Source organism: Schistocerca americana, chromosome 3 (assembly GCF_021461395.2).
Source record: "Schistocerca americana isolate TAMUIC-IGC-003095 chromosome 3, iqSchAmer2.1, whole genome shotgun sequence".
In the NCBI taxonomy this organism is placed as follows: Eukaryota; Metazoa; Arthropoda; class Insecta; order Orthoptera; family Acrididae; genus Schistocerca; species Schistocerca americana.
In genome coordinates, this window is record NC_060121.1 from 238999291 (window position 1) to 239121186 (window position 121896).

The window sequence follows — 121896 nt, forward strand, 5'->3', positions numbered from 1 at the left end:
CAGCCAGAAGAGCAAGGCATTAGTGGAAAATGTTTCTCCTAGAAGTAAGAAAAGTAATCCAATCCCATTGCCGATGGTGAAGGAGAGCTGCAATGCATCTTGCCTACCAGCTGCTGCAGTAACACAATGTGAAGAAACATTGATTACAGAAGAACATGTTGGGAGAGAAGCAGGCATATTAACAGCTACAACAGATGGAATAACACAGCAAGGAACAGAGAAAACAGAAACAGCAAGGGTGGCAGCATACTCAGCTACAAAAACTATTGCTCCATCAAGTGGTACAGGTATCCATTCTGCAGCAACATCTGAACTACCCACAATGGGAACCCAGTCATCGAGTTCAAGACATGAACATGAAGAAGGAAAGAGAGTTCAATGAGCAGTAGCAGTGTCCAGTGTTGTGGGTAAGTGAAAAACAGTTCCTCCTCTCTGTCTAAATGATTTTTTAGTCAAAGGCAGCAAGGAGAAGAGGCCCATACGGTAAATAGTGCAGGAGATTTAATAGCCCCTCACCGTAATAGTAAATCTGTGAGGAAAGACAGGTTGGATCTTAAAACATACTATCTTAACATTCACATACATTCACACACATATCCATCCACACATATACAGACACAAGCAGACATATTTAAAGACAAAGAATTTGGGCAGAGATGTCAGTCAAGGCGGAAGTGCAGAGGCAAAGATGATGTTGAATGACAGGTGAGGTGTGAGTGGCGGCAACTTGAAATTAGCGGAGATTGAGGCCTGGTGGGTATTGGGAAGAGAGAATATATTGAAGAGCAAGTTCCCATCTCCGGAGTTCGGATAGGTTGGTGTTGGTGGGAAGTATCCAGATAACCCGGACGGTGTAACACTGTGCCAAGATGTGCTGGCCGTGCACCAAGGCATGTTTAGCCACAGGGTGATCCTCATTACCAACAAACACTGTCTGCCTGTGTCCATTCATGCGAATGAACAGTTTGTTGCTGGTCATTCCCACATTGAATGCATCACAGTGTAGGCAGGTCAGTTGGTAAATCACGTGGGTGCTTTCACGTGTGGCTCTGCCTTTGATCGTGTACACCTTCCGGGTTACAGGACTGGAGTAGGTGGTGGTAGGAAGGTGCATGGGACAGGTTTTACACCGGGTGCGGTTACAAGGATAGGAGCCAGAGGGTAGGGAAGGTGGTTTGGGGATTTCATAGGGATGAACTAACAGGTCACGAAGGTTAGGTGGACGGCGGAAAGACACTCTTGGTGGAGTGGGGAGGATTTCATGAAGGATGGATCTCATTTCAGGGCAGGATTTGAGGAAGTTGTATCCCTGCTGGAGAGCCACATTCAGAGTCTGGTCCAGTGCCGGAAAGTATCCTGTCACAAGTGGGGCACTTTTGTGGTTCTTCTGTGGGGGATTCTGGGTTTGAGGGGATGAGGAAGTGGCTCTGGTTATTTGCTTCTGTACCAGGTCGGAAGGGTAGTTGCGGGATGCGAAAGCTGTTGTCAGGTTGTTGGTGTAATGGTTCAGGGATTCTGGACTGGAGCAGATTCGTTTGCCATGAAGACCTAGGCTGTAGGGAAGGGACTGTTTGATGTGGAATTGGTGGCAGCTGTCATAATGGAGGTACTGTTGCTTGTTGGTGGGTTTGATGTGGACGGACGTGTGAAGCTGGCCATTGGACAGGTGGAGGTCAACGTCAAGGAAAGTGGCATGGGATATGGAGTAGGACCAGGTGAATCTGATGGAACCAAAGGAGTTGAGGTTGGAGAGGAAATTCTGGAGTTCTTCTTCACTTTGAGTCCAGATCATGAAGATGTCATCAATAAATCTGTACCAAACTTTGGGTTGGCAGGCCTGGGTAACCAAGAAGGCTTCCTCTAAGCGACCCATGAATAGGTTGGCGTACGAGGGGGCCATCCTGGTACCCATGGCTGTTCCCTTTAATTGTTGGTATGTCTGGCCTTCAAAAGTGAAGAAGTTGTGAGTCAGGATGAAGCTGGCTAAGGTGATGAGGAAAGAGGTTTTAGGTTGGGTGGCAGGTGATCGGCGTGAAAGGAAATGCTCCATCGCAGCGAGGCCCTGGACATGTGGAATATTTGTGTATAAGGAAGTGGCATCAATGGTTACAAGGATGATTTCAAGATTTTAAACATGGCTGCAGCAGCAACTGTTAAAATTCTTCACAATAAAGGATGACAGCCAAAAACAGTTGCAGGATAGAATTTTTTTTTTTATTTAAATTCTTGACCAAGGTTTCGGTACATATAAATATACCTTCATCAGAAGTAAAACTTCCTGAACAGAAAGACACATTCATTAGAAAAGCCATATCAACGAAAGTGAGAAACAGAAGCTTAAATAATGGTGAAATTGCTAAAGTAATACAGGCACAAAATCTTTAGTACTTACTAAAATTACATCATGCACTGGAGAATAATAAAACAAGGCAGATTTTTTTTTTTTTTTCCGCTGAGAGAGGGCACTTGCATGTGCCAGACTCGCGCATATTACATTCCATAAATACATACATAAGCGCATCAAAATTTTAAAGGTTGTGTTAATTCAAACTTTGTCTTAATAAATAAAACGTATCACGCCAATTAAAGACATTTATGTAAAATAGAAATATAGAACCAAATTTACCTGTGTCCTAGTGTCAAACGGATAAAGCTTGTGCTTGGAACATCTAACGAGAGAGGGGACTAGTGTAATGCGCGAGAGTCTCGCGTAACGTAGGCAGTGAAATACATACTAGCGAAACAACCAAAATGTTATAATAAAACAAACCATCTGTCATTATAAATAAAACATAGTAGTCATTTAACCACACATACACATTGAAATTCATAACTAACAAACATCACAATATGTAGAATCCCAACAAGACAGGAAAAGCGCATTTCACCGGCATCAACAAGCAAGAAAATAACTCCTAGTTGTTGATGCCGGTGAAATGCGCCTTTCCTGTCTTGTTGGGATTCTACATATTGTGATGTTTGTTAGTTATGAATTTCAATGTGTATGTGTGGTTAAATGACTACTATGTTTTATTCATAATGACAGATGGTTTGTTTTATTATAACAATTTGGTTGTTTCGCTAGTATGTATTTCACTGCCTACGATACGCGAGACTCTCGCGCATTACACTAGTCCCCTCTCTCGTTAGATGTTCCAAGCGCAAGCTTTATCCGTTTGACACTAGGACACAGGTAAATTTGGTTCTATATTTCTATTTTACATAAATGTCTTTAATTGGCGTGATACGTTTTATTTATTAAGACAAAGTTTGAATTAACACAACCTTTAAAATTTTGATGCGCTTATGTATGTATTTATGGAATGTAATATGCGCGAGTCTGGCACATGCAAGTGCCCTCTCTCGGCGGAAAAAAAAAAAAAAAATCTGCCTTGTTATATTATTCTCCAGTGCATGATGTAATTTTAGTAAGTACTAAAGATTTTGTGCCTGTATTACTTTAGCAATTTCACCATTATTTAAGCTTCTGTTTCTCACTTTCGTTGATATGGCTTTTCTAATGAATGTGTCTTTCTGTTCAGGAAGTTTTACTTCTGATGAAGGTATATTTATATGTACCGAAACCTTGGTCAAGAATTTTAATAAAAAAAAAAAAAAAAAAAAAAAAAATAAAATAAAAAAAAAAAAAAAAAAAAATAATAATAATAATTCTATCCTGCAACTGTTTTTGGCTGTCATCCTTTATTGTGTTACAAGGATGGTTTCCGGCGGTAACACATTGGGTAAGGATTCCAGGCATTCGAGAAAGTGGTTGGTGTCTTTGATGAAGGATGGGCGACTGCATGTAATGGGTTGAAGGTGTTGATCTACGTAGGCAGAGATACATTCTGTGGGGGCTTGGTAACCAGCTACAATGGGGCGGCCGGGATGATTGGGTTTGTGGATTTTAGGAAGAAGGTAGAAGGTAGGAGTGCGGGGTGTCGGTGGGGTCAGGAGGTTGATGGAGTCAGGTGAAAGGTTTTGCAGGGAGCCTAAGGTTCTGAGGATTCCTTGAAGCTCCGCCTGGACATCAGGAATGGAATTACTTTGGCAAACTTTGTATGTAGTGTTGTCTGAAAGTTGACGCAGTCCCTCAGCCACATACTCTCGACTATCAAGTACCGCGGTTGTGGAACCCTTGTCCGCCGGAAGAATGACGGTGGATCGGTCAGCCTTCAGATCATGGATCGCCTGGGCTTCAGCTGTGGTGATGTTGGGAGTAGGATTAAGGTTTTTCAAGAAGGATTGAGAGGCAAGCCTGGAAGTGAGAAATTCCTGGAAGGTTTGGAGAGGGTGATTTTGAGGAAGAGGAGGTGGGTCCCGCTGTGATGGAGGACGGAACTGTTCCAGGCAGGGTTCAATTTGGATAGTGTCTTGGGGAGTTGGATCATTAGGAGTAGGATTAGGATTATTTTTCTTCACGGCAAAGTGATATTTCCAGCAGAGAGTACAAGTGTAGGACTGTAAATCTTTGTCAAGGGCTGTTTGGTTGAATCTGCGAGTAGGGCTGAAGGCGAGGCCTTTGGATAGGACATAATGGCCAGCTTCACACATCTGTCCACATCAAACCCACCGACAAGCAACAGTACCTCCATTATGACAGCTGCCACCCATTCCATATCAAACGGTCCCTTCCCTACAGTCTAGGTCTTTGTGGCAAACAAATCTCCTCCAGTCCTGAATCCCTGAACCATTACACCAACGACCTGAAAACAGCTTTCACATCCCACAACTACCCTCCCGACCTGGTACAGAAGCAAATAACCAGAGCCACTTCCTCAACCCCTCAAACCCAGAACCTCCCACAGAAGAACCACAAAAGTGCCCCACTTGTGACAGGATACTTTCCGGGACTGGATCAGACTCTGAATGTGGCTCTCCAGCAGGGATACGACTTCCTCAAATCCTGCCCTGAAATGAAATCCATCCTTCATGAAATCCTCCCCACTCCACCAAGAGTGTCTTTCTGCCGTCCACCTAACCTTCGTGACCTCTTGGTTCATCCCCATGAAATCCCCAAACCACCTTCCCTACTCTCTGCCTCCTACCCTTGTAACTGCCCCTGGTGTAAAACCTGCCCCATGCACCCTCCCACCACCACCTACTCCAGTCCTGTAACCCGGAAGGTGTACACGATCAAAGGCAGAGCCACATGTGAAAGCACCCACGTGATTTACCAACTGACCTGCCTACACTGTGAAGCTTTCTATGTAGGAATGACCAACAACAAACTGTCCATTCGCATGAATGGACACAGGCAGATAGTGTTTGTTGGTAATGAGGATCACCCTGTGAATAAACATGCCTTGGTGCACGGCCAGCACACCTTGCCACAGTGTTACACCATCCAGGTTATCTGGATACTTCCCACTGACACCAACTTATCAGAACTCCAGAGATGGGAACTTGCCCTCAATATATCCTCTTTCCCATTACCCACCAGGCCTCAACCTCTGCTAATTTCAAGTTACCGCCGCTCATACCTCACCTGTCATACAACAACATCTTTGCCTCTGTACTTCCGCCTCGGCTGACATCTCTGCCCAAACTCTTTGCCTTTACCTATGTCTGCTTGTGTCTGTATATGTGCAGATGGATATGTGTATGTGTGTGTGCGAGTTTATACCTGTCCCTTTTTCCCCATAAGGTAAGTCTTTCTACTCCCAGGATTGGAATGACTCCTTACCCTCTCCCTCAAAACCCACATCCTTTCGTCTTTCCCTCTCCTTCCCTCTTTCTGATGAAGCAACCATGGGTTGTGAAAGTTCGAATTTTGTGTGTGTATTCGTGTTTTTTAGCATCTCTATCAACATACCAATGCTTTCGTTTGAGCTACCTGAAGCGAAACGCAGAGAAAATATACATTGCTACAACACTAGGACAAAGAGATGTATTTATACACCATTCCACAGACTCTCAAAATCACTGAACATTTATGAACTAATGGGACACAAATTATTTAATAAATTTCCACTAGCTATGCAAGATTTACCAGAGCAACCATTCATTGTTATAAGTATGACTTTGTAGGATTTCATCAATTGTAATATTACACTGTAATAACAAACCTATTGTTCTATTGCAACATGAATTATATTGTATTATGACTCTGTCCATTGCCTTAATGGCCTAACGACAATAACATTATTCTATTCTATTCTATTCTATGACCTATCCACCATTTGGTGTACACATTGTTGAGGTATTCTCTAACCCCTCTACACTAACTGTGTGATAGCACCATCATGCTGAAACCAGTGCCTCACAGCTAATTGAAGTGGGATGTCTTATAAGAGATGCCCAAGATTCAGCTCATTCTGTAGGAATTGCAAATACAGCTGACCAGTTAGTCTGGGAGCCAAACAAACTGGTCTCCTAGAATGTTTCACCATATGTTAACACCCCAGTGCATCTGCATGCAATGTGGTCATAACCAGTGACAATTTGCAGGAGCTCAGTAATGTAGATTGTGACAACTGACAGTGGCATCATTGGCAAAATAGCATTCATCTCCCCACAAAAATCTGCCAGATGAAATATGGATCTACAGCTAGCTACTTTATTTATGAGACATCTGTAGAACGATACCCGATTTTGGATATCATTTCCATACATCTGTTGGTGTAGGTGCAGCTTATAGGAATGTCATTTTTGTTCCTCCAGAATCCTTTGTACAAAAGACCTCAATGTCCCCAGGTCTGCTGCAGCTCTTCTTTGTCTTAATTATGTTGAGAAATAGTTATTATTGTGCGACATCTAATGACTTTCAATATATTAATAATAATGACCATATTATTTTTATTATTATTATTATTATTATTATTATTATAGGTACAAATAACACTGGAACCTAAATGTAATAGTGCCATAACACTTTTTTGCACATTACATTGTACAAACGTATTATTTTCATTTAAGCTATGCTTACCACGTGAGGGATGTGCTCTAAAATACTTAATAATGTTTCTGGGCAACATAGGGAGCATTGTGGATGGGTCTTTCCATGACATGTTGTACCTGAAAAGCTCCCTCAGTTCTTAAACATATCTCTGTAGATCTAAAAACAGGCTCAGAAGGTAGATGTTGTGTTGGAAAATGTTGTGAATACAGCCTTCATGTCTCAGCTGCATTGTGGTGCATATCCCCGTACATTAGTATCATATCAGTGCAGTCTTCGCCAGTGTACATTGCAGTTATTGCCTGTTTGACTGTAAGATCTGACTCAAACTACAATCAGATGGCTACAAGATCTAATCAGAATGTAACAAGGAGGAAAAATGCATGCAGATGGCAGCACAGTTCCATGGAGGTTCACTTGTATGTGCACTTTCCCTTTGGACAGCAGTGATGAGTGACCCTTCTTGCACTAACGTATGTGAGGAACATAAAACTACTGAGGGTGGCTTGTGTGGACCACCTGTGTGTGTGTGTGTGTGTGTGTGTGTGTGTGTGTGTGTGTGTGTGTGTGTGTGTGTGTGTGTGTGTGTGTGAAAGGGTGAGAGAGGGGGGGGGGGGAAAGGGGGGGGGGGGCAGGCTCATAATATTAATATCAGTATTAAAATTGTTCTAGAAAAGGAGAGTATTTGTGCTCAAAATAGAAGCTAAAACTGCTGCTGGTAAAAATAGAGGTTAAAACTGCTGCTCATGTGCAGTTATATCCTACTGTATGACCAACATCAAATACTGGTGCACAAACTGCAGTGTTGAACTTCAAATTTAACATATGTCATATACAGGGCTATTACAAATGATTGAAGCGATTTCATAAATTCACTGTAGCTCCATTCATTGACATATGGTCACGACACACTACAGATACGTAGAAAAACTCATAAAGTTTTGTTCGGCTGAAGCCGCACTTCAGGTTTCTGCCGCCAGAGCGCTCGAGAGCGCAGTGAGACAAAATGGCGAAGGAGCCGAGAAAGCGTATGTCGTGCTTGAAATGCACTCACATCAGTCAGTCATAACAGTGCAACGACACTTCAGGACGAAGTTCAACAAAGATCCACCAACTGCTAACTCCATTCGGCGATTGTATGCGCGGTTTAAAGCTTCTGGATGCCTCTGTAAGGGGAAATCAATGGGTCGGCCTGCAGTGAGCGAAGAAACGGTTGAACGCGTGCAGGCAAGTTTCACGCGTAGCCCGTGGAAGTCAATGAATAAAGCAAGCAGGGAGCTAAACGTACCACAGCCAACGGTTTGGAAAATCTTACGGAAAAGGCTAAAGCAGAAGCCTTACTGTTTACAATTGCTACAAGCCCTGACACCCGATGACAAAGTCAAACGCTTTGAATTTTCGGCGCGGTTGCAACAGCTCATGGAAGAGGATGTGTTCAGTGAGAAACTTGTTTTCAGTGATGAAGCAACATTTTTTCTTAATGGTGTAGTGAACAGACACAATGTGCGAATCTGGGCGGTAGAGAATCCTCACGCATTCGTGCAGCAAATTCGCAATTCACCAAAAGTTAACGTGTTTTGTGCAATCTCACGGTTTAAAGTTTACGGCCCCTTTTTCTTCTGCAAAAAAAACGTTACAGGACATGTGTATGTGGACATGCTGGAAAATTGGCTCATGCCACAACTGGAGACCGACAGCGCCGACTTCATCTTTCAACAGGATGGTGCTCCACCGCACTTCCATCATGATGTTCGGCATTTCTTGAACAGGAGATTGGAAAACCGATGGATCGGTCGTGGTGGAGATCATGATCAGCAATTCATGTCATGGCCTCCACGCTCTCCCGACTTAACCCCATGTGATTTCTTTCTGTGGGGTTATGTGAAAGATTCAGTGTTTAAACCTCCTCTACCAAGAAACGTGCCAGAACTGCGAGCTCGCATCAACGATGCTTTCCAACTCATTGATGGGAACATACTGCGCCGAGTGTGGGGGGAACTTGATTATCGGCTTGATGTCTGCCGAATCACTAAAGGGGCACATATTGAACATTTGTGAATGCCTAAAAAACTTTTTGAGTTTTTGTATGTGTGCGCAAAGCATTGTGAAAATATCTCAAATAATAAAGTTATTGTAGAGCTGTGAAATCGCTTCAATCATTTGTAATAACCCTGTATTTTTGTGAAAAGTTTTATTATAAACTTTAGCATACATTATGTCAGTAAATCTTCTTTTGGAGAGCCACTGAATGCCATTAAAAGTATACCATCTCATTTATTTAAAACATAGTGCTTTTAGTATCTGTAGATAAAAAATATAATTGTTAAACCCCAGTCTTTTATGTGCTATTGCTCATCAGAAACTCTGTATTTATGATTGTAATCATGTTGCAAAATATTTCATGCATATACTGTATAATATATTGCCACAAGCTGTGTTGCAAGAAATGAGTAGCAGCTAGGGTCACTGCCTGGCATGCTGCTGGTTGATAGTTCAAATCCAATCAGCAGCAAATATTTGTGATTTATTGTTAATCATTTCTAGAAGTTTCTCAAAATTTCTTATATTAGCAATGTTTGCATATTTTAGAATATTCAATGTCTGTATCAAAAGCAGTACTCTCAGTCCAGGAGGCACTTCTGTTCTTTCTGTAAATTGGTATCCATAACAAATGTGCTTTCAGTGCCAAGTGTAACACTTCACTGATGGCTTGTTCCAGATTTGAATTTGATTGTGGTTACAATTTGTCATTGTTTGGTGGTGATGCTGGGTACCTCAAAACATCTACATCACCACGGCTCAGATTACATAAAGGAAAAGCCATCGCCTACACAGATGGGAACTGGAAGCACTACATCATTCTTAATGTCTATAAATTCATGATTTTAATGGATTCCGAATCAGCAGTAAGTCAGCTGCACTTCAGCCATCCATCACTGTTTTCCAGAAAGCTGGTCAGGACCCAATGAAATAGCTGAAAGGATTTGACCAAGTCACCAAATACAACAGCTCAGATGAGATAAGGTGTATGGTAAATGTGCACTTTTAGTTGGATAGCACAGGCCAGCAGTGATTTGAGAAAAAGAAAGAGAAAATAGATAGCTGGGACCAGGTTGAAATGAAGAAAACATTTGGTGAGAATCAGCAGCAAGTATGCTTAGTGAAAGAACAACGGAAGAATTGAACCCAGCATCATGGGAGAAATGACACAGTCTTATGTACCGAATTACTTTGGTCCTGTTCCAAATTATGAATGTTAGCTTATCAAGGAAATGCAACAAAAATGAGTCAGGCAAAGGAAATATGACCTACCCCTGAATGGCATTTGTGGAATACTGCCATGGCTTTGCCCCCTTCATATGTTAGGTAGTAAGGGAAGAGATACAATTTATGGCAACCAGAAATCTCAGACCCAGTACACAAGAGAAAGCAGTGATGAATGTTGACCCCATACATCAGGAGATAATAGAAAATGTTGAAGAAGAAGTATACTGATCTTTAGCATCAATTTCTGCCACCAGTCAAACACGCATGAAGAATGGACTTGGCCAACTCGGATTTATGCTGCAGCTATCAAACAACAACCAGCATCTGACCAATGCAGGCACAACCTGTGCCAGTTATAATGCCCCACAGTGAACAGATATTTGGAGGATAGAGGACCACACTCCAGTATGTTCCTGCTGTAGAGGCCCTGGAAACATTGTAGGCTACTGCAGATAAAGACAATGAATTTTTGTGATGACTATCATGTCACAAGACATCAACCAACACAACAGTCCTATTCACACCAGTCATCTGCAGGCAATTATAGTTGACCTATGGGATAATGCACATCACAGTACCCTGAATGAGGTTACTCCTGAAGATGCCATAGCTGTTCTCCATCACTGTACAAAGGTACCAGCAGCTCAGCTACTTGCTGAACTCAGGAAAACTAAAGGAGGTGACCACACTTGAAAGTGAGGTCACCACAGATGAAAATTCTCCATCAGCAACAGTTACCAAGATGTTAGGGAGTCTCATCTATATCATCATTCATGGCCAACCAGGCTGGGTACTAGTTGACAAAGAGGCTTTGTTTTCTGCATTGTTGAATACTTATCATCACCAGCTAAAAAGATGATACTCCCTGTCTTGAAAGTGATTTTGATGAAGGTTGTAAATGGGAAATACACCCAGCCAATTGGAACATGTATTGCAAGACAGAACACAGCCCTTCAAATTTATTGTTTTAACATAATGTAGATAATGTAGTCATAGTGTTATTCTCAGATGGGTCTTCCTGGAGGCATCGTAAGCAGTCATAAACTGTAGACAATCAGTCCTCCAGATTGATGGAGGTATTCCAACAAGTACATGTAACAAAGATTGCTCTGGATGGTTGTTTGTTGTTGAATACATTAGTATCCCCATCGTCATGAGTTCCTGTTGTTAGTCTAGATGCTTGGTTATTCTGCAAAGCTGCAAAAAGCTACTTAGCCTCACAAAAGAAATCCACATACAACTACCAATACCAGAGAAGGAAAGTTGCTACTCACCATACAGTGGAGATGCTGAGTCCCAATAGGCGCAACAAAAAGATTCACACTATTACAGCTTTCAGCTATTAAGGCCTTTGTCAGCAGTAGACACACATACACACACATGCACACACATACACACTCACGCAAACACAACTTGCACACATATCCACAGCCTCAGAGAGCTGAAACTACACAGAGTGTGGTTTCTGCTCTCTGAGACTGCAAACATGTGTGCACCATCTTGAAAATTTCCAGCTCACAAGGGCTGTGGAGGTTGAGCACGTACACTGGTTTCAGTCGAGCAATGGATAATTTGGTGGCAATGCCATAGAGATGTTCAGAAAAGATCTTCACCTCGCACTTGAGCACAAGGTGCAGGCATGACTACTGTGGATGGTGCGATGGCTGTTTGGCATCCACCTGGAGCATGACATGCATGCACATGCAGAGGTCCCAATGCACAAAGGATTTCCACTTGCTATGGCATCCTGGGGGCACTGGGTGCTGGCTTGCCATGTGGTCATGCAGCTGCCATATGAAGACCAGGCTGCATCTGGGGGCCGACGGGGCTGTGACTCAATTAAATCAGTTGGGAAGGTGAGCGGCTGCCCACACACAACTTCAGTGATGGATGCACCAAAGTCAGTTTTGTGGGTCACCCGCAAGCCTAGGAGAACTAGTAGCAGAGTGTAAGACCAAGTTGTCGATTTTCAGGTAAGGGCAGATGAGGGTCCTGTAGAATCTCTCCACCATGCCTTTAGCTGCAGGGTGGTAACTAGTCATAAAATGGATGAGCAAACCACAAGTTCTGGTTAGTATTTTAAACAGGTAAGATGTGAAGTCTGTCATCACATGTCAGAGGATCCAAAATGTGAGACACAGGTGTCCATAAAAGCCTTGGCGTCTGTGTCCACCATGATGTCAGCTAGTGGCATTGTTTCTGGCCACTGAGTGAACCTGTCAATGATGGCAAGGATGAACTAGTGGGTGATGGAAGGGGGTCTACCATGTCGATAGAGATGTGAGGAAAATGATGGTCCACAAGGGAAAAAGGAGCAATAAAGCTTTCACATGACAGCCCACTTTGTAGTGCTGGCATGGGAGGCAGGTGCAGGTCCAGTTAGTGCAGTTCCACTGGATACCATGCCAGTCAAAATGCTACAGTATGAGGGCTGAGGATGCATGGATACTGGAGTGGGACAGGCCACGGAGGATTTTGAATGCCACCTTGCAGAAGTTGGAGGAACGGTATGAGCAAACGTGTTCCATAGATTCACCTGGCTAGTTGGTCTCACATGAAAGTTGCTGCAGACAGGTGGTGGGAAGCATGCAGCATTTGAGGTTGAGGCTGGTGTCTGGGATGCTGCCCAGTCTTAGCAGCTTCGGATAAGCTGCATGGATGGCAGCAGAGTAGTCTAGTTTAGAGGAGCAGTGAGGACACAGGAACAGCTGAGGTGGTTGGTGATTATATTCTTGACACCTGCTGCATGCCATATGTTGGTTGTGAACTGTGTGATGTATTCCTGCTGACAGAACAGCCTATTAAGAATTTGTGTTCCTTTCTTTTAACAAAACCCTGTCGTAAGGGGACAGTGGTCAGTGAAGACCGTGATGGGGTGTTCTTCCACTGAGGGGTGGAAGTACTTCATCACCTTGTGTGTGGCGAGGAGCTGGCAGTCATACAAAGCCCAACTCTGCTGTGGCACAGAGAGCTGCATGGAAAAGAATGCTAGTCACTGCCAGGACCTTTCAATGCATTTCAAAGGATGTCACCTAGTGCAGATTGACTGTTGTTAGTAAAGATTGTGAGTGGGGCATCTGGATGGGTGTGTGCCACGAGGGCAGTGTGCAAGAGGTCATGTTTCATTTATTCAAAACTCTTCTTCACTTTTGCTATCCAGGAAAGGACCTGCTAGCTTTAGTGAGGTTTCCTTGGACTACAGCAGTGAGTGGTGCTTGCATACTTGCAGCATTCTTGTGGTGGGCTGGAAAAATATTTGCGATGCCAAAGAAGCTCTGGAGTTACTTAAAAGTTGTGGGGCATGAAAATTCAGGAACAGCTCAGACCTTCTCGTCTAGCAAGCAGGAGCCCATGGATGATATCCTGTGTCCAAGGAAGGCATCTTTGGAACACTGAAAATGCTCTTCTCCTGGTTGACCTTAACTCCCACCCCTCTTGGAGGTGGGAAAATATCTCCTGCAGGTGCCAGCAGTGCTCCGTGAGATCACACAAGAAGATGAGGATATCACCCAGGTAGACAAAATAAGCCAAGGCACCACACAGGAAATTACCAAGAAAATGTTACCAGGTCTAGATGGCATTACAGAATCCGAAGGGCATAAATACACTTTCTAAAAGACGATAGGGGGTGATTATTGCCATCTTTTCTACATCCTCCCAGGTGACCAGAACCTGCTTAAATGCTTTTACATAGTCTAAGTTGCTGAAGATGGTTATACTGGATCATCACTGTACCTGTGCAAGAGGAGCGGTGGATAGTGGTTGGGCACCATCCTGGTATTAAGTGCCTAAAAGATACCACACGAGTGCCAAGTACCATCTTTTATTAGAGATGAGCTGTAGGGTGGAGGCCCATGGGCTTTTTGAGGGGTGGAATACACCAGCAGTGATTGGTAGCTTGATTTTGGTCTGCACAGCTCTTCACTTACCTGGAAGAAGACAGTGGGGATGGTAGAAAACCAGGAGGCCCAGCTTCATTGTGATGTAGTGCAACGTATCATGGTGTACCTTCTGGAAGGACTGGAAGAGAGGATGAGGAGAGGAAATTCAGTAACGAGGTCAGTAACGGGGTCTGGAATTGACAGTTGCTTGATGGTGAAATGGAAGGCAGTGTGTAATCTAAGGAATGGATTGCCAGGATGTGCCATCAATGATGTGGCGATCTGCCAGGTTGAAGAGGAGGCTGCAGTGGGCATTGAAGTTGGTGTCAAGAATAGGGTCCGCAACATCAGCCACAGTAAAGATCCATGCAAAATATTTTCCATGGCTGAGATCGACATATTGCGTGTGGGAGCAGTAGGTCATGATTATGGAGCGATGTGCCATGGTGAGGAGAAGGTGCGGGGGAGGGAGGGGGGGGGGCTGGGAGGCAGGCAGGTAACAGTTTGCAGGTAGATGGAGAGGTTGGAGCTGTTGTCAGGCATGTAGGTTGTTAGGGAGGAGGGTTTCCAATCATCATGCAGAAACAGGAGCTGAGAAACAGCAGAGTAGCTGGGCAGAACTACTGCTGGCTGCCACCAGTGTTTGGGCCCATGCATACAGTGCCCTGTCGTGCACAGTAGCTGTGCGACCTGAGGCACCTTGCCGTGGTTCATGCAGCTGCCCCCATTGGAGGTTCAAGTCCTCCTTCAGTCATGGGTGTGTGTGTTGTCCTTAGCATAAGTTAGTTTGAGGTAGATTAAGTAGTGTGTAAACCTAGGGACCAATGATCTTAACAGTTTGGTCCCATAGGAACTGACCAACACCATACAGTGCCTGGTGATTTGCGGCATTGCCGCCAAAATGCTCATCATACCAGCAAAGGTCACCAACACTCCGAGTGTCGCAGCTGCCACTTGCTGGTCAGGAGAGAGGGAAACACACCTACATGGGCATGTGTGCTGTTGGCCATAGGTGTCATTGGGCAGGGACAGGCACAGCGCACATTCTCCAGGGTGGAGGTGAGGTTCTTCATCTTGCCTTTCATGTGGGTTAGGATCTGTGCTATATACGTGGAGAGTTTGTGGGATGTGGAGGGTGCCGATGCTGTTTCAGGCTGTACATGAGGTAGACTATGTTATGTGATATTGTGACACTGTGCAGCAGCAGTGATGGTGTGGGAGTCAAGGGATTCAAAGACCCTACCTGTCATGATGGCTGCCACATCAACATTTGTATAGTCATCTGCAGGTAATACTGTGTGGACTGTGGTGGGCAGTCACATGAACCAATTCATGAGTAGCAGTGTTTTGGGACTGATCGTAGGCAGAGCCAGTGGAGATGCTGAAGGAGCTGCAATATCCATATGTTGTGCTCCCTATTTTCAGTCTACATGCAGTTTTGTTTTACTTGAGGTACCCTGTATGTTCATAGTCTGTTTACTAACACAGTCACTGTTCACATTCAGTTTTTAAGTTTGTTACATCATACCAAAACAAGGCGAAGTCGTCACATGGCATGTCATGAGTTCTTGTCAATTGTGCACTTATGGAACAATTTATTAAACCAGGGCACCATTTATGATGTTCCACTTACCTGCTGTTTTGTAGCAATTAATCTTGAAGTCTCATATTTCATTGAACTGAAATAACATACTGAGAACTAATGTTGGGCAGGAGAGATTAAAATGATGTAAACTGGACATAAAATGAGTTTTAAATGTGGTTCATCTCAATATATTTGCACTGTTTTATAGTTGGTAGCCAGTTCAGACTTCACAATTCACAGTATATAAAGGTAAACATAAGTGCATCTCCTTCTTTATAATTCCATAAGGAAGGAATAGCACCCATCTAATGTATTAAGCAACATCATGGATTTGGTTAAAGTTAACAGTGGCAGAACATATGATAACAGCAATATGACTGTATCAACACACAAAAAAAGGTCTTCAAATTGTTACCAGCCTAAGTAATACTTTCCAGCAAACAGTTTTCCAATTATTAATACCTTCAGAATTGATGCCATTTAGTTCACTCGAGGTTCATTGGATACAACCATTAATTAGGTAGATCTCATATTATTTACAGACATGCTAGTAGTGTTTATTATTTAGAGTCACAGCATATTTGATTGCTGGGAGTAGACTCTCACTTTTACCAACATGGAGATGTTACCTTAATGCTAGCTGGGCTCAAATTTTTACCCAATCTGACATGGAGATGTTAGTGGAGTACTGCTTGGATGCAGACTATTATGTGATATGACATACAGTTGTTGTCTGTGTGCTGGTCTTTTGTGAATTGCAGACTTTGGGGTAGATAGGGTGACTATTTAAAAACAGCCTTAAGAACATGATGTGAATTCTGAAATTACGTTGTGTTTTGAAAGTCTCTTAGGTTAGATTCTACTGTCTGGCATCAACTCAGACTTTACTATTGTTTGGTTTATGAAAAATGTTTAAGTTTAGTAATTCACAAAAACATGTGGAACATTATTGTCATGTGATTTCTGAAATCCCCTATTTACAAGTATGGGATCAATCTTGAAATAAATCTTTTATGATTCTAAAGTATTTGAAACCTTCATTACTGACTTAATTAATTTTTGAGAAGTGGTGTCCAATTTAGAAAAAAAAACAGCAATATAATTATATTGTCAAAGTTCAGAATTCTGCATTCATTCAAGTGAAATAGGTGATCAAAATTTGGAAGTTTGAACTTTTAATGCCAATTATTTTGTAAGTTAATTACATTTAGCTACTTCCAAATATGTTCTCAAATAGTTGAGAGTGCTTGCTTTTGAATGAGTGCTGACAATATTTCCTCTGCTGCTTATTTGCTCATAATGTTTTTCCTATTATATGACAATGTCATAACTTTAATTAGGGATTACTTTTCATTACTCAGGTTTCCAGTAAAACCAATTGCATCATTATATTCATGAACATAACTGTGAACAACTAAGCTATAAGTTTAAATGAAATTTTGCATAAATAATAGTTTTACATATTCTTGCACATACAGTTATTATGCGTGCCTACATAAGGTCTAGGACGATAAAGTGAAAAATTTTAGTTTTTCTTGGGAGTAGAAGACATAGCAGATGGGTTTGTCCCAACTTGTTACATCTAAGGGTGGCCAGACAAAGACTGCCTTCATAACATACTGAGAACTAATGGTCTCTATGAGTTCAAAGTTATGCTGTTTGGACTAGCTAATGTTCCAGTCACCTTTGAGTACATGATTGACAACCTGTTTCAACACCTTAAACACTGAATGTGACTTTGATATCTGAATTATGCATCATTTTCTTAATACATTTGAAGAACATCAAAGATGTCTGTCAACCACGCTGGATTTTATTTAGATCCAGGCCTCTGCATGAATCTGAAAAAGTACATCTTTTTCATTCAAGAATTAAAAATCTTGGGGCACTTAGCTAATGGCGCTGAAGTCTGTCCTGATCCAGAGAAAGTATGAGCATTCACAGATTTACTGACTTCTCAGCACATTTGTGGTGTGAGAAGTTGCCACAGAATGTGCTCATACTACCAAGAAATAAAGAACTTTTGTACCACGGCGAATCCCTTGCATGAACTACTGCAGTGGCATGCCAAATTTTTCTGGACTGAGGTGCATTAATCAACATGGCATGATACAAATGTCAAGACAGGACTTCATACCAACACTAGTGATAATATAATTGGTGTAGGTGTAGTACAAATTGAGGAAGGTGCTGAAAAGGTGATAGCCTATGCTTCCTGAGTACTCTCGAAGTCTAAGGTAAACTACTCTATAAATGAGAACAAGTGCCTTGCTATTATTTGGGCCATAAACAAGTTCCAACCATATTTATTTGGCAAACCATTCACTATTGTGACATACCACTAATCTCTATGCTGGCTGACTAACCTGAAGAATCCATTCAGTTAACTGGGAAGATGAGCACTGAGGCTTTGGAGTACATCACAGTGGTATAAAAAAATGGACACAGAAACAAAGATTACAAACCAAAACCTTTGGTGAAACACAGAGTTAAGGATGAAATCTCAGTCATTGCTGCATGAAATGTCACTGCTGCTGAACAGAGGGAAAAATCCAGCACTGCTGAAAAACTATAGAAGCCTTGAAGGAAGAAGAATCAATCAAAGCAGAATTCCAATTAATAAACAGACCATGCCATGGTTTGCCTAAAACATAATGAGATTAGGGATATAACATACTTTATTTTTGCTTTTTCACAATGTTTACCTTATCCTCTTAAAACTGCTCTCCTCCATGATCCTTACACCACTTCCCATGAATTTTCCACTGTTGAAAGCAGTGTTTGAAGTTATCTTCTGACAGTATGTTCATGGTCTCCAACACTTTCTCTTTCATAGCTTCAGTTGTCTCAAATCTTGTTCCTTCCAGTGCATATTTCACTTTCAGGAAAAGAAAAAAAATCACACAGAGTAAGATCTGAAGTTCCAACACAGGTATCCCATGCTTAGCTCAAAACAACTTGATAGGCAACAGGTTCTAGGGTACCATTTCTGAACAATCCGTTCTCATGTGAAAAAGGACAAGGAGTGTTTATGTATTATTCTGTGCTTTTAGTGACTGTGATGATTATTAAAGGCAAATGAAGAAATGAGGTTAGACTTTCAAGTAATTCATGTGTTGGACTTACTAGAAGCAAGACACGTTCATATTTATGAGCGATTCTTAAACCAACTCAGTTATAAATGTAAGTAAATGTGTTTCTAGAGCTCAAAAAGTGAGTGAAATATGAGAAGGCAGAGATATTTACATGTGAAATGAGAGGATGTTATTCTGCATAATCCAATACATCGTTAATTGGTGAAAACATAAATTTCAATGCTATTGTAAATGTATTAAATCAAGTCTAATGTGAGACAAATTGACTGACTTGCAAACTTTTGAATACTTATGTGAGAAATTGTGAATTTTTTCTTTGTGGAAGTTGAAATATACCCAGACCAAACTAAAAGTATTCTGTGAGTGTCCACTTATTTCATGAGCAGAGTGAGAGAGAGAGAGAGAGAGAGAGAGAGAGAGAGAGAGAGAGAGAGAGAGAGAGAGAGAGAGAGGTCAGGTAATTCCCTTAATCAGCTTCATTTTTCGGAGAAGAAGCTTTTGGAGATTGACGTGGCTGTCTATCCAGAGAGGAAGATCGACTGTGAATACAAAGTAAGTCAACTGATGTGAGAGCAGTGTGAAATTTGTATATTTAGTCCACACGTTTTATTGTCAAAAAGTGTTAGAATCTCTTGTTCTTTCAAAACACTAAGCAAGTTTTTGACAGGCTGCAGATACATGGTCTGATAAAAAAGAAGGCCATTACTGAGTGAGGAGCTGGCAGGTGTCCAGGCAGTGTGAATGGAGAGAGAAGATGTCACTTGACATGGCAATGTAGATTTGATCTTGAGGGCCAAGCTGCTTTTGTGTTAAAAAATCACTCATATTATTTTTTAGTTGAACCTCCTATAAGAGGAACTATGATCCAATTGTACAAAAATGGCTGCTCATCATCACAGCTCCTGTACAACCAGCTATCCTGAAGAATTTCCATGATGCTCCGGCATCCGGTCTCCAATGGTTTAGTAAGACATTGGCAGATAGTCTCTCAATAGATGTTGATGTCAAACAGAGAGATTGGGATACAATGCTGCCCGTCAAGACATTTGCATATAACACAACAAAGCAAGATGTTGCAGGCTTCACACCACTCTTTCTGCTCCACTATCTCGATGCTGAAATGACAATGAATACACTATGGCCATTTCAACTGTATGTTGCTCAGGATGACTATGTGGAACACATCATCACCAGGACTGAAGATGAAAGATATCAGATTCACATATGGTTCTGGACACTCAGAACAAGCTCTGTGAACACTATATAACACCAATCACTGATCTGCAGATACAGCCTGAAAGATTTGGCATGGATTTGTTGGCTGTGCAGAAAGTGAGACCATTGGAAAAGTTCCTAAAACATGCTTTGGACTGTACTGTGTACTTCATCACATAACAGACATAACATAAGAGGTCGAAAATATAATGTAATTGAATAGATCAAATAATCTAATTGCTAAGCAATGGCAGGAGGACACATACAAAAGTATTCAAATCTGCATGCTTTTGGAACCCGTGGCTCCTTCTTCTGACAGAAAAGTTGAAGAGGAAGAGGAGTAAAGGAATAGGACTGCTGAGGTTTGAGAATTGGGGAGAGTTTGGAAAAGTCACCCAGAACACTAGGTCAGGGAAGATGTACCATACAGAATAAGAAGAAAAGACAGACTGTTGAGGACTGTATCAGATAAGATTTGAAGACCTGAGAGCTTAAAGCACCCTATTCACCCTCCTACCACCACCTATAATAGCCCCGTAACTGACAAAACATATACTATCAAAGGGAGAGCAACCTGCGAAATGATACATGTCATATACTAGCTATTATGTAAACACTGTTCAGCCTTCTACATCAGCATGACTACCACCAAATTATCAATTAGAATGAATGGGCATAGGCAGAGGGTATTTACTGGCAACTCGCAATATGTTGCAGAGCATGCTCTACAACATGAAATTCATGACCTTGGCACCTGTTTCACCACACGCACCATCTGGATTCTTCCGCCAGACACCAGTTTCTCAGAACTCCACAGGTGGGAACTAGTACTACAACATGTCCTCAGTTTCTGCCACCCATCTAGCCTTAATTTACGTTAACTTCTTCCATCTCAGCTTTTCCTCACTGTAACTACTCTTTCCTTCATTGTGTTTTGGTTTTCTACATTTTCTATTGTCTTTCCTGTCTATTTTTCACCGCCCCTCCCACCTCTGTTACATACAATGCACTTCACTTCTCACTCTTATTAACTCATGCCCATTGTTTTAATAGTAATCTCTGTCTTGCATATTACCCTACCTTCCACCTTTAAGCTCTCAGCTTTTCGAATATCATCTGATGCACTGACAATCAGTCTTTCCTTCTCATCCCGTATGGTAAGTCTCTCCTGACCCACGGTTCTGGGTGACTTTCCCAAAATCTGCCCTTTTTCCTATACCTCTCCAGTTCTTTTCCTCCACCCTTCTTCCTTCATCTTCAACCCTTCTGCCTGAAAATGAGCAACTGGCTCCGAAAGCTTGCCAATCACAACAGTGTTTTATGTGTGTATTCTGCTGCCACTTGGTGAGTATATTTTTTATCTATCCAATTAAATAATTTGAATATAATAGAGGGAAACATTCCACATGGGAAAAATATATCTAGAAACACAGATGATGTGACTTACCAAACGAAAGTGCTGGCAGGTCAATAGACACACAAACAAACACAAACAAGCCCTGCAGCCAAGCGACTAGCGCGAGGTTTGGTGTTCTCGTAAAGATAAGTTATTTTAGATTATAAAACACATAGATTAGTACTGATTACGTGGTAAATAAGTGTATTAGTGTGCCGTTTAAGTGTACCATTAAAGGTTTCATTTCTCATTACGTAATATAGCAGAAAACGCGAAAAGACCGTACAGTCGTATTTTCTGTTTACGTTCTGCTGCAGCAAATCTATAGAATTTCGTTTAGTTGTTCCTTGCTCTCTCCAGCAATTTAACTTAGCGTACCTCTTCATTATTTAACTAGCATTTCCGGAAAGTAGCGTAAAGTTTAACTTGTTGTTTCAGAAACTTTGCACATTTGTTTTTGTTTACACACAGTTGCGTATAGGCCAAATTTGTGTAACCATATTTTCGTGTTTATCTGTAATTTAACTGACTTATTCTTAATAAATTATTACGTTTATCATGAGTGAAAAGTGCTTGACTTGCCGTAGAATTGTTAGGTCGGGGCTTTGGTGTGATGGGTGCTGTAGTTTTTTCCATGTGGGTGACTGTAGTGGCGTGGGAATAGGGGAAGTAAATGAGACTCATCAGTGGTTTTGTAGGATTTGTAGTAGAGATAGGAAGATACTGGAACAGGAGGGGAAAATTGCTGCCCTTCAGGCTGAGTTAGACAAGGCCAGGGGAGATCTTGACAGGTTAAGGAGGGAGAAGGGTAAAGAGAGGTGGGAAGTGGCAACAGGCAACAGGAGGAACAGGCCTAGAACTTTGTCTGACAGCTTTATGGTGAATGTGGAAAATAGATTTGACCTGTTGCTTCAGTTAGAAGCTGGTGAGCCTCAAGCAGTTACAGGTGTAGACAGGGCACAACAAACTTTCAGCAGCAAATTGAAAAGTAAGAATGTAGGGAAATCAGTAAAGAGAAAGAAAGTGTTGTTGTTAGGTAGTTCCCATGGAAGAGGTGTTGGCCAACTCTTGCAGGATGAACTAGGATCAGAATACCAGGTCACCAATTTTTTTAAACCTAGTGCTGGTCTGGAGCAGGTGACAGAGGATTTAGGATCACTTTGCAAAGATTTCACTAAGGAAGACACCGTGGTTATAGTGGGTGGGGCAGGTAACAGTATTGACAGAGATCCTGGGTACAGCATAGAGTGTGACCTGGCGAAGATTGCATCAGCATCGAGGCATACCAGTGTTGAGTTTGTATCTGTTCTTGGGCGCCATGACCGACCTCATTTGAACTCTTCTGTCAAGAGAGTTAATTTGGAGCTGGAACGGCTGCTCATGTCGGGTGCGGGGTCACACATTGGTGTGGTTCATGTTGATTCTGTCAGTAGGTGGGATTATACTAGGCATGGCCTTCACCTCAACAGGAAGGGGAAGGGTAAATTGGCTGGGGAAATAGCAGGAAAGTTAAAGGGGGGAGGCACTGTCATGAGTGGTAAAATACCAGTGGTTATAGGATTCAGAAAAGACCCTTTTTTAGGGTAGGGAGGACAGAAAGAAAACAAATTTTAAGAGAGGTTAGAACTGAGACAAACCTTCAGTTTGAGAAAGAAATCAAAAAACATAATTCCAGCTTATTACATCAACATAAACAGCCATTGGTTAAGAATTTTCAACTGTCAGCAGATATTTTAACTCCATCCAATTTTAAGTCAGTCAATGTGAAATGTCAGCTATCTTTATTGCATCAAAATATTCGAGGACTGAGAAATAAAATTAATGAATTAACTATCTGCATAGATGAATTAGAGTCTTCAAACCCAGCTGACATAATCTGCCTCTCTGAACATCATGTGACCACTGGTATAGAACTTTTAAGTGTTACAGGGTTTAGGTTAGCATCTCACTATTGTAGATCAGAAATGGAGAAAGGAGGAGTTGCCACATTCATCAGGAACTGTCATAAATTTAAGAACATAGACATTCATAAATTTTGCCTAGAACAGCATATGGAAGCATGTGCAACAGAATTAGATTTTCACAAAAAATCTTTCATAATATTAAGTGTATATCGAGCTCCTGCAGGTAACTTTAATCTGTTTGTAAACCACCTTGAAGCTGTACTGGCCCATTTAACAACCAAAAACAAAGAAATAGTGGTTGCTGGTGATTTCAATGTAGATTTCCTTAAAGACTCTCCCAATAAGAACCTATTTGAGTTAGTAACACTATCATTCAACTTAATTCCCACAGTAAAGTTCCCCACTAGGATAACCACTTGCTCACAAACAGCCATTGATAATATCTTTATAGAAAAGTCAAATGAACAAAATTATATTACAAAACCAATAGTCAATGGCCTCTCAGACCATGACATGCAGTTCCTTCTGTTAAATGTTAATACTGAACAGGATATAAAATCTGTTAAATCTGAGCTCAAGAGGGTAATCAGTAAGCCAAAAATTGATTATTTTAGGACACTCCTCAGAGACATCCACTGGACTGATGTTTACAGTGCTCATGGCATGAATGAAAAATATAACATTTTTGCTAATAAAGTGCTTACCTTATTTGAACACTGCTTTCCCCCAAAACTTACCAAGGTTAGAGCAAAGTCTACAAAGAAGCCATGGATTACTCGAGGAATAGGGGTATCTTGTAAAACAAAAAGAAAACTGTATCTGTCAATCCGAAACATTTCCAATGTTGATGCTATAGCACATTATAAGAAATACTGCAAAATATTAAAGACTGTAATACGGATGTCAAAGCAAATATATTACAAGGAAAAGATAGTCATATCAGATAACAAAATTAAGACAATATGGGATATAGTGAAGGAGGAGACCGGTAGAACCAGACATGAAGAGGAACAAATAGCATTAAGAGTAAATGATGCATTGGTGACAGATGTGTATAGTGTTGCAGAACTTTTTAACAAACATTTTATAACTGTTACTGAAAAGATGGGGTTGTCAGGTTCGGTAGATGCTGCTATGGATTACCTTAGACCAGACATTTCAAGTAACTTCCATAATATGAATTTGACCCTCACTACCCCAACAGAAATAATGTCCATCATAAAATCTTTAAAATCAAAAACATCTAGTGGGTATGATGAAATATCAACAAAGTTAATTAAAGAATGTGATTCTGAGCTAAGTAACATATTAAGCTATCTGTGTAACCAGTCGTTTATCAGTGGAATATTTCCCGAATGGCTGAAATATGCTGAAGTTAAGCCACTGTTTAAGAAGGGAGATAAAGAAATAGCATCAAATTTCCGTCCAATTTCACTGTTGCCAGCATTCTCAAAAATTTTCGAAAAAGTAATGTACAGTCGTCTTTATAACCATCTTATCTCAAATAACATACTGTCAAAGTCACAGTTTGGATTTCTAAAAGGTTCTGATATTGAGAAGGCTATCTACACTTACAGTGAAAATGTACTTAATTCATTAGACAAAAAATTGCAGGCAACTGGTATATTTTGTGATCTGTCAAAGGCATTTGACTGTGTAAATCACAATATCCTTTTAAGTAAACTAGAATATTATAGTGTAACAGGAAATGCTGCAAAATGGTTCAAATCTTATATCTCTGGCAGGAAACAAAGGGTGTTATTAGGAAAGAGACATGTATCAAGCTATCAGGCATCATCCAACTGGGAACTAATTACATGTGGGGTCCCACAAGGTTCCATTTTGGGGCCCTTACTTTTTCTTGTGTATATCAATGACCTTTCATCAGTAACATTACCAGATGCCAAGTTTGTTTTGTTTGCTGATGATACAAACATTGCAATAAATAGCAAATCAAGTGTAGTCTTAGAAAGATCAGCCAATAAAATATTTGTAGACATTAATCACTGGTTCCTAGCCAATTCTTTGTCACTAAACTTTGAAAAAACACACTACATGCAGTTCAGAACTTGTAAGGGGTGTCCCAAGAGTATATGTCTAACATATGATGACAAGAAGATAGAAGAAGTGGACGGTGTTAAATTCTTGGGATTACAGCTTGATAATAAATTCAACTGGGAAGAGCACACCACAGAACTGCTGAAGCGTCTTAACAAATCTCTGTTTGCAATGCGAATTTTGTCAGACATAGGGGATATAAAAATGAAAAAGCTGGCATACTATGCTTACTTTCATTCCATAATGTCATATGGGATTATTTTCTGGGGTAATTCATCAAGCCAAGCTAAAGTTTTCCGGGCACAAAAACGTGCAGTAAGAATTATATGTGGTGTGAACTCAAGAACATCCTGCAGAAGCCTGTTTAGGGAACTAGGGATACTAACTACAGCTTCCCAATATATTTATTCCTTAATGAAATTTGTCATTAAAAATATATCACTTTTTCAAACCAACAGCTCAATTCATGGAATCAATACTAGAAATAAGAATAATCTTCACAAGGATTTAAAGTCACTTAGTCTTGTACAAAAAGGTGTGCATTATTCAGGAACACACATTTTCAATAACTTGCCAGCAGCCATAAAAAGCTTAACAACCAATGAAATTCAGTTTAAGAGAAGCCTAAAGGATTTATTGGTGGCCAACTCCTTCTACTCCATTGATGAATTTCTGAGGAAAACCAACTGATTTGTATATAAGTACAACATAACTTCTGCACAATTTCAGTGCAGTAATGTGTTCACTGAAAATTTGTGTGTGTGTGTGTGTGTGTGTGTGTGTGTGTGTGTGTGTGTGTGTGTGTGTGTGTGTGTGTGTGTGTGTAAGTATAATCTAACTTCTGCACCATTTCAGTGCAGTAATGTGTTCATTGTAAATAAGTATTACAGTAGTTGTATTACATGTTTCTTACCTTATAAATAAATATAAAACTTTTTTATTTTAAATTCAGTGCAATAGTATTTGTAAAATGACCCTTAGTGTTCATTAAAAAATGACGATCATTCCACTTGGGACCTGTGGAATGGTACATTAGCTTATTTGTTTTAGTTTAAATATTTGTCATGTATTGTTGTTTTTCTGACATGTTCCACATCCTGGAGGACCTCCTCACTACGGATCAATTGGAATGAAAGTAAATCTAATCTAATCTAATCTAACACATGAAATTCAAGCTTTCACAACAAACTGTTGCCTCATCAGGAAAGAGGGAAGGAGAGGGAAAGACGAAAGGATGTGGGTTTTAAGGAAGAGGGTAAGGAGTCATTCCAATCCCGGGAGTGGAAAGACTTACCTTAGGGGGAAAAAAGGGGTATACACTCGCACACACACACATATCCATCTGCACATACACAGACACAAGCAGACATATCAAATATCATGTGAAATGTCTGCTTGTGTCTGTGTATGTGCAGATGGATATATGTGTGTGTGTGCGAGTGTATACCCCTTTTTCCCCCTAAGGTAAGTCTTTCCGCTCCCGGGATTGGAATGACTCCTTACCCTCTCCCTTAAAACCCACATCCTTTCGTCTTTCCCTCTCCTTCCCTCTTTCCTGATGAGGCAACAGTTTGTTGCGAAAGCTTGAATTTCATGTGCATGTTTGTGTTTGTTTGTGTGTCTATCGACCTGCCAGCACTTTCGTTCGGTAAGTTGCATCATCTGTGTTTTTAGATATACAATTAAATAATTTTATCAATAATTGATTGTTTTGTTATATTAAAAAACTTTCAAAGCTAAATCTATGAAAGCTAGTATTTCATTTCTCAGTTAGATGTAAAGAAATACATGTTAGAAGATGAAAGTTTCTGTGGAAACATCACCACAAGAATGCAAAAGCCATGATTTACAAAAACCTTGGACTCCACACTTTCACAAGAATCACTTTTTGGTCAGAAGTACATGTGGAAAAGATCATTATTCTGTGGCATTAATTAGGGTGGGAAGGTTAGAAGGTGTTCTAATTTGTGAATAACATAAAAATTTGACTAATTAAAAAAAATCTGTGCAGACCATAGTCTACCAAAGCAAAGCTGTATGTGCTACAATAGTACTAGAAGTAAAAATAAGTTCCTTATAGACTCTGCATCCCTGTCTGTATTCCAGAATGGAGTTTATATTCTGATGCTAAAGGTTATAACAGGTTACCTACTACCATGAGGCAGGAAATCGAAAATTCCACGTAGTCGAGAAAAAGGTAAAAGAATATCTCATTAACCACTTGTTTAGCCCACCAGAAAATTTTGACTCATGGATGTAAATTCTGGACGAGTTTAATGTTCATATTACAGAGATGTTTACTTTCCCAGTATATGGGTTGAGGCAGCTAAATCATGACACCTGAACTATCTCTAAAATGAATATTTTCTGACATACTCAAATAATTGTTACTGTTTATAGTGGCTGAATTATTATATCATTTTTTTTTAATGCTACTATACATTGAATTTCATCTGGGCTTATTACAGAACAGGTCCACACTATACGACAGTTGATGTCCTTGGGAGATTGCCAGTGTTTTCTTGTAGACCTCTTTGTTTAATTCTTCCTCACAGATACAATTATTTGTTAAGGGTGATGAATGACCAATCCACTGATGTTGGTATGGTCTGTTAGAAGGTCTGTAATTATTTGTGCAGAATGGGTGGGACATACACCACATTGGGGCACATGGATTGACTTTTGTCCAGTGGGATGTCTTCCCTAAACTGCAATAGTGTATCTGTTAGGTACTATAGATACTAGTGTCTGTGTACAGTTCCATCAATAAAACAGGAACCAATGAAACAGTTCTTGAAATGCCTGCACCACACATTGGAAGATCAAGATTTTCAATTAACCAGTAGTACATGTTGTTAAGATTGATTTGCCCACAGCTTGTAAACAGTATTCCATTTGAACACAAAACCACATCACTTTGCAGTTTTCATAGACACTATTTTCATTTTGAAAGATGCACATATGAAGCTGTTGTTGGAATAAAAATGGAAAGGACAAAATGTATTGTAATGTGTTATTCACATAACTTCTCTCAGTCATTGTGCATTTTCAACTGACCAGTAGTGCATACTGTTCAGCTTGATTTGCCTGTGGTTTGTAAACAACACTCCATTCACAAACAACATCAAACCTACATCAATCTGCTGTTTTCATTGACACCATTGTATGAAATACAATTAATTTTGGAAGACATCGATATGAAGCTGTTGATGAAAGAAAATGTGGGACAGACAACATATAATGGAATGCATTGTGTGCAGAACATTACTTTGGCTGATATCAATCACACCTTCAAACTGCCTCAAAGTGACACGAGGATTGTGTGTTCCCATTGTTGAAAAGTTAGTTGCAGTTCTCTCATCAGCTGCTGTTCCTTTTCATTGGATTATTTTATTTTCACTTTTTTTGGTTTCTACTTTGTTTAAAAAAATAAAAATAAAAAAGATTTTTGACATGATCAGGATACTTTTCAACATACAACCACACTATTGCTGCAACAATTTGGCAACATACGTCATGAGTGAAAATGATATGCATTTTTCAACTGTCATATACATTGTGGAAGTCTGAACAGCTTCACAAGCAAGCTGCCTGGTCATTTTCTACAGCATATGAGCACAAACTGATGGATTTCAAAAGCACATGTAAACAAATAAATTGTAGATGAGTTACATGTTAGCCTTCATTTAGTACAGGCCGAGTGGTACAATGCCTGACTACAGATTCTAAGGTCTTGGGCTCAGTCTCTCATTAGTACTAGGTTTTTTGTGTGTCACTTATCACTTCTATCACCTCTGGCAATGTTTGTTAATGTAAAAAAATGTCAAACTGCTCTGTAGTTCAGAGTCCACGTTAAACTATAGGTACCCCTACAACTGGCTGAGTAAAGCCAGAGGAGTGCAACAGCATACCAAATCTAGTAGGACCATGTCTAGTAAAACACAGTTGCATTAAAACCAACCTTCAAATTGATGATGCCTGTAACTGCTTTTATTTAGGGCAGACATTTGTGGGACAGTGGTTTGTAGTGCTTTTGTCTTGTTACCATTTGATCAACAGCTCCATATCTAATGTCGTTCAAGTCATCAAAGTCCTATTTCAGATACTATGGAAAATGTATATAGTTCCATTTAAATAAAGCAAAGTTTGTGTTATAATTCAGCAGCCAGAAAGGTTAAGAACTGTTGCATGTATCACAAAGTTTGCCACTTTGGCTGCTGTGGCTTAGCAGAAACTACAACTCAATATCTTTACCAATTCCGGATGCATTTGGGATGGCCTTTATCAGCTGCCTCATCCTGTATAGACATCCGACAGTGATCTGTGTTAAGTTACAGAAATGCTTTATTTGAAGTCTTAGATAAATACAGTAAATGAATACTATAAGAGGAGGAGCAGTAGTTCATTTTCTCCTAATAAACATAAATAATCTGTTCACAATAAGTTGGTTCCTCCCATTCTAGAGTATGGGTGACTTGCCCATTTTTTAGCCTTTCCAACCTACCCCCCTTTCCTCAGAGGAAAGAAGCAATAGTTCCTAAAGCTAGGATAGTTTCTTGTACTTATACATGTGTCTGTTGGCAGTACACTTGGAGCTAGATACTGGCCAGCAATTCTGTCTTCTAATTTTATGATTTACACAGTGAAGTTGCCTTACAAAAGTAGGGCAGTGGATGTTTCTGCCCATCAGTGTATATTCTCACTCACTCCTCAAACTTGAAGGCTCTTCTTTATGGTGAGATTTACAGAATATGATGTATGAAATGATGAATGAACTACCTTGGATGTAGAGGTTGACTATTGTGCAAGATAATAAGATATTTCTTTCTACCACACTTACCATAGTTAGCAAAAATTAGTGCTCAAGACACTTCCATTTCATGAACATAGGATGTTTATAGTGATCAAAGGCAGAAACAGGGTAGAGTCTTCTGGAAAATCATGTGCACTGCTTGACAAAAAAATGGAGCACACAGATGGGGAGGAGGAAATGAAATAAAACTTCTTGAGGTGAGAGGGTATGTGATGTTATTTCAGTGATTACATAACTGAATAAAATTTACAAAGAATTGCAGTCTCTCTGGAATGGATGTCTATACTGACCCAGTTGAGAAAGTTGTCATAAATTCATGGTATCCTCTCTCGAGGCAAGCTGACACACAACTGTTGTAACTGGTCTTTCATCTGAGTACTTGCACTGGGGTGGAGTTGACATCAGAGTTGGTCCCAAATACGTTTTGTCAGGGATGGATCTGAGGATACTGCTGGCTATGGGAGTACCTCAACACCAAACAGACAGTTCCGAGAGACATGTGCCATGTGTGGACATACATTGCCCTGTTAATAAATGCACCACAGTACTGTCACATCACAGGTAAAACATGAGGACATGAGATGTGTGTGTTGTATCATTGTGCTGGCAGAGTTCCCTCAGTCACTGTCAGCTGTGACTTGAGCTTGTACCTGATGACTCCTAATACCATGAAACTAGCAGTAACGCTGCTGTGCCTCTCCAAAATGGAGGTATGGGACCCCGTCCCAGGTTGCTGCCACATTCACCAATTATGGTCATCCAGGATAGTGCACAGCCACGATTCACTTCTGAACAAAATTCAACACCGTTCATTAGCTGTCCATGCTTCCTGGTCTTGACACCACTCAAAATGTAGTTGTTTGTGTAGAGGTGTTAATACTGGCCTACACATGGGACAGTAATTCCTTATGTCAGCTGCCACTAGACTCTGTCCAATGAGCAGTTTGACTTAGAATGTTGCAGGAAGTTCATTAACTGTTATCAGTTAGCAGGCACAAACATGAAGAGGTTACAATGTGTTCAGTGCACAGCATGGCAATCCTTTCTTGTGGCAGTCAGATGTAGTTGACAGGAACCTAGAAGATGAGTATGACTGCCTTCATGTTCCCATGCAGTCCAGTAATGGACAACTGTCACATCAAAAGGCCCCACAAATGTGAGTATTGTACAATCTGAGCAGCCAGCCAAATGGGAACCCACAATGAGGCCCCTTTCCAAAGTCTGCCAGGTGCTGATAATGCTGTCTACATGAGTACACTGCATCTCTGTGTGCTTCACAGTGATCTCTCAACAGCTAATGGTCTTCAGGTAACTTATATACTCTACTAGGCCTGGTAACAGCACTAAACGCAATCAACACTAACACATTCTTGTGACAGTTCTACTTGTCACAGAGAATTGCAACACTAACCATTTACATATCTCCTGATGGTGTGCATGTATATGAAATTACACCGACATCCATCCATGCATTCTGAATGCTTCACTTTTTGTCAGGTAGTTTGATTGTCCAACAATGAGCCTGTGGTCACTGAAATAAAGTTTCAGTTATAGCAGGAGGGACAACAACCTTTCAAGAATAACTTTTACTATGGTTTTATAATGGCAGGTGAACTGAACCACAGAAGCAAAGTAACTAGAATTTAGGATATAGTCAGAAACAGTATTCCAGTTGATCTGAAAGCAGCAGGAATCAGAGTGCATTACATCCTTAACTATGTGGTAATAATTAGCCAGCTGGCTTTTCCAGCATTGCCTAGAAATTGTTTGACGCAGTGCCACACTGAAGACTGAAGTCCAGGCATTTAGAATAGGTTCCCAGATACTTGAGTAGCTCATGGACTTCTTAAATAATAGAACCCAGTGCACTGTTCGGGATGCTGGGTGTTCGTCTTAGACAAGAGTGTCATCAGGAATGCCCCAGGGAAATGCAATAGCGCCACTCTTGTTCTTTATATACATGAACAATCTGACAGATAGGGCGAGCATCATCTTTGATGATGCTGTACTGTATAGGAAAGTATCATTGTTGAGTGACTATAGTATAATACATGATGATTCAGAGAGAATTTCTATCTGTTGTGATGAATAGTGCCTTTCTCTAAATGTAGAAAAAGGTAAATTAATGCACATGAATACGAGAAATAATCTTGTAATGTTCAAATACAGCTGCTTGACACAGTCATACCTATGAAATATTTATGTGTAAAAGGAAAATTGTCAAATTTGATTTATTGGGAGATTTCTAGGAAAGTATAGCTGATCTATAAAGGAAACTGGATGTAAAACACTAGTGTAACCCATTCTTGAGTGCCACTTGAGTGTTTGAGACCCCCAACAGGTTAGATTGAAGGAAGATGTTGGAAGAATTCAGAGGCATGCTGCTAGATTTGTTACCGGGAGGTTTGATCAACATACAAATATTACAGCGATGCTTCACGATGTCAAGTGGGACTTCCATGAGGCCAGACAATGTTCTTTTTAATGATTTTTCCTTTGTGGGGGACCACAGTCATGTAGAACCTTTTGAAAGAAATTTGCACCATTTGACTGTAAATTACTATTCATTTACTTCACACAGTCATGATTTCAGATTTATAGCCATTGTCAAGTGCATGTTTAAATGCCACAATTTATGTCTGACCTAAGTAAGTGACACATCATAATCAAAAAAACAAATTTCTGGTCTTATAAACCAATTGTCACGTCCTATCTGATGGACGTGTCATTGTCAAAAAACCAATTTTCATGTCCTGTAATATGACATTTGGTTTATAAGACCAGAAATATGTTTTTTCAACAATGACATATCACTTAGACATTCCAGATATGTTGTAACATTTCAACATGCACTTGATAATGGTTATAATGCCAAAACCACGATTGTGTGAAATAAATTAATAGTAATTTAAAGCCAAATGGCGGAGATTTCTTTAAAAAATAATACACAATAAAATAGAATTTTAAAAAACTCTTTTTTTTTTAACACTAGGGGGAAGATTTAAGGAAACGATATTTACAGCTACTGCAGAACAATTCTACTGCTACCATTGTACATTCAGCATAACGACCATGAAGACAAGATAAGGGAAATAAGGGCTCTTATAGAGGCATATAGAGTGTTAGTTTTTCTTCACTGCATTTTTGAGTGGAATGTGGAAGGCAATGGCCAGTAGTAGTATGAAGGATCCTCTGACATGTAATTGTACAGTAGCTTGCTAAGTATATATGTAGATGTAGATGTTATGTCTAGTGCTGCGAAAAATGTGTGCAAGAGGAATTCACAGCCAGTCAAATATCAAACACAGTCTAGAGCAAAATAGTGCACACCATTCTATAAACAGTATTAAAGTGCAACTGCGCCAGCATTGTTTGAGTGACTTGTTTGCATTCAAGTAATATAAATATATTAAATCATCACAGCTTTTCAGTGTATGATACTACTGGTTGAATAACAAATAAAATTTTTCATTTTTTGTGGCCACTGTATTGGTAGCTGCTAGAAAAACAGTTTAGTAATTCTGATACTTTGCATAAAATTGTTCAAATACATTTTTTATGAGGTATATCTTGTCTTATTCTATTGAAATATTATGATATGCTTCTTCCTTGCTTACAATGGGGATCTGATGTCTGCATGTGTATTTTACAAGAATTTTCACTTTTTCTGCTGATGTTATAAATAAAAAAAAGGCAGCGAACAAGAGTCAAGGGTAAAATTCATGGGAAATGTGCAGATTGGTGAAACAAATCTTTGTAACAAAGACACAAAAGATAAAATTCCTCTGCTGAGAAGTTTTAAGTGAACTGGTTGCAGCAAGTATAGTAACTAAAACACAGCTATTATTCCATTTTCATGGGATATTTTGAAATGTGTTTTCCAAAAAAGCTGTCAAAAATCAGGTCACATGGTAATACAAAGCCAAGTTCTTGGATCACAGCAGGCATCAAAACTTCCTGTGAAACTCTAAAGAGACTAATTTCCAAAATGAAAACATCCACAGACCCACAATTCATAGAATATGTCAGGAATTACTAGAGGGTATATAGAAAAGTAATTGCTAAAGCAAAATTCATGAGTAATGATAGTTTTATAAGACAGTCTGAAAACAAATCAAAAGCCATATGGGGTATTGTGAAGACTGAAATGGGAAAGAGTTGTGAAAACCAGGACATTAGCCTCAAAAATTTAAAAAATGTCAATATTAATAAACAAGATTTGCCAAATTATATTAACAATTATTTCATAAATGCAACAACTTCATTAAGCTTAAAATTTACAAATGAAGAAAAACCTGAATATCCAAAAACAGCTTGTAGGATGAGGGTAGAGCCAACAAATGAGGGTGAAGTGTTGAAAGTGATACAAAGCTTGAAACCCAAAATGTTGGCTGGCATAGATGAGGTGCCTGTGTCAATCATAACAAGGACAGCACCACAAATCGCAAAGCCCTTTGCACACATAGCCAATTTATCATTCAGTGAAGGAGCTTTTCCAGAACGGCTGAAAATTTCAAAAGTGAAGCCATTATTTAAAAACGGCGACAAGTATAAGATAGAAAACTATCGCCCAATATCTCTCCTCCCAGCATTTTCAAAAATATTAGAAAAACTGATGAAGCACCAAATCAACACATATCTAAACGACCATAATTTACTTAACAGAAATCAGCATGGCTTCCAAGCACGTAAAAATACCAAAACAGCAGTAATGTGCTACACTGAACAAATAATCAAAAATCTGGAAAAAGATTATAGTGTAGTAGGAGTAAATTTAGACCTCTCCAAAGCTTTTGACACGGTGCACCAGGACATTCTCTTAGAAAAATTGGAATCGTTGGGTATACATGGGATAGGAAAAAAATGGTTTGAATCATACCTAAAAAACAGAACACAGGTTGTAGGACTGACATCAACTTACTCCAACCACAAAATAAATTCAGTATCAGAGGCAAAAAATGTAGAAATAGGAGTACCACAAGGCAGCATCTTAGGGCCCATATTGTTTCTTGTCTATATAAATGATTTTCACACCTCAGATGATGCAGCCAAAGCAATAATATTTGCAGATGATACCAGTGTGATAATAAGTGCACCAAAGCAGTTGCTACCAACAACTGCTGATAAAGTACTAAATAACATCCACTCTTGGCTCAATGCAAACAGGTTGACATTGAATGTAAATAAAACAAATTATATGCAGTTTGGGAAAAGATGTCAAAATGTAAATCTTGATCTGGTGTGGGGTGACAAAGCCTTAGACAGAGTGACATCCACAAAATTGCTGGGGATTCATGTGGATGAAAACTTAAATTTTAATGACCACGTAATAAAACTTGCACAGAAACTTAATTCAGCCTGTTTTGCTCTCAGAATTATTGCAAATGTTTGTACCTCAGAGGGTGCCAGAATGGCATATTTTGGCTATTTTCAATCTCTTGCCACATACGGAATAATATTTTGGGGTTCCACAACAGGGCGCCTAAAACAAATTTTTTTGTTGCAGAAGAGGGCCATCCGAATAATAACTCACAGTCATCCACAGACACACTGCAAACCCATATTCAAAAAGCTTAGAATACTTACTATACCATCATTATACATATACAAATGTGTATTGTATGTCAGGACTCACATTGCAGATTTTCAGACAAATGCCGACTTTCATAACTACAATACCCGTAATAGCGCAGCACTCCATACTCAGCGAACAAAAAGAACGAATACACAAAGGCATGTGAGCCATATCAGTGCAAAACTGTACAACGCACTGCCAGTCAACATCAGGAAGTTAGAAGATGATGACAAATTTAAAACAGAATTTAAAAAATTTCTAGTAGAACAATGTTTTTATTGTGTAAATGACTATGTAGCTCAATAAATATTTTCTGATTATATTTATAAAGGCAAAATGGAAAATACTCAATATGTAGGCCCTACCTAATCATTCATTACCTAATCATTCATTACATTACATACCTAAAGGACAGCTGTTGTGTGATGTAAATATCTACTTAAGCAGTGTGGTTATTGCCGTTTAGGGAGGACAAAACTAAAGCCTTATGAAAAACAGACTATGCATTTAAAATAAGAAGCAGGGATGTATATAGGCTATATTACTCACATTGTATTATTATTAACCTCATTGTATTATTTTGTTTTGTACTTTTTTTTCGTTTATATTGTTTGTGTCCATTTCTTTGAAATGGCCTGACAACATCCATACAATATTTATTGTCAACGGATGGATAAATAAAATAAATAAATAAATAAATAAATATGAATAAAGTATTCATATTGACCAGTGTGCTCTATGTACTGACCTGTCATGATTCTGCACTGCCTATTGTAGGCTAAATACTAGAAGCAATAAATAGAAAAAATGTCTTAGCAGACTGGAAGTAAATTTTATTTAATATTTTCAAAAAATTCTGTGATCTTAAATAAAGAATTACAAAAGCCACACAAGAATTTAACTACAGAAATTTCTCTCAGACACCATGTGTTTGATTCTGTTACTAATAGAAGTCTTGGATTGTGACACAAAATAAAACTGCAAACTTCATAGTATTATCTGTGAACTTTACAAATCCTTGAATATTTCAGATGAATCTGTCAAATGTAAATAGTTTCTCTGGAGTTTTATTCTTGTGTTGTATATCTGAAAAAAGAGAGTTTTATTAGATATTACTTTTTTATTTAGAATTCTCTAGATGAGAGAAGGAAGTGTTATTTTATTACAAGTACCTTTAGTTTTGAAGAATTATATCAGTTCCAATTTTCATCAATTAGAAGAATAATTTTGGTGCTGTATTTGCACAAAACATCAGGATATTATAATTGATTACACTATCCCACATCTGAATAGTGTATGTGAGTCTTTGCACAAATTTTCCACAATAGAATATAAGAGTTTTACTTTCCTATGATTAAATTTAGTTTTTCATCAATAAGGTTGCCACTATTGACAAATTTATCAAGTTTGGTGTAGCATCTACTTTTACACACTATGTTGATTCCAACATTTGAATCATCTGCCCTCTGCAGTCTTCCCAATCTTTCTTTAGTAATATTTAGTTGCTACAGAAGTTCCAAGCATTTTTCTGTAAGTTTAATAGACACAACAAATGCACATGAGAGAGACTTTAGTCATCAGTAATATGATCTCCTTCATTATTTACAACAGCCTATCAATGCTGGGGTAACTTTTCAATTTGACAACTGTATAAATCAGGTGGTTTTGAGGCAAAGAATTCATTGAGCCATGTTCAGAGTGCATTTGCATCCTTAAAGATTGTTTGATAGAGAGCAAAAAAGGTGAAAAACAGAGGATACACAGTCAAGTGAATAAGGAGGGTGCAGAATGACTTCCCAACCCAATGTCTGTATAGTGTCTTTTGTCAGTCTAGCAGAACGGAGTGGGATCACTTCAAGCAGTCCTCCTGGTCATTGTTCTAGGATTGTGTCCACAAGACATCACAATTGTTGACAATAAATGTCAGCAGTAATGGTTATACCTCACGGAAGCAGTTTTTAATACACCACATCACTCTTTCACCAAATGCTGTACATTATCTTTTATGGACACATGCATGTCTTTGTTGCTGCTGTGTATGGGCTCAGCCATCACTTTCTTTACCTTACATTAATGTAAAGTAACTGTTTCTCATCACCAGGATAGGAATGTCCAGTGTTGTTCATGAGCCAATTGCTGATGAGCAAGCAGAGATGGACATATGGTTACCTGCTGATTTTTGTAATTTTGGCTTAGAGCTTGCAGTATCCACACACCCAATTTTTGAACCTTCTCCACTGTATCCAAAAGTGGCACGATGGTGGAATGATCATTGTTCATCATATTTGCCAGTACTCGAACACACTGATGTGGATCATTATGGATTAATGTGTTTAAATGATCTTCATCAAACCCCAAAGGTCTTCCTAAATTTGGATAGTCGTTTATGTTGAAATGGGAATATCAGTTTCTTGCCTTGCTCTGTTCAGTGGAATTATGCCCATACATGGTGCAAATGTTTCTGGCTGCCTCTGCTGCTGTAAACAACAGCAACAGTGAACTACAAATAAAAAAATGACAATTGATAAATGAACCCATAGCAATCAGAATACCAACATGCATAGAAAAAATGCTTCAAATTTATGCACCAACCTAATACATTAACATACATTTTTTTAAGAACTTGAACATATAACAGCTCGAGAAATTCTCATGCCCACTCTCCATCAACTGGAATTCAGCATGAGCTATAAATCGGGCAAAATTATTTCATTCATTGTGTTTCACAGATAGCATTATGAAAAAAAACTTTCAGTGATGTGAAACATGACATACCACATGTTAACAGAGAGAGGAAGCTGACGGATACTTTCTGTATGCCATATTAATAATGATGTCATCACAGATTGTATTTGTACTCACACTCTCTGCAGATTAACTTAAATTAGCATAGATTCTGCTACTTTCACAGTTACTGTTTATTTACAGTTACTTGTGCAATATGAGGTCATTTCTATATATTTACGTGTTGGCAACTCAAAATAATGTTTTGTGCTGTTTATTTACAGTTGCTCGTGCAATATGAGGTCATTTCTATATATTTACATGTTGGCAACTCAAAACAATGTTTTATGAATGCAGTACCATCTATTGGTTGTTTACAGAGGGCACTGGTTTTGGTCCAGCAGTAGTTTGACTGTGAATGAAAGCAAAAAACTAATAGATTCAGAAAAACATTTATCCCGCTAGTTGTGAAAAGGATCATATAATTCAATTTTTGTGTGTGAAGGGCTCTACAACTACTCAGATTCATCAAGAGTTGTGTCCTATTTGTGGACCTACAGTAATGAGGGAAGGAAGTGTTAAGGCAATGGCTTCAGGACCTTTTTAAGTAATCATACAAACATTTATGATGAAGAGGAGAGTGACATGCCCAGTACCCAGGCTGATGAAACTGCTATGTCAGGGCTCATAGCTCTCCAGCACAATAGCACTGCACCACAGGTGGCAGGTGGCCTATGCCAAAAATCACAAGGTTACATTGCCGAACACCACCACTGCAATTCTGAGCAGGCACCTCACTGATGAGTGGCAGCAGCATCACTTCAAGAGAGCACAGTGAGTACAGACCTTCTCATCTCTGCAGGATCATATGCTCAAAAATAGGTCTCACAGTATCCTGGTGCCTCAACAGTACTTAGGTCGGTGAACAGGTATGGCTAGTCAGTTCCCCATGGATGAGCTCCCAGGGATTTATGCCAACTACTGCTGCAGTCCTCAGTCAGAATCTCTCATGGAATCCTCCTGCAACCTGTCCTCTGATGCCAGTCTCCCAGAGTGGGATCTTTGCCTCCAACACTACATGGTGCCATCAGAAGTTGTCCTCAAGCTATGCTGATAGCTGGACCTTAGGGTTCAAAATGGCTCGGGGCACTATGGGACTCAACTGCTATGGTCATAAGTCCCCTAGAACTTAGGACTACTTAAACCTAACTAACCTAAGGACATCACACACATCCATGCCTGAGGCAGGATTCGAACCTGTGACCGTAGCGGTCGTGCAGTTCCAGACTATAGCGCCTTTAACCCCTCGGCCATTCCGGCCAGCGGACCTTAGGGCTTTCGTATTTTGGCCCGAATGCATGTTTGTGTAATTACATACAATCAGTTCCTCAAGAACCAGTACTCAACTCTATCATCATCATCATCATCATCAGTGTTCTGTTTAAAGGCAGGTTTTCACATGGTAGTTCTCCAGGCTGTCTGGTCTTCTGCCATCCTCTTCAGGTCTGCATAATTTCCTCTTCCCTTTATGTTGTATGTCATCTTGTATCTCCTTCTTCCTCTCAGTCTTCTCCCACAAACCAATCCTTCCAAAGCATCTACTAGCAAGCACTCCCTTCTCAATGACTGTCCCAACCAGTTCTCTTTACTTTCTCTTACAACCGTGAGCAGACATCTCTCACCAACCCTTTCCAATACTCTTTCATTACTCACTCTTTCCATCCAGCTTATTCTCTCCATTCTCCTCCACATCCACATCTCAAATGCTTCTAACCTTTTTTCATCCTCTCATCTTAGTGCCCACATTTCTGCCCCATATAGTGCCACACTCCAGACAAACATTTGCCAAGCCTTTTCCTTAGTCCTTTATCTAATTTGCCACATAAGAGTCTCCTCTTTCTGTTCAAGTTTTCACCTCCTGGTGACATCTCAAGTCTTCAGTTATTGTGCTTCTGAGATATTTAAATTCACTTACTTGGCTAATGGTAGATTGTCCTACTTTAATATTGGACAGTCTGCATCTTGTACTGATGACCATACTCTTTGTTTTTGCTGTGTTTATTTGCATCCCATATTCCACACAAGCTTCGTTCAGATCTCTGAGCATGTTATTCACGGTCTGCTCACTTTCTGCCACTAATACCATGTCATCAGCAAATCTTATAAATTCTATTCTCTTTCCACCAATACATATTCCTCTTTTCCTGTCTAAGCTTTTCACAATAATCTCTTCAAGGTATATGTTAAACAACAGTGGGGAAAGGCAACAACCTCGTCTAACACCTCATCTAATGCTGGTTCCTTCTGACATTTCATTTCCAATCCTTATCCTTACTTTCTGGTGTAAATATAGATTCCATATCAGTTGTCTCTCTTTCCAATCTACTCCTTTCCTCTTCAAGATATCCATCAGCTTGTTCCACTGAACTCTGTCAAAAGCCTTTTCTAAATCTATAAAAACAGCAAAGATTTCTCTACCCTTTTCCATATATCTTTCCCCTATAGCTCTTAGCAGGCCAATAGTCTCTCTTGATCCTTTTCCTCTTCTAAATCCGAACTGCTCCTCTGCAATCCCTCTATCCAGCTTGCCATATAACCTTCTATTCAACACTCTCAGCAAGACTTTAGCTGCATGAGAAATTAGACTGATGGTCTGGTGCTCTTCACATTTTTTAGTGTTTCTCTTTTTCTCTATTGGTATCATAACTGTTGCAGCAAAGTCCTCAGGCCATTCCCCTTTGTCACATATCTCGTTACAGAGGTAGACTATTTCTTTTCTTGCCTTGTTTCCCAGACTCTTCAACAATTCTGCTGGCAAATCATCTATTCCATGTGCCTTCCTATTCTTCATCTCCTTCAGCACCTTTTCTACTTCTGCTTCCAAGATGGTAAATCCCTTTCCATCTTCCGGCACATATTGCTCCTCTTCAGCCTTAATTTCGCTTTGCATTTCATCCCCCTTATACAGACATTCAATATATTATTGCCATCTTTCCAAAACCTCCTGTGGTTCTTCTATTTCCATGTTATTCCTCTTTCTTTTACGTTCAAAAAATATCTCACTAGCCAGTCTATACATCATTTCATACTTTCCCTCTCTCTCCATTCTCTCTGTTTCGTCGCATTTCTGTTTAATCCATTTTTCTCTTGCTTCTTCAGTTTCCTTCTTAATTCATTATTCAGTTTCCTGTACCTCTTTTTGCCTTCTTCAGTTTCTAAACTTTTCCACTTTCTGCACTCTTCCATCTTTTTCAACATGTTTTCTGTTATCCATTCTTTCCTGGTGCTTTGGGATACTCTAATTCCTAGTATTTCTTTGGCAGAGTCCATGAGTCCTTCCCTCATTTTTATCCACTTGTCATTAACACTTTCATCAACACTATCTCTTTGCCATTTTTCCGTATGCCTTTCCTACCTCTTTGAGTCTTTCTATGTTTAATCTTTCCTTTGCTTTACCTCTCCAGACTTTTTTCAACTTCACTTGTATTTCTCCCATCACTAGGTTGTGGTCTGAATTTATATCCACTCCTGGATAAGCTTTAGCATTCTTCAAACAGTTCCTAAACCATTTTTGTATCAGGATGTAGTCCAGCTGATATATTTCCCTGTTCAAATTTGATATCCATGTGTAACGTCTCCTTTTGTGGTGTTCAAATAATGTGTTACCCACTGCTAATGAATATTCTCTACAGAAACTAATTAGTCATTCACCTCTCTCATTTCTTATTCCTAATCCAAATTTTCCTACTGTATCTTCATCTCTTCCTTCACCCACCACTGCATTCCAGCCCCCCATGATGATAATGTAGGCATTTCTATTTTCTTTCTCGATGAGTTCTCGTATTTTCTCATAATATTCTTCCACTTCCTCCTGGCTGGTTGAACTACCCTTCAGTCATATCATCATCAGTCTTCCATCAATATATTGTACCTTCATTACCTTATTTTTCAACTTTTGCCCTATCAATATTCCTACTCCGTTTTCACCACTCTTGATTTCCCCTGAGTAAAAGAGTTTATAATCTCCACTTTCTATCTCCCCATTCTCTCCCCATCTCATTTCACACAAACTGAGGGCATCTAATCTGTTCCTTTTCATCTTCTGTTTTGCATTCTCTAGCTTTCTTGCTTGCAGAAGTGTCCTCACATTCCATGTTCCAATCCGGATCCTTCCTCCCTTCATTGTCCCTTTCTTCCTTTCAAATATGTCTACTATCAATGTGTTCCCCTACCGGAGATCTGAATGAGGGGAAGTTTTAACTCCGGATTCTTTCACATGGAGAGACATATCATGTACTGCTTGGGAATGTAATGTGGTAGTTTCCCACTACTTTCGACATAGGCAGTAGGATGCCCAGCCTAAAGTCAGCTGCTCACCATGAGTCAGATGCTGTCTGTAGCTGCCCCTCTGGGGTTCAGTCACTACTTGTACTCTTTTTGTACCCAAAGAGAAAAGGTGCCTCTTCCGCCAGCTCCGCCATACTGAAGCCCATCTTCTCCGCCTTCTCTGCCATTGAGGGGCCCTCACGAGGTACTATCACCGAGACCAGATGAACCAAAGTTTTTAACGAGGTGTTACTCCTCCCCCTCCTCCTTTCTCAACCAGGCTTGGGACTGATTAAAACTACTTGACAGTTGACATCAGTTTCTTGTTCCTACAGTGTTGGCACATTGGCTGCCAGCTACTGTTCTGTTATGGATGACACACAAATATGGCAGATCACTTTACAAATGCTGTTAACGAGTACCGCGGAGCAGTGTTAGAAGTGTCCACCATGAGGTATGCCAGAAATGACAGATGTTCTGTCAACAGCTGATTTGAAGTGACCAATGTCTGAATTGTGGCAGACAATGCATTTTGTATAGTTGAATTTAAACTCATGTCCTAAAGTAAGCACAATTTCATGATGTGCAATGTATCTGAGAAAGCAGCACTCAAAAATCTGTGATAGAACTAAAATCATGATTGCTTTATTCGCTGCTAACTTCCATGAGCAAACATCAAGGCGGAATAAAGTTCTGTGCTAAAAGCAAACTATAGATTCTCTTTATCATTGGTTAGCTGAAATCATCCACATACTGACTACACAAGCTGCTGTGTTACCAACTGACAAGCAATCCTCATTGGCTCTTGGTTGCAGATTATAGGCAACAGAGGCTGATTCCAAATGAAAAATGAATGATAGAAAGAAAAATAAGAGCAAATAAAAAAGTCAGTACAATGATAAAAATGTTGTTTCATGGTATTAAAGATAAAAATTACATTTAAATGTTACTTGAACGAAAATAATAATCAAACTCTTTTTTATTAGATTTAGCAATAAAAAAATTCACTACATCATGACCTTCAACATGTCAGCTTTGTACGCTAATCACTGCACTGTGGCATAACACTGGTTAAAACTGTTGTAAATGTAACTGTAGCGACCCAGTTACAGTGTTGAATTACAGCCTTAAGAAATCTGGCTTCACGAAATGTTGTGCAAAGCTTACCTAATGTAAGCTGATCCCTGTGATAATGACAACTGTATATGTGACTCTGGATTGCATCTTGTGCAGAAGTATCCAGTAGTGCTTGGTTACTGCTGCTTACAAAACGCGTGTATTTCATTAGCATTGTCAGGTGTGTGTGTGTGTGTGTGTGTGTGTGTGTGTGTGTGTGTGTGTGTGATAAAATATGAAATGAAAGTGTCAGACCAATGATTTGGGATCCAAGTACATCAAGAAAGAAAGCTAAAAATTAACTGACCAACTGCTGTGACAGTTTGGCAACAGCAAATAGTTTGGGTGTGAAACTGAGTGCTTTGGTTGGGCGAAACCAGTTCCAAAGCATGAAGTGTCAACTATCAAGTTATTTCAATCAGACTACAGTAAATGGATATATAAAATATTTGCTCATCAACTGGCACAGGAGAAACACACACAACAAGGTTTAACTTTTACAAGCTTTCAGAGCCAGGATGAGAAGGAAAGACTGATTGTTGGGGACTGCACCGGACGAGATTTGAAAACCTGAGAGCTTTAAGGTGGAAGGCAGGGCAATATGCAAGACAGAGATCACTACTAAAACATTATGCAGAAGTTAATAAGAGCAAAATGCTAAGTGCATATTATGTAACAGAGGTGGGAGGGAGGATGACGAAACATAGACAGTTCAGAAAATTAAATATGTAGAAAACTGAAATGGAGTGAAGGAAGGAGTAGTTATGTGAAAAAATGCTGAGATGGAAGGAATTAATGTAAATTAAAGCCGGGTGGGTCACAAGAACCAAGAAAAAGTTGTAGAGCTAATTCCCATCTGCGGAGCTCATAGAAACTGGGGAAGAACCAAGATGGTGCATGTTGTGAAACAGGTACTGAGGTCGTGACTGTCATGTTGTAATGTTGTAGAGCATGATCTGTTGCAGGTGTACAACCTCTGCCTATGCCCTTTCATCCTGATTGGCAGCTGGGTGGTAGTCATGCTGATGTAAAAGGCAGAACAGTGTTTACAAACAGCTGGTATATGACATGTCTCATTTCAGGAAACGATTCTAGGAGGTCATGGCCTTGTCAAAATAGCTGATTAATACATACAAGAGGAGGATACTGCTGAGTGACAAGTGGTGTGCTCCAAAGTTGTATACCTGCCCTAGTTGATCAACACCTGCAACTCACAGTACAAAGGCTTCCCTCCTATATTAAAGATACCAAGCATTTCCTAAATCATCTCAAATCCATGCCCGTCCCACACCCACCACACACCTTGCTTGTCACCATTGATGCCATCTACCTCTATACCAACATCCCCTATGTGCAAGGTCTGTCTGCTGCTGAACATTTCCTCAGTCAATGTCCATATGATTCCAAAGCTACGACATCCTTCTTGCTCACCTTAATCAAGTTTATATTTATCAACAATTACTTCTCCTTTGATGGACAGACATACAAACAGATTGGGGGTACAGCCATGGGAACCAGGATGGCACCTTCCTATGTCAACATTTTTATGGGTCACTTGGAGGGGGCTTCCCTGGGTTCCATAAGCCTTCAGCCCATTGTTTGGTTTAGGTACATTGATGACATCTTTGCCATATCGACTCATAGTGAGACTCACCTGTTAAAATTCTTGGAACTCTAAATACCTTCACCCAGTTAAATTTCACATGGTCCTATTCTGAATCCAATCCCACTTTCCTTGATGTTGATCTCATTCTCACCAAAGGACAGCTGCAAACTTCCATCCACATCAAACCTACTAACAAACAACAGTACTTACATTTTGACAGTTACCATCCTTTCCATGTCAAAAGTTCCCTCCCATACAACCTTGGTATTTGAGGCAGACCTAACTGTTCAGATGCAGATTCTTTACAGCATTACACCACCACTCTCACCTTAACCTTCACTGGATGTAATTATCCCATCAGTCTAATTCAAAAGATGATTTCCCACCATCACGTCCAATCCTGGTACGCTGATCCCTCCAAAAAACAACTTTGGAGTGCACCACTTGTCACTCAGTATTACCCTGGTCTTGAATGTATTAATCAGCTACTTTGACAAGACTATGACTTCCTAAAATCATGTCCTGAAATGAAATACATCCTGTCTGAGATTTTTCCCATTACTCCTAGAATAGCTTCTCGTCTCCCTCCCTATCTCCTCAATATCTTTGCCAGACTCTATGTTCCTTCTGCATCCATCTCCCTACCCTATGGCTCCTACCCCTGTGACCACACTCCTGTAATACTTGCCCTATGCACCCTCCTACCACCACCTATTCCAGCCTTGTAACTGGAAAACCATATAATATCAAAGGGAGAGCCATCTGTGAAATGACACATCATATACCAACTGTTACATAAACACTGTTCAGCCTTTTACATCAGCATGACAACCACCCAGTTATCAGTCAGGATGAACGGTTATAGGCAGAGGGTGTATACCTGCAACAGAGCATGCTCTACAACATGACAGTCATGGCCTCTGTGCCTGTTTCACCACATGCGCCATCTTGATTCTTCTCCCAGGTGCCAGATTCTCTGAACTCCGCAAGGGGAACTAGTGCTACAACATGACCTTGGTTCTTGCCACCCACCTGGCCTTAATTTATGTTAATTCTTTCCGTCTCAGCATTTCTTCACATAACTACTGCTTCCTTCACTCCATTTTAGTTTTCTACATCTTTCATTTTCTGACCTGCCTATATTTTTCTGTCCCACCTCTTTTACATACAATCCACTTAGCTTTTCACTCTTATTAACTCATGAACAATATTTTAGTAGTAATCTTTGTCTTGCACATTACTCTGTCTTCCACCTTAAGCTCTCAGGTTTTCAAGTTTCACTTGGTGCAGTCCCCAACAGTCAGTCAGCCCTTCTCATCCTTCCCCGTAAGCCTACCCTGTCCTGGGGTTCTGTGTGACTTTTCTAAACTGTACCTCTTTCCCTAAACCTCTCCAGTCCTTTTACTTCACCCCTCATCATTTCCCATCAACTCTTTTGCCAGAAGAAGGAACCAATTGGTCCGAAAGCTTGTAAAAGTTAAGTCTTTGTTTGTGTGTGTGCGTGTGTGTATGTGTGTGTGTGTGTGTGTGTGTGTGTGTGTGTGTTCTCCTGCCACTGTTTGGTGAGTAGATTTTTTTATCTGTCCATTTACATTATATTGTCAATAATTGATTATTTTTTATGTTAGACTATAGTGACTTTGATTCAACTTTCAGTGACTGACAGCCCAACAGGTTTATGTATCTCATCACTTCAGAGACAGAGCGTTAATTGTGAACTATTCATTGTGTTGAGTAATTATGCTCCAAAGAAGAAGAATCACAGTTTTACATTCATTTCAAGAAACTGGCTTTTGATTTCAATCTGTGCTTTAGTTTCTCTACACTGAACCCAGCATTGGCCATTTCACTTGGTGACAAGGGTTTTTCCCTGTGGAATCACTTTGCACACTCATGCTATGCCCCAGACAGACAGTACTTCTTCACATTTTTTTGAAGTTTCTCGTGGACTAACATTTGCTTCTCATTCCAATATGTCTATATCTATGGGCATGACCACTCAACTCTTACTGCTGTTACAAAACATGGAACAGGAGCTATGCCACCAGAAATCTTCACACATTTATTTCACGTCTACTCATTGCTAAAGGATCTCCTGAAAGTGCACCCATCAATACAGGTGTTTGACAGAGGCACAGCAACAGTTAACTATGTCACCTTCCTTGAACAGCACTTCATTCCCCATATGGTCTCAAGGAATGTCCAGCAGAACACATTTTTTGGCCTATGCAGGAGCAGAAATAGGTCACCTCTTGCAGCAGCTCAATCCTGAGATTGAACCTTATGCTTTGCTTTATGAACATTTAAAACCCTGTTTGTTGCATATGACAGCCACCTGCCAAAGCTTTTTAGCTGCCATAATCAAAACAGACAGTCATACAGGGAGTGGATAGCCCATTTTCAAGACCTTTCTAGGGATTTCTGTTTCCAATGTTCTAATACTCAGTGCAAGCAGTCTTTCACAGAACTGCTGATTAGGGATATGATCCTGGCCCACTCTCCAGATGAAAGACTCCAGTACAACCTATTAAAGCTCAATGACCATTTTTAGCTACATGCCTTCCCCTCATCCAGGCTTTTGAACACTCCATCAGGTCCTCAGCAGCTCTGCAGACACCAGGGGTGGATGACATATCCTGCAATTACCTTCATGCAGTAATTGTTTTGTAACATGTCAGCACTAGCAGTTCTACTTTCTTAGGGCAAAATGCACAGCCTGTGGAAAAAATGAACACCAAGTTAACGTGTGGTGACCATCTATGAAGATGAATTTTGACTGTGCCCAATTTGTTTCCAGGAATCCCAGTTCAGTTGCTGTACCAATTGTTTCTCAAACTGATGCTGGATCTTCAGCCACCGTTGTCAACTGGGAGTAGTACTGCCACCTGGGTTCCTCTACACTACCTTTTTCTAAGCATTTGAAAAGCTACAGTAATGAACCACTGAGGTAAAGGGTCAGTTCAACATTTGGGTTCAGTACCAAACTGGGAGTAGTACTGCCACCTGGGTTCCTCTACACTACCTTTTTCTAAGCATTTGAAAAGCTACAGTAATGAACCACTGAGGTAAAGGGTCAGTTCAACATTTGGGTTCAGCACCAACCGGTGTTCCTGCCAGTCCACATCTTGTAGTCAACACAATGGGAACCACAAACATTTTGAATTTGGATCTGTTCAATTCCCTGGTTGTAGAGGTCCACAGTTTAACGAATAGGATCAAACTATTGTTTCCAAGTTCCTATCTGCAGGATCTTTCTTCAGAATATGCCTCAATTTTCTCTTATCAACTAGCATCACTGACTTTGAAGCACATGTCTCTTTACAGTGTTTGATGATGCCCAAGTTTTTTAAGGCATGAGATGTTCCATTTGCTCTGAGTGACAAGCTTCATCTTGAGGTGCAAGGCATACAGGAAGAAGGAATTCTGACCCGTATTAAACAGTCAGTGGGCCATGACTATGATGATCACCAAAACACCAAATACATAATTGAGGATTTGTGTCGATTTGGAATCAGCTATCATTTCCCAGTCCATCAGTGACATGTACCCTATTCCTAAAGTGGAGGATATCATGGTATGCCTTGCTGGATACATAGTTATTGCAAAAACTGACCTATGGGATGCCTACTTGCAGCTCCCCATGGAAGTATCCTGGTCATCTACACATTACTTGATCTTTTTTGGTACAATTGCCTGCCCTTCAGTATCAGCAGTGCACCAGCCATATTTCAATGCTGATTGGAATGACTCATGTGGGATGTTCTGGGAATGGCAAATTATTTTGATAATATTTCTGTCACTGGCAAAAACACACAGGATCTAGAAATGAGTCTGGACTCCTTGTTCAGCATGCTCCAATGGACTAATTTGAAATGCAATAACGAAAAATGCACTTTCTTCAGACCACAAATAGAATATCTGGGACATGTTTTCAGAACATCAGAGATATGTCCCATTCCACATGATATCAAGGTCATACAAAACCTATTGGCTACCGGAGATCCAAAACAACTCAAATCCATATTAGGTCAACTGAGCTATTAAAGAAAATTCATTCCTCATGTAGCAGCTATTACTGATCTACTACATCAGCTTCTTCACAAAAATGTTAAGTGGCAGTGGCTCTGTGACTCTGATAAGGCTTTTCAAGTCCTCAAACAGGCTCTTCTCTGTGCAATGTGCTTTACGGCATATGGCCCTTTCAAGCTCCTGATAGTGGTGGCAGATGCATCTGACTACAGGCTGGGGCCCTTGTTTCTCAGAGAATCAGACGAGTTGAATGCCTGACTGAATTTGTTTCCAAGACATTAAAGAAGCCACAGCGAAATTACAGTCAAATCAAAAAGGAAGCCTTAGCTATCATTTTGCATTGAAGAAATTTCATGATTATGCGTATGGACAGCAACTTAGCTTGTTAATGGATCATAAGTGTCTGTTATCACCGTTCAACATCCATGCTAACATTCCAACCAGGAACACCCACCATCTGCTGAGATGGGCACTGTTTTTCTCAGGGTACCACTATGACATCCATTATCGGTCTACAGCAAAAAATGCCAATGCCGACATCCTATCACATCTCCCAGTGGGACAAGACTCCTAGTTTGATGTGGCTCCTGAAGTCTGCTTTCATACTGACGCAGAAATCAAGGCACCAGTGGCCAAATTACCCACTGATGCTGCAGTCATCACCTGCTGGTTGCTGGAGGATTTGGTTCTCTGAAAAGTTATGTGATTGGTGAATAATGATTGGGCAGCAGATCACAACACTCATGAACATCCAGACAATCATGCCTGTTGGTACCACCAACATAAGTTGTCCACTCTCCGTGGTTTCCCGTTGCTCCAAGGAGATAACAGTCACACCAGAGTGGTCATTCCATAAACACTCAAATGTCACATCTTGACATTACTTTATGAAGGTCATTGACGTATAGTCCCCATAATAAAGCTGATCTGTCAACATGTCTTCTGGTATGTCAACATGTCTTCTGGTAGGGCATTGACAAAGATGTAGAATGCTTGGATACTGTGTGCACGGTATGTCAAAGAATGTCAGTATTTTCCTTGGCCTGATATAACATTCCCATAGTCTCATTTAGATTTCACAGGGTCATTTCTGAGCTACTCTTGGTTGATTGTCGCAGATGCTGGCTGCAGTTTTCCGTAGGTCTCGCGGATGCACTCAATGTCATTAACAAAAATCATTCATGCCTTATCTCGCATCTTCTTAACTGAAGGTGTCTCCCAGAAACCATCATAGCAGATAATGACCTCAGTTCATGTCAGCAGAATTTCACAGCCCTTACATGGATAATGGCTTAAGTTTGCTTCCAGTCAATTGGTAGAGAGGTCTGTCCATGCTCTTTTAAAACTCAACTGGCAAAATTACCCTAATATCATGGTCTCAATAGAGCACTCAGTTTATTTCTTGTCTCCTGCCACTCCTCTCCACAGAATGGGTCTAGTCCAGCTGAAAAATTCAATAGTCAGTCAAATTGATCTAACACTTGTCTATCATCCATTGCACCACTCTGCCGCCCCCACCTCCCCCCACCAAACATTTGTGCCATTGCCACTATACTTTTTAGGATGCTGTCTGAACACTAGTTTTTCCCAGAGGTCACTGACAGTGGATACCAGCTCACATCACACATGTTTCAGGCAGCGCAGTGATCGAAGTCCAGCTGCTTGATGGCTTCAGCTGCAAAAAAGCATATCAACCAGATGCGCCCTTGCAGAGCATTAGCGGCCCAGACCAATTTTCTGTTGCAGAATGTCCTCCCAATGCCCAGAAGCATTTGATCTTGACCATTGGCTTCCTCAGCCACAGGACCCACAGGTCACAGAGCCCAGGGATTACCAGCTGTCCTGCAGTGCAGGTGCCCAGTCTGATGGGTGTTGACAGCAGTATTTCAGATTCTCTGCTTCCCCAGCACTGGCAGTGTGACCATCACCTTCTGGGATGTGGAGAGCAATGCTATGTTGGGGTCACAGCCCTTGAACATAACAGCGCAGCACCACGGCTGGCCTATGCCAAAAGTCGCAGAGGCTACAACGGTGAACACCACAACTGCAGTTCCATGCACGTGCCTCACCAAGAGAGGGCAGCAGCATTGCTCCAAGAGGAGATAGTCAGCACAGACCTACTCACTTCTAAAGGATCACATGCTTGAAAATAGATCTCACCATATCCTGATGCCTGAACAGTATTTAGGCAGGTGGCTACAGCTAATCAGTTCTACAAGGGCAAGCTCCCCGGGTCTTGCATCACCAACTGCAATGGTTTCTCAACCAGGAGCTCTGCTGAAATCCCCCCATGACCTATCATGCAAAGCCATGTTTGCCCCCGATGCTACGTGGAGCATAATATGTTGTCAAATTGTACCCAGAAAGTATTCTTTCAAAATTTCAGCAGTAAACCTCTCCATGATGCGCAATGCCTCTCTTGTAGTGTCTGTCACTGGAGTTTGTTGAGCATCTCATTTACTCTCTCGTATTGAATAAATGATCCTGTGATGAAATGTGCCATTCTTAATTGGATCTTCTATATTTATTCTATCAGTCCTACCTGGTAAGGATAGCAGACTGATGAACAATACTGAAGAATTGCTAAGCAAAACGCCTTGCCTTGTAAGCCACTTTTTTATGGATGAGTTACATTTCCTTAAAATTCTTCCTATGAATCTCACTCTGAAATCTGCTTTTCATACTATTTGTTTTATGGGGTCATTCCACTTAAGGTTGCTCAGGATAGTTACTCCTAGATATTTTACAGTAGACACTGTTTCCAGAAATAGGTCATTAATAGTGTAATTGTACAGTTGTGGATTTCTTTATCTGTGTGTGCATAATATGTTACATTTATTTACATTCAGGATCAACAGCCAGAGATTGCACCATTTATAAGTCTTCTGCAGATCGTTCTGCAAATCAAGACTGTCTTCCAGCATTGCTAATTTCTTATAGACAACTGCAGCATCTCCAAACAGTCATAAACAGCTTCTGACCCTTTCTACTACAACATTTATATATACTGTAAACAGTAACGGTTGTATCACACTTCTTTGGGATGCTCTGGAGATTACATTTATATTCATAGATTTTGTTGTTTTAAGAGTAACATCCTGAGTTCTGTTTGCTAGGAACCCCTGAATCTAGTCACAAGTCTGGTTCGATACTTGGTAAGCTCATATTTTTCTCACTAGACGGTAGTGCAGGACAGTATCAAATGCCTTCCTGAAGTCAAGGAAAATGGCATCAATCTGAGTGCTGTTGTGGACAGTGCTGAGAATCACATGGAGGGACAGAGTGAGCTAAGTTTCACAAGATCTATGTTTTCAGAACCTGTGTTGATTTTTGTAAGAGAGATTTTCATTCTCCAAAGGTCATAATTCTTAAGCATAAAACATGTTCCATAATTCTTCATAGATTGACATCAATGATATAGACCTATAATTATGTGTGTGTGTTCTACAGCTCTTCTTGAAACCAGGAATCACCTACACTATTTTCCAGTCACTGGGTGCCCTTTGTTGCTCCAGAGAAATATGATAATCTGCTGCTGGAAGGAGAGCAAGTTCATTCAAATAATCTTTATAAGCTTACAGGTAACACATCTGGTCCTGATGCCCATCCACTACTAAGTGATTGTAGTTGTTTTTCTATTCTACTAATGATTATCTCAATATCTGCCATTTTTATGTTCACAGAGTGTAGCTGTGTATGGGAGTGAAATGTGGATGATAAATAGTTTAGATAAGAAGAGAATAGAAGCTTTCAAAATATGATGCTACAGAAGAATGCTGTAGATTAGATGGGTAGATCGCATAACTAATGAGGAGGTACTGAACAGAATTGAGGAGAAGAGGAATTTGTGGCACAACTTGACTACAAGAAGGGATCAGTTCTAAGGACATGTTGTGAGGCATCAAGGGATCACCAAATCATAGAGGGGGGCCAAGAGATGAATACACTAAGCAGATTCAGAAGGATGTAGGTTGCAGTAGTTACTTGGCGATGAAGAGGCTTCCACAGGATAGAGTAGCATGGAGAACTCCATCAAACCAGTCTCTGGACTAAAGGCAACAACAACAACAACAATGATGATTGAAAGGAGGGACTGAATTATGTTTTTCCACAGAAGACCAAATTCAGTATTTCCCCCTTCTCTCTGTTATCTTCTGTTTTGGTGCCAGTATGGTCACTGAGTGGCTGAACAGATAATTTTGACCCACTTATTGATTTTACATAAGACCAAAACCTCTTAGGGTTATCAGTCAGATTGGGTGACTTATTTCAAAGTCATTGAACACCTCTCTTATTGATCTCCTTAGACTCATTTTTGCTTCATTCAGCTTTTGTTTGTCTGCTAGGTGTCCACTGCTCTTTAATTTGTGACGAAGCTCTCTTTGTTTATGTGGCAGTCCATTAGATCACAGTGGCTCCTTCCTATCCCTTAAGAACTTGCTCATAACATGCTTGACTAAGGCATATTGAGCGTATTTTCAATATTATTCATGTGTGCTCCACATCTTTGTCCTCAGCACTGAATATTGGTTGATGACTACTGAGATATTCTGCAGTTTGTGTTCTGTCACTCTTGCTAAGCAAACATATTTTCCTACTGTTCTTAACATTCCTTGGTTTTCAATCTGCCTGTGTAATGTAAATAATCTATGTAAGTAATCATATTAGTTCTCAACTTTCAAAACAAATCAATTGAAGTATACTTGAGCACATCTGAAAACCAATGATCTGCTTGCATTTTATTTTTGTTTCCTTTTTTATCTCAATTGGCAGTTCAAAACTGCTATTTGTGTAGGCATTGCCAGACTGGATTTCTTACTCTGATCTCAGTACTTTTTCCTTTTATGTCATCATTAAAACCTAATAACATCATCAAGTAACCACAACACAAAAGTAAAACTTATGAGCAGCACCATACTTGACAATAAAGTTTATCAGTTACCCACTGTTGTGACTTCCCTTGATGTGACAGCAGAGTGGGACATGCCAACAGTGTTGTGTTCAACAACAACACTGGACACAATGTCATCTTTCTGGATAAGCCTTGGTTTTGTCTACAGCATCATGATGGATGTATTAAGGTGTGAAGGCTCCAAGGGGAATGAATGTTGCCATCATTGTCATATGGGACCAGCATCTGATGTGATGGTATGGGGTGAAATTGTGTATAGAATGCTGTCACCTGTGGTTAACATAGCCAGTAGCATGGAGAGTAGCCATCAAATTTCTGAACTGTTCATACTGGTGGCCATGCCCTGCCTTTGACGTCCCCATTTTGTTATCTTTCAACAAGATAATGCAAGACTTCATGTTGCTCAAGCTGTCCTGATCTATGTCAATACAGAATGCATCAAACTGTTGCTTGGGATAACATGTTCTCTGGGTCGTTCACCCACTGAAAACACCTGGTCATTGGCTGCCAAAAAACACATTCTGCCATTAGTCAGTCACCTATGATTGATGAACTCTGGCATGGCCTTGAAGCAACCTTATCTAACGCACAAGTTCATTTTGACTCAGTGTCCATCCAGTTCAGAGCCATTGTTGCTACCAGAGGTGGTAGCCCTGTTTACTACATTTTGCTCCTGGTATACCCTCAAATCATGTACACACTTAATCATAGATTCATTATAGGATACAGTAAACACACAACAATTAAAAATTCATTATTTACTATCCTTCCTGGTGTTACAGCTCTAATAGCAAGCTGTGTACATTCAGACTGAATCAACCAATGTCTTTTTAAAATGTCCCATTAGAACATCTGTCTGCAGTTAGTAGACTGTTGTAATCTTGTGGACAATACTGCAACATGGAATTACTTCTGACCTCAGTTTTGGCTGAAACACTTTCTTGTAATCACATAATTGCACTTAGTGCTCCACATTTAAAAATTACATCTCAAACCAGAAATATGGCAATTTCTGCACCCTTAGCAGTTGGTGTAGCCTTGGTGACAGCATAGTAAGTGAAGGAAACAGTGGATACTGCTACCCATTTATTATAATTTGTCAACTCGAGAAAATTCCTCAAGAGGTCAGTTCCAATTTAGTGCAATGGAGGAGCTTCAGGAGGAATTAGTTCCAGATGTCCTGGGAGTAAGTGAGATACATGCTTTTTTCACTGCAGTTCCCTACAATGGCTAATACATTTTTTATCTGACAGATCAGTAGAGATCTGAACTATGATACCTGCTCCTAAATCTGTCAGTGGTCTTTGCAAATCTGTGATGACTTGCTGTTGGAGCAATGTGAAAATACTTCAGTATCTTTGGCTACACATCAGCTGGAATGAAGAGCAACCAATCAGCATTCTTGTGTTTGCAGCCATTTTTGTGCATTAATGCAATATCGTATTTTGAAACTTCAGTGCCCATCTAGCCAATCTTCCTGATAGATTCTTCTGACACATCAGGCAACACAAAAAATGACAGTATATCATTACACTGAATGGTCTGCCATATAAGTAAGATCAGAATTTACTAATTGCTCATACTAGTGCAACACACACCTTTTTAAGTTCTAGAGTAATACTTGTTGAACTCAGAAGGTACTCTAGAGGAATAAATCATTATTCTTTCAGCACCTTCCTGGATTTGCACTAGAACTGCACTTAGTACATGACCACTAGCATCAGTGTGTACTTCATTCTCAGCATTCTCATCAAAAAATCCCAGGTTACAGAGACATCTTTCTTGCTTTTCACCCCCCAAAAAAATTTGGCATCTCCCTGTCATGGTTCTTATTATAGCTGTTCCTTGTAACTGAACTCCTTTCTGAAGTAGGCACACATTGTAAGGAAGATATCACAAATGTTCTGAGGAGTTGGAAAATTTGTTGTGCCTTTTACTATTCCTGGATCAGGATGGATCCATTTCTGTTAATTACAGGCAAAATTTAATGTCTTGAGCAATGAAGAAACACTTTCTTGGATTCATCATGAACATACTGCAGCACAGTTGTCAAGTGGCTTAAAAATATTCAAATGTCTTTTAAAATGCAACTATGCCAGCCAGGTAGCAAAGACACATCATCCATTTATGACATCAAAGCACATTGTCCATCATGTATTGAAAGCTAGCTGGAATATTGAACTGGATGAACAGCTTAATTTTGAACAAGGAGGCCACTAAGTGTCACGAAAACAGTATTTTCCCTGTCAGCCTCATCAGCTTCAGTCTGTAAGTAGCCAATCTGCTTATCCATAGTAGAAAAGTACTTTGGTCCACACAGACAGTACATGGTGGCACCAGTTAGTAACAGTGAGTATACATCCTTTTTGATGATTTTCTTCAGCTTCTGGTAATCGTTGCAGACACACCACGTGTCATATGTGTCATCTTTCTTCTTCATAAGCACCAAAGGGGAGGCCAAAGAACTATGTAGGATATATGCAATGATGTTGTCTTGTAACATCTTCACCACTTCCTTCTGAATTATCCATCATTCAGATGGGGATACACTGTATGAGGGCCGGCCGCGGTGGTCTAGCGGTTCTAGGCGCTCAGTCCGGAACCGCGCGACTGCTACGGTTGCAGGTTCGAATCCTGCCTCGGGCATGGATGTGTGTGATGTCCTTAGGTTAGTTAGGTTTAAGTAGTTCTAAGTTCTAGGGGACTGATGACCACAGATGTTAAGTCCCATAGTGCTCAGAGCCATTTGAACCATTTGAACACTGTATGAGGGCTGTCTGATTATTATTTGTTCTTTGTTTTCTTCTTGGCCGCAGGGAAGGGGGGGGGGGGGGAGGGTGCACAAGTGTGATCCACAGTGTTAATATGTTGTTTCACATTGAGGCATATGTTCTGCCTTGTCTCCACTCAAGCACTGAATATGTCTGCAAATTGACACAAAATGTCCAAAAATCACTGGCACTTTTCCTATGTCAATTGGGACCTGGACAGTCAATTCCTTCAATGAGTACCATTACCATGGTGCATGATTTTCCATTGAAGTAGGTGAGCTGACTGTTCTTGGACTGGTCTGCCTGTCCCTATCCACATACCCTGAATATATACATTACAAAAAAATTAAATACCATCTGCTATACTATCAAAATTTTTTCTGATTGCACATTGAAAGAGACACTAAAAGATGTATACTTCACCCAGGCAGAATCCTTACTGTTATATGGCATAATATTTTGGGGAAACGATCTGCTAGCAAAAGTTGTTTTATATGCCAAAAGAGAATTGTAAGAGCCATAGAAAATGCTGCATCAAGAAGCTCATGCAAGCCCTTATTCAAGAAACTACATATCCTTCCACTATCATATCTGTACATTTTACAAGTAATCATATTTGTAAGGAAAATCTTAGAAAATAGCAACAATGTTGTGTGAACTAACCAAAGTATCCACCTGCATAACACAAGGAGAAAGCAGGACATTCATGTTCAACATGCACACACAACACTAAAACAGAATGGACAACTGCAAACAGGAAACAGACTATACAATAAGCTACCTACAAACATTAAAACTATAAAAGACACTTCAAAATTTAAAAATGCTCTCCATAAATACACTCCTGGAAAGGGAAAAAAGAACACATTGACACCGGTGTGTCAGACCCACCATACTTGCTCCGGACACTGCGAGAGGGCTGTACAAGCAATGATCACACGCACGGCACAGCGGACACACCAGGAACCGCGGTGTTGGCCGTCGAATGGCGCTAGCTGCGCAGCATTTGTGCACCGCCGCCGTCAGTGTCAGCCACTTTGCCGTGGCATACGGAGCTCCATCGCAGTCTTTAACACTGGTAACATGCCGCGACAGCGTGGACGTGAACCGTATGTGCAGTTGACGGACTTTGAGCGAGGGCGTATAGTGGACATGCGGGAGGCCGAGTGGACGTACCGCCGAATTGCTCAACACGTGGGACGTGAGATCTCCACAGTACATCGATGTTGTCGCCAGTGGTCGGCGGAAGCTGCACGTGCCCGTCGACCTGGGACCGGACCGCAGCGACGCACGGATGCACGCCAAGACCGTAGGATCCTACGCAGTGCCGTAGGGGACCGCACCGCCACTTCCCAGCAAATTAGGGACACTATTGCTCCTGGGGTATCGGCGAGGACCATTCGCAACCGTCTCCATGAAGATGGGCTACGGTCCCGCTCACCGTTAGGCCGTCTTCTGCTCACGCCCCAACATCGTGCAGCCCGCCTCCAGTGGTGTCGCGACAGGCGTGAATGGAGGGACGAATGGAGGCGTGTCGTCTTCAGCGATGAGAGTCGCTTCTGCCTTGGTGCCAATGATGGTCGCATGCGTGTTTGGCGCCGTGCAGGTGAGCGCCACAATCAGGACTGCATACGACCGAGGCACACAGGGCCAACACCCGGCATCATGGTGTGGGGAGCGATCTCGTACACTGGCCGTACACCACTGGTGATCGTCGAGGGGACACTGAATAGTGCACGGTACATCCAAACCGTCATCGAACCCATCGTTCTACCATTCCTAGACCGGCAAGGGAACTTGCTGTTCCAACAGGACAATGCACGTCCGCATATATCCCGTGCCACCCAACGTGCTATAGAAGGTGTAAGTCAACTACCCTGGCCAGCAAGATCTCTGGATCTGTCCCCCATTGAGCATGTTTGGGACTGGATGAAGCGTCGTCTCACGCGGTCTGCACGTCCAGCACGAACGCTGGTCCAACTGAGGCGCCAGGTGGAAATGGCATGGCAAGCCGTTCCACAGGACTACATCTAGCATCTCTACGATCGTCTCCATGGGAGAATAGCAGCCTGCATTGCTGCGAAAGGTGGATATACACTGTACTAGTGCCGACATTGTGCATGCTCTGTTGCCTGTGTCTATGTGCCTGTGGTTCTGTCAGTGTGATCATGTGATGTATCTGACCCCAGGAATGTGTCAACAAAGTTTCCCCTTCCTGGGACAATGAATTCACGGTGTTCTTATTTCAATTTCCAGGAGTGTATTTATTGCAAAAATGTTATCATAGTATAGATGAATATCTTGAAACATAAAAATTTATTGCAAAAAAATAATTAATTACTTGGGTTAAAATATAATGTATGAAAGCTGAACCTTCAGTTGTGATAATATTAAGCCTAAATCAATGTAAATATTCTTGTATGATTTAAAAACATGTATTGTAAATCACAATGACTTGTCCAATATCATACTGTATACCTTGTACAACAAGCGATCAAAAGGACCAATAAAAATATAATGTAATGCATTGCAATTATTCATGGCTGAGTTCTCTGTGTCCTCTTGCGATGATTATGACTGTCACTGGCTTGGAGATTTCTTTTGTGAGACTGAGTACATTTTTGTACTCAGCTAGAGCTTCACAGTTAGACTGAGCATCCATATTGTTGACTGGAAATCATCTCCCTGATGACAGTGGGATAATTGTGTCTTGGGTTGTAGACAATGGCCCAGAACAACCATTGTTGCATGGACTTGTTGAGGCTTCATCAAACTGAAGCTCCAATCCTTCACATTCTATGAATGCTTGTGATGCCTGCAGGCTGTCCTATCCAAGGATAACATTTTGTCTGTATCCTTATAAAGTGACAAATTCAATGGGCTCTCACTGTCATTGATAGTTATTCTCACAACACAGTTTCCTGTCAGTTGGATGTATTTTCCATTTGCACCTTTTAACTCATTGGTGTTTGAAATTCAGGACATAATCTTTTTCAATGATGAGCATCCAAAATCATAGAAAATAATGTCCCAAAATTGATTAGTGCCTGGACAGGTGGATTATTAATGATGACATTGAAATGATTTCATTACATCTTGGCAGCTGTTGACCATGAAGAACTTTTATCTGAGGCAGCCTCACTACTATAAATAGTTCCCTCATTTAGTTTTCCTGATTTTGGCCAATGGGTGAACGACTGGCTCCTCTGTAGTGTGACAAGAAATAACTGTGATGTGTTGGAGAGCAACCTCAAGCAGGATATGGCAATGGGCTTTGTCCAACAGGTCAGTTGTAGTCATCTGCAGTTATCAGGGATGAATATAATAATTAAACATTCTTCTTTGTTCTTTAGAGTAGCATACAACATGCTCTGGGTGGCCACAAAGAAAATGTATCAGTATGTTGTCCTCTGTTCTCCAAATGTTCATTTTTCTGCATGTAAATCAAATTGGAAGGCAGCTTGTTGGATCTGTATCATTGATAATTTTGTACATTGTCTGGTGGTTTGTGGCATCAAGTCTGCAATACCTGACTCCATGAATCAAATTAGCAAGGGAGCTGGTTGTATCTGCATCACTGAGAACCTTGGATAATATCTGATGGTTGTGGCATAAGTCTGGGTCCACTCCTCAATGTTGGTTGGCTTTGAAGATACTGATGCCAATGAACTTCTTTTTGAATCAGTGATGTTGCCTCCTCCTGGATCGCTTTAAAAATCAATGCTGCTGCTTTTGGCAATCTGGGTTTGACATTAATCAATGCCATGAACGCTTGTGTCTCTTGTTTTACTATTTGTCATATTAGTTATGCAAATTTTTGATTACCTTCCACACAGCCCATCAGTACAACATTTGGAAATCCACTTAAAGTATTTCCATATACTCTTTCTGGTGCACTGCGCCAACGTGCAGCCACCACTTGATGAATATCTCTAATATCTCTGTTGTGGTGTCATCCTGCAGAATAAGTATTTGACAATGGTGCAGTGCCATGCTCTTCATTAAATGTGAAATTTTGTTAGTTTCTATTATATTTGGATTCACTGTCCTGTGCGACACAGCACCAGAACACACTGTATATATGACTGTGTAGCCCCCCACCCCCTCTCCTCCATCTTTAAACAATGTTCTTCAGCTGTTGCTTAACTATGTAGACCTGCTGCTGATTATCACCAAATGTTTTACTGATTTATGCTCAAAACTTGTCCCATTTCTTGGAGTTTTCCTTGTTGTTCTGAAATTATGGCTGGGCTATACCACAAAAATAAAAATAGAAACTGATAAAACATATGTCATCTCACCTGTTGTATGTAGTAATATGTTGATACCCCTCTCTTTAACCATTTCTTAGGACCTGGGCAACATCTTCTGAAAGAACTGTTGGATGTCTGATGTCCATCTGACTTGCCAATGTTTTGTATACATCGGCACCTAAACAGTGCTGACTATAGGAAGAATTTACTGTTGTACTTAGATTCCTCCTTAAGAAGGCCATGTCTTTTGCCCTGCCTTATTGTAGCCACTGGGATGTTGATATCCAAGACACCTGGTATCTCCTTCAAACCAGAATGTGGAATCAAATGGCAGTTATAAGAACAGGGTCATCAACAAGAACTAACACTTCACATGTTAGTTGAGCATACACAAAAGTAGAGCTGCAGCTGTGCTCTCCAGAGCAAGCTTCTATTTATCCATACATAGAATGTTCTAGCACGTTACAATGTTCTACATAAATAAGAAATTTCCACAGTGTTCTAGAAATTACAAATTTTAAATGATAAATAATTGCAGGAAACAGTAAACGAAATGTTGTCTCCAGTCAGTGACTATTACAGCTTTACCACATTGGACAATGGACTGCTCACAGAAATACTGAGATCAATAAAGTTCTTTTATTTCATCCTCACACTCATCGGACTAAGCCTCAACATTTATAATTTTGTGAGTGAGGTGCAGACCCTACTGGGAATAATGCCTGCACCACTAAATGATGATGGTACAGGTTCATAAGACTTGACAGTTATCTTTCTTAATGCATAACCATATGACCTATTGAAAATAGCCAAGAGCAATAAGGAACTGTCAACATGCTTAGCAGCTGGAAGAAAGCAGTTTGGACAGTACATTTCTTTGAGGCCCTCATAATATTAATACAGCCTTTTGTAAGAAATAGGGAGATGGTAGAGTCTGTAGATTATGTTAAATGCTTCTATTACTTTAAGCTGCAGGTTTGGTGCAGCTCATATTGTTCTTTGTATTCACTTTGTTTACATTAAATTTAGTAAAACAAATTCTTCATGAATATATTTTGTATCTAGTTTCCAGTTCAGTGATTGCACTGGCACTATGTTTTCCAGATACATATTAACTTGAGCATTCACCTTAGTGTTGGTGTTCATAGGTAATAATTCTCTTTGATGCCCTCCTGACACATTCACTCCCATGTTTAACAGATAAAATTTTCCTCTGAATTCTATAAGTGAAAAGAAAGAAAGCTTATTGTTTAATGTCCCATAGAAATCAAGACCACCAGACACAGAGCACAAGCTTGGATTGTGTCAGGGTTAGGGGATGATATTGGCCATACCCTTCCAAAGGAACCATCCCAGAATGTGCCTTGAGCTAATCACAGAAAACCTAATCCGGATTGCCAGATGTGTGTTTGAACCATCATTCTCCCGAACGCGAGTCCAGTGCACTAACCAATGTGTCACCTCACTTGGCAAATATGACACTAGATATAATGGCAGTTATCCTGATTGCACTTAATGCATGAACATTGATAATTTGCACACATTGAATGCTTCTAAAACTTGATATGATAGCAAATAAATATATCACCACAGTGACCACAGATGAAGGATGGGCAATTTGATTCCTTGAGAAGCAGTTACATAGGGGCTCAACAAGTGGCACTTTTTTCCTGCAATGCAAGCAAGCACTATGCAACATCTGTCATTCAATCAATATATCTTCAAGTGTGTTGTTTACACCCTCATATGAGCAGTCTTGTTCTTGTATATTATCCAAACATGACACACTACAGGAAAGTTAGGAACATAGAAAAGATTTTAATTTTATCTCTTATTTGTTGAGGAAACATTAAAGCATTGTTTAACAAGTTTGGCAGATTACTTTTTTGTTATATATATAAATAAACAAAAAACACCAAAATTATTTTTAACCACATTAAACACTGAAAAACATTTACCCAGCAACACAAACTATTTCACTGGTTTCAGAGTTTTTCATGGTGTAAGTGAAACCTATTATCTAACAGGTTCTGCATGAGAGGTTGTCCTAAGCTACTTCACTGACCTTTTGTTCAATGTATTGCTGCCGTCTCTCTTCTGCCTTCATCTGTTTGTAGAGAATGCAAGACTTCAGTACATCCATTGGATCTCTTGGAGGGACTTTATAGTTTCCACCCCATGGCATACCTACAACAATAAGGAGAACTTTCAAGGATGTGAAATGAATCAAGGTATACATTAACAAAAGAGAGGTTAACAATAAACAAGCACTTTACCACCTAATGGTATTCATTCTCACACCAGATAAGTTTAATCAAGAAAATTAGAAAAAAGTCTGCTGTCTCCTCATTTATACCAAATAGCTGCTGTTATCTCTTAGCGATAGCTTAAATTTTTATTTACATTGATATTTTTCAAGGAAAACAGTTACCCACAGGTGTAAATACAGAGTTCTGTTTATAATATGCTATTCCTTCTTCCACCAGCTAAATTTAATCAAGTAAATTAGAAACAAATCTGCTGCCTCCTCAGTCAGATGGCTGCTGTTATCTCTCAGTGGTAGCTTAAATTTTTATTTACTTTGATATTTTCCAAATAAAACAGTTACCTACAGCTGTAAATACATAGTTCTGTTTACAGTACATTACTGCTTGTCGTGCAGCTTTACAATGAACAATTCTATTTACCACATAGCTAACAGGACTTTTCAATCTATGAACCTAGCTACTCCAATAACTTGTGGAAGTTGTCATTATTGATACATGTTTTCAATTTTCTTTTGACCTGGTAGGGATTCCAATTCCTTGTTCTGTGTTAGATGGGAGCTCTTGAAAGTCTTTCAACCAGTAAGTAATTCACATCCAAACCTAGACAAGGATGTAAAGTGTACACAAAAATTATTTTTTGTCTTTTACTGTGATCGTGCTCAGTTGAAACTGATTTCATTGCCAGTGACAAGAAGCATTAAGAAGTTAATATATGGGAAAGAGAGTGTAAGAATTTCAAGTTCCTTGAACAGAGCTCTGCAAAATGCGTTATTACCTATCTAACACAAAATTCCTACTGCTTGGTTCTGTAGAATAAATACTTTGTTTACTTTAGGTTAGTACCTCAAAAGATAATCCTATAAGACAAATAGCAACAGAAAATTAGCAAAAGTAGCAAACACTCTTATCTTAAGGTCAACACAATGAGAGAAGTTTCTAAGGGGAAAACATTCTGATTTGAGCTTCTTCATTAGTTTACCTATAAGTTGACTCTAATTTGTTGTCTGACTGGACACAATTAATTTTACACAGGGTGTTTCATTTAGGGTGTGGCAATTAATGTCATTTTCTACTGATACAAGGTCAGCTTTGCTTCTTTTAAAATAGCATTACATGAGTCTTTGTGACAATAAGACTTGAAATGTTAGCTGTGAACCATGTTTAGACATGTTCAGATATCATCTGAGGTTGAGTTTGAACTCATGATAGTATGCTTTTGTCATTGTCCAAAAATTACAGTTTTTGAACACCAATTTATAGTCATTCAAAGATAATTTATTTAAGTTAAGAGCAAGAGTGAGCATGTGTGGCACCCCAAAATTTATGTTCCCCTTTCTGAAGTTAGTTTCAAGCATATGACACAGGTGTCAATGAGTCCCTCTTGCTCACTATTATGGAGGTAAGACTCCACCTATGCAAGAAGGTTGCCTTTAATACCATAACATTTTCACTGAAAGTGTATTTACTTAAGATAAGAGCAATAGTGGGCCCAGTACTGAAAGTTGTGGAATCCCACAAGCTATATTCACCCATTCTGAGGTTAGTTTTAATCCTATGACACAGCTGTCAATGAGATACCCTGCATTGTATTATGAAGGTAAGACTTTGCCCTATAAGAGGAATGCTATTAATGCCATAATATTTTAGTCTGACAAGTAGCATTATGATTTGGACAATTAAAAATTTTGGCAAGGTCACAAAATAGACATTTTTTTTGTTTATCTCTTCCAAGAATTCATTGGTGAGGTCTTGTACTGTTTTTTTTCATGGAGCATTCTTAACAACGGCTGAGCTAAGAGGCAGTCAACAAGTTCTGCTGAGATAAATTAATCTTTATCCTGTCATAAGCCATTCTCTCAAAAACTCCTGTAAAGACTGGAAGGAGTGAAATGGATCTGTTATTAGATGTGATTTATTTACCTCCAGTGTTTAAGTCTGTCAGGAAGTGTGTCTGGACTTATGGATTAATTAATAGACAGTATGAGGGCAATTCTAACAAATGAGCAGAGATTTTATTATTCTGCTATAGGGAAGGTCAAGCTAGTTTCCCACATAAGCAAACTGTGCGAGAAAGACATTGTGGAAAAGCTCCAATTGCTCTGAGCTACAACAACGAGACTTTTTTAGAATAAAGGACCATAATAATAGTTTTCAGGGATGTGTTTCGGATATGACTGAGTCCCGTTTGTGCAAAGAAAAGCCAGGCTGTGAAATAAGTGCTCAGTCATTGCAGGTCAGTTCCAATAAACCAGTGTGTGTAAAATGTCGTAAAAAGTGTAACTCAAACAATTTTGATTCATGCAATATGGTAAATAAACAAGAAGGGATAACACCCTTAAAGTTAATGCACTTAAATTGCAATATCTCATAAACAAACTAGACATTCTACAAATATTATTAGAGGAACACTTGCCACATGTATTAGTATTAACAGAACATGGGCTAAAATGCAGTGAAATAATATACTATAGATTAGAAGGTTACATACTAGCAAGTAGTTATTGTAGGCAAAACCACAAAGGTGGTGGTGTGGCAATTTATGTTAGTAAGGATATGTTGTTGTTGTGTTGTTGTCGTTGTGGTCTTCAGTCCTGAGACTGGTTTGATGCAGCTCTCCATGCTACTCTATCCTGTGCAAGCTTTTTCATCTCCCAGTACCTACTGCAAGCTACATCCTTCTGAATCTGCTTAGTGTATTCATCTCTTGGTCTCCCTCTACGATTTTTACCCTCCACGCTCCCCTCCAATACTAAATTGGTGATCCCTTGATGCCTCAGAACATGTCCTACCAACCGATCCCTTCTTCTGGTCAAGTTGTGCCACAAACTTCTCTTCTCCCCAATCCTATTCAATACTTCCTCATTAGTTATGTGATCTACCCATCAAATCTTCAGCATTCAGTAAGGATATAGAAGCTAAAAAATTTCCTTTCTTGAACACCTCACCAAAGAAGGATCAATTGAAATGACAGGTATTGTAGTCCACAGTAATCATCTTATGTTACCAAAGTATAAAGTGATTGGAGTATATAGGCCACCAAATGCTGATGTAATGCTATTTATGGATAAACTTAGTAGTGCTGCTGGTCAGGCTGGTTCTAATGACCTTACTATATTAGGTGACTTTAAAATAGATGCAAACTCAAATAGTACAGTAAACCTGAAACTTAGTGATGTGCTGACCTCATACAATCTTGTAAATATAGTGAACTCTAACACCAGAGTGACGGACACATGTTCCACTAGAATAGATTATGCTATAATCAACAAAGATGTTATAGATAAGGTAAATTACAGTAACTTAGATTTTCTTTATTCTGACCACTTCTGTCAGGTGATAGAATACAAAAATTCAGTTGTGCGTAAAATAACAAAAATTGTGCTACAGAAACGAATGCTGAATACCTCAAATATTAATGCTCTTAAAGACAAACTAGCGAATGAGAAATGGGATTCTGTGTACCAGGTAAAAGGGTTGGATGGGAAATGGAATGAATTCTACTCAACCATATTGCACCATTATGAATATAGTTGTCCAGTCAGAGAAATCTGTCAAAATGGAAGTAATCCTAGACTAAAACTCCCAACAAATCTGATTAGGCTCAGGCAGCAAGTACATGATCTAAACCAGCTTTATAAGGCTACTACTATGCAGGTTTTCAAGGAAAAATACAATAGGGCCAAGTAAACTTTTAAAACTGAAATTGTTAATCTAAGGACGCAGATTAACAGTAAAGCAATAGAACAGTCTAACATAAGCAAAGCATCTTGGAAGCTGATTGACAAGCTTTGATCCCAACAAGATGAACATGGAACCACTCAGCATAAGACATGATGGTAACATTATAAAACATCCAGATACTATTTGTAATATTTTTAATAACTACTACATTTCTGGTGAACAATCAATGCATAAGATTCACAGGTAGAGACCCGATGCTATCTCACCCAAGGTACCGAATTTGAATTTGTGGAAGTGAATGAGGAGGAGGTTCGCAGGGCAACATAAATGCTAAAGAAAAAAAATTTCATCTGGATGGGATGGCATATCCAGTGGAATTACTAAAGTGTGCTTAAAAGAAATCTCTAAACCTCTTACTCATCTGGTTAATTGCAGCATTAGAGAAAACATGTATCCAACGGTTCTAAAAATGAATGTATAAAAAGGGAAGTAAGGAACAAGTCTCCAGCTATAGACCAATATCATTAATTCCCACTTTTAGTAAGATATTCGAAAGCATTATCCTTTCTCAGCTAAGTTCCTTTTTCACAAAACATTAACTGCTTGTGGATTCGCAGCATGGCTTCAGAAAAGAGCTAAGTACAACCACAGCAGTTACACAGTTCATCCATGACGTTTACTGTCTGTTGGACCAGAAGATGCAGACTGTAGGTATATTTTTGGACCTGACAAGAGCATTTGATACCGCAAACCATAGGGGACTTCTTAAAAAGCTTATATCTTATAGTATTGGAGATCAAGCCATGAATCTTCTAACCACATACCTGCTAAATTGTAAGCAAAGCACTAAATTGTCATACAAACTAGATAACAAAATCATGAACTCCCAGTCCACCAGTGAACCTGTATTACAAGGTGTACCACAGGGCTCAATCGTTGGACCCTTTCTCTTCCTTATATATATTAACGACATTGCACAACCCATTAACTCCCATATTGTAAGCTATGCAAGTGACACATTAATCTTATTCTATGGGAGCGAATCTAAAGAGCTAGAATCTCTAGCTACTAGTGGTGTAACAGAGGTTACAAAATACTTCAATGATCAGGGGCTCAAGGTGAATGTCACCAAATCTCAACTACTGACATTTAAAACAAGCAGTTCTCATCACAACAATATGAATAGTGTATGTAATATCTCTGCAACAGAAAATGGTAACTGTAAATTCCTGGGTGTATATGTTGATGAAAATTTGCGGTGGACATACCACATTAATTTCGTATGTGGAAAAGTCAGTAGTACCATATATCTCCTCAGCCAGCTCGCAAAGATAGTTCCTAGCCAAGCACTGAAATTAGTATATTATGGAACACTTTACCCCTTTCTCAATTACAGAATTGAACTATGGGACAGTGCAGCTGATGTACATTTAAAAAGAATACTACTACTACAGAAAAGAGCAATAAGACTTATACATGGGATGGGACATAGAGATTCATGTCATGAAGTGTTTGTGCAGCACGAATATCTGACAATATATTCTCTGTACACATTCAAAATAGTTGTATTTTTTACAAGTCAACCAACAGAAGCTATCAAGGGCAGTGATGTACATGATCACAATACTAGAATGAAGTGTAACTATTTCCGTAACAGAACAACGTTAAAAATGACTGATAGAAGTCCATATATCAGTGGTTTGATTTTGTATAACAAGCTACCAAACTCTCTAAGAACATACACAGGAAATGTTTTTAAAACAAAATTAAAATCTTTTCTAATAGAAAAATTTTTATATTCTTTCAATGAATTTTAAAATAGTGATTGTAACATGAGGCATTAGCATATCAGTTGCAATGTGATAAATGTAAAAAATAGATGTAAGATGCAACAGCTACAGAATATAGTGTATTTCATAAGTATAAATATAACCATAGTATTAAGTGTGACGTTTGCAAAAGCCATCATTACAATGGCTCCACGCAAAGAAATTGTAAATAAATAAATAAATAAATAAATACCATCATAGCCAGAAAAATTACTACATTTTAGTGAGCCTGATGAATTCTGCAATCTCCTTATGTTGTTTTTTTTTTTTTTTTTTTTTTTTTTTTTTTCTAACTTGATATCTGTTAGTGGTGTAGTCATTCAGTGTCTCTACTCAAGTAAATCTAAGGAATCTGTAAAGTTATTTGGTTATTTATTAGGGCATAAAAATTTTCTCCCACTGTGTGGAGTAATTATTGAAACTGGCAGCCGATGATTAGAAAGTTCCTGCAGAAGCTATTTTTGGGGTCTCCATTTAATTTGAATTACAATTCTTGTTTAATAACATACCAAATTGCTTTTGCCTTACTCTTGATGTATGTTTTTTTTTTAAACCTAGAGCATGTTATACTTTTTAATAATACACTGGACAGCTTTACAATAGTGATGGTAACAGAGTTTCTAATCATGATCCCTGTTCATTGTCTGAATTATGTAGAGCTCTCTTTTCCTACCACAATACAGTTTAACCCCAAGCGTTATCCACCTCTTATACTTGTTTCTGTTTGCTTTAGCGTTGTTTGTTTTGTTAGTAAACAAAACTCAAAGTGTTGTGGGAATACATTTAAGAAAGAGTTAAATTTACCATCTATACTGTCTACTCTGTAATTTCTCACAAGTGTTCTTCCCACAATTTCTCTATAGCCACTATTATTGAGTCATTGTATTTCAGACAGTACTACTTTTCCTTTTTGATGTCTGTCTAACTGCACAATATATTTTATTTTTAACATTTGACCATCTTACTCAGATCACATTGACTACTGGTGTTAAAGCTAAATCATTGCAATTTATTGGGTCTAATTTGAAATTCATCAGTAGTTTGCAACAAGATGGGTATAAGGCCAGATGGGAATCATATCTAGATAGCCAAGGTGGTCAAGACATTGGTTTGTGAGAAGCAGGAAATCCAGGTTCAAGCACAGGTCTAGCATAAATTTTCACTTGCCATCATTGAAATTATTTCAATGGTTACTTACAGCTGACTCAGAAAGAATTTCATTTCATTTCAACATGTATTTGTACAGCTGCACCTCATGAATGGTGTCTGTGGTGACATCACAGGGTTTGTTCTTTTGAACATATATAAATTGAAATTGTTAGTTGCTGTTGTGGTGACATCACAGGCTTTGTTCTTTTGGACACATATAAATTGAAATTGTTAGTTGCTGTTGCACTATGCCCTTCAATTTGCATAGAGAATTGTACTGTGGGAAATAATCCAAAGCTTGACATCAACTACTCTAAGTGCCATTGATCAGTACAGTCTGACAGAAAATCATCTTTAAAGTTCTGTGTATTTCCTGGTTGACTGTTGTGGTACAACATCCAAAGACTTTTCGACAAAACATTCCTTAACCTGAAGAGCTCAGTACTTAACCCCATTTTATGCATATACAGCTACTCTTCCTTTTTTTCTTTTTGGTTCTACAGTAGTACAATAACTTGTATACATCAAGATGAAGCTGTTCAATTTCACTGATTCCAATGTTATGGACTGATATGCCCAACTAATCTATTGACATTCCATCTGTTGGATCCTGATGTGGGAGGTGCATGTTATAACTAATAGATTAGCTCTGGTATACAAACAACAACAGAACTTTATTACACAGTACTTAAACAAAGTACAACAGAAAACAGCTTTTGTAGTAATACCACAAAAGATTGTCATCATATAACGAAGCTGACATTAAAGACAATAACTGTTTCTTCACTATACTAGCCACAATGTTACGCTAACATAGTCAATGAGTTAAGTTGGTAGTACTAGTGTAGCCTGGAAATGTGCAAGTGTGGGTGTTGGCCATAGTTGAAGCACTTGTGAAGACTTGGTGGTTTGGATGCTGTATGACAGGCTGTAAGCACTGACTGTGACTGCCACACTCTAATGAATGGAATTCAGACTGTCCAACTGCTTGTGCAGTTGGCTTCTTGCCCCAAGAAACCTAGCTATGAACTCCCAATGTCAACTGATTGGCAAGCGGCTGGGCAGTGACCTGTAAAGCTTTCCAGTGGAAGAATACCAGGACACTGTGATAGAGTCATGTGGCTAGTGGCAGTGTGCTAGTGCCAATGATACTAGTGCTGTATCTGATGAATTAAGTGCTATCAGACACCACAACAGCTGCTGTTGGTGTGATGTGCTGTAATTGAATTGCAGGTGCCTTGGAAGGGTGGCAACCCTTGGGACACTGCTGTGTGGTTGGTGCCTGGACTGAATATGTTAGTCATGGTTACTCCATCCCCCTTCCCTAAGGAAGAGATGTCAGAGACATCTCACTAGATAGAATATGGCTAGGACTTACATAACAGCTAATGATACATCATCCCTTCTTCCACAAGAATCAGTTGGCAGCATCATTGAGAGGAAGCAAACCTGAAAACTAAGAACCATGAAGGGTGTTGTTGAGAAAATGCTGAGCATGCTGCCAAAGGTGTCATGACCTAGCGGGCCAGGCTTGCGATGAAACTTCCATGAATAGGTGCACTGGAGAACTAAAAGTGAAGCCCCATAAATGCTGCTGTCTGTGGAGAGTAGAAGACCCTGGAGGTTGTAGTAGACAACTACACCTGGAGACATCTGGGTCTGGTGAAGAGGGTGGAGCAGAGCAGAGTAGGGTCCAGGAGAAGGCATGTTGCATGCTGCAAAAGTACCTGTTGGAGAAGAAACCTAGTGAATGAAGCTGGTGTGACCAACACTCTGAAGGGGAAAAGCCCATGAGAGAAAGCAGCAATCTGAAGATGTGGGCTGAACATTGGCAACAGGCAGAAAGAATAGCCGAATCAAAGGCAACGAATCCAGAGGGGACAAGATATGGTCAGCAGAGTCAACAGACAAAGAGCAAGAGTTCATGAAGGGTATAGGAGCTGAGGGCAGAGGAAGCACAAGAGAGGGTCTGATGGAGGGAGGTGTCGAGTGGGCTGGCAGAGTGAGGGCTGCTGATGTGAGGACCAGAGGGGACCAGTGGCACTGGAGCCTGTAGAGGTGTCTAGACTGGAGGCAAAGATGCCAGTAGCACTGGAATCTGAAGATGCACTGGAGGCACTGGCGAGTGTGCCAGTGACAATGGAATCTGAGGCACTGGACCAGTAGCAAGGACGCCATTGGTGCTGGAACCTGAAGAGGTGCTGGAGCTTGAGGAGGCATTGCAGCCTGAGGAAGTGTAGGGGCTGATGGAGGCCCAGGAGCCAGGGATGCAGTCAGGAGGCTAAGGTGCCGAAGGGGGCCACAAGACAATCAGTGGGGAACACAGCGGGGAACACAGCCACATGAGGCATGCAGGCCATTAATCCAATGCATTGTCAAACTCCAAAGGAGACAGAGACCAGGTTGTCACTGCTCGGGCTGATTCATCATCAGGACAGGTGAGCTGCTAAGAAAGAAGCTCAGAGGTATGCTGTAAGAGCCAGACTTAAGACCAAAACTGTGGCAAAATGTCCTGCACTTGAAGTGGTGCTGCAACTGCACATTGAACCAAATGAGTAAAGGCCTGTAGCAATTGCTACATGAGCCACCCCATAATTACACAAGCCAAGACAGAGATAGTTCCAATGTTGGATCAGCAGTGGCAAATGAACCTATGGTATGAGGCAACTGGACTGATAAGTTGCATCCCTCTCAAAAGCGAGTCATGTAATGTCCAAGATCTACAATAGCTCAACCAAAAATCGATTCACGGTCTATCTTTCCCCAAAATGCACAAAGGCTAAATCAATGAATGCTGAACTGTTAGCAGCTATCAGTGGTGAACCAGCTTACTTGAACATTGTTTTACCATAAACATGGTAATACCTTTCCACACAGTTAAAAAAAAAAAAAAAAAAAAAAAAAAAGAAAGAGAGAGAGTAAGTCGCACTGCATCAAGCCACCACTAACACAACACAAAAGAGTTTATTTACAGTAAAACAACAGAAGTGAAACAGGCACAGTGAATAGCACAAGCCTCTAGCTAAGCATAACTAAAACTCTGTCTGAACAGGCCATGAAGGCCCAACGGTACCAACCAGCTGCCATGTCTTCCTCAACAACAGGCGTCACTGGATTCAAATATGGAGAGGCATGTGGTCAGCATACCGCCCTTCCAGTCATATGTCAGTTTACGAGACTGGAGCTGCTACTTCTCAATCAAGTAGTTCCTCAGTTTGCCTCATGAGGGTTGAGTGCACCCTGCTTGCCACCAGGGCTCGGCAGACTGGATTGCCACCCATCCAAGCGCTAGCTCAGCCCAACAGTGCTTAACTTCAACAATCTGATGGGAACTGGTGTTACCACTGCAGCAAGGCCTCTGGCTGCTCAGCAAAACACCACAACAAAGAAAATTATGTGCACTATCACTAGACAGAAACAAGGCAAATTAAGGAATAATATGGCATATAATCATGGAAAGTGATAGAGCAAAAACAATGCACACACAAATGATAAGATGAGCACTTTGACCTACAAGGAAATCATAAACAACAGATAATGCACACAAAGCAATGTTCTCATAGAAAATTGCATTAACAAAGAGTCTGAAAGCATGAAACGTGCAATGATCACTTGTAAATCAAAAGCAACAGATAGTGAAACTGACAAGCCACAGTGCCACAGAATGTAAGGAAAGGACACACAAATGCAAGTAAGCCAAAGTAAATGGCCAACAACAATGGGTATATGTCTGAATGTGGAGCACAAACACGAAAAATTCCATGTGGAGGACCCATTAACACAGAGAGGAAGGCTCTCCAGTTGAGCACAAGGGCAAAGGGAATGAAGTCCCAGAACCAAACATGTCATTGCAAAAAAGCATGCCCTTGTTGTCACTGTTGAGATGAGAGCATTACAGAAAACGATTTCACCACTGTTGAATCCCAGTGCAAAATGTTCACACTACAATGAACAGAAGTGTCCATGTAGCCAAAAGAACAACAAAACTTTATTACACTGTACCTTAAGCAAGCACAACAGGAAACAGCTTCTGAAGTAATACCACTAAATATTGTCCTGATCTGATAAGGGTTGACACCAAACACAAAAATAATTTCTTGACAATATGAGCTACACCATTAAGCTAATGTAGCCACTGAGTTAAGACACTGTCCATCCAAAATTTGGTAGTACCGATATAGCCTGGAAATGTACATATGTGGAAATAGGCCATGATTGAAGCATTTGTGAAGACTTGGCCATTTGGATGCCAGTATGTGAGGCTGTAGGCTCTGATGGTATGTGCTGTGCTCCAACAAACTGAACTCTGACTTTTAGACCACTTACCCAGTCAGCACTTGGCCCAGAGAATTGTACCTGTGACCTGGCCCAGAGAACTGTAGCTGTGGACTCCCGATGTCAACTGATCAGCAAGTGGCCGGGCAGGATCCTATAAAGCCGTCTTAGGAAATCATGATAGAAAGTCACATGGCTTACAAAGACAAGCTAATGCTGATGATAACAGCACTGTATCTAATGAATGAAGTGCCTCCAGATACTGTGATGGGTATTGTAGGTGTAATGTGTTGCAGAAGACTTGCAGGTGCCTTGGAGGATCAGCAACCCGCATCACCCTTCTGTGTGGTTGGCGGCTGTATCAGAGGGTGGCAGTCATGGTTATTACACGATCTATCCTTTCATTTTGCTGTATGGATGTAAGTTTATCTTTTTTATTAATGAGGCAGCTGATGTTGTGAAGGGTGACATTAAATGCATTTTCTTTCATATTCACATGTTTGTCCAAGCCAGAGTTTTGTGTTTTGTTAATAGCTGTTTCTATTATAACTGCATTTATTCTGCAGCTCCATCTTTCAGATGAATTTACCCAAAAACATCCCTTGGGGCACACTGTAAATCACTTGAGTTAGGATGAGTACTGCTTTGGTAAGAGTGGATGCTTCTGGCAGTTAGTAATGTATGATGCAACTGAGTGAGAAGGAGTATATCAGACGCACCCCTGTATGAGTGTCCCTCTGTACTGAGCAATTTCCTAAGCTCTGCAGTAATACAGTCCACAGTATGCTTCACTCAGGGCTTATGGTACTGCTGAAAGGGTGACAGGTTATTCACACTAGTGTGAGGAGCATTCTCTGCCAAGTGTCTGATGTCATCCTCAGTTGTATAATTGAGATTATGATGTATACTGTTGCCTGTGACTCTCACTATTATTTCATTCTCTTATTTCCTAAGATCCTTTTCCAAAGAGTCTAAATCACAGGAGACATCACTGAGCTCCGTGCACAACACTTAAAAATACTAGTTACCTGGTAAAAAATTCCCAGGGAGCACTATAGCAGTTCTTACATACCTCCCCTACCCCGCCCCCACCCCCATTACTAGCACTCAGCATTAATACCTTTTTGGTCTTCTTAAAACTTTCCCTAGGTTTAGCTTGTAACTTATGCCCTGTACTGTCTGACTGCTTCTGAACTTCTTGAATTGTCTTAATGCTCTCTTTCACATGCTACAAATCACTGAAGTTATTGGAGAAAGATGGAATTAAGCTATCAGATGTGCAGAATGTTTTCTTTTCACTTTTTTTGAAGGCTGACTGAATTCCTGCCACCTATATGAGCCCTAACATCAGTACAGCAACTTGCACCTCCTAAAACTGTTACCTCTTCTTGTGTTAATGCCAAATCATTTCAAAGTTTTAAGAATAGTGACAATCCAGAAATGACCAGCATAATTCCTCATGTAAGTTGTACTGCAACATCCCACATGAAAAACATGCTGACATTTCTCACACTGATTGGCACTCTTCAGTAGTTTGCACTCATGTATGTTTTCACAGTAAAGTTTTGTTATAGGTATTGGATAAGATATGGTATGGAGGGCATCCACAACTGAGAGGCATGATTAATTAATTTAAAGAGATCCGCTTAAGTTGTACTGCTGATTATTCAAACTATGATCATTTTGGGATGTTAAAATATCATATTCAAGTGTATAAAATTATTGCATTTGGTCATGCATAGCAAGCCAACTAATGTCGTTGCTGGTGTCCATAGTGTGCAGCTGTCCAATAGTGGACAGTTTCCACCTAAGAAGCAGTGACTTGGAGCCCTTGCAATGACCCAACCACATGTTATGCATGGCCAAATACAATAATTGTATCCACTTGAATATGGGATTTTAACATCTGGAAACCAGTTGTGGTTTGAATAGATCAATACAACTGATGTGGATCTCGGTAAATTAATTAACAAAGGTACTAACTGAAAATCTTTTTCGAGTGAATTATGTCATTTTCTCTTCAACATTGCAATAGATGATGTGAATATCTAAACATTAAATAGATTTTACCACCTACGATAAAGTAGGGCAAAGGTGCACATTATTCTCTCCACATTCTTTCATCTCCCTTTACTTGAAGAAGGAGATGACACCTGAGAAGCTAGTTAGTTGTACTTCATTAGTGAAAGCAATAAGATGCTTTTTGTTAACTGGTCCTCGTCACTGCTGTTAACACATCTATTTACTGAACAACTGTTCATAGCTCTCATGAAATGGACTTTAGAGTCCATGTTTACTGGACTCTTTTCTTGTTTGGTTCATATTACCACTTCTCAGAATATGGAAAGCAAAGAGGGTGCAATAAAAAAGACATGTTCCACAGTATCAAAGATGAATTGGTGCTCATAGCTCTTAAGGTATGCGTTTTAGAGTCCATGTTTCCTACAGTCTATTTTTTTTTATTTTTACTTAAAATGATCATTCCTGACATATCTCTGAATATGTCTTTGTCCTATGGACCAAGGCTACTGAATCACCAATGTAGACTTTGGACTATGGGACATAACTTTTGAATATATTGTGATCAACACAATCAAACGCCTTAGTTAAATCAAAAAATATGCCAAGGATTCGAAACCTTTTGTTTAACTCATCCAGTACCTCACAGAGGAAAGAGAATGTAGCAATATCAGTTGTTAAACAACTTCTAAAGCCGAACTGTGCATTTGATAGCAAATTGTGTGATATAAAATGATCAATTATCCTTACATACACAACCGTTTCAATAACTTTAGTAAACACTGGTGGCATAGAAATCGATCTAAAATTGTCTACATTATCCTTCCCTCCCTTTTTATAAAGTGGCTTTACTACTGAGTACTTTAGTCATTCAGGAAACTGACCATTCGTAAAGGAAAAATTACAAATATGGCCAAGTACAGGGCTAACATGTGCAGCACAGTACTTTAAAATTCTGCTATGCACTCCACTATATCCATGAGAGTCCTTAGTCTTCAGTGATTTAATTATTGACTCAATCTCCCCCTTGTCTGTATCGCAGAGGTGTATTTCAGACATCAATCTCGGAAAGGCATTTGCCAAGAAAGTTGTATGATTCTATGAAGAAACTAAATTTTTATATAATTCACAAGCAATGCTCAGAAAATGATTGGTAAATACTGTACATATTCCTGATTTATCAGTAACAGAAATATTTTTACTATCAACTGACTTTATATCGTCGACCTTGTGTTACTGACCAGGCACTTCCTTCACAACTGACCATATGGTGTTAATTTTACCCTATGAATTAGCTATTCTATTTGCATACCACATACTCTTTGCTTTCCTAATAACATTTTAAGCATCTTACAATACTGTTTCTAATGGGCTACTGTAGATTGATTGTGACTACTTCTAACATTTTGATATAATTCCCACTTTGTTCTGCATGCTATCCTTATCTCACCAGTCAACCACCCAGGCTGCCTATTACTGCTAGTACCCCATTTAGAATGTTCTGATGGAAAGCAACTTTCAAAGAGCATGAAATGTATTATGGAAAGCATTATATTTATAATCTATGTTATTGGCACTATGACCGCCCCAATAGCTGAGTGGTCAGCATGACGGATTGCCGTCCTATAGGCCTGGGTTTGATTCCTGGCTGGGTCAGGGATTTTCTCCACTCAGGGCCTGGGTGTTGTGCTGTCTTCATCATTACTTCATCCCCACCCAGCTTGTAGGTCTCCCAGTGTGGCATCAAATGTAATAAGGCCTGCAACAAGGAGGCCGGACCTGCTCCACAAGGGGCCTCCCGGCCAATGATGCCAAATGCTCATTTCATTTCATTGGCACTATAAACTTCCTGCCACTCTTATTCCTTGACACGCTTTAAAAAGCTCTCTAATGCTGTTGGATTAACTTTCCTACATATTTTGTAATTATATGTGACATTTGTTTGAGAACAAAAGCCTTTTAGTGTTAAAATATGTGTATCATGACTGAAAGGCCATTCACCCTTTTACTAACAGAATGCCCATCTAGTAATGAAGAATGTATAAAAATATTGTCTATGGCTGTGCTACTGTTCCCCTGCACCCTAGTTGGAAAAAAAAAACACAGTCTGCATCAGATCATATGAATTTAGAAGGTCTACCAACATCCTTTTTCTTGCACCATCATATACAGAATTTATATTGAAGTCACCACATGTAATTTAATTCTGGTACTTGTTACAAAGTGAATCAAGAACCCTCTCTAGCCTGAGCAGAACTGCTCTGAAGTCAGAGTTAGGGGACCTATAAACAAAAGCAATTAGAAGTCTAGTTTCACTAAATTCAACTGCCTCTGCACAACAATATCTGTTCAGTGCAGTGCCGTGATACATCTATGGATTCAAATGGAATACTGTTTTTTATGCACATACCCACTCCCTCACCCCACAAGGAACTCCTTGAAAAAGAGCCAGCTAACATGTTCACAGCCTGTAGGGAAAAGGCACATTCAACATCATCAACCCCTACAGACCTGCTTGACTGCTACTTCACCTTGCTTGTTTTCCATTTTTCTTCAAAGGCAGCTGCAGTTTTTCATATGAGGAACACTGTGAAAACTGTTCACTGAAAAGATTAATGGACTAACTGTCGTGTCTTCGATTGGTAAAGAAGATGGCTCAATGAAAGGCAAACAGAGGGAGTCAGCTGAATACCTGCTAACTGCTCTACTTCCTGAACATAGATCCTGAAATACATGCACAACTTTGAAGCACACTAGGTAATGAATATGACAATCAGATGTTGGTGTTACCTTTTGTTCAGGGAGAATTTCTATCACAATTTCCAAGCTCAAAATTGGAAAGCTGCCAAGTAGAGATGATGTCTATCCTGCACCATGTGGATGATAGGTCCACTGATAGTGCCTTATTTGACAGCATTGCTAAATGTGGCATTGAGAATAGGTATAAATGGTGATTTGGAAAACACCTAGGACTTTGATGCCAACATCCAGGAACCTTCTCTTTGACTGGAGAGCTACAGAACAAAATTGTGATGTCGAGTTGCTGGGGCTGACATCACCAAAATACTACAGATCCATCTGCTTATCAAACATCTTGACCATCTTGACCACAGCCCATGAGCATTTGCTTGCTGACTGGTTCCACACACAGGGAGCTGTTCAGTCTGAACCAATGTCAATATGGATTTAGAAAAGGGAGGTCCATAGGTATTGCACCTTATAGGACTCTTCAGATTACAGAAAATTTTACTCTGAAATATGCAATTACACTCATGATTGATGTCATGGGCACAATCGATAATCTTCAGCAGTCTGCAATATTCACATGCCTTGGAGATCTTGGAATTTCCAAATGTCTGTACAAGAGTTTTGTCAACTATTTTAATTGACGTAGCATGCAATGCATTTGGGACAGAGCAAGGTAATCAAAAATTTTGCAAAGGCTGTCTCCATGGGTTCATAAAAGCTCCATTGTTCTGGAATCTTAGTATTGAACCCTGTTACATGTGTTAGACATGGCAGATACTGTTAAAGATGTTGTGTATATGTGGATGACATCTTAGTAGTTGTGTCTGTGGGTTCAAGTAAGAAACTTGAGGAAAAGACAAAAGACATGCTTCTTCAGATGTGGCAGTGATGCATGTATAACAAACTGCCTATAACAGACTTCTGAACAGTAGATTTTCTCTCACCAGAAATTCTTCCCTGGGGCCCGACAGAGTCCCTATAAAATGTAGGGCTGTTTGCAAATGTCTAGGAAGGCTTCTACATGAGAAGAGAAACTTCTTAGAACATGTACAATCTGTTACACAGAAAGTGAACCAGACTAGGAATACAATTGCCTTCCAATGGACAACTGCAAAACAATACTGTGTTGAATACAGTGGAACATACTCCAGAGTATCACCTGTGCTTTTCACACTACACCCGTCAAGAATTTATGTTGATTCTCAAGATACATTCAATGAATATCATGGTATGTTATAGGGAAATGGAATACTGGTTGGAGTGTGAACAATATGTTTGAATGTAAAAAAAAAAAAAAAGAGGCTCAAATGGCTCTGAGCACTATGGGACTTAACATCTATGGTCATCAGTCCCCTAGAACTTAGAACTACTTAAACCTAACTAACCTAAGGACATCACACAACACCCAGTCATCACGAGGCAGAGAAAATCCCTGACCCCGTTGGGAATCGAACCCGGGCAAGATAACAGGAACACATATCTATAGAAATAAAAATCAGTTCCCACATGTATGAAAGATCATCACTTTAGAATGGCTCAAACAATTTGGCTGCCCCCCCCCCCCCCTCCTTAGTTGTCATGAAAATTGTTTGGAAAATCCATAAGGAAAGTTAGAAATTTGAATGCTATTATTGTGTGAAAATCTCAATAAAAGAAATGTGATGGTCCATTTTTTACAGTTCTACTGTCACATGTTCTCATAACAATAAATAAATAAAATGTAACATTCAGTTTGACAATTCTGCTGTCACGTGTTTTCATAACAACAACCAATTCTGTATTAAATATTGATATTTTGCAAAACAGAATACAATTTAAAGCAATATTTCAGTGCATTATTTGCGGTGATCATATCTTTGATGTGTTGCAAAGACTAAATTAATGTCAGTTCATGGTAATTTGGTGTGTTGCAAACATTCCATTGATTTCAGTTTGTGGTTGATTTCTTTGGAAAAAACACCACAAGTGATGTGATATGATCATCAAGTCAATGAGACTGACACAGAGTGTAGAGAGTGTTTGGAGGAAAATTATACAAGTACTTCTGAAGTGCAATCCATTATGATGGATGCAGCTGAACTTCACTCACTAGTTGAAGTTTATGTACAAAATAATTTGGAACATTGATGAAACAGACAGCCAAACGCGTGTTATCAGTGGTGATCATATCTTTGGTGCATTGTAAATATAGAATTGTCAGTTCATTGTAATTTGGTGTGTTTCAGACATTCAATTGATAAGATATACAGTGATTGGGGGAAGTTGATGGACAGAGATAGGGGGAGGGAAGAGGAGATGAACAAAGGGAAGGAGGAGGAGATTAGGATGTTTATCCATTTCCCATAAATATTTAGCAATTGTGAAGCATTGCTGGGTTTGCTAGTTTCAAATAAAAGGCACTTATGCCAAACGTGTGTTATCAGTGGTGATCATATCTTTGGTGCATTGTAAATATTGAATTGTTGTCAGTTCATTGTAATTTGGTGTGTTTCAGACATTCAATTGATAAGATATACAGTGATTGGGGGGAAGTTGATGGACAGAGATAGGGGGAGGGAAGACGAGATGAACAAAGGGAAGGAGGAGGAGATTAGGATGTTTATCCATTTCCCATAAATATTTAGCAATTGTGAAGCATTGCTGGCTTGCTAGTTTCAAATAAAAGGCACTTATGAATCTGTAGGTTAGACAAATGGCAGTCTGACTGGAACATTAGAAGCAATGCTAGGTGAATACGCAACATATTCCCAAGTATTAAGGATCAGCATATGTGACACTGACCCTACTCAAGATATGGTGCACCTGCTGAAGGTCATGGTACATATCCCAAACATCTACATCAAGTGAGGTGCAGGAACACACCAATGTTTAAATGTTGAGAAAAAGGATCTGCTGATCGTGTTATTTTTATTTGTCCCCATTTGCATATAGAGAGGGAATGCAGAAAATTAGATTGCTTTTTGCAAACAATAGAAAATTATTAAAATTTATGAACTAGAGTTAATATGATGCTGTGTCATATATCTATAAAAACTGCTCAAGTTAAAGTCTTGAATACCAAAATGATATCAACAGATCAGAAAAACAAAGCAGAAGGGACAGTAGGCATGAATGAAATATGACTAAGAGCAACTATTAAAAAATTAAGAAATGAGTTAAAAGAAGTGTAATGGCCACCCACACGGGTATGCATACATTCTAAGACAGCTGAGGCACACAGCTTATCAATTGGGGCAGTATAGAATAGTGCTGCAATAATAGGTCTAGAAGTAGGTATAGTTGTAGTTAGTTGGCAAACCTCAAGCTTTTCTGAGGCTGGACTAACAGATGTAGTAATATAAGCTGGAAGTTATCCACTTAGAGCTTAAATTAAATGTATTTTTAATTGACGATATTTCAACATTCTGTGTTATTCCTACATGAATATTGACAATAGTTGCTGTTGACATATTTTATAGCTATACAAGTTGTTTACCTGTAGTAGGTACAAATGAAAGGGGTGAGTCAAGGACAATGAAGCAAGCAAATAATCCTAACAAACATAGGACCAGAAACCATGGGATTCCTGATACAACATACGCGCAGTAGCAGTAATAACAATGTTTTAACACTGTTAATGTCACATATGTTCCTGGTGCCAGTTCCTACATTTTCTACCAAGCTAACATATTGGCCATACATACATTCGTTCCCTCAACACAAGATAATCGCCTATGCAGATGCTGTTCTTTATGGTGAAAAAATGTGTATGTCATACATGTATGATGATACACTGTCACACTTTCATGTAGCTGTTCTGGAATATGCAACATGAATCATCAACAAGAAGTGTTTTGGTCATGGATCACCAACATGGTCTTCAATTCCTTGTCCTACTACAGTATTCCAGTCACCACTGATTACTAGATTTTCATCTCCCTAACATACTGAATTACACGCAATATCTTCATATATTTTTTCTATCTGCTTCTGATGTCAACATGTATACCTCAATTATTGTTGCTGTCATTGGTTTTCTGTTGATACTGAAGAGAATAATCTGGAAAGGCTCTGAACTGTTCACAGTAATTCACTCTCTGTCCTGCCTTCCCATTCATGACAAATTCTACTTCTGTTACATCATTTTGTACTGTTGGTGCTGCTGATATTTCCCTATACTTGTCTACCTAGAAATCCTGATCTTCACTGACCCCCCCCCCCCCCCCCCTCTCACTCACCCAATTGTACCTAGACTCAGCATTTGCATTTACCTTTCTAGATTTTCTAGCTCTTCTACCACATTCAGACAGTGTGTGAAGCATTCACCTGTCACCTACATTTACAATCTACCACCAGGAGCTGTATGTGGTTATGGTAGAGCTGGAATAGATGAGATGAGACCAAGTGAATTTGTCTTTCACCTGCTCCAATTCCCTTAGTGCTCTACAGGTCTTCTGCCAAATGTATAAAGCAAAAACAATTTTACAGCACAAAATATTCTCTTCTGTTGCTTCAGTGGCATGAAAAGTTGGTGAAATTTTGCTAAGTACTTGAGCACAAGGGAATAAAGAAAATTCAGTTCGTTTCAATTAATTTACTGCCATACATTTTAGACCCGTTATTTTGAAACTCTAAACAGGTATTACACATTCAATAACCATGACTACATACTCTTAAAATGATTTGTATTACACATACCAAGTGTATAACTATTATTGGCACAAATAAAAGGGAGAAAGTAGAGTATAATGAAACAAGCAAATAATCCTAATAATTATTGATCCAGGAACCATGGTTTCGCCAATATGATGTAGTATGACTGAGTATGTTAGCTCCTTATAACACTGTCCCTGAGAATCCAGACTACGATAAGCACTCGAGAATAAACACATTACTAACATTCCATATGGCCACCATTCTTGTGACAACTGACTTCAGCACATCTCCTCCTTCATGCCCATATATATTCAAAAATCCCAAGTATGTTCTATATGCACTGACAATCATCTAAAATCTCTTCCCATAGTATAATGACATTGTCAACATGTCTGGAATACTCCAAAACTTTTAAATATCTCTGCACAAAAAGTATGACAGATTCAAACCTGGGAAGCATGTGGGAAAGGCCTGGAGGCATAGAAAGATACTAGCTCAATTACATCAAAGTCAGAGATTGCAAAATTAGATGTTGGGTTGTGGGGAGCAGGTCTAAACTCAGATAACAATTTAGTAATGATGAAGAGTAGACTAAAATTTAAGAGAAGCAACCAGAAAAATCATGGAAAGAAGTGGTATACAAAATTTGAGAAAACGGTTAGACATATTTGGAATTCTCTAAGGCTGTAAACATAATAATAACGAATACCTCAATAGGCTGTTCAGTTGAAGAGGAATGGGCATCTCTAAAAGTGTCATTCACAGAAGTTGTACAGACAATTATCGGAACAAGAAAGTTAAATGCGAATATCAATTACGCAAAAGAAGAAGTACTTCAATTGACACGTGAAAGAAGAATATACAAGAAAATTTAGGAAAAGAAAGAAGTTCAGCGAACTGGCACTTAGGAATGAAATGAACAGAAAGAGCAGGGAAGGCTAGGTGAAATGTGAAGAAATTGAAAAAGAATAGGTTGTAAGAATGACTGATTCAGCATGTACAAAAGTCTAAACAACATTCAGTCAAATTAAAAGATAAGGCATCAAAATTAAGAGTGCAAGAGGAATTCCTCTGCTAATACATAGGAGAGAGTGGATAGGTGGAAACAGTGAAGACCTCTGTGAGAGAAAGGAATTCTGTGATGAGAGAGTAGAAGTAGTTTGAGTTGTTAGGAAGACTTAGATAAGTGATCCAGTATTAGAGTCAAGTTTTACAGAGCTTTGGAAGGCCTGCAATCAAAAAGGCAGAAAGCTTAAGAAATATTTCTTCATAATTTCTAAAATTGCTGAAGGAACTGGCAACCAAACTACTAAAAGAGTTCATTTGTAGAATCTAAGAGCCTGGAGATGTACCATCAGACTTTTAGAAAAATATCATCTACACAATCACGAAGGGAGTAAGGGCAGGTACGGGTGAGAACTACTGTACGATCAGCTTAAAAGTTCACACATCCAAGTTGCTGATGAGAATAACATTTAGAAGAATGGAAAAGAAAACTGAGGATACATCAGATGATGATCAATTTGGCTTTAGGAAATGTAAAGGCACCAGAGAGGGAAGTAGGACTTAAGAAAAATCAATGCATGTTCATTGGATTTGTTGATTCAAAATTCTCAGGAAAATAGCTCTGACTTTGCACGTGATAATGGAAATAATACTTAAGAAAAGTTAATAGAAGTTATTGACCTAGAAAAAATGTTTCACTATGTGAAACAGAACGAGATTTTTTAAATTCTTGGGAAAATATGTGTAAGTTATGAGGAAAAATAGGTAGTATACAAAATAAAAATAACCAAAATGAAAAAAAAAAAAAAACAAAGTGCTTGGACAAGAAAGCGTACAAAAGAGGGAGGTAGTCTTTCACACTCTATTCAGCATGTAATCAAAGTAGTAATGACAGAAATAAAAGAAAGATTCACGTGTGGGATTAATATTCGGGGTGGAAAGTTACCAATGATAAGATTTATTAATGAAATCAGTAAAAGCAATGAAGAATTTCAGGACCTGTTAAATGGAATGAACAGTCTCTAATGAGCACACACTATGGATTGGGAGTAAACCAATAAGATTAGATTAGATTGGATTAGATTAATACTAGTTCCATGGATCATGAATACGATATTTCGTAATGATGTGGAACGAGTCGAATTTTCCAATACATGACATAATTAGGTTAATTTAACAACATACTTAAGTTAATATAACAACTTTATGTTTTTGTGTTTTTTTGTTTTTCTTTATTTTTTTTAATTTTTATTTTTTTATTTTTTTTTATATTTTTGTTTTTTTCTATTTTTTCTTAATTTATATCTAAAAATTCCTCTATGGAGTAGAAGGAGTTGTCATTCAGAAATTCTTTTAATTTCTTCTTAAATACTTGTTGGTTATCTGTCAGACTTTTGATACTATTTGGTAAGTGACCAAAGACTTTAGTGCCAGTATAATTCACCCCTTTCTGTGCCAAAGTTAGATTTAATCTTGAATAGTGAAGATCGTCCTTTCTCCTAGTATTGTAGTTATGCACACTGCTATTACTTTTGAATTGGGTTTGGTTGTTAATAACAAATTTCATAAGAGAGTGTATATACTGAGAAGCTACTGTGAATATCCCTAGATCCTTAAATAAATGTCTGCAGGATGATCTTGGGTGGACTCCAGCTATTATTCTGATTACACGCTTTTGTGCAATAAATACTTTATTCCTCAGTGATGAATTACCCCAAAATATGATGCAATATGAAAGCAATGAGTGAAAATAGGCGTAGTAAGCTAATTTACTAAGATGTTTATCACCAAAATTTGCAATGACCCTTATTGCATAAGTAGCTGAACTCAAACGTTTCAGCAGATCATCAATGTGTTTCTTCCAATTTAATCTCTCATCAATGGACATACCTAAAAATTTGGAATATTCTACCTTAGCTATATGCTTCTGATTAAGGTCTATATTTATTAATGGCATCATACCATTCACTGTACGGAACTGTATGTACTGTGTCTTATCAAAATTCAGTGAGAGTCCGTTTACAAGGAACCACTTAGTAATTTTCTGAAAGACAGTATTGACAATTTCATCAGTTAATTCTTGTTTCTCAGGTGTGATTACTATACTTGCATCATCAGCGAAGAGAACTAACTTTGCCTCTTCATGAATATAGAATGGCAAATCATTAATATATAATAAGAACAACAAAGGACTCAAGACTGACCCTTGTGGAACCCCATTCTTGATAGTTCCCAGTTTGAGGAATGTGCTGATCTTTGCATGTTACGAGAACTACTTATTTCAACTTTCTGCACTCTTCCAGTTAGGTACGAATTAAACCATTTGTGCACTGTCCCACTCATGCCACAATACTTGAGCTTGTCTAGCAGAATTTCATGATTTACACAATCAAAAGCCTTTGAGAGATCACAAAAAATCCAAATGGGTGGTGTTCGGTTATTCAGATCATTCAAAATTTGACTGGTGAAAGCATATATGGCATTTTCTGTTGAAAAACCTTTCTGGAAACCAAACTGACATTTTGTTAGTACTTCATTTTTGCAGATATGTGAAGCTACTCTTGAATACATTACTTTCTCAAAAATTTTGGATAAAGCTGTTAGAAGGGAGATTGGACGGTAATTGTTGACATCAGATCTATCCCCCTTTTTATGCAAAGGTATAACAATAGTATATTTCAGTCTATCAGGGAAAATGCCCTGTTCCAGAGAGCTATTACACAGGTGGCTGAGAATCTTACTTATCTGTTGAGAACAAGCTTTTAGTATTTTGCTGGAAATGCCATCAATTCCATGAGAGATTTTGCTTTTAAGCAAGTTTATTATTTTCCTAATTTCAGAGGGAGAAGTGGGTGAGATTTCAATTGTATCAAATTGCATAGGTATGGCCTCTTCCATTAACAGCCTAGCATCTTCTAATGAACACCTGGATCCTACTATATCCACAACATTTAGAAAATGATTATTAAAAATATTTTCAACTTCTGACTTTTTGTTCGTAAAGTTTTCATTCAATTTGATGGTAATACTGTCTTCCTCTGCTCTTGGTTGACCTGTTTCTCTTTTAATAATATTCCAAATTGTTTTAATTTTATTATCAGAGTTGCTGATTTCAGACATGATACACATACTCCTGGATTTTTTAATAACTTTTCTTAATATAACACAGTAGTTTTTATAATTTTTGATAGTTTCTGGGTCACTACTCTTTCTTGCTGTCAGATACATTTCCCTTTTCCGGTTACAAGATATTTTTATACCCTTAGTAAGCCATGGTTTGTTACAAGGTTTCTTACGAGTATATTTAACTATTTTCTTGGGGAAGCAGTTTTCAAATGCATTTAAAAAAATGTCATGAAATAAATTATATTTTAAATTGGCATCAGGTTCACGGTACACCTCATCCGAGTCTAACTGCTGTAGGCTTTCCCTGAAATTTGCAATTGTTAAATCGTTGACTGAACGTACTACTTTGGAGGACTGTTTAGTATTGCTGAATGGAGCTATGTCATATATTGTAACTAGCTGCGCACCATGATCAGAAAGACCATTCTCAACAGGCTGAGCATTTATCTGGTTAAACTTATCTTGGTCTATAAAGAAGTTATCTATCAGTGAGCTGCTATCCTTTACCACCCGAGTAGGGAAATCAATAATGGGTGTCAAATTGAAAGAACCGAGTAATACTTCAAGGTCATTTTTCCTGTTACCCTCTTTCAGAGAATCTACATTGAAGTCCCCACAAATAATAATTTGCTTCCCCCTGTCTGACAGATAGCACAACAAGGAGTCCAAATTTTTCAGAAATAGATGAAAATTTCCTGATGGGGACCTATATACAGTTACAATTATAAATGTGCCTTTATTTAATTTAAGCTCACAGGCACATGCTTCTATATGTTTCTCTACACAAAACTTTTTTGTTTCTATACTTTTTGCACAATGATAAGAGACAAAAGTAATGAGGAGTAGCAGAAATGAGATTAGAGATAAACTTAACAATAAAATTGGAGATCATAATGTAGAAAAAGTGAGGGAATTACATGATATTGAGAGCAAATTAACACAGGGTGAACAAAGCAGGGAGGCCGTGAAAAACAAGCTAGCACACAGGCAAATAGGACATCCCCAGCCAAAAAACGTCTTCTAATTTAAATATCAGCCTTAATTTAAGGAAGAAATTTCTAAGAACGTATGTCTGGAACATAGCAATGTGTGGAAGTGAACTGTGGACTGTGCCAAAATGGGAAAAGAATAGTATCAAAGAATTTGAAATTTGATACTATAGAAGGAATGTCAACTGATCAGAAATGAAGAGGTTCTACACAGAATTAGTGAGGAGAGGACTATGTGGAAAACATTGTCAAGCAGAAGGGGCAGGATGATAGGGCATTGTGTTAAGACATCAAGGAATAACTTCCATAGTTTTTAAGGGCGCTATAGAAGGAGAAAACTGTAGAAGAACACAGAGATTGGAATATATCAAAAAATTTGAGGATATTGGGTACAAGAACTACTCTGAGATGAAAAGGTATCAGCACAGGAGAGGAATTCACGGTGGGCCACACCAAAGTAGTATAAAGACTTTTGACCAAATCTTTTCATTAATTATTTGATCTACCCACCTGGTCTTCAACGTTCTTTTGTAGCACCATCTTTCAAAAGCTTATATTCTCTACTTGCCTTTACTGTTTACCATAAAGGTTCACTTGCATAAATGGCTGCACTTCAGAAAATATTTTTAAAAAAGACTCCCTAACACTTAAATTTATATTAGATGTTAAAAATCTTTTCTTGTTCAGAAAAGCTTTTCTTACTATTGTCAGTCTGCATTTTAACACCTATATATCAACTCTTTTTAGGTATTTTGCTGCCCAAATAGCATAACTTGCCCACTGCTTTCAGTGTCTCATAACCTAATTAAATTCCTTCAGCATCATCTGACTTCATTTGATTGCACTCCATTACCTTTGTTTCACTTATGTCTATTTTCAGCTTAAAACCTCTGTTAAAGACACTATTATCCATTCCAGTTTAACTGATCTTCCAAGTTCTCTGCCCTCTTTGACAGAATTACAATATCTCCATCAAACCTTAAGTTTATGTAAAATAAGAAAAAGGCAACCACTCACATGTAGCAGACTGAAGTGTGGAACATAGAATCACATAACGGAAAACAGTATTCACACTAACTTTCAAGCTACTGATATTTTTTTCAGTAAAAGTACACATACTGGCTCAAGAAACCACACAGACATCCAAACACTCCCATTACAAGACAGATTTGAAGGTAGGCATCATGTTAACCATTTCTTCAGAATTACCCAGAACTTTTGAATTCTGCTTGCTGCAAAGAAATTTATAATGCAGCAGTAATTCTTAAAAATGAATATGAGGATGATTTATGCTGTTAACTCCCAGACCAGGTAACAGGTTTCAAAAATGTTCTGAAAAATAAATGGTTTTGTGGTGAGTGCCGATCATGGCAAAGCATAATCGCTGGTTTTGGATCCTCCTCTGTACCGATTCTTTGACTTTTATCTCCCTCTCTTATGTTTCATCCCATGCTTTGTAAAGTGCCACATTGTATTGTGTTCTCATGTCAAATAAATCTACTCAAATCATTATGTTATTGACTATTACTAGCATAGTCTACATCATTACCATATTTTATATCCATATTGGTGACCCGGACTGTGTTCGTTGTTTGTTTCATCTCTGTGAAAATTTTTCAATTGTCATTGTTGTTTAATATGCACAGTAGACCTTCCACCATTACCAGTGCACTTCCATGTGCTTCCACAAGGCGTTTCATATCAAGATTGTGTGACATACAGTTCAAACAACCCTAAAATGGAACACAAATGTGCTCCTGTCATTACACCATATCCACATGGCCTAAACTGCAGGTCCCACAACAGCGTGGTTTTGGCATCTCACATTCTGCATCCCCACCTGGATTGGACTCATGTGCACATGCACAGATGCCTCAATCTCCACCTCATGTGTGTTTCAGATTTGAGATTATTGTGTAGTGCGGCTCCAATATGTGTTTCTCCCTGGAACAGACATTTTGTAGCTGGGGTTCCACAAACTGTTACACACCTCATTCTGTGCCCAGGGCAACTTATTCTCTGCATGCACCTTATGGTCGCTCCCCCCCCCCCCCCCTCCCCTCCCCCCTGCCAGCTTTGGGGCCTCGACAATGCACCACATATCACATTCACTGGTGTTGCACTTTCACCCCACTCACACCACGCAACATCGATTGCCTCATCTGCATCAGTAATGCATCTGTTTCATGTCCTGCATGTTGTTACTATCATACTGCAGCCTTGGGTGACGCACCCTATGAAGTGTTTGCATGCTCCTCTCAGTTGCTGCATCTGATGACAGTGCCACCTTCTACAGTGCAAGTCAACCTCATCTCTGTTCCTGCTACTCCCCTCGGTGAGCCCTACACCATGACATCCCAGAGCCATGACCCAGCCAGACAACCTCCTATACTCAATCAAGATTTCACCTCTCAACACTAGCCCTCTTACCTCCCGCATCAGCCTGCTTACTCACACCACTCGCTCAGGGGCAAACTGCGAAAGTTGCCTCCACTCTCAACAGACAATCCATGCACTTGGTTTGCTCTCATTGAAAAATTATTCAATTTGCATGGTATATTGGACAATGATCACCCATCTCCAATATGGATGACCTTGCCAACCTACAAGCAAACAAACCAGAGTTGTCGTAATTGCTTCAGGATTCAAACTGTGCTCTAACATAACACTTATCTTCTGCGATGCTTCCACAGGTACACTCTGCATGGTCGTCCCCCTCCCCCCCCCTCCCCCTCCCTCCATTGTGCAGTTTTTTACTCTTTTCATGGCCTCACCCATCCAGAGGTTAAAGCTACGATTACCATCATAATGGAACGCTTCATCTGGCCGGGGATTAAAAAGGACTGCCGGAAGTGGACACATGGATGCACACCATGCCAAACGAGCAAAGTCAATAGACATTCCAAGTCACCCCTTGGAATGTTTAGCATATCAAAGGGCAGGTTACGACACATCCACATTGACATCATCAGTTCTCTACCCCCATCTGACTGCTTCTGGTACATCCTGACTATTACTGATGGTATGACATGGTGGGTTGAAGCCACCCCATTCCCTGATATCACAATTGAGACTGTAGCTCTTGCCTTCATCAATGCCTGGATTGCTCAATTTGATTGCCCTTGTACTATTACCACAAACCAGGGCTGCACATTAAAGTCAGCACTGTTCTCCCACCTGTGCAAGCTCTGTGGCGTGAAGAAATTCCATATGACAGTATACATCCCCAGAGTAACAGCTTAGTGGAGAGATGGCATCATACTCTGAAGATGGCACTCACATGCTACAGCAACTCTTGATCCTCCGCATTCCTGTGGGTTCTACGTGGAGTGCACACAGAGCATAAAGATCTACATCTACATCTACATGATTACTCTGCAATTCACATTTAAGTGCTTGGCAGAGGGTTCATCGAAACACAATCATACTATCTCCCTACCATTCCACTCCCGAACAGCGCGCGGGAAAAACGAACACCTAAACCTTTCTGTTTGAGCTCTGATTTCTCTTATTTTATTTTGATGATCATTCCTACCTATGTAGGTTGGGCTCAACAAAATATTTTCGCATTCGGAAGAGAAAGTTGGTGACTGAAATTTCATAAATAGATCTCGCCGCGACGAAAAACGTCTTTGCTTTAATGACTTCCATCCCAACTCGCGTATCATATCTGCCACACTCTCTCCCCTATTACGCGATAATACAAAACGAGCTGCCCTTTTTTGCACCCTTTCGATGTCCTCGGTCAATCCCACCTGGTAAGGATCCCACACCGCGCAGCAATATTCTAACAGAGGACGAACGAGTGTAGTGTAAGCTGTCTCTTTAGTGGACTTGTTTCATCTTCAAAGTGTCCTGCCAATGAAACGCAACCTTTGGCTCGCCTTCCCCACAATATTATCTATGTGGTCTTTCCAACTGAAGTTGTTCGTAATTTTTACACCCAGGTACTTAGTTGAATTGACAGCCTTGAGAATTGTACTATTTATCGAGTAATCGAATTCCAACGGATTTCTTTTGGAACTCATGTGGATCACCTCACACTTTTCGTTATTTAGCGTCAACTGCCACCTGCCACACCATACAGCAATCTTTTCTAAATCGCTTTGCAACTGATACTGGTCTTCGGATGACCTTAGTAGACGGTAAATTACAGCATCATCTGTGAACAACCTAAGAGAACTGCTCAGATTGTCACCCAGGTCATTTATATAGATCAGGAACAGCAGAGGTCCCAGGACGCTTCCCTGGGGAACACCTGATATCAATTCAGTTTTACTCGATGATTTGCCGTCTATTACCACGAACTGCGACCTTCCTGACAGGAAATCACGAATCCAGTCGCACAACTGAGATGATACCCCATAGGCCCGCAGCTTGATTAAAAGTCGCTTGTGAGGAACGGTGTCAAAAGCTTTCCGGAAATCCAGAAATACGGAATCAACCTGAAATCCCCTGTCGATAGCGGCCATTACTTCGTGCGAATAAAGAGCTAGCTGCATTGCACAAGAACGATGTTTTCTGAAACCATGCTGATTACGTATCAATAGATCGTTCACTTCAAGGTGATTCATAATGTTTGAATACAGTATATGCTCCAAAACCCTACTGCAAACTGACGTCAATGATATAGGTCTGTAGTTCGATGGATTACTCCTACTACCCTTCTTAACCACTGGTGCGACCTGCGCAATTTTCCAATCTGTAGGTACAGATCTATCGGTGAGCGAGAGGTTGTATATGATTGCTAAGTAGGGAGCTATTGTATCAGCGTAATCTGATAGGAACCTAATCGGTATACAATCTGGACCTGAAGACTTGCCCGTATCAAGCGATTTGAGTTGCTTCGTAACCCCTAAGATATCTACTTCTAAGAAAAGGAACCTAATCGGTATACAATCTGGACCTGAAGACTTGCCCGTATCAAGCGATTTGAGTTGCTTCGTAACCCCTAAGGTATCTACTTCTAAGAAACTTATGCTAGCAGCTGTTAGTGTTTCAAATTCTGGAATATTCCATTCGTCTTCCCTGGTGAAGGAATTTCGGAAAACTGCGTTCAATAACTCCGCTTTAGTGGCACAGTCGTCGGTAACAGTACCATAGGCACTGCACAGCGAAGGTATTGACTGCATCTTGTCGCTTGTGTACTTTACATATGACCAGAATTTCTTCGGATTTTCTACCAAATTTCGAGACAATGTTTCGTTGTGGAACCTATTAAAGGCATCTCGCATTGAAGTCCGTGCCAAATTTCGCGCTTCTGTAAATTTTAGCCAATCTTCGGGATTTCGTGTTCTTCTGAACTTCGCATGCTTTTTCCGTTGCCTCTGCAACAGCGTTTGGACCTGTTTTGTGTACCATGGGGGATCAGTTCCATCTCTTACCAGTTTATGAGGTATGAATCTCTCAATTGCTGTTGCTACTATATCTTTGAATTTGACCTCCAAGCCCCATCTCAAAAGTCTCATATGGTGAAGGCCTTGTCCTACTCACTCAGTTTGTCAAGCCCGTGGCCATTCTAACAACTAATGAACTTCCAGAACTGGTTAAATGAGCGTGCCCTTCAAGGGCTCATAACATTCCTCACACTTTGAACATTGCAACTACGTTATGCTACATGATGACTCAAGTCAGAGCTGCACTCCAGCCCTCCTATTCTAGCCCACACTGAGTACTCAGTAGAAGACAGAACACCTTTGACGTTCTATTTAATGGGAAGAAGCAAACAGTGTCGTTTAATCGTTTCAAACCGGCCTGGTGTTTAAATGATCCCCTCCCCCTAGTATGGATGACAGTTCTGATTCTACTGTTGTTGGTCCCCAGGCCGAGGTTCCATTTCTCTTCCGAATGATTCATCTTCGGGTCCTTTGCTCCCTGAGTGCAGTGTCTCTTCTGCACAGGATTTTTTTCTTTCACATAGGTCAGTGTTCCACATCAATGTCTATGGTTTTCCCTATCTATTACAGTGTGAGACAACACCATCTTTGTCTTCAGTGTTCCTTGAACCCCACCATAGGACACATCAATGCACTTCAATGTCATCCATCTCATCATGTTCAATGTCCTTACGACGCCGACAATAACTCTCTTACAGCATCTGCTTCAGGTTATGGCATCCTTTCAATCTGCATACCTCCCCACCCATTATCAACTGCTCTTCCGTTGACTACCAGAGACTAACTCTATGCTCACATGGGAGGCTGCATCTGCTTCAGGTGATGGCATCCTTTCAATCTGCATACCTCCCCACCCATTATCAACTGCTCTTCCCTTGACTACCAGAGACTAACTCTATGCTCACATGGGAGGCTGCCTACATCTTCCTGGATGGCTTTGAGACTGTTGTCAACACCGTTTGCAGCTGTGTACCTACCCTGTACTCTGAACTGCCCACATGCGAGGGAGGGGCAGGAGAGGGGGGAGAGGGGGGGGGGGGGAAGGGAGTGCTCTATGGTGAGGGTCAATCATGGCAAAGCATAATCGCTGGTTTTGTATTTTCCTCTATGCTGACTTCTTTGACTTGTCTTCTTAAGTGTCATGTTGAATGCATCAAATCCACTCAAATCATTATGTGGGTGACTTTCACTAGTTTAATCTACATCACTACCATATGTAATATCCACAGCCACATTATCCTCTGTAGTTGACTTAACACAACTCTTAGTAATACAAAATTCCATTGAAGCTGCTAGTGTTCGAGATTCATGTACAGTATTTTACCTGTTTTTAATTATTTCTGTACTGTTTCTGCGGCTGAGCGGTTATTTTCGAAGTTCAAATTTTAATTAGAGTGTTATCTTTTTGTTCCAACACACATAATGAATCGATTTATAAAATTATATTACAGCAAAGCAAGATCAACAATTGCTGTTGTTGTCGTTGTTGTTGTTGTTGTTGTGGTCTTCAGTCCAGAGACTGGTTTGATGCAGCTCTCCATGCTACTCTATCCTGTGCAAGCTTCTTCATCTCCCAGTACCTACTGCAACCTACATCCTTCTGAATCTGCTTAGTACATTCATCTCTTGGTCTCCTTCTGCAATTTTTACCCTCCACGCTGCCCTCCAATACTAAATTGGTGATCCCTTGATGCCTCAGAACGTGTCCTACCAACAGATCCCTTTTTCTAGTCAAGTTGTGCCACAAATTTCTCTTCTCTCCAATTCTATTCAATACCTCCTCATTAGCTATGTGATCTACCCATCTAATCTTCAGCATTCTTCTGTAGCACCACATTTCGAAAGCTTCTATTCTCTTCTTGTCCAAACTATTTATCGTCCCATGTTTCAAATATATACATGGCTACACTCCATACAAATACTTTCAGAAATGACTTCCTGACACTTAAATATAAACTCGATATTAACTAATATCTCTTCTTCAGAAACATTTTCCTTGCCATTGCCAGTCTTACTTCAACCATCATTAGTTATTTTGTTCCCCAAATAGCAGAACTCATCTACTACTTCAAGTGTCTCATTTCCTAATCTAATTCCCTCAGCATCAGCCGATTTAATTCGACTACATTCCATTATTGTTGTTTTTCTTTTTTAATATTCATCTTTATAGCCTCCTTTCAAGACACTGTCCATTCCGTTCAGCTGCTCTTCCAAGTCCTTTGTTGTCTCTGACATAATTACAATGTTGTCGGCAAACCTCAAAGTTTTTATTTCTTCTCCATGGATTTTTAATTCCTACTCCAAATTTTTCTTTTGTTTCCTTTACTGCTTGCTCAATATACAGATTAAATAACATCGGGGATAGGCTACAACCCTGTCTCACTCCCTGCCCAACCACTGCTTCCCTTTCATGCCCCTCGACTCTTATAACTGTCATCTGGTTGCTGTACAAATTGTAAATAGCCTTTCGTTCCCTGTATTTTAGCCCTGACACCTTCAGAATTTGAAAGAGAGTGTTTCAGTTAGCATTGTCAAAAGCTTTCTCTAAGTCTACAAATACTAGAAACGTAGGTTTGCCTCTCCTTAATCTATCTTCTAAGATAAGTCGTAGGGTCAGTACTGCCTCACGTATTCCAACATTTCTACGGAATCCAAACTGATCGTCCCCGATGTCGGCTTCTAGCAGTTTTTCCATTTATCTGTAAAGAATTCGCGTTAGTATTTTGCAGCCGTGACTTATTAAACTGATAGTTCGGTAATTTTCACATCTGTCAACGCCTGCTTTCTTTGGGATTAGAATTATTATATTCTTCTTGAAGTCTGAGGGTATTTCGCCTGTCTCATACATCGTGCTCACCAGATGGTAGACTTTTGTCAGGACTGGCTCTCCCAAGGGTATCAGTAGTTCTAATGGAATGTTGTCTACTCCTGGGGCCTTGTTCCAACTCAGGTCTTTCAGTGCTCTGTCAAACTCTTCAAGCACTATCATATCTCCCATTTCATCTTCATCTACATCCTCTTCCCTTTCCATAATATTGTCGTCAAGTACATTGCCCTTGTATAGACCCTATATACAGGGTGAAAAGTAATTAAACAGACAAACTCTGGGAGGTTGTAGGGGCACATCAAAACAAATATTTTTCCCTAATGTCATGTTTTCCTATGAGGATTATTTAAAGCAGTGGAGGCCATATTATGCTCTTCAGTTGTTAGAGGCCGTATTACGATCTTCAGTTGTTAGATGGCGTATTATGCTCTTCGGTTGTAGGCAACTGCTGTCCACCAGTGTAGTAGTGCATTGTCTCTGTTTACTAATGGAGCGATACACCTGGACTGAGTACACTGATATGGTTGGTGCGTACTACAGAGCGCACCACAACGGACGAGCTGCACAGCGGGTTTATCAACAACAATATCCTGATCGCCGTATCCCTCATCATACGATCTTTACTGCTGTGTATCAACACCGGGTCATTTAGCAGATTACCTGGACAGGGACGCCGTCGTAAGGTAAGAACACTGCTGTCTTGCAGCATGTGGAGTGGGATCCTTCAATCAGCACTCGTGCAATTGCACGTAACATGGGGACGAATCAGACAAATGTAAGAACAGTCCTTCAAGAGCAATTGTTACGTCCATTTCACTACAGCATGTCCACAACCTGGAACCAGTTGATTATCCACCGAGATCACAGTTTTCGCAGTGGTACCTGGAACAGTGTGAAATGCATCCTACATTTCCATCCTCTGTGTTGTTTACCGATGAAGCAACGTTCAGGCATGATGAGTCTTCAACATGCACAATTCGCATGATTGGAGTGAGGATAACCCACATGCCACAGTTACTAGTGCTCATCAAGTGCGGTTCTTCATTAATGTGTTGGTTGGTGTTGTTGGGGACTGTTTAATTGGGCCGTATCTGCTACCTAGGCCATTAAATGGCAGGCACTATTACAATTTTCTCGCCAGAGCATTGCCAGAATTGCTGGAAGACGTCCCGCTCCCTACAAGACAATGCATGTGGTTCCAACATGACGGGGCGCCGGCACATTTCAGTCGTTCTGTGCGTCGATTCCTGGACCGACGGTTCCCAGAAACGTGGATTGGCAGAGGTGGTCCTGTACCATGGCCTGCTCGATCCTCAGATATTTCCCCTCTGGACTTTTTTGTGTGGAGAGAGGTGCGCAACCTTGTTTACGCAACTCCTGTTGCATCAGAAGAGGATCTGGTTGTCCAGATAGTAGCAGCAATAGGAACAATTCAGGATACTCCTAGAGTTTTTTCCTGTGTCAGACAGAACATGATCCAATGGTGTAACCTTTGTTTACGTGTCAATGGAGGCATTTTTGAAAATCTACTGTAATTGAAATTGGGTTGTGTCAATGTGTTGTCTCTTGGTCATAAAAAATGGAAAAGTGTTTGCTGGTTTTATTAATTTCCGCCAGAGAAATCTTCCTCTACCGGTTTAAATACGCCATATACGAAAAAATGACATTAGGGAAAAAATATTTGTTTTGATGCCCCTACAACCTCCCAGAGTTTGTCAGTTTAAATACTTTTCACCCTGTATACTCCTTCCCCTTTCCGCTTTCCCTTCTTTGCTTAGAACTGGGTTTCCATCTGAGCTCTTGATATTCATACAAGTGGTTCTCTTTCCTCCAAAGGTCTCTTTAAGTTTCCTGCAGGCAGTATCTATCACACCCCTAGAGAGATATGCTTCTACAGCCTTACATTTGTCCTCTATCCATCCCTGCTTAGCCGTTTTTCACTTCCTGTCGATTCCATTTTTGAGAAGTTTGTATTCCTTTTTGCCTGCTTCCTTTACAGCATTTTTATATTTTCTCAGTTTCATCGATTAAATTCTATACATCTTCTGTTCCCCAAGGATTTCTACTAGCCCTCGTCTTTTTACCTACTTGATCCTCTGCTGCCTTCACTATTTCATCCCTCAAAGCTACCCATTCTTCTTTTACTGTATTTCTTTCCCCCATTCCTGTCAATCGTTCCCTAATGGTCTCCCTGAAACCCTCTACAACCTCTGGTTTAGTCAGTTTATCCAGGTCCCATCTCCTTAAATTCTCACCTCAACAACGATCACCCCTAAAACAACAGAACTTAAGAAAAATTGTTAATATTCTATTACATGGTGTCCCACCAGAAAGAGGCCCCACAAATAAACATTTGCTTAAATTACACTCTGCCAGGGACAAATGATTCAACCTTGGCCATGGTCACTAGAGACATGTGGCGCCTTTCTGTTGGTACCAGCTGAGGGTAAGTTCTTCATCATCCAGCTGGTTCACAAATTCCCAAAAAACTTCGATGTAAACTGCACTCGTCACAGTAGACTCGATAAAAATTGGTCCAATGATGTGACACTGTGATATTGCAAAGAACATGTGAATCTTTTGTGAAAACACAGGTTGCTCGAACAGTGCATGTGGATTTTCATTAGCCAGAGAAGTGGAACCACGCCTCATCACTGAACCAGGTGTACTGCAATATTTCTGGCCTCTGAGCAACAAATTGATGAAAATAACGGCAAAATGCAATGCATTTGTCTTTGTCACTGACATTCTGTTCCTGAACAACTGCAAAACCTGTATGAATACAGGCTGGCTTCCTCTGTGACATGTGCTCTGTGACATTCGATATTTCTCAGGTAAACGTCGAACAGACTTTGCAGGAGAGACCAACACTCGTTTCACGTGTGACTTTTCCCTCCGGTAATGGCGGCCGTCCCCAGCGCGAAGATCCAACACCGTTCCACTGCTCTCCATCTTGTTCATTAACTTTTGTATGCATCATTTAGACGGTATATGCTCGTCTCCAAATTGTTCAACAAACATTCGTTGACATGTCTACATGGAACCAGTAATCCAATATTGTTTCACAAGAAACACGCGCTCTTCGATAGAATAGCGATACATTGTCACTAAACACTGAACTCTGAACTCCATCCACAGTAAAGCGCGGAAACAATATTGCGTCAAACGATGTTGCAGAGTGCAGTGTTGCCACGTCAAACGTCACAAATTTCGAAGTTCATTTTCAGTGGAATTACTACACATGTTTGTGGGGCTCTTTCGAGTGGGATACGTTGTAGAAACAGTCCGACTGTCGTGCACCGTATTTCAAAAGTCATTAAAAGCCAAAGTGCAGAAAGAATGTGCTATTTTGCGTGGATCTGAAACTGTAGTAAAACTTTTGTACCGTATACCTAAAAATGGTTACACAGTTGAAAGTGAGCAACAGTGAAAAAGACAGAACAAAAGCATAATCTCATCCAGCACAAGACAGCCTAGGGCCGGCCGGAGTGGCCGTGCGGTTCTAGGCGCTGCAGTCTGGAGCCGAGCGACCGCTACGGTCGCAGGTTCGAATCCTGCCTCGGGCATGGATGTGTGTGATGTCCTTAGGTTAGTTAGATTCAATTAGTTCTTAGTTCTAGGCGACTGATGGCCTCAGAAGTTAAGTCGCATAGTGCTCAGAGCCATTTGAACCATTTTGAACAAGACAGCCATTGTGGCAGATTATCATTCTGGAAAGTTGTTTGCTAGTATGAGTAGACTGTCAATGAGTACGTTGTTTTGTTCATCGATTTGATACTCACGCAAGGGCGAGACGCTGCGTTTTGTGGACGGCATGCGCAGCTCTGCCACGGGATCCATAGCTGCGGAGTCGGCTCGCAACTGGCGGCGGACGTCTCGCAGCCACGCCCACTGCTCCTCGCTGTTGCTGAAGTCTCCACTCGCCGTACTTCCTGTCAGAGGACTGCGCACATGGGATCACGAGCGGTCAATTAAGTGAATGACTCTTTGGTGATAAATTTTGGGCGATGACACCAAAGCAAACACAAAAGAGAAAGATAGGACAGGAATCACCTGCCGGAGAAATCATGTTTGTGGATTCTTCTGACACTTCTCGGTACAACGATTTCATATTTAAGGTTGAAAAGTAAGCAAACTGCGTTTAAAGCAGTTTCCTGAAAAAATCTTGTAAAACATAGCAGTGATTTCATATAATTGAATTGGCATAGTCAAGAACAAATTTACGTCTTTCACCTGAATTTCTCATGGCTGGTTTACTAAGAAGACTATAGAAAAAAATTTATGTTGCAGAAAGAGTGGGAAAAGCAATAAAGAAGGTGGCAAAAAGTATACTTGCACATTGCGAACGGTCTATCCGCTGAGAGGCCCTAGCCACATGACTAGCCACATGGATTACAGCTCCATTGATTACATTGTTTTCTATTAGTGTCTATTGTGTGCTGAATCATGGGCAATGTACCGCAGGAACAGTCTTTAAGTCAAGAAACTCAGTTGCAGGCCCAGCATATCCAAAAGATCATAACAGCAATGATACAACTGCTACAATTCCAAACCAATTTATTGGCGTCACTTGTGGCAGTTAAAGCAGCGCCACAACACTACAATTACCAGGGCATTCGATGCACAGCAGGAAGACTGCTTCGGATACCACTCTAGCTCGACGCCCTCTTCATTGCACATCATATTCAAGGTATGGACAGAAAACCGCCTTTTTTGACAACGGCAGGTGCTGCAGTATACAGACAGGGGTATAAACTTTTTCCCACCGCCCGCTCCGAAAGCATTGAACTATTTGGTCTTGATTGCTGCATTAGATAAATACTGTGATGAACAAGTGAACGGGCTCCTGCTCGTTAATAGTTTCTCCGTTTGCAGAGGCAACCTCTTCAATTTTAGAAACAGAAGGTAGCCGTTCTACAAGGCCAGACCAGCCACTGGAAGACTGAATGTGAATGTAGTCGATACTACAGTGGTGCTATGATTCGAAAAACGAAAATGGCTCTGAGCACTATGGGACTCAACTGCTGTGGTCATAAGTCCCCTAGAACTTAGAACTACTTAAACCTAACTAACCTAAGGACAGCACACAACACCCAGCCATCACGAGGCAGAGAAAATCCCTGACCCCGCCGGGAATCGAACCCAGGAACCCGGGCGTGGGGCTACGATTCGAGACGCTATCTTGCAGTATGTGTGTGGTTCTAGAATACTTAAGTATTCTGACCCTAGATTGAAGCAAATGTTGCAGTTAATTGAGTCACAGGACTGTTATGACAGTGGTGCGGTAGACTTTTGGTTCTCCTCACGTTTCTGTATTGCAAAGCAGGATTGATGGCAAACAGGTCGCACGGCCAGTTCACGCGCCGCGTCATTCCAAGTCACAGCCAGGGAAGTGGCACGTAGGCAACAGCAGCCGCGGACTGCACGCCGTCTTAAACCTTGCCCTCTGTGCTTCACGTCTCCCAAACGGCAGGCATGCCGCTCCCATGACGCAAAGATGTTTCCACTGAGGCAAGACAAGTACATTCATTGTGTTTGCAAAAGAGGAAGTCGCACAAACGATCTGTTCCTCACCCCAAATGTCGTTCTATGAATATCAATGTCGTACTTTCAAACCCATGTAGCGCTAATCATGGTGCCACGTCGGTGTTAAAATCACTGTCGCAGAAGTCTCAGATCTCTTCTCCGACTAAGCGGCAAGCAAGCAAACTTTGTCACTTTGCAGACTGCTGATCGCAACTTGCTCGTGCAGTTAGATATAGGAGCTTCAGTGACGCACGTATGAATTGTAACGAAAGTCTACATTGTACAAGTCGCAGACCCCTCAGCTTATAACATTCATGACACCCCAGTTCCTGGTGTTTATAGCCTACCTGTCACTTTCCGTAAAGTTACAAAGACAAATTCATTCACAGTGTTGTGTTAAAGCATCAGTGAATACATTTTTTGGTATTGATTTGGTCGATCTTTCTGGGTTGCAAATTCAGGACAATGTACTTCCTGTGAATACCTCTGTACCACGAGACAGCGTCTCAAAACTCTGTGCATAATTTAGCGAACTTTTTAGGACGGCCTAGGCAAGGCAACCAGCTGTCAGGTATGATTACAATGAAGGAAAATCCGCAACCTTTTTTGCCGGGCACGGCCCGTCCCTCAAGCAGTGGAGATGAAGTGGCACAGCAACTGTTAAAGTGGCAGGACAAAGGCATAATCACTGCAGTAGCGGAGAGTCTGTGTGCATCTCCTACTGTACTCATCAGAAAACCGTCTGGTGTATTGAGACCCTGTGCTGGTTTCAAGTGAAAGATGAACTTCAAACAGAGATTGACTCATTTCCGTTAGACCAGCCTGGCGAACTGATGGACAAGCTAGGAGCAGGTCACTTCTCCTCTAAAACAGATTTACGGAGTGCCTGTTTGCAGATTCTATTGGACGAGCAGTCTCAGAAAGTTTTTATGATCAGCATCCATAAGGCGTCATTCAAGTTTTTACGTTTGGCATTTTCCAGTGCTTCAGCGCCAACCACTACCTGAACAGCTGACTACTACAATGCTTTCACACGCAAAATATTTGGATGATATTGTGGTCTCGGGTTGTACTCCTGAGGAACACCACCGAGCGAGGTGGCGCAATTGTTAGCACACTGGACTCGCATTCGGGAGGACGGCAGTTCAATCCCGCGTCTGGCCACCCTGATTTAGGGTTTCCGTGATTTCCCTAAATCGCTCCAGGCAAATGCCGGGATGGTTCCTCTGAAAGAGCACGGCCGACTTCCTTCCCCGTCCTTCCCTAATCCGATGAGACCGATGACCTCGCTGTTTGGTTTCTTCCCCCAAACAACCCTGAGGAACATCTCTCTAATCCGAGAAGTTTATTTCAAGTTGTCTCAGCTGCTGCTCTCAAGTACAACAAAGATATGTGTTCTTTTTTTTTCTAACTGAAATCGAGTACTGGGTCATGTCATCAAAGCTCAGGGCATCCATCCTTCACAGTTTCATTTAACTGCAATTAGTGACCTCCTAGAATCTTGCAACATAAGTGAACTTCAAGCTGTCCTAAGAAAACTCACTCACTACCTTCATTTCATTCTGAACGCAGCGCAAATTGTGGCTCCATTTCACAGATTACGCAGGAAAAATGTTCCTTTGTGTTGTCTCGCGACTGTCAAACTGCTTTTCAGTAACTGAAGAAAGCTTTTTCAAGTGATAGTTGTTTAATGCATTTTGATCCTGCTAAGCCAGTCACGTTAGTAGTGGACACTTCTGCATGCGGGATTGGTTAAGTGCGTTTGCACAGAGTTGGGTCTATGGATAAACAGGTTGCTTTTGCATCCAAGCTTTGACCAAGGTTCAGTGCGATTGTTTTCAGTTAGAGAAGGAAGCACTTGCCACTGACTATGACATGATAAAAATTCCACCAGTATCTTTATGGAAGTGCGTTTTATTTGGTGACAAATGACTAGTCACTAAAGCCGCCTATGGAACTATTGCATGGGTGCCAAACAGAACACTGCAGCATCTGGCGCTTGCACCACAGCAGTCGGTTCTTCCCCTGCAGCACACTAAATTTAATGTCAGTGAACACATATTTTTCAGAGCCTTTGACAAAAACAGACGCTAGGAAAGGGACGGCACCTCAAATGGCTCTGAGCACTATGGGACTTAACTTCTATGGTCACCAGTCCCCTAGAACTTAGAACTACTTAAACCTAACTAACCTAAGGACATCACACAACACCCAGTCATCACGAGGCAGAGAAAGTCCCTGACCCCGCCGGGAATCGAACCCGGGAACCCGGGCGTGGGTAGCGAGAACGCTACCGCACAACCACGAGCTGCGGACGGGACGGCACCATTCAGTTCTTGAGCTGCTCTCTTTATCTTGTACAGGCTTCCTCCAGAATGCACTGGCAGCATCAGGATGGATCATCTCCGCTCCTGTTGGCTGCGTGACCCTACCACAGATTTCTCCGTTTCAGAGATGGAACCATATGGGATATCGCAGCCCCAGCTGCCTTCGCCTCCCTTAGGTCCCACGTCGCTTGTGCTTGAAGGGGAGCTTATGTACGCCAACGTGGCACTGTCGACATCATCGCAGAGTCAGCAGCCCTTGCTATGGAGATCTGGTCCTTTCCACCCTCCCACTTTTCTCCTTGCCTCCAACCCCACCAGACGGTCGTCGCCAGTTCATGAAGACGTTCCGCTCCTGGATGAGGTTGTGCACCCCATGACCAGTTTCTCGATTACCATCCCCAGTCATTCATTGCACTGAGCCTTGGTCAAAGCTTGGATGCAAATGCAACCTTTCCTTAGATCCAACTCTGTGGGAAAGCACTTCACCATTACCGTATAAGGAAGTGTCAGCGACTAGCAAATATATCTGTTCATAGTTCTGAGGTCGGCACCAGACGTTATGAGCACTGCCACTACAGGCAGCCATAAATATGGATAAGAGGCCACCTCAGGCTATGGTGAACAATGCCTGCAACTACACAGCCTCTCTCCGTAAGTGGCTATAGTGTAATGGACTCGGGTATGAGCTGGGATTCATGAAATTACACTTTGGATTTGACTGTATTATGTTCGGTAACTCACTGAGTTAAGTAAACGCCTTTTATATAACCATAGTTGCGCCTTTCATTCTTTCTTCCTGCCTTCCTTCAGAACAGGATACAACATACACAACCTTCTTTCATGAATCTTGAACCAAATGTTAGCACTGATTACATTTTCCTCTGTGCAAAATTGTACCAAGTGGCTTTCTCTTTCATTCATTGCCCCCAGCCCGTATTCTCCTGCCAATTTTCCTTCTCTTCCTTTTCCTGTTACTGAATTCCAGTCACCCATCAGTATTAAATTTTCCTCTCATTTAACTGTCTAAATATAATTTCTTTGATCTCATCATCTGCAGAGCTAGTTGGTATATAATCTTGTACTACTGTGGTGGGTAATCGGCTTTTTGTCCATCTTGACTTCGATAATGCTTTTACTATGCTGCTCATGGTAGCTTATCGGTATTCCTATTTTCTTATTCATCATTAGACCTATTCTTGCATCATCCGTATGTGACTAACATCATCCTAATCATTTCCCTTTTAAAGTTTCCTAACCTAACTACCCAATTAAGGGTATACTACAGACCCATATATGTCACTCGCTTAGGGACCTTGAAGACAAGTTTAGATTAATTAGAGTGCGCACAAAAAGTTCCTGTAATCGTCATGCCAATGGAATGGGAAGAATCCTTTATCCATACTAACACCGTAAATGCTGAAAGGAGTATGTCTGTTACCTGTTCACAACCAAACCCCTGAACCGATTTTAAGAAAATTTGGTATGGATGTATCTTGAACGCTGCGAACACAAACTACTTTACAAAGTGTGTAGCACAGGATATTTATTGACCTGAAGAATAGTGTATGGATTAAGAAAAATTACATATTCCGTGTCTCATTTTTGGTGTTTGTACAATTTATTGCGCTGCACACGTTAATGTTTGTAAAAACCATTAGAAACTATACAGTCTGCTCTCAACAGATGCACCAACACAATGCTTACACATGGGGTATCGAATTAAATTTTTGACTGGTTTGAGATTTTTGGTTGGGATGACAGCACGATATTTTGGATGGAGAGTCATCGACAAATGTAGAAGGAACTGCAGGTGTGCTTCAGAAAAGTGTGTTGGTATCCTAACTACACATGTCTTGTGTTAATGGTCTGACAGACAGTACTACTAGTAACCTCACACTTTTGTAGGTGATACAGTTATCTACAATACAGTCTGAATGAAAAAGGCTGACTAAATATCCAGTCAGATCTTAATAAAACTTTTAAGTGTTGCAAAGATTAGCAATTTGCTTCAAATAGTCAGGAAGTAATTTTAATGTGCCTCTGGATGGAGCACTGTACTGTGGCGAGAGAATCCACTAGTGTGCAATGTTTTGTACATACATTTTAACATAATGTGCTTTATATAGGCAGATAAAAGTTTCAACCGGCTTACCAGCTGTTTTAGGAGACGACGAATGGAATGGGGTTTGTGTTTTAAGATTATGTGGTATGTCTGCGCTTCTATGGGGTTTATTAGGCAAGAGATAATGGATTTTAGGATGATTAGTACATCCTACTTTCTCAGTGATCAGCCAGGCACAGTTCCCTGCTACATTACATTAGCTATTATGTAGTTATAATTTGTGTACTGTCAAACTGAATTTCAGAAAATGACTGTTATATATTTTTTTCTTCCGTGTGAAAGTGTGAGAGAGAGTGATAGTGTATCAGGCGGATGAGATTTATATTCCATCTTCTACCTTTCGGTACATATTTTTAAACATTTTAGTCACTTTTGTTTCCAATTAGGTTAATGAGGACGCTGATGACCTTGCTGCTCAGTGCCCTCACATACAAACAACCAACCAATTAACATAAGTTTCAGTGCATGCCGAGAAGAATACCATCTTCTCTGTAGGAAGTAGTGGGAAAGGACCATTCACGGCATTCAATTGTGGGGCGAGGGGTTTCAGTCCTTTTAGATTCATTGTCTTTTCCTCGTTTTTGAATTCGCAGAACAAACTACATCCCATTTGCTTTTCTGAAAAGGCGAGATGGCTGAGGGGACTACTTGAAAAGATAGAAATCAAATAAGAAAGACCGGTATTTCTGAGCGTTGTGAACGTGAACTAGAGTTGGCGAAAGAAGATGCCTGACAGCAGCCGTGACATTGGTGTGGCTGCTCCGCACGTCTACTTCAGCCAGTCACGTAACGTGGTTTTCAATACATCTCTATGGTAACGCTTCAATTTTGTCACAGCTCTATAGCCATTTATTGTTTGCGCTTACCTGCTGTCAGGGAACTTCTTTCATCGAGTGTAATATAGTAGACAACATCTACAAGAACGTTCATACGATAATTTTCAGAGGGAATGGGTAAAATGGGGAGGGGGTTTGAAGTATTTTTAATATCTTGGAAGACTGATGGCGACTTGTAAGTAGCTGTAAAAAAGTTCCAATTCGATCCTGTTAAAAACCTTCGTAATAAAGTCTTTATAAATCATTTTCTTGAAATAAAAACACCTGATTGCGATATGCAGGGTGCGTAAAAAAAGGTATACACAATTTGAACTGTCATAGACAATTTATTTTCCGTTCTACAAGGTTAAATATCTGTGAGAAAGTAATGTTATGTGTGTTCAACAGGTGGCAGCAGTGGCAAGGAAGTAACTGCAACATGGCGGACGTGCGTTTGAGCTTTGAAGCGCGGAAGCAGATAATTAAGTGGTACTGGAAGTTTGAGAATGTAGCTGTGGTTCGAAGACAGTGGAGAAGTGAGAATGGTACAGAATCGTCTTCAAGGTTAACAATTACACATATATGAGGCAAATTCGAAATTGATGGAACAGTGTGTGATGTGCATAAAGGTCGATCAGGGCGACCTCGTACAGCTACAAGCGATGATTCCACAACTGCGGTCTTGGAACTGTTTCAGCATTCGCCTAAAAAATCTTCAAGGCAAGTGGCACGTAAGAGTAATGTAAGTGCTAGTAGTGTGCTATACATTCTGAAGAAAGGAAAGTTTCGTGTGTACATTGCAAGGCTAGTGCAACATCTAAGTGACGAAGATCCAGATCGAAGGTCAGAATTTTGTGAATGGGTTCAGGAGATGGTGAGACGTGAACCGTGATTTATGGATAGCATAATTTGGTCAGATGAAGCCCGATTCAAACTCAATGGAACTATCAATAGGCACAATTGTGTGTACTAGGCTGAAGATAATCCTCACATTACAGTTGAAAAGGCTGTGAATTTGCCTGGTGTAAATGTGTGGTGTGGTTTGTCTGCAAGGGGACTCATTGGGCCTTTCTGCTTTGAAGGTACTGTTACTGGAGAAACGTACCTAACAATGCTTGCTGACTCCATATTCCCTGCCATTCGTGCATTATACAGTAATGATGAGTTTTATATCCAACAAAATGGCGCCCTGCCGCATTATCATAGGGACATACGAGCATACCTGGATCACAATGTGCCAGGCCAGTGGATAAGATGCAGCGGACCAATCGAGTTTCCTGCACGCTCTCCAGACCTCACGCCGCTGGATTTCTTCTTATTGGGCACAGTAAAAGATGAGGTGTACAAACGTAAACCACGTAACCTGGACACACTTTGGAATGAGATTCAGGCGGTGTGTGCAGAAATCTCATTGGACACTTTGGTATGATGTATGGAATCAGTGGTGACTTGTACTCAGAAATGTATTGATGCTGAAGGCCATCAGTTTGAACATTAATCACATTTGCAAAGTACATTTATTTTTCCAATTGGACTTTAAGCTTTCCATTTCCAGAAATTTAACATTGTAGAACGGGAAATAAATTTTCTATGAAGCTTCAAAGTGTGTACAAATTTTTTTGACGCACCCTGTATTTTTCCCTTTCCCTGAGATCTAGGATGGGGGGGGGGGGGGGGGGGGAAGGCGGATATGGGCGTCCATGAACATTTACGAGAGGAAAAGTAGCACCCTGAGATAACAGTCACTGAAATGTTATTTATGTTTGACTTTTTGGAATAATCTTATTGACGTATTAGAGCTGTTAAATAAACTTTAAACATGCTGTCTAAAGTTGGCAGCGATCGGAAAGAAGTCGTACTGATTGTTGGCATTCAGTTTCAATTGACGCAGCTAATCCCATCAAGGACGTTGCTGCCAATTTTGTTAGTGCGTGCATATACTACAGTTGTGCTCAAGATAACAGACTACGCAATATACAGAGCTTTTTTTACAGAAATTATTTCATATCTAAGTACCAGCCTTCAAAAAATATTAGCAAAGATACGGAGTACCTTTTGTTGTCATGTCAAAGTACATATTGTGACCTACTCCAAGGCTCATCCTGCCTCTCACTGGCCTACCAATCCCAAAAGTAAGGTCTCATATTTTTTTTATAAGAAGTGTGTTCGCGTGGCAGTTGGTCACACTGTTATGAAGAGTGCTGCATGCGCTGTGTGTAAACATGCGCACGCCGCGCTCAGGCCAGCGTTGCCAATTTAGCGACTTTGTCGCTAGAAACGGCGACTTTTGCCTTCATCTTAGCGACAAAAAAAACTTTTTAGCGACAAAAATTATTTAGCGACTTATCTGGCGACTTTTGGAGTACTGACGAGTCAAAACTATTTTGGGCCAGTATTTTCATTAACAAAACTAAGATTTTGACTATAGAAATTGTCTGAGTCAAGTTTGTCTGAACAAAACAAAGTTTATTTGAAGAAGAGATGCATTCAGTTTAGCCTGAAACTCATAAAAGAAATTCAACAAAGACTGCCAAGTAAAGTTACGATCCTGAAAAAAAGTCAATGTTGGATGTTGAAGAAACACTAAAAGTGAATAAAAATAATGCTGTAGCGGATGTAGCCAAGGAACTGGGTTTTAGTGGCGATTTCATAGACGGTATGCTGCAAGAATGGCATAATATCAACTTCATTAGGTGGAATAACGCTACTAACACTGTTTTATTTTGGAGTGAGGTTTTCCTGTATGAAAATACCGCAGGGGAGAATCCTTTTTCTTTGATTTCACAGCTAGCAATGACTGTTCTATGCCTACCGCCTTAAAATGCAGAAATGGAAAGAATATTCAGTTCTATGAACATTATAAAAACTAAACAACGTAACAGATTATCGTTAAAGACAATTAATGCTTTGATCATATTGAGAGACCAGCTGAAGAAACAAAATAAAGATTGTGCATCTTTTGACACACCGTCAGACGTATTGGCGCTTGTTGGAACGAACAAAAGTTACCCTTTTGCGGCAAAACCAGTCGAACTGCATCATCTGTTGAGCGACGTTCAACCCTCTACATCAACTACAGTTCAGTCAGAGCATGAAACAGAAGAGTTATTCGATCTTCTGAGTGACGACGATGAATAGCTCACATACCGGTATGTATATATTTTGTAACTTAATTTGTTTTCATGCTTTCTTTTGTTACAAATAGAGTTGTATATTTCTAGTATATTTGACTACTGTGATCGAAACAACAATTTATGTGTTGCATCAATTATGATAACAAGTTTAATTAAACGTTAGCGTATTTTATATATACACTCCTGGAAATGGAAAAAAGAACACATTGACACCGGTGTGTCAGACCCACCATACATGTTCCGGACACTGCGAGAGGGCTGTACAAGCAATGATCACACGCACGGCACAGCGGACACACCAGGAACTGCGGTGTTGGCCGTCAAATGGCGCTAGCTGCGCAGCATTTGTGCACCGCCGCCGTCAGTGTCAGCCAGTTTGCCGTGGCATACGGAGCTCCATCGCAGTCTTTAACACTGGTAGCATGCCGCGACAGCGTGGACGTGAACCGTATGTGCAGTTGACGGACTTTGAGCGAGGGCGTATAGTGGGCATGCGGGAGGCGGGTGGACGTACCGCCGAATTGCTCAACACGTGGGGCGTGAGGTCTCCACAGTACATCGATGTTGTCGCCAGTGGTCGGCGGAAGGTGCACGTGCCCGTCGACCTGGGACCGGACCGCAGCGACGCACGGATGCACGCCAAGACCGTAGGATCCTACGCAGTGCCTTAGGGGACCGCACCGCCACTTCTCAGCAAATTAGGGACACTGTTGCTCCTGGGGTATCGGCGAGGACCATTCGCAACCGTCTCCATGAAGCTGGGCTACGGTCCCGCACACCGTTAGGCCGTCTTCCACTCACGCCCCAACATCGTGCAGCCCGCCTCCAGTGGTGTCGCGACAGGCGTGAATGGAGGGACGAATGGAGACGTGTCGTCTTCAGCGATGAGAGTCGCTTCTGCCTTGGTGCCAATGATGGTCGTATGCGTGTTTGGCGCCGTGCAGGTGAGCGCCACAATCAGGACTGCATACGACCGAGGCACACAGGGCCAACACCCGGCATCATGGTGTGGGGAGCGATCTCCTACACTGGCCGTACACCACTGGTGATCGTCGAGGTGACACTGAATAGTGCACGGTACATCCAAACCGTCATCGAACCCATCGTTCTACCATTCCTAGACCGGCAAGGGAACTTGCTGTTCCAACAGGATAATGCACGTCCGCATGTATCCCGTGCCACCCAACGTGCTCTAGAAGGTGTAAGTCAACTACCCTGGCCAGCAAGATCTCCGGATCTGTCCCCCGTTGAGCATGTTTGGGACTGGATGAAGCGTCGTCTCACGCGGTCTGCACGTCCAGCACGAACGCTGGTCCAACTGAGGCGCCAGGTGGAAATGGCATGGCAAGCCGTTCCACAGGACTACATCCAGCATCTCTAAGATCGTCTCCATGGGAGAATAGCAGCCTGCATTGCTGCGAAAGGTGGATATACACTGTACTAGTGCCGACATTGTGCATGCTCTGTTGCCTGTGTCTATGTGCCTGTGGTTCTGTCAGTGTGATCATGTGATGTATCTGACCCCAGGAATGTGTCAATAAAGTTTCCCCTTCCTGGGACAATGAATTCACGGTGTTCTTATTTCAATTTCTAGGAGTGTATGTTGTTGCAAGCGATGCGTCATTTAATTAAGACAATATAGCAATTACGTATGAGAGCTTTTATTAATATTTTATTCCCCCCCACTGGCTTATTGCACCATTCACAGCACGAAATTTTCAGTACACCCCTAGTAAAATCAGTTTTAGCGACTTTCTAGCGACTTTTGATATTGAATCTAGCGACTCGGGTTTTTTAGAGTTGGCAACACTGGCTCAGGCGCTCTGTCTTGGCTTGGCAGTCGTTGAGAAAGGAGCTCCCGTTGGATGTTACCGTCAAGTGCGAATTGGGCGCAGTTATTCGGTTTTTGAACGCAAAGGGCACTGCGCCGATTGAAATCCATCGCCAATTGACGGAAGTGTATGGTGACTCGTACATGGACGTCAAAAATGTTCGTAAGTGGTGTAGAGGGTGTGCAGCTGGTCGGACCGAAATTCACGACGAACAAAGGAGCGGGAGACCGTCAATTTCTGAGTAGACAGTGTTGAAGGTTGAGCAAAGTATGCGTGAAGATCGGCAGATCATCCTGAATGATCTCTGCACGTTGGTTCCTGAGGTTTCCCGAAGCCCCGCTCACAGAATTTTAACGGAAACATTGAACTACCGGAAGGTGTGTGCAAGATGTGTGCCACGCATGCTGACTGAGGGCCACATGCGGCAACGAGTTGATGCTTCCCGCGCATTTCTTCACCGCCTTACAGCCGAACAGGACAACTTTCTGGACTCAATCGTCACTGGTGACGAAACCTGGGCATACCACTTTACACTTGAGACCAAGCAAAAATCACGCTCGTGGCGGCATCCTTCTTCGTCAATGCTGCGGAAATTCAAACAAACACAGTCTGCCGGTAAAGTCATTACAACCGTTTTTTGGGATCGGAAAGGGGTATTGTTGGTCGACGTTATGCCCAATGGGACCAGAATTAACCCTGACAGGTACTGTGAGACTCTGAAAAAACTCAAACGGTCAATTCAGAACCGGAGAAGAGGAATGTTGAGCAAGGGCGTACACATTCCCCATGGCAACGCTCGCACACACTTCGCTCGGCAAACCGTTGCTCTCCTGCAACTGTTTCAGTGAAACATAATCACCCACCCACCCTGTAGTCCTGACTTGGCGCCGGGTGGCTATCACCTGTTCCAAAACAACATTTGGCCAGAAAGCGATTCATCTCCGACGACGAGGTGAAAGAAGAAGTTCATAACTTTCTGAACAGCATGGTGGCGAGCTGGTATGACATGGACATACAAAAACTGCCAGAGCGTCTACAAAAATGTATCGACAGAAATGTTGATTATGTCGAAAAATAACTAAATGTTCAAGCTATAGACTGATGTAAACCATTGTAGAAGCAAACAGGTCTATGTACTTACAAAAAATAGGGGACTTTACTTTTGGGATTACCCTCGTAATTATCCGAATGGGACGGAAATCGGTAGATGTGATGTACATATACAAGCAAACAAATTCTTACAATTTCAGAAAAACTGAATGATTTATTCAAGAGAAAGAGCTTCACAAACTAAGCAAGTTAAAAACGTGTTGGGGCACCTCTGGCCTTATGCAAGCAGTTATTCGGCTTGGCGTTGTTAGTGAAAGTTGCTGGATGTCCTCTTGAAGGACATTGTGACAAATTCTCTCCAATTGGCGCGTTAGATCGTCAAAATCTAGAGACGGTTGGACGGCCCTGGCCATAGGGCTCCAAACGTTCTTCGTTGAGGGGAAACCCGGCAACCTTGCTGGCCAAAGTAGGGTTTGGCAAACACGAAGATAAGCGGCAGAAACTCTCGGCTTGCGCAGGTGTACATTATCTTGCTGAAATGTAAGTCCAGGATGGCTTGCCATGAAGGGCAACAAAACGGGGCGTAGAATACTGTTGACGTACCGCTAAGCAGGTAAGGGTGCCGCGGAAGACAACCAAAGCAGACCTGCTACAAAAAGAAATGGCATCCCAGACCATCACTCCTGGTTGTCGTAATCTCACTGACTAGAGTAGAATTCTCTTCAGCAATGAGTCCCGCTTAGAACTGAGTCCCAATGATCAGGATCAATCAATACCGACCCGAATAACTGGTTGCATAAGGGCCAGAGGTGGACCAATGCGTTATTAACTTGGTTCAAATGGCTCTCAGCACTATGGGACTTAACATCTGAGGTCATCAGTCCCCTAGAACTTAGAACTACTTACACCTAACTAACCTAAGGACATCACACACATCCATGCCCAAGGCAGGATTCGAACCTGCGACCGTAGCTGTTGCCAGACTGAAGAGCCTAGAGCCGCTCGTCCACAGCGGCCGATCGTTATTAACTTTTCCGTTTCTGAAGCCCTTTCTCTTGAGTAAATCATACAATTTATTTGATATTGTAATCATTTGTTTGTCTGTACAGGAACATCACATCTACCCACTTCGGTCCTATTCGGATATTTTTTTATGGTGCGTCTTTTTTTTTTCTTAGAGTGTAGAAGGGCATGCGCATAAACTCAAGGCACAGTGAACTTAATTTAGTCAAGGAGGAGGATAGATCAGGGATTACGAAAATCTTTGTTTTTTTACTGGTGCGACAGAGCACTGGCTCCCAAAACCAGCGAATGCAGTCGCAGTTACATGAACAAGTAGGAATTTGAAATAACTAATGGGGCCTCATGCCATCATACCAGATGTTGAGCCCATATGACAATGGCGAATGCCATCTGGTGACCATCGTTCTCCTTGGAACCTCTGCACGCGGATATGTCCATTGTGGTGCTGTACACACAAAGGGATTTGTCTGGAAAGACGACGTAGTTGCTACTTCTGCATCCATCATTGTTGTTGTTGGGCGCTCAGTTGTCGGCATGCCTATCCCTGTTGCCTGTCACGGAAAGTCGCAACGATGGTCGCCATGCAGACAGGTGCTCCAGATGTCGTCCTACTGTCCTTGTGGAGCTATAAGCTATCTGTCGGAACATCGTCCATATCCCAGCCACTTACTAAAAGTACGCCACACTTGTGAATGTGGAGCAAGCGGCACCCGAAATCACATTGTCTGGGAAAGTGGCGTTAGACAAGATGTTACAGACCAGGACAGGGACGGATTTGGTAATACAACAGTCTACAGTATAATAAGGAACAAGGAACTGTGAGGTAAGCTGAGCTCGCTGACAGCTAAAATATCAGTTTATGAATTGCAAGGCTACCTGGCTGAGAGACAACCAAGGAGAGGCTATACTTAATGACAACAAGACATGGCACGGCAGAACAGCCACCTACGACAACCTTCTGGAAGCAGTGAGGAAATGAGACTCGGGGAGGACCACAAAGGACTGCCTAGGAACCTGGCAGCCATCTCCCAGTCTCTACACCTTGGGTGGCACTTGAGTTGCACCGCAGCACGCCGGGGACTAACCATCCAGACAAATGAGATATCCAGCTTGGGTCTGATACTAAGTACAATAGTGTAGTGTAGTGTTCTGTTATGTAATCTAGTGTTCTATGTTAGAGTAGTCCAGAATAATAAATTACAAAATTTGTAATCTACCAATGCTCCATAGTGAAACGGATCAGTTGTACGTGCCTTTTGGATCAACATACACTGAAGAGCCAAATAAACTGGTACACCTGCCTAATATCGTATAGGGCCCCACGAACGCACAGATGTGCCGCAACACGACATGGCATGGACTCGACTAATGTCTGAAGTAATGCTGGAAGAAACTGACACCATGAATCCTGCAGGGCTGACCACAAATCTGTAAGAGTATGAGGCGGTGGAGATCTCTTCTGAACAGCGCGTTACAAGGCATCAAAGGTACGTTCAATAATGTTCACGTCTGGGGAGTTTGGTGGCCAGTGGAAGTGTTTAAACTCAGAAGAGTGTTCATAGAGCGACACTATAGCAGTTATGGACGCGTGGGATGTCGCATAATACGAGGGGCACTACGAACGTAATGTGTGGACACTAAGTTGGGAATGTGGGTCTCAATGGGAGCGTGCAAGGGATAAATTCCTGCAGTCGCGCTGTCCTCTGTGCCCTCGGTGGCTCAGATGGATAGACAGTCTGCCGCGTAAGCAGGAGATCCCGGTTTCGAATTCCGGTCGGTGTACACATTTTCAACTGTCCCCGTTGATGTATATCAAAGCCTGTTGGCAGCTTAAGGCTCTTGATTTAATTATCAATTTTTGCTAGAGAGCTGCACGGTCGCCGATGGTATCTGCTCTTTCGGACATGTCCGAAAGAACACATAATACGAGGGGCACTACGAATGTAATGTGTGGATACTAAGTTGGGAATGTGGGTCTCAATGGGAGCATGCAAGGGATAAATCCCTGCAGTCGCACTGTCCTCTGCGCCCTCGGTGGCTCACCGAAAGAATAGATACCATTTTCATATAGCTAAGGCTAACCAAACATTGATCTTCTTCTGTGCCGATGCACACGCATTGCCCGAGCTCTTACGGGACTCGGTAAGATTGTCTGCCGCGAGTAATGTGTGTAATGGGCAGGAGCACTACGAATGTAGTGTGTGGACATTAAGTTGGGAATGTGGGTCTTACGGGGAGCGTGCAAGGAATAAATCCCAGCAGTCGCTCTAGGCTCTGAGCACTTGGTGGCTCAGATGGATAGAGCGTCTGCCATGTAAGCAGAAGACGTCGGGTTCGAGTCCCGGTAGGGGCACACATTTTCAACTGTCCCCTTTGGTGTATATCAACGCCTGTCTGTAGCTTAAGGGTCTTGTTTTAATTATCATTTCATTCTAGAGAGCTGCATGGTCACCGATAGTATCTGTTCTTTCGGACATGTCCGAAATAACAGATATCATGTTCATATAGGATACAAATGAGGCGCTGAGACCCATTAGGGCCATAAGCACAACGCCGTCAAACCCACGCTTAACTAAATATCAGAGAAACCAGTGGCACAGACTTCCGTGAATTTTCGTATACACAGTGTGAACCTATAGCACAAATAAAGCTGACTCACCATAAGATCAACAGATTTCAGAAGCATGAATAAATGCTACAATCTCACAATCGACGGTGATGTGCTTTACTCCCTTAAGAGTCTCATCGTCTCGATGGATCACTGTATGATGAAATTCATAACTTAATATACTATAACTCATTCGGAAACCCACAAAATAGGTTTACTGTCAGTACAACTTTCACATATGCTGACGCACGTTCTAATTATACTACGCACGAGAGAATTAACATATCTGGGGAGAGTGCTATCATCTAGCAGGATTTATGCAGAAAGAACGGGGATAAAAGTCTGCCCACATGTGCTACACCTGTTGGTACCGATGTAAACTTCTAGTTGAGTGGCAAGGGCTACCTGTGCACATCGTGAATCGTGCACGTTGTTTATCAAATCCGTATGCATTTGGCCCATAAGGCAATTAAATCACGCGAGTTGTGCGTGCACAGAAGCTTCTTAAAAGGTGGACAACTGAAGGCGTGCTCGCGACCCTGATGCCAAGTTTCACGGAGTCAAGAAGAGCAGTAGCACGGTAGATTTACGTGCCGTACCTCTCCGATCTCAGCGTCTGTGTTACGTTTAACAGCTTTCAAAGAAAAATAACCAATAGTCCTTTTGCATTCCTCTCGTCTGCCTTTCCCCACTCCCTCTCATTTCTGCCCAGCCCCCTCCCCCCTCTTATGAGTCCTCGTCCTCCATCGGCTCCTTTCCCCCCCCCCCCCCCTTTCCACACTTCGTTTTTCCTCTCCTTGCCTCCCTTTTCTTTCCCATCATTTCTCCAGGTTCCCCCTGTCTGCCCTCGGCTGTGGTGTGTCATATTTATGCCAACTTTTTAGTGCAGTGTTCAAGTGAGTGTTCAGCGTTGTGCGTCTTTCCAAAGTGTTGCGAACAGAAATCATGCTGTCGCTGGGTGTGAATTTTATATCTCTTGCGAACAGAAACCAGACTGTCGCCGTGTTTTTTAATTGTCTATTATTTTACCTCTCTGCTTCCTGTGTATTTTATTAGCATCACCAATCCTTTGTTTTATGTTTTAAGTTCCACAATTTTCCGCCATTTTACCATTTAAGTCACCGATTTCATCGCCTGCTTTTATTATTTATTATCTTCATTTTTTAAAGCAAATTGTGTAGGCTAAAAGGCGGCGTACTAGGCTGCCGCCAGCCCGCCCCCTACGGGGGGAATCGAAACTCAATAAAGGAAAAAAAAGGAATAACCGATAAACCCGCAAGGTGTCGAAAGTTAGGATGTTCACATGCTCTTGTGCTCTTACACAGCAGCCGCCACTGGCAGTGACGATGTGGCATAGTTCCCTTGGCTACCAGGTCGCCTGACCTAACGCCTTGTGACGTGTTATTTTGGAGATGTTTACGTAAACCCATTGTCAGAAACAATGGAACAGCTCAGAGATCGCATTGATGCTGCTGTGTTGACCATTGGTAGGCTGTAGCTACGTAACGTATGGAATGAACTCTACTTTCACTTGGACATGTGACCAGAGGGGGTTACTCACAGAACATCTGCAGAGTGCAACTAGCAAACTTGGTGAGTTTACAGTTGTATTCGTACATCAATCGCATTTGTACATGTTGTAATACGGAAAATATAGTGCTTTGAAAACGAATGAATCCTTTATAGTACCCCTATATAAAAAGTAGGCTGAAAAATCCTTAGGAGGAATCATACCCGTGAACAAAACTAGAGAGAAAAGAAATAAAGCAATTTACGTGTTGATAAACGACAGGAAAAGTAGTAATAGAGTATCTCTAAAAAAATTTGTATTACAATGTGCTCTGACTGGTGTAATAGTCTGAAAGAGCTACTGTATATTTCACTGTTAATTGATTCATTTATAAATATGTGGGAGTGACAAGTCGATAGTCGGCAGGACACGGAAACATTCTCTGTATGTAGGGGTAATATGACTACATAAAGGAAAACGCCTGCGTGGATTTTATACTGGGAATAATCACTTTTATTCCACCTCACAAACACGATACATACATACGCTAACGTGGGAAACGAACACTAACCGCTTCCTCCAAAGAACCTCAATCCCAAAAAGAATGTTTCCGTGTCCTGTCGACTATCGACTTGTCACTCCCACAAACATAAAATCTAACCTTTATTGTAGGAGAGCAGAATGTTTCCTGTTGATGTTTAGGTGAAAACATGGCGATCCTGATTATTAATTCCACCGTAATAGTATACTGGACAGGCTTGTCACCAAATGGTTTGCAGAGATTATAAAATGAACAGTTCAAATGTTTGGTCATGCGTTCAGGGCGTCACAGGGCATTCTCATCGATATTAAAGTTTTTGGAGTTTTTGGTTAACAAGTATATTCCAAGTGAACAGTAAACTGAGATGAATCTACTATTAAAAGTACTCAATCGGACAGGATTGTCTCAGTCATCAATATGGCCAAAATTAACGAAGTAATTACCAGTGACATTACATCCTGGTATATTAGAATGAAAGCTGTGGATATGCGACGACAGTCGGATCAGTGATATGCTTCATCGTTACTGAATTTGTCCCATAAGCTTCGTAAGCTACATTTCCTTCTGCTCAAGTGGTTGCTTTTGGAACTTGTGTTTCTCTTTAGCAGTACATGTTATGTTATCCTGTGGTTTGCTTACCTTAAGTTAAACTCATGTGTGCTGCTAGCCTCCATGGTGTCGTCCTCCATGTCTAACATGTAGAAAGAACCTTACACTACGCAAAACGGTGATGAACAGCAGTTGTGACAAATTCTGTTCACAGTCTCTTGTTATACTAACGACGCAGTATCTCTGCATCAAACAGCAGAAAACAGTGATCTTTCCCTAGAGTTAACTGCACAGTCTAATACATAATGGTACACACAATTACGACACTCTCTGGTGCGAAAGTTGCTACCAGCTGATTGCTGGAGCGAAACGAGCGCTCCAAGCAGTGAGAAAGCAGTCATATGCGTCGTAAGCATAATGTTAGTTTTTTAATTATTTTCTACTTGATTGGCGATATAATCGATATATTTTTGCATTATATGCGTCAGTAAATTATCAAGCGATATGAATTATAACGAAACAAATGTAAAAACAACCGAATCACACTTATTCAATGACGAAAGCTACAACTTATTCGTGATGAAATATTTTCTGAAACGTGCATGTTTGCACTTTACTGTGCTGAAATCAAGAGAATAATTTCGTGCAGGACAAGCACATATTTCTGTTTGTTATTATTGTAGGCACTTTCCTTGACACTCAACATTTTTTATTGTGGCTCATGATTCGCCCATTTTTACACTTCAGTCGACTTCCTAACACACTAATATTTTTGTAAATGTAATTAGTTTTCCTTCAAAAGTGAATGTGTTGATGATTCTTGCCATTTGTGGCTCAGATTTAGCAACAAGTGTGGAATTGGTTTCTTCTGTGTTGGGAAAGAGTTTAATTGCTTTTGACAATTTATTATCACATCTGTGTGGTTTTTCCGTAAGCTACAGGTGTGGTGGCTTATCTATTACGTTAACTAATGCAGGTATTGCATTCCATGTAGGTTTCCTATGTTCCACATTCACTGATATGGCTCAGAGTGTAGCGAAAGAAACTCCACTTTGTAGGGAAGATGTACGACGTCTTTCTGCGAAAGGGCAGGCCTTCTGTTTATTAGCACTTTTTTGTCATTAAAGGAAAACGACATTACTCAGTAAATTTCCGTACGTCAGAAGAGAATCGTAAATAAACTTCCTGTAATGCACCGTTTCGTATCTCCGAGGGTCCTTAGGACACTAAAAAATCACAAATGTGGAGTAATTTTTTAATTATTGTCGATTTTTATGGCACTAGATACATTCTCTATTGTTAAGAATTATGTTGAAAATCGATACATGTTAGCACTCATTCGATATCGCTTCCAGAAGTGTCGCTTGCTGCGCTGCTATCGCTGGGAGTAAACGTGACGGAATGTCGCGACTGTTAGACTGTGGTAACTGAGATGAAGCGTAGCCTCGATGATAACTATTTTTTATTAATTTTATTTTTGGCCTTTGAT

The 121896-nt window shown here is 40.6% G+C and overlaps 1 protein-coding gene across 1 annotated transcript; it reads right to left on the reverse strand.

Moving 5' to 3' along the window:
- Positions 1-36649: 36649 nt before the first annotated feature.
- On the reverse strand, positions 36650-120620 carry LOC124607455. Its single transcript, XM_047139790.1, has 4 exons — positions 120498-120620; positions 101153-101313; positions 63490-63611; positions 36650-36773 (listed from the first exon to the last, which is right to left on the reverse strand). Exons 1-4 carry the CDS (start codon positions 120554-120556, stop codon positions 36696-36698), a joined length of 420 nt encoding a protein of 139 aa, XP_046995746.1. The 5' UTR covers positions 120557-120620; the 3' UTR covers positions 36650-36695.
- Positions 120621-121896: the final 1276 nt, after the last annotated feature.

What these genes read in the sequence shown, in the direction of transcription:
- LOC124607455 (XM_047139790.1), bottom strand. Translation starts at nt 120,556, where the DNA reads ATGTTAGACATGGAGGACGACACCATGGAGGCTAGCAGCACACATGAG. An exon ending in ACACATGAGTTTAACTTAAG is followed by an intron (nt 101,314 to 120,497) that starts GTAAGCAAACCA and finishes CCATGTGCGCAG; the next exon opens with TCCTCTGACAGGAAGTACGG. An exon ending in ACGCAGCGTCTCGCCCTTGC is followed by an intron (nt 63,612 to 101,152) that starts GTGAGTATCAAA and finishes TTATTGTTGTAG; the next exon opens with GTATGCCATGGGGTGGAAAC.